Genomic DNA, 121,896 nt, shown 5'->3' with positions numbered 1-121,896 from the left:
ATTTATTACTAAGCATTTTACCTGCGATTTCACCTAAAACTCCTATCAGTACATACAAGGAAAGTGGTATTTTCATAGAGGAAGATTTAGATGAGGAAATAGATGTTCTGAGAGGTTATTTTCTTATGAGTAACCAGTTGTCAAGAGGTGAAGCTGTGGTGTGATGAATTGGAATCTGACTAACAAATCAACTCCTCTTCTGCAATGCTATTGCTGCCTATAATTCATAGTGATTGTGATTTCAAAACTTACATGTAATGTATATGGGTTAAGAAGTTGCTTGAAAGGGAAGAATTAGCTGTAACCTGCACTTTTACTTGGTATTTATTATTTTTTATTATCACTGGGTCCTGTTTAGATGGGATTTTGGAGAAGGAGAACCTGCTCAGTTGAAGGAGCAACATTTGAGATCTGAGTTTGCTGTGAGAATATGTAGCCCAATATTTATTCCAAGTTATTGACCCCTGTGAGGTAGAGCTCAAGGCAGGGATGTAAGTAAGGTGCATATATGAGAACAGGATTTATTTAAAGAAAAAGAGTGAGAATATGCATGAGTGTAAAGCTGCCTGCTTTACTAGCAAGATGGGAGATACCTGCCGTGAGATGGCCAGAGAGATGTCTGCAAGGAGAAAACATGGGGGAAGGGCCAACAACAGGCACAAGAAGTCAAAAGGGCTGCTCCTATGTGCAACAGTTACCTTTATGTGGTTCAGGGTAGTCCCTTCATTGAATACAATGATGGAGTGGAGTTTGGGAAAGGTTTAGTGTGTGTGAGTTTTCTGATGCCTCTGCATGAAGTTTAATTTCCACATGGCCATCATGGTCTCTTCCTTTCCAGTTCCAGATGAAACACAGGTGCATCATTGGAAAGTGGATGTAGTAGATGACATGCAAGGGGTGGGGGTGGATTTATGGTATAGGGCCATAGAGATGCAAGTTGTGGGGAAAATCTCCCAGAAATTTATTCCTATCTAACTTCCTGCCTAGTCCCTGATACCAAGCTTACCTGTGTTGAACATTCCAAACTGGGATATCCAAACAATCTAAGAAGTTACTGCCCCAAAGCATGTTAAACAATGGGATGCTTTCCCTTTGGCTGCAAATAATGGTTATAATCTTGCTTTGAAGATACTGGCTGAATCCCCCTTCACCCTCTTTTTAATTATTGGGGTTGTAAGTCAGAAAGAACTTGGTCTAATTCCATTCTCTCCTAATTATAGGAATTTAGGCAATTCCAGTATTGTTTTAACTCTGTAAAATGCAGAAAATAGGATTAACCAGGCATGATTTTGTTTGAATATTTAAAACAAGGGTCTTAGGTACCTGGCACTTGGTAGGCTATGGTTGTTGCTCTTGCCATTCCAACACTGTCTAATCTTGAAAGGACTCCTTAACTGAAATTAGTTGATTGTGACTCACTAATCTGGGTTGGAGACTCAAGAATGAAATGTCTGCAAAAAGGAGAAATTTGTGGTCAGTTTCCAGGGAAATCTATGCCCTGTGATTCTTTCCTACTGGATGTACCGAGAGTGGTCATGTTTTTGTGACATCATAAAACAAGCAGTTGATTTACTTCTGCTGTGTCACATGCATAAGATCAAATAGTATCACATGGACCCAAACAAAACATAAGGTCCTTTTATTGAAGTGATATATGGATTTTTGGGGCTAAGAGATGTTAAAGGAAGGACAACAGAAGTCAGATTAATTATTTATGTTTTTATTGTACCAGCGGAAGTCTAGCTCTATACAGCTTGGAGATACTTCAACTAATGCTGAAGAGAAAATACTCATGATAATGGAAGACGGCTCTTGTGTTGTTAACTGAAAACATTATCCGGATCATCAAAGTGGTTCAGGGAAGTCATTGAGTGTGGTTGCCTTTTCAGTTGAAAGTGTGCTGATTATATGCAGTTCCCACTAATGCTCCTAAGGAGTGGGCACCTTTGTTTATATGCTTGCGTCTTCATTTCTGATTCTGTGTCTTTAGGTATGCATTGAAAGCTTTCCTATATTTTTATCATTTATGTGATAGTCAAGTCTACCTGACCCAATAACCCACTGCCACAGAGGACTTATTTTGGTGCTTCCCATTATTTATTTTAGTTGAACAGAATTTTTTCAATATTGGGAAAAACACTAGTGGCCTCATAGCTGTGGGAACTGCCTTAGCTCAGAATGCCAGCCTGGCCTCTGCAGTGACCATAGCACCCTTGCTTCCTCTGTGCCGCTTCCTTCTGATTTTCCTTTGATTGCCAGCTCCTCAGCGTTCAGGTGAAGACAATGAACTTACTATCACTACCACTACTGGAAGAGTGGCTGTATGCTTCATAGTTGCACCTGTTGTAATCATTAATGATACAAACTCTTGGATGATGGCAATGAACAAAGCTTGGTTTTCATCAAAGAGCATTCTGATGCTTCCAAGTCAGACATAAAGGGGGAGTGGGAAGAACACAGACCCGAGTAGGACACCTGGGCTCTTTCCCAGTTCTGCCTGTAAACAGCTGTGTGTTGCTGGGCACCCTTTTAACCCCCAAGGGCCTCTATTTCCCTGCCATTAAATAAAACGGATTTTTGCAATTTTGGAAACTCAGCAAGACTGTGGAAATGTCATGACTTTATGCAGAGGCTATCAGAAGAGTTTGTCAGCTCTTTATGTAAAGAGGTCTAAAGAAATTGTACTTAATTGTGAAGCAAAGAGTTGCCATTTGGGGACACTGAATCAGGCAAGGCAGCTCTGAATAGTGTCCCACAAGGAAAGCTCTGAAGAGGGTTTTTTAACAGGGGATTTTCTCAAAAAGTTGTTTTTTTAGGCACTTCACTGGCTGGGAAGAACTAAACTGGAAACCCATTTTGGTTGGTTAGTTAATTAGGTTATTCCCAGCTGAGAGATGATGAAGGCTGGCAGATACTGACTGGGATTGTTTATCCAAATGTGCTGGAACATTCTGTGGCTTGACCTTTAGCAGGTGTGAGTTGAGTGCAATCCTCTCACAGTTTCCTAGCTCCACTTGGGAGAGCCTCAGCCCTGGGCAGATTATTTCATTTTCTTTCAGTGATTCTAAGATTCTTGGACCGAACGGTAAAGGAGCCGGGATGAGCCATGAACACCTTTCTATCACTGTCCTGCAGGTATCCTGTGCTGTCCAAGGTACCAATCAACTCCTTCCAGCAAGTGCTGCTGGAAGGTCTGCACACTCCCAGCGTCTCTGCCGATCCCATTCCCCAAGAGCTGCCTGCTGTTGTGGGTCTTCTCTCGTCACCTCACCAAATCTGCCAGGTTCTGTTTCATACTTTCAGGGGGCTTCTTTGCCCAAGTTGCCCTATCTGAATTCAAAGCAAAGTGCCAGTTGCTGCACTTGCTTTTAAAAAATGGGCTTTGTATTTTAGGTCTTTAGATGATCAGCTGGAAAGAGTGAATAATGTGAATAATAAGATGTCAGAGCTAAACAAGGATTGAAGGCAAGAAGAATGAGAGGTGGTGTGAGTGACCTCTGCCATTCCTTGAGAGGCATCATACTGATCACTGGTGTGTTGTAAGAGAGTCCTGTGTCGTTTTTGGTGCTTGAATTGACAAAACCTAGAAAAATAATTGGTCATTGTAAAATTGAAATTACATCAAATGTGGGAGGAGGAAAAATACCCTAAGAAGGTAAATAAAATTTTTCCCATTACTTTCGGCTTTTCATTTTTCAGGATTTGTTATTTCTGGGCACATTACTTGGGGAACTGCATCATTTGAATTTATGATAAGCAATTTAATGAAATGGGCACTATGGCCCAAAGAAAAGGTAACATTTTATTTATTTATTTATTTATTTATTTATTATTTTATTTTTTGACAGGCAGAGTGGACAGTGAGAGAGAGAGAGACAGAGAGACACCGCAGCCGGTGCACCACGCTGATCCGAAGCCAGGAGCCAGGTGCTTCTCCTGGTCTCCCATGTGGGCCATAGCAGAGGGCTGGCCTGGAAGAGGGGCAACCGGGACAGAATCCGGCGCCCCGACCGGCACTAGAACCCAGTGTGCCGGCGCTGCAAGGTGGAGGATTAGCCTATTGAGCCATGGCACCGGCCAGAAGTAACATTTTTATAATCATCAATTACAGGTATCTCCTTCTTTCAGTTGTGGGGTGGCTCTACTAAGAGTGGGTGTCATTTGGAGGATGGAAGACTACTGGGTGACTTTTGCCACCTGATTTATTTGTCAAAGAACTTACAGTATTATTAAAGTAAACCTCGCATACACCAGGCTACATTCATTAAAAATGTACAGTTTCCATGAGTTTTGAATTGTGTACACCAGAAAACTTACAATCAATAAGGAATATGTAATCACCTCCCACAATATCTTCATGCTCCTTTGTAATCCATCCACTTCCTGCCATCTCCAGGCAACTGCAGACTTTCTTTCTGCCACTTTACATAAATTTGCATTTTCCAGAATTTTGTACCTTTCTAGAATTTTACCATTTCTAATGCACATGTCATATAACATGCATTTTCGGGGAGAAGTCTCGCTTCTTTCTCTCAGTACCTTAGTACACTCACATTGTAGCATGTGTGATATTCTGTTTGGATACACAATTATTTGTTTATATGCCATCTATAGATGGATCTTGTATTAGTTTTCCAGGGCTGTCATAACAAAACGTCATGGCTTGGGTGGCTTAAATAACAGAGGTGCATTATCTCACAGTTCTGGAGGCTGAAAGTCAGATCAGGGAGTCAGCAAGAATGCTTTCTTCCGAGGCCTCTGCTAGGCTTGCATTTGGCAGTCTTATCCCTGGACTTTCTTGAGGGCATGTGCACCCTGTATTTCTCTGTGTCCTAGGTGATTGCTCATCCTGCTGTGTCATAATTCCACCTCCAAATTTTCTCTTCTTATAAGGGCATCAGTTAGAGTGAATGAGAATCATTTGATTTAATCACCTCTTTAAAGGCCCTATGACCATATCTCCAAATATTGCTGCATTCTGAGATACATCTGGATTTTGGGGGGTGGAGGACACAGTTCAGTCTCTCAGAGACATTGAGGGTTGACTATTACAAACAAACTCTCTATGATTTCTTGTGCATAAAATGTTTGTGTCAACATGGGCTTTCATTCCTCTTATGTAAATGTCTAGGAGTAAAATTACTGCCTTATGTGGTAGTTCACATTTAATGTTTAAGACATTGAAAAGCTGTTTTGCAAAACAATTGTTCCATTGTATGATTCTGTCAGCACAGAATGAGTGGCTCCTTGCCGGTATTCAACAATATCAGCCTCCTTAGAATTTTACATGTTCTTATATTCATAGTTGTGTAGCAGCACCCATGATGGTCTACTGTGCACTTCTGTGACAATCAATGATGTTAAGCATCTTTAGACATTTTTTGTGCCATCTTTATAGTTTAATTGGCAAAGTGTCTGCTCAAAATTTTACCAATTTTTTTAAATCATTCAGTTCTGTGTTCTTTATGTATTCATCAAATATATGCTTTGCATACGTTTTTCCCAGTCTGGCTTGCTTTCTCATTGCCTTTTGAAGACGAAGTATTTTAGTTTTCCTAAAACTTAATTTTTTTGTTGCTTTCTTTTATAATTCGTGCCTTGACATAGCTTTCTTCATTGTTACCCTGCATAGAGGGCATTGCCCTTCCCATTTTAGGGAGCTTACTGTTTTCATTAAGTTTGTAAACTTTCAGTGATTATATTTTCTTTTTTTAACACTTTTTTTTCTCTTTTATTTAATTTTATTAGTTTTTTAATAGATGTAAGTCTAAGAACATAATGATATTCCCTTCCTCCCTCCCTCCGCTCCCTTCCCCTTACTCCCTCTCACGGATCTCAAGTGTGTTTTTTGCTCTCTTCTGGGACTCTAACTATACATGTGTCGTTCCTTTAGTAATTGTCCTTTGTCGAACAAATTGGTAGGAATTATGTGCTATTACAATTTTAATGATTTTGTGACCTTTGAAAAATTTAATTTACGTGGATGAAACTGAACATGTTCAGTGAACTGGGGTTCACTCCCCAGATGGCCACAATGGCCAGGGCTGGATCAGGCCAAAGCCAGGAGCCACATACTTCATCCAGGCCTTCCACATGCATGTCAGTGGCCTAAGCACTTGGGCCATCTTCCACCGATTTCCCCAGGCCATTATCAGGAGCCAGAAAGAAAGTAGAGCATCTAGGACAAGAACCGGCACCCACATGCGATGGCAGTGTTGCAGGTGGTGGCTTTACCTGCTGTATCATGACACTGGCCCCTAATATTTTTACTTTTTGTAGAACTCTTTATTTAGTAGACTCGATAAGGTAACAATAAATTATCTTAATAAAACAAGTATTTACAATGAAAAACATTGTCCTTTTCTCTCTGTTTTGTTTTTGGTAGTTTGTATTACTATATTTTAAAATTTGTTGTCTTTTAATTTTATACTGTCTGCTGATAATTCTATAATTATTCCTCATTTAATGTAATTTTCATCTGAAAATGATTAACCTGTGTTGACCATCACTTTAACACATCTGCTTAATACACTGAAAGTGTACTTAAAGCATTATCATGCTTGTGCCTTCCTACCATATGGAATAGTCATAGTAACTGTTTAAATTTTACTACCCTTTAGATCACTGGGTCTATTTCTATTGACTGATCATTTTCTTTATTTTTATTTTTCAAAAAATTTATTTATTTATTTGAAAGGCAGAGTTACCGAGAGGCAGAGGCAGAGAGAGAGAGAGAGAGAGAGAGAGAGAGATCTTCCATTCTCTGGTTCACTCCCCAAATGGCCGTAATAGTCAGAGCTACATCAATCCAAAGCCAGGAGCCAGGAGTTTCTTTTGGGTCTCCCATGTAGGTGCAGAGGCCCAAGCACTTGGGACATCTTCCACTGCTTTCCCAGGCCATAGCAGAGAGCTGGATCAGAAGTGGAGCAGTGAGAACTCGAACCTGTACCCATATGGAATGCTGGCACTGTAGACAGCGGCTTTACCTGCTACGCCACACCATCCCCAACAATTTTCTTTATTATGGGTTGTCTTTTCTTGCTTTTTTGCACAGCTGGACATTTTTCATTGAATGCCCAATATTGTGGTTTCAAGTTGTTGATTTTTGGGGAATTTTTGTTATTTCTATAAATAGTTACACATAGTCTAGAACACAGTGTCGTTCTTTTTGGAAAGACTGATTCTTTTAAAGCTTGCTGTTGGGACAGATATTGTGGTGCACAGGGTTAAACCTCTGCTTGGGACACCTGTATCACATATTGGAGTGCTGGTTCTAGTCCTGGCTAATCTGTTTCCCATGCAGCCTCCTACTAACGTGTCCTGGAAGGGAGCAGGTGATGGCTCAAGTGTTGGGCTTCTGCCACCTGTGTGGGACACCAGGCTGAAGTTTCTGGCTCATGGCTTCAACCTGGACTAGCATTGGCTTCTTGCAGGCATTTGGGAGGTGACCAACAGGTGAACTCTCTGACGTTTAAGTAGGTGAATATTAATAATTAAAAAATCTTACTCTTAAGCTTTTTTAAGGCCACAACAATCCACCTTTGGCAAGAGACAAGTTTGGTCCCTCTATAGAGGCAATGCCCCTCTGAGCTTTCATCCTTTGGTCCTGTGTGCTGCAAGGCATGTTCCAATCTGGATGGTACAATAAACAGCACTCCTGGCCGTGAGTGAGCACCAATAATTGTTTCATTTGCCCCATGCGGTGAGCAGTTTCTTCAGACACGTGTTGTTTACAGCTGGGGATTAATTCTAGCCTTCTCTACATCATCATTGTTGGAAGTGGAATTTTGGTTTGTTTTGCTTTAAAATTGAAATCCTAGGGCTGGTGCTGTGGTGCAGCAAGTTAAAACCCTGGCCTGCAGCGCTGGCATCCCTTATGGGTGCCAGTTTAAGTGCCAGCTGCTCCACTTCCCATACAGCTCCCTGCCGACGTGCCTGGGAAAGCAGCAGTGGAAGATGGCCCAAGTGCTTGAGCCCCTGCACCAATGTGAGAGACCTGGAAGAAGCTTCTGGCTCCTGGCTTCAAATCAGCTCAGTTCCGGCCATTGCAGCATTTTGGGGAATTGAACCAGTGAAAGGAAGACCTCTCTCTCTTTGTCTCTACCTCTCTCTCTGTAACTCTGTCTTTCAAATAAATAAGATAAATCTTTAAAAAAATAAAATTGAAACCCTCTTTTACACTACCTATGCCAGTTGTTTCCTATGATGATACAGAAACTCCTTCCTGTTCTCAGTACATAATGCAAACCTGGACAGGGAAGACATTGGTTGTATCAGGAAATCCACAGATAAAATGGATTAAAATTAGGAAGTAAAAATGAAAGTGAGCTCATTTCAGGATGATTATAAAGACTATCCAGGACTCTCAACACTTTCAGAATGACTTTCTGTCCCCATGAAGAGTGAAGTATTCATGGCCTTGCTCGTCTAACCCAACTTTCCCAGTAATCCAAGTGCAGTCTACAGTGTTATGTGAGCTTATCTCGAGCTCCATCTGTAGTGAATTCCCATGGTCAAGGAAATCTTAGGGACAGAATTAGTAGTAAAGCCCCAGGAAATGTAGTTATATGAATTATCTGGGTGCTTCAGTTATGTTTCCAGTAGCAACAAGGTGACATGGTCAATGCCATCATTTGTGGAGAGGCATTAAGGTGATAATTTAAAAGATGTGGGCCCAAAATAGGGAAACCATAGGAATAGTACAGGATTCCAAGACCAGTGACAGAACCTTGGGTTAGGGGTTTGTTACTGAAACCCCTAGGGAAAGGGAGAATGTTCGGGAATAACAATTTGTGATGAGCCAGGACCCCGGTCTAGGAATAGTCATCCTTGATGACATTACAGAGAAAGAGCCAGTGAAGTAAATGCCCAGCTTCACTACACTCATCGCCAAAGCGACTGGATTCCAGTTGGAGCCGCTGATGCAGGCCATGTATTTCTGAGCACAGAGCACTGATGGGCATTAAGAAGTGGCTCTTGAAAGGCAAATAATATCTTATCCAGAAATGTTAAAAAGTTAGAAATAACTTAGACAAAAGACTCAAATTTCCATAGATAAATGTTTTGGTGTATGTGACTGCAGTCTCTCCTGTCTTGCTCTCTTCATATATATTTGTATAACCTAATAGCAAATATATATACACATACACATGTACATATATATCACCATAATACATGCACATGTCACATCTGCATGTATATACTGCATATCCCCATACATATTAATATTACTAAGTTTTATGTTATTAACATATTTGCTGTACTTTTTAAAGTTATGCTTCACATAAATGGATACAAACTGAATATTCTATTTGCTTACTCACTTGGCATTATGGCAAGAATTCCCTATAGAAAAAATTTTACCTTTTGCTTCAACCTTAAACTATATATGATAACCTATATAGAAATCATGAGAGTGGGTTTTTTTAGTTTTGCTTAAGTTGAGATTTTAAGTTTTATATGAAATATTTTATCCAAGAGCCACATAGCATGATAAATTCAGCAGTTTTTTTTTAAAGATTTTATTTCTTTATTTCAGAGGTAGATTTATAGAGAGTGAGAGGGGGAGACAGAGAAAAAGGTTTTCTGTCCACTGGTTCACTCCCCAAATGGCCTCAATGGCCGGAGCTAAGCCAATCCGAAGCCAGGAGCCAGGAGCTTCTTCCTGGTCTCCCACATGGGTGGAGGGGCCCAAGCACTTGGACCTTCTTCTACTGCTTTCCTAGGCCACAGCAGAGAGTTGGATCGGAATAGGAGCAGCCGGGACTAGAACGGGCATCCCATATGGGTGCAGAGGCAGAGGATTAACCTACTGTGCCACAGTGCTGGCCCCCAGAGTTTTCTAAATATTGCCTTTCCCCTGCTTTTCTATTCATCAGAAAAACTGACATTAGCTTAGAATTTTGCTTCTGCTGTGAAAGGTTGCAGTATATTCACCATTTTTTAAAAGATTCATTTATCTAAAATTCAAAGTTACAGACAGAGAGGGAGAGAGAGATCTTCCATCTGTTGGTTTATTCCAGAGATGGAATAATGGCCGGGACTGAGCCAGGCAGAAGCCAAGATCCAGGAGCTTCATAAGGGTCTTTAATGTGGCTAGCAGGGGCTCAAACACATGGGCCATCTTCTGCTGCTTTTCCCAGGACATTAGCAGGGAGCTGGATCAGAAGTAGAGCAGCCAGGATATGAAGTGGCATCCATATGGGATGCCAGCATCGCAGGCTGTTATATCAGAACACTGGCCCTTATTCCTTCTTTTTAGATAAATCCATCAACAAATATTTGAAAGGAAATTTCATAGTTTTACTGAAGCATTAGAAAATCTTCTCTATGAGGGTTAAGTGGGTTCTCAGTGGGTTAAGCTGCTGCCTGCAACACTGGCATCCCATATGAGTACCAGTTGGATTCTCAGTTGCTCCACAATATTTGCATAAACATGAGATATCTTGGGTATGGGACCCAAATTTAAACACAAACTTCATTTATGTTTCATATACAAGTTCGGCACATAGCTTGAAAGTAATGTTAGGCTGGCGCCGCGGCTCAGTATGCTAATCCTCCACCTTGCGGCGCCGGCACACCGGGTTCTAGTCCCGGTTGGGGCGCCGGATTCTGTCCCGGTTGCCCCTCTTCCAGGCCTCTGCTGTGGCCAGGGAGTGCAGTGGAGGATGGCCCAGGTGCTTGGGCCCTGCACCCCATGGGAGACCAGGAAAAGCACCTGGCTCCTGGCTCCTGCCACCGGATCAGCGCGGTGAGCCGGCCGCAGCGCGCTGGCCGCGGCGGCCATTGGAGGGTGAACCAACGGCAAAAAGGAAGACCTTTCTCTCTGTCTCTCTCTCTCACTGTCCACTCTGCCTGTCAAAAAAAAAAAAATAAATAAATAAAAAAACAAAAGAAAGTAATGTTATAAAGTATTTTTAATGCATCTACAGTTTTACTGTGATCCATCATCTGAGGACAGGTATAGAATTTTCCACTTGGGATATTATTTCAGCCCTCAAAAAGATTCAGATTTTGGAACATTTTGAGTTTCATATTTTTGGGTTAAGGATACGGAACAGTAGTAGATATCAGGCCAAGAAATCAGTTAAAAAAATCTTTAGTCAAACATTTCAACCCTCAATAGTTATATTCGGCTCTGTGATAATGAAAAGCAATTAAATATTGTGTTAGCAATTTTTATTGTCTACACTAAATAACTGTACATTTTGTGTTTCCCAACTTCCCAATTGAGTCACTAAGATCCCATGAAGAGAGCAGCATCAATGAAGAACAATAAACATGTTCAATATTTGCCCAGAGAGAAATCTTTATGTGGGCAAGGGACGATCTTTATAAATCCAAAGATAACTTCTTCAAGATTTCTCCTTGAATCCAGATATTCATTTTATCCTGTTTAAGCATTTATTTTTATTTAAGATTTATGTGTTTATTGGAAAGAGAGAGAGGAGCAGAGACAAATATCTTCCATTTGCTGGTTCACTCCCCAGATGGCTGCAATGGCCACAGCTGGGCCAGACCAACTCCAGGAGCCGGGGGCTTCTTTCAGGTCTCCCACATGTATGGCAAGGACTCAAGCACTTGGGCCATCCTCCACTGCTTTCCTAGGCACATAAGCAGGGAGCTAGATCAGAAGTAGAAAAGCTGGGGCACAAACCAGCCCCCATACAGAACACTAATATTGCAGGCAGTGGCTTTACCTGCTATGCCACAATGCCAACCCCCTATTTAAACATTTAAAAATGCTCTTTATTGAGTGGATAAAGAAATTATCTATCTAGTACTATCCATCTAGTACTATGGAGTACTAATCAGTGTAAAAAACAATGAAGTACTGTCGTTTGCAACAAAATGTATGCAACCGGAAACCATTACACTTAGTGAAATAAGCCAGTCCCCAAAAAAGACAGATACCATATGTTTTCCATGATCCAAGGTAACTAATTGTGTACCTAAAATGTAATGTATTGGAATGAAATGGACATTTTGAGATTTGATGATTGTTTGCATCCCTTGTCTCTTCTTCATACTATTTGTTGAGCGCTTTTACTTAGTGTAAGTTTATCTCTACAATCATTAAGTAAACTGAAAGTAGATCTTTATAAAAATTAAGAGTGGGAATGGGAGAGGGAGGAAGAAGAAAGGTTGAAGTATGGGCAGGAGGGAGGGTAGGACTGGAAGTATCATTATGTTCCTAAATCCATATATATGAGATAAATGAAACTTGTATAACTTAGATAAAATTTAAAAAAATAAAAATGCTGTCATATTTCCTATTCTCATCCCGTAGCATTCCCTGGAGATTAGAAGCCACTGAGATACTTAGGAGTTGCCCCTTCTCCCAAAAGAAATGAAGGTGAACCCGTAGAGTCTTCAGGATTCTCTCACTTTGATGTGAATTTTCAGCAAGATTTCAATCTTCCTCCAGCTCCCAGTTTTATGACTGGTTTGCCTTGTGTTTTCCTTTGGTACCAGGAGAGAGCATCCTTTCGCAGCAGCTCTGTAACGCACGCCACTGTTCTCACCCCAGCTTCAGTTCAGAGCTGTGGCAGTGGCAGCTCCTGAGTTCCTCTGCGTTTCTCAGCACAGAGCTCTGAAGGCACCAGTTCTCAATTCTGAGGAGGGCCGCCTGCCAGGACTTCCCTAGACTGAATATTTCCTTCGTTTTTGACTTTCAACTCCAAGTTCCCTGGGGACACACAATATTACAGCTCTTGAAAAGTAGTTTTTCCATTAAAAAAAAGGGGGGGAGGCCCTTTTCAATCATTTTGCACTAAAGTTGGAGAAACTGCTGATATTTCTGAGAACAAAAGCAAGTATAGAAAGTTCAAAGGTTTGTTCTTTATGACAACTGTTGTACTAATTTCCCTTTTCCTGCACTGGATGACTCAAATGTTACCAATTCCGTGCTGTCCAGATTTTTCAAGACAACCCTCTGAAGCCATTCCCTATTTGCTATTCATATACCTTATCCTAGACAAACTGCTATGTCGTCTGGAGTCAATAAGTCTCGTATAAATTTTGTGCATGCGTGGAGCTCTAGGGCCAAAGAGGTAGGATGAAAGACTGTTATTAAAATGATTGGTTGAAAGGATGAATGCCCCAGGAACTTGGCAGTTGTTAGCACTAAATTTTATAAGTGATCTTTGAAAAAAGTTAAGGTAATAGGAGTAAATGTGATCACCAAGGATATGGACAAAAAGGACTGTAAAATATGATTCACTTTGAAAATGTTTCCCTCCAAGTGAGTTGAGCTCATTTTGAGGAGAGGCTTGGTACACATAGAATTCAGGTCAATAAAATAGCAATGATGTATTTATCTTTCTCTGCCATAAGTGAAAAGGGGCAAGACTAAAAATGTTCTTTTATGTTCATTTTCTCTTGCGCTCTGATCAAACAGGTAAACTTACACCACATAAATGAATACATTTTCTTCTCATAACTAGTACATGATATGTCATCAGACCCCCTCCAGTCCTGTATGCACCCTCAGTTTTCAGAATTTGATGTTTATAAAGCAATTTGGTTGGCTTGAGAAGAAAATATCAGTCTGATGAGAAGAAAATGTCAGGCAAATTATTTTATGTTAATTTTATTTATTTCATGTTATTTGAAAGAGAAGAAAGAGAGACAAAGAGAGACACAGAGAGAAAACTTTCATCTACTGGTTCCCTCCCCAAATGCCTGCAATAGCCCAGGCTGGAGCATGCAACAGCCAGGAACCCAGAATTCAGTATTTGTCTATAGCAAGGATGTCAGAATATCACCTGCCTTGGGTGTCCTGGATCCCCTACTACCATTTGCACATTTGTTTGGGGAGCTAAGTTCCTGGGGTTGGATCTACCTGCTTAGCTACATACTGTGTGTTGTCATACTTGCTGGGTGCTACTTGCCTTGCAATCTGGGCTCCCCCACCTTCTGTCTCTACACTTGGACGTGCAGGCTGCACAGCCTCTCTCAGTCAACATATTCCCAAATTGGTTGGCACTATGACTGACAGCAGTTGGATGAATGTGCTTGACCTCTGCAGCAAGGATGGTAAGAGCCAGGGATCTTTCTTTTCCAGCTCCCTCAGCTGTTTCTTTGCTCATTTCTTCTGTACAGGCATCCTCTGGTTCAGTTTCAGTTCCTGTCTTTCTCTCTCCTCCCCTCATCCCTTCCTTCTTGTGCTCCTCCATTCGCTGTTCTAGAACCTTCTACATGCTCTCTATAGGGTACTGAACATTTTCAGCTCCAGGCTTTGCCACTATCCCTTTGGCTTCCTGCCCCTTAGTCAATCACCCTTTCATTAAGCCTTCATCACAGAAGCATATTGGGGTGCACCTCTGCTTCTTGCTGTGGCCCTGCTGACACAGTGGGGGCACCTGAAAGTCCTTGCAGAGTCATCAAAGACAACTGGTCTCATCTTGGAAAGCCAGACTGCTTAGGGCAGCTTAGGTCTCTCTCACCAGACTCTATTGCTCTTCCCTCTCCTGTTTGCATTCACTGGTCCATGGGCACCCGTTATTCCAGATGCACAAGACAGGAACAACTTCCATTCTGCTTTTGTCTCTGTCTTCCACCAGCTTTAATCTAGCAACAACAGATGGGGGTCAAGGCTTTGTTCCAGAGTGTGTAGGAAGGAAGAGCACCCCTCCCAAACTCCCCAACTCACTATTTCTGTTTTGACATTAGCCCATCTGATTTGTCTTCCCCTACACATGAAAATGAAGGAAATAGACTAAATCAAGTATCCTAGTTCCTTATGAGTTCTGCATTGTCCCCAAGAAGCTGTAATTAACCAGAGTGATAGTTACAACAATAAAGTAAAATCTCACTTCCCTTGAAATGACAAGAATTTCCTCTGATTGCCTCACCATGTGTTTCTTTATTTCAATTAACTGCCCAAAGTGAAAGAAACAAGCTAATGGCTTAGAAAAGAGCCTCCCCAGAGTGGTGATCAATGTTAGAAAACTGATCAAGAATAGCAATCTTTCTGCAAGAAGCTGTACTATACTAAAATAAATTTGCTTTTAATTTTTATTGTAATTTCCATGTCCTTGGGGCAGGGATATTTTAAAAGATGTTTTGTTTGTTGCCCTGAATAACTGGGACCTTTAGTTGTGGATTCAGAATGTCAGTTCTGAAACATGCATATGGGGTACTTCAAAAAGTTCATGGAAAAAGGAACTAAAAGATGTTTATTTTGGAGCAAGAATGTTTGAAATCCATTTATACAAAGGATCATCAAAAAGTTCATGGAAAACATATATAATGAAAATAATATATGCATGGATTTCAGTGTTTTGCACCAAAATAAATTTATCTTCAATTGCATTTTTCATGAACTTTTTGAAGTACCCTGCTGTTCCCAAGTCCTCAGGGTGCACAGCTTGAAGGCAGGTGGTGGGTGGTGTAGCAGGTGCAGCACCCTCTAGTGGTCTCCTCAATTAGCATGCAAGTCTCAAACTGCTGGGTTCCTTCTCATAGTCACACATTTTTGGAGAAATGGTGCTCTCCTGCTTATGTCTCTGAAGACAGGATATATCTAGAAAGAGGTCCGAAGGTAATAAGTTGTTTATTTGCTAATCTAAAGTAGTTTTCTGAGAAGAAAATATTTTTCTTGCATTCAGAGCTTGAATGTCCTGAAGGCTTAGCTATTTAATCACAGGTTTAACTCCATCAAGGAATCTCACCAGAGTCCTAGCAACTTGGCAATAGGTGATGCGGATTTTCTGCCTTGTGTAGAATGTAATGTATATTGTGCTACATGGGACACCGTCCCTGGGGACCGTCTGCAGGACAAGAGCAAGTTTTCATGGCTGGAGCCCACTGCCCTGTGTGTTTATTTTCTGGTGTAGATGTCTAAACATTGCCTGGACAATAAGAGAATTTCAGATGGCTCTTCACTACCAGTCAATCACTGGCCTTTGTGTGTGACATTATTGTGAGGGCATTGTCTTGGGTGAACTACATGCATATGCCTCTTCTTCCCCATACTGCTTGGACATAAAACCAGCCCCCTTCCCACAGTGGCAGGGGTCCATCTGCACACCTGTATGGTGTGTTGGGAGGGCCCATGGAGAAGTCCTTGGTTGCTGCCTCTCAGTGTGGGCACCAAACAACAACTCCTGGCCCCAGTCTGGTGGCACACGTGGTTCTTGTGGTTCTGTTGTGTCATGGACATTTTGGCCACCCCTTCCTGGTTGGAAGAAACCAGTGCCTATGGAAACTCAGATCTGATCTCTTCAATTTAGAGCAGCAGAGAACATCTGAAGCCAGCTCAGACCCTATGAGAGGGATGGAAGCATTGAGGTTTTGGATCTGTAACCATGGAAACTGTAGCCTTTTTGTTACCCACCACCCTCTGGAGTGGGGCTGGGTCACAGAGAAGGAAATCCAGCTCCTGAAGCAGAATCGTTGACCCCTGTCCAGCAGTCCAGCAGTGTAGAATCAGGTTTAGACTCAGGTCTGTCTGAGGCCATGTGGCCTGGTCCTGTGGGTTGCTCTGGCATTCCTAGCCTTTACCTCCTCTACTCTGGGAATACCAAGTAGGCACTTGGTTCTCACTTTGGGCAGTGGGAGCCCTAGCTGGAGAAGGAAGGAATTAGAAGCATCAGGCCATGTACTCCCTGACCCAACAGTAGGCAATCCTGTCCACCCAGCATTCCAGCTTCCTTAGCTGCCCCTTCTCTTTCCCAGGCCTGTGACGATTCATACTTTCCCCTCTCAGGCCTCTGTCATTAGTCCCAGGCTCTTCTGGGGGCTCCTAAAATTTCCCTGCTATCTTTTCATACCATTATAAATAACCCCTCACGCAGTTCTCCCCAGACCACCCTGACCAGGCCCTTTAGCTCATGCCAGTGACCAGTGTGAAATGCCTTCACAGGATCATCCACTAAATGCTGTCCTTGGCTCTTATCAATATGGAGTGTTGATATCAAAATTATGCATTTACTCAGGTTTCTGCAGTCTGAGAAACTGTCTCAGGCACCACATTAATTTCTTTTCAAGGCACTGAGCTACCTGCAACACCAAGGGATGCATTTCTGGCTCAGCTCCTTTATAAGCCAAAATGTAGTCTGCAGATGTATTCATCAACACGGTTTCTTTGGGGGAAGGGTTGGAGTAGTAGAACCATGTTAGGCCAGCTTGCTTTAGTCTGGTGTCAGGGCACACATCGACACCTTCCTTACCTCAAGCAAATGCTAACTGCTCCTGCTATTAGGTTTGCCTCTGATTTCTATTGTTTTCCTCTTCAGCAAACTGCCTGAAATTCTTTTTAGGAGATGAGAGAAACTTTCTGAACAAATGGATGAATCCCATCCTGCTTTCCTCATTTTATGAAACAGATTCTCTCGTGACTGAAGACAGCAGTTTCTCCTCTGCTTTGAACAGGAAGGACTGATAACAGTCTTCATGGTCAGGTGAACGCCTACCCTTTCAGGTCCCTGCCCAGCACTTTGGGGCATTGCAGTGATGTGAAACGATGCACTGATGAAGTTGGTAATGAGGATCAGCTAATACAACACAACTCTGTTTCTTTGCCCCATTGCAGAGATTAATGGCTTGAACCAAACCTTGATCGTGAACCAAACACATTGGAATCCAAGACTCTTATTTCAATGTGTTTTTCTGAGAAAGTGATGCTTGACTGCTCCTTTGCCCACCATCGTCTCTTTCCCCTCAGCCCCACAAAATGCCAACGCTGCCTCTCATATAAGATGGAATTTCAACTTAACATAGGAGTTGTGATTTTTGGAAGGAATTTCTTAGACTCATTCAAGAGGGTCCAAAAAACTCAGGTATGTATGCAGTCTAGGAAATTAAACCTCCTTCCTTCCACTGAATGTCTGAAAATAATAGCACTTTATAACTTCTTGAATAAATGCTCAGTTTCATAGCAAAACGAAAATATTTCAAGAGCGAGCATTTGGCCTAGGAGTTAAGCCATTGGTTAGGCTATCTCTGTCCTACATAGATTGACCCTGGGTTTAATCTCCAACTCTGACTCCTGATTCCAGATTGCTGCTAATATAGGCACTTGGAGGCAGTAGTGATGGTTCAAGTGGTTTTGAGTGCTTTCTTCTTTGGAGGTCTGGATGGAGTTCCCAGCTCCTAGTTTCAAGAGCTTGGATGTTGCAGGAATTTGGAGAATGTGTCCACAGGTGGGAGGTCTCTGTCTGCCTCTCAAAGAAATAAATTTTTAAAATCTGTTAAGAAGTAAAACATTTCAAATAAGTATAATTTGGATTCCAGGATCAATTTAAAATAGGATTTTTTATTTTTAAAAGAATACTGTTGTATGCTCCCACATTGGTAGGATATGAAGAGGATAGAGTACCAAATATGGGGCTTAAACTTTCCTAAAGCCAGCTTATGTATATGTGTATGTGTATAGGTATTAGGTATATATATATACACATTTTTTCAAATTTTGGAGTTGGGAAAGCCAGCTTCTTCACTTAGTTCCCAGGTGGCCATGGGAACTGGACAGTTATTTCATCTTTATTTCCCCAGAAAGAAAAGTCATACTGCATCAGTGGTTTTCCAAAATTTTTCATGAAAAACTCTACTTCAAGGAAATGCTAATATAATTTCAATTTGTCAGTTAATTCAAAAAGAGTGTATAGAATACATACATATACAATCAATATATTTCAATTTATTGTAATCTTAAAAGAATTGTGAACCCAAATGCATTACACCCCACCCCCCCAACCATCTCCATCCTGCCGCTCTGCTTCTTGTTCCTGCCGCATCATGTGAAAGTCCAGATGCTCCTGAGCCAGCCACTGGTATTTTATAACTCGTGAATCTTGTTAGGTGTCCTCACTGTCCATTGAGGTAACCTATCAAATGTCTACAACCAGTTTAGTAGGCAGTGCCAGATTTGATACTTTGCAGTACATCTGTTATGAAATTGAGGAATTACAGGATGATGTTGGGGATATAATGTTGCCTATATTCAAGTAAAACTACAAAGCTGTAATTTGAGACTGATGACCAACCAGGACTACTGGTACTGCTGCTGTTGTGTCACACAGACCAAGATTTGCTCTTAAAGGCTGGAACAAGAAACAAGCACTTATTTCATATCACCTTATTTTGATCTTCATAGAAATCCCAGTTAATGGTGTGGCATCCTTTTTACATGGGTAAGTTGCACATGGGACAATTTGACAGTGTGGCCCAAGTCAAACATCCAGTAGAGACAGTTAGCAATGCTCCCGGGTTTCTCACTATAAACACTGAGCTCTCGGACTGTTTTCTCTAGTGGTCATGAAGCATGAGCCTTCTAGACTGATGAGTGGGCTGAATTACCACCAGGCCAAATTTGTGGTCTTTGGTTTGAATGTTGTTATTGACCAGTCACTCGCTGCTACTCACTTTTAAATACACAGCTTGTATTTTTCTATCAGATGAACTTACCCAACTGGTGAGGTCAAAGTTGCTCTTTCTGTTACAAGTTAGAAGAGAATAAAGAGCTCTCTATGTCCAACAAAAATATCTTTTAAAAAAATGTGGGTGGGTTAGGTAGCCTGGATGCAATAGTGTTTTCCTTCTGTCAGAAGAAAAACTTTTTTAAGACTTTTTTCCTTGTTCTATCTTCCTCACAGTTTGTATTTGACACAATAAGTATGCAGGGAGGAAAATATTTTTGAATAATTTTGATTTGTGAGTGTGATTGATTTTTGAAAATCCCTACAAATGTGAGTGATAAATTACAGCCAGTGTTGGTTGAATAATGACTTTCTTGGGCCCCATAATGATTTAAAGCTGGGAAGACTGAGAATAAAACTTGGGTTTTTCTTTAGCATGTTTATCCAGTGACCTTGGAGAACACAGAGTTAGCAGGTGTTTTTACTAGACTTTCATAGGAGAAATCAAAACTTACTTTTTTGATGTGATTCTCATTAGTAGTGAGAGCTCCATCAGAGGGGTTTCCATATCCCAGCATTAGCCAGGGTGGCTAGCGTTTAACCACCTGCATCAGGCTCAGTGTTCTGAGCTTCCACCTGATCTGTCAGGTATACTTCATTATCAAACTTGGATCTGTTGCTTACTGCCAGTCTGTGTCTCTCATCTGAAATCCTTTTCTGAAGGGAGGCAAGGACCTATTTTTATTTATTTATTTATTTATTTATTTATTTATTTATTTTTGCTTAACTGCTAACACTCTCTGCAGTTCCTCTCCCTCCCCAGGAGAAATTCAGGATGATAGCAGCAGCTGCTGGGACCCCTTCCCCTCGGGGAATCTCCCTTTTAGCTTTTCTTGGTGATGTCACAGCTTTCTTCACATTTAAGGAAAATAAGAGGATTTGGGAAGTGTTAGGTTTCAACTTAGAGCTGTACCAGTATCATGAGTAGCAAAATAAAATGGACTAGTGGCTAGCATTGTGGTTAAGCAGGTTAAGTCAGCACTTGCAAAGTCTGCATCCCGTATCTGAGTGCAGGTTTGAGTCTCTGCTCTACTGCCAATCCTGCTTCCTGCAAATGCACCTGGGAAGGCAACAGATGATGATGCAAGTATTTGGGCCAGTGGCTCCCACATGGAAGATTTAGATGCGATTCCTGGCTCCTGGCTTTTCACTTGGCCCAGCCCTGGCTTTGTAGCCTTTTGGTGAGTCTCTTTGTCACCCAAACTTTCAAATAAATAGATAAATCTTTAAAAAGAAAATGGACTCATACAAAGTGCTTTACTGAATAGGGATGAGACAACACTGGTATGAATTCAGCTTTTTGGTTCATTCTTTAACAGTGAAAGCCTAGATGTGGGTGTATCATATTTCATAGCAATTTGTATTCATTCTCATTGCTGCCATCATCAAGGCCCATTTGCTCACCGTTCAATTTTGGTTTTGTTCTAATTCAACCAAAATAAATATGAACAGCAGGGTTTTCCATGCCCTCTGGGAAAGCTGCATGGCCAAATCTAAATGCATGCTGACTGTGTTACAAATAGAATGTTCCCTCCAAAGGAGTGTGGTTTTCCATCTCCAACCTCTGTGACCAAAGCACAAACCAAGGAGTAAAGCCTTCTTGGGGGGTGGGGGCAACAGCAGAGAGAATGGGGTCATCGTACCAATTTACTGAGGCTGAAAATAGCACAGATGTGAAGGGGAGAAGGAAAGATACCAGCTCTCCAAGCGTGAGTGCCAAATGCCAGGTCACTTCAAACAGGATGAGTCAGAGTCACATGGGGTGGCAGTGTGCCGTGCAGCTCCGAGGACAGTCAACTGACCAGAGAAGAGAAAGCACAGAGATCCCGAAGAGGATTGAATAACATAAAGATCAGGCTTGGTTTTTCATTCCATAAAATTCCCTCTTTACCCCTGCACTTTCCATCTATTTTCACATGGCCATCCACCAACAGGAAATTAGATGGAATCATGGCCGTCTGCTGGAAGTGCCATTCGCTTAGATCTCTCAGCTCAGTCCTGGTAATAACGGTAATAACTTCACATGAAATGAAGTGAATTTTAAGGCACAAGGAGGGTTTAAGGCACAAGTGAGGGTTAATCAGGATACTTAGATGAGGGGGCTTCAAAATGTCATAAAAATGGAATCAAATGAAATATTTTGTTGCAAAAACTTTTTGAAAATTATGCATAGTTTTTTTCAACATACACATTTTCCATGAACTTGTCATGGAAGCTCTTGTATATTATTAAGATGAGTAATTTGTGGAGAAGATAAAATAATTGTGGCTATTATAACCTAGTGTCACAGTATATGGTATCAAAACTATAAAATTGCAAAAAAAGTTATGAAATAATGAAAAGATGTGTACCCTTTTCAATAATGAGTTAAAAAGATTAAAAATGTTTGTAATGATATGGGTGATTTGGCAACACAATAATGTTGATTTAGTTGACACACAAGCCTGCAACTGAAAATTATGCAATATCAAACGTTATTAATGCTGTTGAATTTTATACTTAAAGATGGTTAAAATGGAATATATCAAAAAGTATGACTAACATAGAATATGTAGAGTTTTTTTCTTACTCATCCCTGTGCTGCTTTAAAAACATATTGAGAAAGGCATCTACATTTATTTAAAATAAGCTTTATATGACATGATGCCTTCATAAAGAAATGAATGCCAAAAAACAGATAACCCTCTGTGTTTTCATGCTTGGGTTTGGTAAAGAGGTGAATCATCATCATGACAAAGTCTGATTGGGGTAAGGTGATAAGGACCCATTGGCAGTAAACTGACCAAAGTGACTAAACCTAGACCTACCAGAGGGATTTAGAGGTTACCTTTCTGGCTACCTATGATATGGGAGAACTAGGCAGAGAGGTAGGAATAAGTAAGACTGGAAGGTTTTTTAAAAAATAATTTCTATGTAGCATTGTATTTTAACTCCACTCATTTATGTATCTTTAGTAAAAGGCGAAAGATTTATACAATCTGAAGAGAAACCGGAGTATTCATTTATGTATCAATCCAGTATGCTCACTTTCCCATCATGCACCTGTGTCTCACCCAGGACAAGGAAAGAGGAGATGCTGTGATGGCCACGTGGAAGTTAAGCTCCTCATGGAAGCACCATGAAACTGTAGGCACATGAACTACACCTCATTTGTATATTCAATTAAGGCACCACTCCCTGTTTCATAAGAGACTGATAACGCGGGAGTAGCCTTTCTTTTGCTCTCAGCTCTGGACCATGCTTCTGGATCGTTCTCTGGCCTCCTCCCCTCCCCTCTCCTAATAGGCAGCTTTCCGGCCCGCTCATGATGGGCATCTCTCCATGCGGGGTTGCCCACACTCATGTGTCAATGTATGTTTTCAGATAAATCCTGCTCTCACTTGTGAACTATATTAATGCATCTGCTTTAAATCCTTTTCTCTGTGAGGGCAAGAACCTGGATTAAAATTAAAGATGCTAGCAAACAAAAAAGAAAAAAAAAAGAAAGGCCTGTGTATATCAGTATTGTTGCAAATATAGTTTTGTAAAACTTTGTTTTATACCTTTGTCAAACCAATGGTTAAGAATGCTATGCAACCCTTGTCTCACCTGTTAGGGAACAGTAGTTTTCTGGTTTTTTTTTTTCCTTCATACTATTTGTTGAACTCTTTACCTAGTACAGGGTTAATCTTATGAGTATAAAGTTAACTGAAAACAGATCTTTGTAAAAAATAAGAATGGGAATAGAAGAGAGAGGAGAAGAAGGGTGGGAGTACGGGTACGAGGGATGGTAGGGTGGGAAGTAGCACTATGTTCCTGGATCTGTATGTAGGAAATACGTGACATTTCTATATCTTAAATAAAATTTAAAAATAAATCCTTTTATAAAAAATAATAGTATGCTGCATTAGTTTTAATGATTTGTGATTATTTTAAAATTTACTGTATGGGGTGAAATTGTCATTTTACCATTCAATTATTGTTTATAGCCCTTGCTTATATTCCCACTAAACTAGGGTATTTTTGCTTTTTGCTTGTTAACCTTCTTATTATGTGAAGTATTTAGTCTTTTTAATGTAATGTAATTTTAAAATATGATATATCAAAAACTGAAAAAAAGGGAGAAGGAAAGATGGTGGGAGGAAAGGGGGAAGAGAGGGAGAGAGGAGGAAATATCATTATGTTCTTGGAATTGTTTCTATAAATCACATGGAATCTGGTAAAAACTAATTAAAAATTAAAATAAACATAGTGATCACTGAAAAAGAATTAAAGATACTTATGCTCATAACACTTAGTTTCAAAGAAATGAAGCAATGGATTGGAAATATGTTTTGTCTTTCCTCCAAAATGTTTATTAACATTGCAAAGGGTACATAAGGAGGATCCTCCCCTTATGCCAATAGAAGGTCTAAATATTCTCGCTTTTACATATGGGAAGGACTTCACGCTTCAGGCATGCTTCTGGGCACACCACCTGTTGTAATCCCATTGCATGTGCAGGCGTTAGTCTGGCTACCCCTGTCTGTCTCATGCAGTTTTAGGGTAACACCTCAGACTGCTCACCATTTCTGGCCTACTACAGTTTTTTGAATTAAGAAATAATAACAAATCAGTGAGTTAATACTCAAACTAAAGATATATAAATAGAAAGAAATTCAAAAAGAGTAGGAATATAGAAATAAAAATAGCAAAAAACAGTGAAAATATAGACATGAGGGGGCTAATGTCATGGTGCAGCACATTAATCTGCTGCTGGCAACATGGACATCCCATATTGGAAGCTGCTTGCTTCCAGTCCAGCTCCTTACTAATACATCTGGGAAGTCAACAGACAATGGCCCAAGTACTTGGCTCCTGCCATGGACTTGGGAAATCTGGATGGAGTTCCTGGCTTCTGGCTTTAGCCTGACCCAGACCACTGTCTATTGTGGATTTTTGGGAAGTGAACCAGTAGGTGACAGATATCTCTCTCTCTCTCTCTCTCTCTCTCTCTCTCTTTAAAATCAATGTATTCTAAAAAGAAAAAAAAGATGCAAATTAAATTTAACCCACAATGAGATACTGTTATAAATGAAGAACCTTAAAAATCAAACCAAGATGGAGTGACTTAAGCTAACACTATTAAAAACAAGAAGTCACCTTTGCCCCAAATAAAATTAAAGTTTAAAAATTATAGCCCTAAACTTTTTCCCCCAAAGCTAAAATTAGGTGCAGCTATAAAAATAAGGGGCCCTATGCTTAGCTAGCTGCGACACTTAGACCTGGCTGTGCTAAGACCTAACCCAGTTTGTATGCCTCCTAATACTCAAATAACGGTGTGGGAAGCTGGACGCTGCTCTCCCTCCAGGGGAACGAAGGGAGTGAGACGTCGTCCCCCCTCAGGGTGAACAAGATGACGCTGACAGGGAAAGGAACTGCTAAAGAAGTAAACAACAAAATGGCGACGAGGTGCATGCCTCCCATGTGATCCCGTAGCTGATTGGATAGAAGACGCATGCTTTTCACATGATCAGCTCACGGATTGGACTGCTGTGTGCATGCCTCCCATGTGATCCCGTAGCTGATTGGATAGAAGACGCATGCCTTTCACATGATCAGCTCACGGATTGGACTGCTGTGTGCATGCCTCCCATGTGATCCTGTAGCTGATTGGATAGAAGACGCATGCCTTTCACATGATCAGCTCACGGATTGGACTGCTGTGTGCATGGACACTATAAGCTTTTGATTGGTCGCTGCGGGTATATAAACTGTGTGGCTTTGTGCTGGGGGCGCTCTCTGGACTCCCGAGTTCAGGAGGCCCATCTGCGCAGAAGCCGAATAAATCCTCTTGCTTTTTGCATCAGCCAGTCTGGTCTCTGAGTCTTTGGGTGTGCCTCTCGACGTGTTAGCATCCTCACTCAGAGGGTCTAACAATAAACATTTTAGAACAGCTTTCAAAAGAAGACTGAGAGCCAGGCATTGTGGATGTTGCATTTTAAAAATGATTTTGATTCTACATTGGGATGGTATGGATTTTCTTCTTGAGTCTGTGTGTTGGTTTGCTGGGGTGGCCATGACAAAGCACCACCAGCTGACTGGATTAAAGCAATGGAAATACATTGTCTCACAGTTCTGGAGACTAGAAGTCCAAACATCAACGTGTTGGCAGGGCTGGATATCACTGAAGTCTGTCAAGTAGAATCTTTCCTGGCCTCTTTTGATATTTTCAGTCAAATCCTTGGCACTCCTTGGCTTATACATGCACCATTTCAATCCCTGCTTCTGTTATTTCCCTGTGGAAATAATTTTCTACCTGTATGTTTCTGACTGTCCACATGGTGTATCTCTCTTCTCTCACAAGCACATCACTCATGTCAGTATAGCCTCCTTACAGAACACAACTTGATGACATTCATAAAACTGATTTCCAAAGAAGGGCACAAGCACAGACACTCATGGTTACGAACTCACCAAGTCAGAATATTGGTTTGGAGAATTGTAGCCAAATATTTAAGAAAACCAGAAAAATTCAGGATCCAGTCCAGTTTATAATTAAGCAACAAAATCTCTTAAGCAAAGAACAGGTCTAGAATTTAATCATAGACACACTATAATTTTCTGTTGAAACAAAACTTTTCTCTCTATGCTCATCCTCATCTCGATTTGTATGATAGGAAATCACAATAAGAATAATTTCTTTGTAACATAAGTCTATTATCATTACATTTGGCCTGATTATTTACATAAGTATAACAAGAATAGTGATTGCACCTTGAAAGTCTCTCAAGGTTTCCAAAGAATCCAAGTCAAGGACTCACCATTGGGCTTTGCCTGAAATACCTACAGATGTTGGTGAGCTCTTCTATTTTAAAACCATCAAGATATATCAAGGGTCCTAGGCCTGTCATAAGTGACTTTTCTTACTCATCTGTAAGGCAAGGAACCTTATATACCAGGTCAAATGCCTTTATAACATCAAGGCCTTACTTTATTAAGACCTCCTAATCACATCTGATTTTATGCACATCATTCTGAAATAGGATACTCCAGTGAAAGCTTTGATAATATAACCAATATTTCCAATTATATCCTGTTACTAGAGAGCAAACCATTACAAGGTAAGGGAAGAAAGACAAATTTTTCAATACTGCTTACAAATATATATTCTGCCAAATTATTCTAAGTTATGGGTAACTTAAGAGAAAAGAGAAAAAACTTCCCTTAAATGAATAAAAGCAAAACATTGAAGAATCACGACTCTCCTTAAAGTTGAACCACTTTTGAATTATAGCTGCTTAGAAAAACTGTTAAGAAGGCATCAGATTAAAACAATAACTGTCTGTGAATGACATAAGACTTACAGTGACCATGGGTAAAGATCTATGACATATTAAATTTTAATTATAACTGATAAAAATATACCATGAGATATCAGATTTCTTGGAATTTGACATTTTCTGGAACATTTACATTAATTACATATGTCCATACAAATACAGCATAAGGTAAATCATCACTTTTATTTTATAGTGCTTTCCATTCAATTATCATAAAAAGTTAACTGCATTAGTGTAATATTTCTTCATAAAATGACAAACAATTTCCTTTTTGAGATTTTCCAAGGATCTTCTGGAAAATCTTTTTTTTTTTTTTTTTTTTTTTTGGACAGGCAGAGTGGACAGTGAGAGAGAGAGACAGAGAGAAAGGTCTTCCTTTTGCCGTTGGTTCACCCTCCAATGGCCTCCACAGCCGGCGCGCTGCGGCTGGCGCACCGCGCTGATCCGAAGGCAGGAGCCAGGTGCTTCTCCTGGTCTCCCATGCGGGTGCAGGGCCCAAGCACTTGGGCCATCCTCCACTGCACTCCTGGGCCACAGCAGAGAGCTAAACTGGAAGAGGAGCAACCAGGACAGAATCCGGCACCTGGACTTGGACTAGAACCCAGGGTGCCAGTGCCGCAGGCGGAGGATTAGCCAAGTGAGCCACGGCGCCGGCCTGGAAAATCTTAAAGTTAGTTTGAGGTCAAAAAGACTTCATTTAGGGATCAACATTATGGTACAGTGAATTAAGCCTCAGTCTAAAAAGCTAGCATCCTATCTGGGCATTGGTTCAAATCGTGGCTGCTCCACTTCTGATCCAACTCCTTGCTTATGCACCGGGGAAAGCAGCAGAAGATGGTGGAAGTGATTTGGCCCCTCCAACCAACATGGATGTAGTTCCAACTTCCTGACTTTGGCCTGGTTCATTCCCAGCTGCTGTGGTCATTTCAGGAGTGAACCAGCTGATGGAAGATGTCTCTCACTCTGTGTCACTTCCTCTCTCCATATAACTCTAACTTTCAAATGAATAAAAAAAAATTAAAATAAGACTTCTTTTAGGATTTGACTTTGGAAAGTTGTCAAATATCTCAACAGATTTAAGTCAGTTGATTAAATAGGTTCACCACAGGTCAAACAATATCCATTTAACCAAAGTGACAATGAGAAGACTTCAAAGGCAAAGACAAAAATTGCATAGTTGTAAAAATAATTTTAACTATTTTAATAGAAAAGACATAGCTTTCTGAATCTGAAAAAGACAACATGAAGTCCAGGAAATTATTCTGGTAAAATACAAATTTGTTCTTTTCCTAGGCAGATAGTGCAAAAGGTAAAGAAAAAATTCATAATCTTCTGTAAACAGACCACTACTCCAAGAAAACTTCACTATTTCAGCAGAGAGAATACCAGTTTCTACTTCACTCTTAATATCAGGGCTAATGTTTTAAAAATATTTATTTATTTATTTGAAAGAGTGACAGGGAAAGACAGAGAGAGAACTTCTATTTGCTGATCCCCACCCCCAATACCTGCAACAGCAGGTGCTGGACCCTGCCAAAGCCGTGAGGCAGAAACTCCAACCAGGTCTCTTATAGGGGTAGCAGAGGTTCAAGTACTTGGGTCATCCTCCTCTACTTTCCCAAGTGCATTAGTAGGGAGCTGGGAGCTGGATTGGAAATGGAGAATCCAGAACTGGAATTGGCATTCCCACAGGGGATGCCGGTGTCACAAGCAGTGGCTCAACACACTGCGTCACACACCAGCCCTCAAAACTCATTTTGAAACCCTTACTGTAAACTGACTCAATTTCAGCCAAATTGAACCCTTGATTCTACATCTCTCCCTCTGTCTCTTCACATCTTTCTATATTCATTCTATTTGTCTTCTGGTTCCTTTTTATATTCATTCTGAAATAATATTTAAATAACCTTCTGACTAGGATAAAATACTCTCGTTTGTCCTTAACAAGAAGACATATCTTTCTACTTTATAACTTTATTAAAAATGCATCCTTTTTTCCTTGTATACAGTTTATTTTTCTCATATATAGTAGTTTTAATTACCACACTGATTAGCATCATTCTCTTATTAATTTCTAGTGGAAACTAGGAAGTAAGCAATGCGAGCTCTTGTTATTCCAGCATTCTGTAGATGACAGATTTACACTATTCCATAATCTCTACAAACCTATTCTTGCTCCTAGTACACCTGCTCTCTGACTGCCTATTTACCAGGTGGGGCTACCCCTTTATTGGGTTTGACCCTGATGCCCCAAACTGAAAAACTTCTTGTTATGCTGGCCCCATTCAGTTTTCAAAAGTTCCCCATCTTTCACTTTAACAATGCGTCTGGTCATGTTTTTTGAGTAGGAGCACTACTTAAGACTTGGTCATGAGTGCACAGAAGGGACCCAGAACAGAGAACATGCAGCCTGGGCATGTGGTGAAAGAGTGTAACTTGCAGAATTAGAGAGACACTGAGTACCACCAGAACTTAAATGCACTGTAGACCTTCAGAAGCCAGAGGTCCACTGAAAATCTGCAATTATAATCCCATCTTACCACATTGGTCTGTTCCCAGGCCTCCATCAGAACATGCCTCGTGAATATTTCTTTATGCCGTTTTCCCTCCTAACCCATAAAAATTTCCCCAGTTCGCAGACTGGAGAAGCAGATATGAATACTATCTTCCCTGTTCCTTACCAGCTGGTAACAGTCTGTCTCCTCTCACAAGACTGGTGTCACAGGTTGTTTTCCTCTGTGCAGTGGGCAGCAGGACTACCTCACTCGACAACTATTTCCAGCTACCACAAAGGGACTGACTGTCCTGTGACCCCCTGTCTGTGGCACCCTGCCTCTGCAGCAGGGTGGCGGCTTCCATTGCCACACTTCAGCAACTCTGTACAACCTTAGGTGGTGGGATCCCCTGACTGCTGCAGCAGGGCCAGTCTCCTGGTTCTTTCTCCTTCCTTTGGAGACAAGAAACCACTTCTTCAATAAACACTCTCCGGATGAGTGATCTCAAAAGAAGAAGGTTACCTCTCCTTGCTTCTCTGGTTGGCCCTTCAGTGGTCCTGGTGGGATGAGCCCCCACGCTGATCAATTGCAGGTAGGACCAAGTTTCACTGTGTAGCCACTCCTGGTTGGCCCCTTAGTGAGGGTTCCTGGTTTCATTGTGCTGTGGTTTCTATTTGTCTAGATCTCTTATAATTTGTGTAGTCCACTTTTGTGTATTTCACTGTTTGTGGAGTGAGGAGTTTCTTGGTGGTGGTGGGGGGACTACAACAATGAAAACCTGTTAGTTAGGATCTCATGAGGGTCCTTGACCATTGATGAAAAAAGGCAGTGCACCTTCCAGTCGCTTTGGGGTGTTTTCTATGACTGAAACCTTGCAGAAATTTGGGGGCTTGTAAAAGTTTATGACATGCAGTGGGCTAATAGGGACCCCCAAGTAAAGATACTCCATTCCCAGGCCCAGAGGAAACAGCCTGTATTTTAGCCAGAAGGGTAAAAAAATTAGATGTTGGTCTCCCATTGCTTTGAGATCTTTGGTAACTTTTTGGGCAAAGAAACCACATCACTACAGGGAATGCCTTGGCCTAGCAGTCAACACACCAGTGTTCCACATGAGAGTGGAACACACAGAGTGTTCTAGCTCCTGGTTCCAGCTTTCCACCAGTGTAGTCCCAGGGAGGCATCAGGTGATGGCTCAAGTATTTTGGTCCCATACACCCTGTGGGACACCTGGATTATATTCCTAGCTCTTGGGTTCAGTGTTAGTCTACCCATAGCTATTGAGGGCATTTAGGGAGTGAACCAGCAGATGGGAGCTTCGTCCATTTGTCCCTCTCTCTGCCCTTCTGTCTCAAAAAAAAAAAAAAAAAAAAAAGGTGAGAGGGAAGGACTACCTTATTGTTGATATGCAAAAAGAAGTGACAAAACAAAAAAATTAGTCTTTTTTATGTATATACATATTGTGTAAGTCATTTGTACACTCTCTTATGTTCTGTCTATATGGTAAAATACCCTCAAGAATTCTGTATTTTGGCTAGTTTACAGATGCAAGAGCGCTGACAAATTAAAACGGTCAAATTCAGCCAAATCTCTTTTGACTCACATGAGCTAAGTAAATCTTTGATAAATAACCTGTTTTAAATTTGTTGATCAAAAGAAAATAAAGATGCTTTCAGAATGGTTAGTATACATTTGTGCCTGGGTTTCCTGCCATGTAAAGTTTTATTTATCTTTTACATATTTAAAATCATAGAACTGGAATTTTGCCCTAAAGCAGGTGAAAGCATAGTGCAGTGTCTACTGCTTCCTGTATATAAAGTATAATAATTTAGCTTTTAAGGTTTGCCTTTGACAAGGAATTTACTTACAATGATGGCCATGCTAGTCTAATATTTCTACTATAAGTTGTCCAAATACACTTGTTAAAAATAAAGGAGATGGGACCAATACTGTAGCTTGGTGGGATGACTCCACCCATGGCACCGGCCTCCCATATGGGTGATGCTCTGTGTCCCGGCTGCTCTTCTTCCGATCCAGCTCTCTGCTCTGGCCTGGGAAAGCAGTGGAGGGTGGCCTAAGAGCTTGAGCCCCTGCACCAGGGTGGAAGACCCGGAAGAAGCTCCTGGCCCCTGGCTTCAGCCTTGCTCAATTCTGGCTATTGTGGCTACTTGGGGAGTGAATCAGAGGATGGAAGACCTCTCTGTCTCTCCTTCTCTCTTTCTGTAATTCTGCCTTTCAAATAAGTAAATCTTTAAAAACATTATATGTGATTAAGTGGGTTATGATTAAAATTTTTGTACAAGTTTCTCCATAAATGGAAGTTTACTTCACTGATAGAAAATCAGAATCTAGCTCTATTTTTGAAGCAATATAATTTTCTTGAAATATTGATCTGCTGTGAGTAAAACTTTGCAAGTTTAGATTTTTAATTCTGAAATTTCCATTTATAAATTCTTATAGCCATCTTCTAAACTGTAAGTTTTCCTGTTTCTTGTCTCCATTTAATTGGTAACTCTTTCAATCGACTTTATAGTCAGGTCCTATAAGTGTTTTGCACCCTGGTTCAGAATCTGCAATTGTGCTTGATGTAAAAAACACATATTTTAAAGATGCATATCTCAAGAATCTAGGATAGGGGCTGACGCTGTGGCATAGTGGGTAAAGCCACTGCTTACAGGGCCAGGATCCCATATGGGTGCTGGTTCAAATCCTGGCTGCTCCTCTTCCGCCCCAGCTCTCTGCTATGGCCTGGGAAAGCAGTAGAGGATGGCCCAAGTCCTTGGGCCCCTGCACCCACATGGGAGACCTGGAAGAAGCTCCTGGCTTCAGATGGGCCCAGCTCTGGCCGTTGTGGCCATTGGGGAGTAAACCAGCGGATAGAAGTTTTCATTAAGAAAGTATTTTAGGGGCCGGTGCCATGGCTCAATAAGCTAGTCCTCTGCCTGCGGCGCTGACACCCCAGGTTCTAGTCCCTGTTGGGGCGCTGGATTCTGTCCCTGTTGCTCCTCTTCCAGTCCAGCTCTTTGCTGTGGCCCAGGAGTGCAGTGGAGGATGGCCCAAGTGCTTGGGCCCTGCACCTGCATGGGAGACCAGGAGAAGCACCTGGCCCCTGGCTTCGGATATGCGCTGCGTGCCGGCTGCAGCGGCCATTGGAGGGTGAACCAACGGCAAAGGAAGACCTTTCTCTCTCTCTCTCTCTCTCTCACTGTCCACTCTGCCTGTCCAAAAAAAAAAAAAAAAAAAAGTATTTTAGGACACATTTACCTATTATCAGAAGTTGATCTTTTGGAGGCTATGGCTAAATTTTAGGCAAGAGACTGAGGAGACATCTAGTGGCTGTGTGATGTCTCCAAAGGCCATATGATGAGATAAATGGCAAGTCAGTTTCCAATGACTTTAAGTCTTTTGAGAGCAAAGAAGGCCTAAAGTTCAATTAACTAAGGCTCTGGAATAGGAGAGAAAATTTCTTCTAGGGTGGATGAAGGCAGGGAGGAACCAGGCACTTGAAGAGGGGTTAAAAACTCAAGGGAACTGAAGGAAAGATTTAAGGTGGCAAAAGAAAGGAGAAAGAGAAGCAATGGGAAAGAAGGGATCTTAGAGGAGCCAGTTTGGGGAGATCTCAAGTCTCCCAAGGAAGCCAAAGAAATTTCAAATTATGTCCAGTAAAATCATACCAACAGGGCTGGTGGTGCAGAAATTCAACAAGGATTCACGAAGTGAATTTCAGTGGTATGAGAAGTTTCCATGGGAGGAGTGGGATCAAAAAGAAAGAAAAGCCTGTGTGTATCACTTTTCTTGTAAACACAGTGTTTTGTCAAGCTTCATTTTAAATCTTTATCAAACACATTGTTAGTATTGATATACCACTATAGTTTTAATGATCTGTGACTATTTTAAAATTTACTGTTTATGAATGAAATAGACATCTTTTTAATTTGATTATTGTTTACAGCCTTGCTTATATTCTTGCTGAACTATATGCTTTTTATCTTTTATTTGTTGAGCTTTTTATTCGGTGGAGAATTCAGCCTTTGATTATACTCTAAATTAAAAATATTTTTTCTCAAAAATAAAAAAGGAAAAAAAAGAACAGAGAAGATTTACAAAACAGCTCCTTAATAGCTTCAGGGTCTGAATATCAGCCTACAGTTTGACCAGCTCCTGACCATCAAATTTCAGTGGGGAAAAAGAGTGATTACTCATATTCCTGGAAGTATTGAACTTCTGAACCAAAATTTTAAACCCAAGATATACCTATCAAGTGACTCAACTAAGACCACTAAGGTTTTTTAGAACTTAACAACCAATATGGTGTTTACAGCTTGACCAGGAACACAAGAAACACCATAAAAAGGGGCAAAGATTTGGTACTCTCAAAATCCATAGAGATTCCTACACACAACCAAAAGAAAGACTTGAGAGCTGGCAATGGTCAATAGGATACTAATCACAAAAGGGATACAACATACATTTCTATTTGGACATATTCTGGGATCCCAAGTGTGGTGAGTTCTTTCTGGTATTATTTCCCTTTATTGTGAAAAATGTCTGTGAGTGTTGTATTTAGAGTATATTGGCTGGCAGCAAATTCCTGTAGTTTGATTGTTTTACATAAATGAATATATTTCACTTCCCTTCTTGAAAGATATTATTGTTGGGCATAGAATTCTGGTTGAAGTTTTGTACTGTAAGCATTTTAAAGATATTTTCCCACTCTTTTCTGGGCTTTGTGGTTTCTGATGAAGAATCTGCAGTCATATGTGTTATTGTTACTTTATAAGTAATGTGTCATTTTTTTCTGAATGCCTTCAGTATTATTTGTCTTTTTTCCCTCCATAATTTGATCATGAGAAATAAAAGAAAGGAAAAACCCAGGAAACACATCTTTCATATTAACTGGTCTTCAAGTTTTTACCCACTCACCACCCGTAATTTGCCTGCTTTTGTTTTCTTCCTAGTGATTACACAACTTCTTTTTATATTTTGACCAGAATTTTCAGTTTTAACCATTGGAAAAGGCATGCATTTATTCTTTCATGGACCAATTATTTTTAAATGTCATTAAAAATAAGGCAAATCCATTTTATAATTAAATTTTCTTTTACTGAGTACTTTGTGTAGACCCAAGTTTGTGTCTCCTGTACTTTGTATGTGTTCTATCTGAAGAATTTCTTTAATTTTTTTTTCTTGAATTCAGATCTATTAGTAGTGAATTCTTTCAGCACTTAAGTCTGGAGAATATTTCATGTTAATTTTTGGAAGATAATTTTTCTTACAATGAGATTTTTGCATTGCTGTGCTAGCTGTTAGTACATTGTGGCTTGCATAGTTTCTGACAAGAGACATGGTTCAAGTCTTAGGCTTGTTTTTTTATAAGTAGCTTCTCATTTTTTTCTGGTTTCCTTAATAGTGTTTTCTTCATTTTTGGATTTCAACTCATTTAGCTATGGGATTTGTCTGTTGTATTTTGTTGATAGAAGCATTTATTATAGTTTGGTTTTTCTGTGATTCTTGCATCCGCAATTTGACATCTTGCAAAATTATTGATAATTATTTATTAAAGTGTTTTTCTGCACTGTTATTTCTCTCTTCTCTTTGTAGTACTCCAGTTCCACTTTAAAACTGCTTGATGTTGCCTTAGAGGCGCTATTTTGGCTTTGTTTTGTTTGTTTTTACATTTTTTTTTTGACAGGCAGAGTGGACAGTGAGAGAGAGAGACAGAGAGAAAGGTCTTCCTTTGTCGTTGGTTCACCCTCCAATGGCCGCCGCGGCCGGCGCGCTGCGGCCAGCGCACCGCGCTGATCCGATGGCAGGAGCCAGGTGCTTCTCCTGGTCTCCCATGTGGGTGCAGGGCCCAAGCACTTGGGCCATCCTCCACTGCACTCCCTGGCCACAGCAGAGAGCTGGCCTGGAAGAGGGGCAACCGGGACAGAATCCGGCGCCCCGACCAGGACTAGAACCCGGTGTGCCGGTGCCGCAAGGTGGAGGATTAGCCTAGTGAGCTGCGGCGCCGGCCTACATTTTTTTTCTCTTTGATTTTCAGATTAAATAATTTCATTGACACATTTTTAACTTGAAAAATAATTATAGTCCCATAACATTGTAAAAATAGTACAAAAGGGTCAAAAGGGTACTGTGTACCCTTATATAGCACCTCCCAGGGATGATATCTTATACTGCTGCTGTATAATAGCAAAACCAGAAAATTGACACTGGTGCATTCATAGTAACTAGATTTATTCCATTTTCACAATTTAAAACCCTGAATTAATTTGTGTATATTACACGTGTGTGTGTGTGTGTGTGTGTAGGCATGTATAGTTCTGTGCAATTTTATCCCATAAATAGATTTGGGTCACTACCACCACAATCAGGATACAGAGCTGTTTTATCCCCGCAAAAGAAATCCTTTGTACTGCCTCTTTGCATTACCACCGTACTCCACTCTCTGTCCCTGGCCCCTGGTACTCACTTGTTTGTTTTCCATCTTTCTAATGTTGTCATTTTGACAATGTTGCATATATGGAATCATCCAGTTTACAAGCTTCTGAGATGGACTTTGTCCACAAAATGTGATGGCGGATTTTTGAGTGTATGAATAGTTTCTTCCTTCTTACTTTTGAGTGTGTTACATTATATGGATATACATAATTTGCTCAAATATTCACCTGCTGAAGAATATGTACGTTGTTTTCAGTATCTTGCTATTACCAAAAAAGCTGCTATGAACATTTTTGTACAAATTTCTTGAAAATTTTCACCTCTCTAAGTATCCCGAAGTTTGATTTCTGGGTTATATGGTGCACACTTAACTTAGTAATGAACTTCCAAACTATTTTGTAGAGTGGCTGCACTATTTTATATCCCCTCTAGCACTGTATGAGAGACATGGTTGCTCTGCACTTTAACCTATTTTTTTTAACTTAACTGTTTCCTTCCTTAGTGTGTCAGGTATACTCGTGAATGGGCTGAAGGGATTTTTCACCTCTGAAACTCTCCTTTCTATTTCAAACATTTCCATTAGACTTTTTTTTCATGTCAAATCTGTCACATGAAATTTCTCATCTTTTTTAAGTGTATAAAGTTCACTCTCTCAAGAGCATTTCTCCAGTCCCTACATTTCACTCTGCTCACTAATAGGTAGATGTCTTAAGAGTGATGGTATCACCAGGGGATTCCAATTCAATCCCATCAAGGTGGCATGTACCAATGCCATCTCACTAGTCCCAGTGATCAATTTCTGTTCACAATTGATCATAATGATAGGACTAAGAACCAAAGGGATCACATAAACAAGAATAGTGTCTGCAAATACTAGCTGATAGAATAAAAAAGGGAGAGAACGATCCAACATGGGAAGTGAGATACACAGCAGATCCATAGAATGGCAGATGTCCTAAACAGCACTCTGGCCTCAGAATCAGCCCTTAAGGCATGCGGATCCGGCTGAAAAGCCCATGAGAGTATTTCAGGCATGGAAAGCCAAGACACTCTGGGGGGGAAAAAAAAACAAAAAACCAAAAAAAAACCTAAATGAAAGATCTCCGTGAGTGAGATCCCAGTGGAAAGAACGGTTCATCAAAGAAGGAGGTACCTTTCTCTGAAGGGAGGAGAGAACTTCCACTTTGATCATGGCCTTGTCTAAATATGATCAGAGTCAGTGAACTCAGGGGGCTTCCATAGCCTTGGCAGCTCATGACAAGAGCCTAGGGTGATTACTGATGCCATAAACAAGAGTGTCAATTTGTTAAGTCAACAACAGGAGTCACTGTGCACTTACTCCTCATGTAGGATCTTTGTCCTTAGTGTGCTGTACATTGAGATTTAATGCTATAACTAGTACTCAAACAGTATTTTTCACTTTGTGTTTCTATGTGGGAGCAAACTGTTGAAATCTTTACTTAATGTATGCTAAACTGATCTGTATATAAAGAGAAATGAAAATGAAACTTGATGTGAATGAAGGGGAGAGGGAGTGGGAAAGGGGAGGGTTGCGGGTGGGAGGGACGTTATGGGGGGGAGCCCTTGTAATCCATAAGCTGTACTTTGGAAATTTATATTCATTAAATAAAAGTTTTTTAAAAAAAAAAGAGTGATGGTATCAGCTAAACACAGAGTTGGTGAACTCAAGGGGCCTCCATAGCCTCGACAGCTCATGGCAAGAGCCTCGGGTGATTACTGACGTCATAAATAAGAGTGTCAATTGTAAAATCAACAACGGGAGTCACTGGGCACATGCTCCCCACGTAGGATCTCTGACCTTAATGTATTTTACTGTGACAGTTAACGATAACACTACTAGTCAAACAGTACTCTATATCTTGTGCGGTTGTGTGGGTGCAGTCTGTTGAAATCTTTGCTTAGTATATACTAAGTTGATCTTCTGTATATAAAGATAATTGAAAATGAAACTTCATGAAGAGTGGGGTGGGAAATGGGAGGGCTGCAGGAGGGAGGGAGGTTGGGGGGAGCCACAACAATGCAAAAGTTGCACTTTGTAAATTCACATTTATTAAATAAAAAAAAGAGTGATGGTATTGGACAAATTTCAACTAACATCAGCACATTTTTCTTCTCTTTGGGATATCAACCCATCAGGTGCTACCTTGATTATTCTTTAGTGAACATTAACCTACAGATTTTTTCAGTGTTTTCTGATGACTTTCAAAATTTCAAATTTGAATTTTGTTTTAGAGAAGTTGACTTGAGTGCTAGAGAGGACTCGTGTGCTGAGTAAGTTCCATTGTTGTGGTCAGTCTACTGATGAGGCAATCAAAGGAATTCTTCAATCCAACTACAATATTTTTTTTATTTCTAGCACTTCCTTTTGGTTATTTCTTAGAGTTTTCATATAGATAGAATAGGTAGATAGTAGGTGCTATATCGGTCAGGTCAGTCCAGATAACATGTAATCTCCAAATCTCAGTGGTTTAACATTACAAAGGTTGACAGTGGACTTCCAGTAGAGTGGAGTGAAGAATTTGGCAAATTTTCTCCTTAAAAAACAATAACAAAACCTCACAAAATTGTCTAAAACAACCATTGACAAACTGTGGAAAATGATCAAAAGTATACAACAAATTGAGGAAATTTACTTAAGGAAAAACAGCTACAACTTTGTTGGGAAGTATGAGTTTTTGGCTGCTACCATTGCTCTCCCACCTCTCTCTAGATCTGCTCCCCACTGAGGTTATTCAAGGGTATCCCAGGCAGTGAGAACTGGTAACTTTTCCGGAGGTGTTAATTTCTTTTGGTAGGAGCCCATTACTAGGCCGTTTAAAATAAAGAGATCCTAGTGGAGGCCGGCGCCGCAGCTCAACAGGCTAATCCTCCACCTTGTGGCACTGGCACACCGGGTTCTAGTCCCGGTCAGGGCACCGGATTCTGTCCCGGTTGCCCCTCTTCCAGGCCAGCTCTCTGCTGTGGCCCGGGAGTGCAGTGGAGGATGGCCCAGGTCCTTGGGCCCTGCATGCCATGGGATACCAGGATAAGTACCTGGCTCCTGCCTTCGGATCAGCGTGGTGCGCCGGCCGCAGCACGCCAGCCGTGGCGGCCATTGGAGGGTGAACCAATGGCAAAAGGAAGACCTTTCTCTCTGTCTCTCTCTCTCTCACTGTCCACTCTGCCTGTCAATAAAAAAAAAAAAAAAAAAAAAAAAAAAAAAAGAGAGAGAGAGAGAGAGATCCTAGTGGGATGCATTTAAGGAACATTATCATCTCAGACAGCCTGGGCATTAAGAAGTGCAACATCTCCTAAGGTTATAAATTAATGGTATTCTGAGAGTGAAAAGTTAATCCAGCTGTGCTATTTAAAGGTGGGAACCTTTGGGAAGAGAGAAGACTAGGTTGGGTTGGGGTTGTTAGGGTAGAGACCCCATGATCGAATCCTGGTGACTTTGTAAGTGGACATAGATATAGACAGACAGGCAAGCTCTCTGTCTTTTGCCTTTTGATGCCCTGTATAAAATCTATACTCTGCCAGCAAGAATGCAATAACTAGAGGCTGAATCAGGGGGCTGCTTGATCTTGGATTGTGGAACTCCAGAGCTGTGAACCAAAATAAACCTCTCTGCTTTATAAGGTTAATTTACCTCAGGTATTTCATTCTAGGAATGACCAATATTGGGGGAAAAAGCTAAGTTAACAGAAATTTAATGTAGTTATCCAAGCCATCAGACAGTTATTGTGGGTTTTGATGAGGCTCTGCATATCCCTAGTCTTTGATTTAATCACGATCAAAATCTCATAAATTAAAATAAGGTTTTTAAGATAGAAAAGATTGAAATCCAAAGCTGGGGGATAAAGATTTTCTCCACTGTTCTAATTTATCTATAGACAGTTAGATATTAAGGAATAAAATTCATCTGGGCTAAGACACCACCACTCAAACTACATATGAAGCAAAAGCCATTGCCTTTGGTGGAATTGTAGAAAAAATGTACTGAATGTATTCCATCTTTTATGAAAAAGTAGAATTAATACTTCTAAATTATTGGGTATTAGAAAAAATATATTTACACACTCTGCATTTTTCTTTGCAAATATTTTACTCTAAGGAAACTCTTCTGATTGTTTTTCCAAAAAAGTCCCACTCCAAGTCTCCAATCCAAAATTGTCTTGGAGGGGTGTGACTGATTTACATTTTTTGGAACCCCAAAGTGTAGGGAATGGCATGCATGCTGGATTTCCCATTGATTTAATTGCTTCTGGGTGTGTGCTTTGCCATGTGTTTCATGTTAAGTATTTATAAAGCTCTGCACTTCATTAAATGAAACCATAAGCCAGTTGGTGACAAAATGAATATTTGAATGGGAGAATTAGGAAAATACGTGTGAGGAGAGTGTTGCCTTGATGGTATCAAATATCCAAAAGCCACAAAAATTTTCATTTCTTTCAAAACACTACACAGACTTCTTAGAAAATATGAAGTGCAAGATTATTTTGTTATCTCTCTTTATCCCACATTTCATAGCTAGTAAGATTGCCTCAAACTGAAAACAGAGCTTCAGATATTGAAAATGGCTACTTCTAATGAAGTGTCTGTCCTTATAGAAGTAGGCTGTTCTGAAAGCCTGCTAAATAGCAGTCTTGAATAATAATTCAAATCGGTTTTAATATAAAATGTCTTGCTTTTCTTATCTTAGTAAATATATTCTGACTTTCTTACTATATTGAAAGTGCAAAAACAGAGAGGCTTCCGCTCCATGCACCACCCTCTTTCTGGACTATGGCAACACAGGAGGACTCATGTAGTGCTAAACATAGTACTGTGAAATGATGTCTTATTTGTACTGGATATACGGCGATGACTGACAAATGAAGGCAGCATTCTCTTCTTTCCAGAGGCTTAAGCCTAATGAGACAATAAACAAGTAAACATATGCAGAAATATTTCCAACTGATAAGGAACATTGATAAAAAAATTTCTGCGGATGGTGCATAGGAACTAGCAATTATAGGTTGTCAGGGGGACTCTCTGAGGACTTGAGACTTTCAGTAATGAATCTGGGCCAGTACTGTGGCGCAGCAGGTTAAAGCCGCAGCCTGCAGCATCGGCATCTCATATGGGCAACAGTTCAAGTCCCGGATACTCCTCTTCTGATCCAACTCTCTGCTGTGGCCTGGGAAAGCAGTGGAAGATGGCCCAAGTCCTTGGAACCCTGCACTCGCATGGGAGACCCAGAAGAAGCTCCTGGCTCCTGGCTTCAAATCACCTCAGCTCTGGCCATTGTGGTCATTTGACTAGTGAACCAGCAGAATGGAAGACCTCTCTCTCTCTCTCTCTCTCTCTCTCTCTGGCTCTAGCTCTCTCTGTAACTCTGAATGTGAAGGGTAAACTTGAGCCAGAAGTAGGACTTCTAGATTCCACCTGGTTGTGGTTGTGGCCTTCTTGGTTGTGTGCTCAGTACTTGGTGTTACTGCATATGCTGTGTGACTTTAAATTTTGGCGTATAGTAATTACCCAAACTCCCAGTCTTTACTTCTGAAACAAGAGAACTAATAACTAGTAACTCATATTTGACATGATTGTATGAGGATTAAATTCTGTAATGTACAAAAAGGACTTGCCATATCGGATACATCAAAATAATCACTTCTCCTATTATTGTTTCCATAATGGAAGCTTTCTGTTTCTTTCCCTATTTAACTACACGCCAAGAATATGTACCCAAATTATGAGCAAATTGGTAGCATCTGTAATCCTTCCCTACTTGATGGGCAAACCTCAGCCTGTGAGTCCCTTTGCGAGGTTTTGTATTTTAACTACTTAGATTTTCATCGCTAAAATACCCTCAATTCTGTAAAATAAACACTTAAGTTACTCCTTTGCTTTTTCCCCTCAAAATCAACAAGCCAATATGCAAAATAACCAATCATCATCAAATAATAGGTGGGATTCAGATGCTTATTCATGGAATTGTGATGTGAAAGACTCTTTAATCTGATGGAAGAGAAATTTTTGAAGTTATGAGGTTTCCCTAATAGTTTGTTTTAGGAAAATAGCCAAAATTGATGAATTACTGATACATGGACCATAAATTAGTCTATGTTTATATTGAGTTTCTCTGTCCACCACAGTTGTAACATAGTACTTGCTATATAAAGGGCTATTTAAATATTTTACTTGATGTATACCAAAAGTGTACATTTTTAGGTAAGTATTTTAATTCTGTATCAATATGATTGTAATATAGTAATAGCAAAAAACTAAATGATTTTTAAATCACTTATTTTAAGCCATTGTAATGTGATTTGGTCTATTTTCATCATGCTGCTGAAACTTGAGTTTTGCTGGTCTATGAGTTTGTAGTTTTCATGAATTTTTAAGTTATTGGTTTTTCAAATATTTTTTCTGATATTTTTTCTCTCTTCCACCAAATCTCAAATCACATATTTATTAGGATACCTGTAGTTGTGCCACAGTTCACTGACACTCATTATGGGCCCAATTTGTTGCTATGTGCTTAAATTTATGCATCTTTTCCTCTACAGTTTCTAAATGGCTTTTTATCCCATTCATTGTATTTTTCATCTTAAGTATTATACTTTTTAAACTAGAATTTCATTTGGGAATATTGGATTTCTTCTATATCTCTACTTAGTATGGCCACTATTTCTCCTTACTTTCTTATTTTTAAGATTGATTTATTTATTTGAAAGTTAGAGTTACAGAGAGAGAGGGACACAGAAAGAGAGAGAGAGAGAGAGAGATCGATCTTCCATCTGCTGATCCACTCCTCAAATGACTGAAATGGCTGCAAAGGCCAAGGTTGAATCAGTCTGAAGCCAGGAGCCAGGAACTTCTTCTAGGTCTCCCACTTGGTTGCAGGGCCCAGGCATTTGGGCCATCTTCTGCTACTTCCTCAGGTGCATTAGCAGGGAGCTGGGTCGGAAGTGGAGCAGCTGTACTTGAAGCGGCGCTCATATGGGATGTCAGTATTGGCAGCAGAAGCTTAACCTGATACACCACAACACCAGCCTCCTCCTACCTTCTTTACCATTAGCATAATTATGATTTTTCTTTTTTTCCAATTTCTATTATCTTAAAATGCACATATAAAATTTACCATCCTAACTATTTTATGTGTACAGTTTAGTGGTGTTAAATACATTTATGCAGCTATCACCACAATCCATCTCCATCAATATATTGTAAAGTTAAAGCTGTATTCCCATTAAATGATAATTCCTCATTTCCTCTTCCCCAGCCTACTGTCTAAGTTTTTGATGTCCTTGTCTGTGTATTCTATCATTCCAATCAATTCTTGGTCTGTTTGTCTACTCATTATGGTTTGTGCTACCTGCTTCTTTGCATGTATGACTGGCGATATTTGACTGGGATCCCAGACATTGTGAAATCCATCTTGTTGTATACTTGACGGCTTTATATTCCTTTAAGTAACCTTGAGCTTTGTTCTAGAAACTACTTGATCTTTAAAAAAAAAATAAAATTTTATTCATTTATTTGAGAGTCAGAGTTACACAGAGAGAAGCAGAGGCAGAGAGAGAGAGAGGTCATCCATCTGCTGATTCATTTCCTGATTGGCTGTAACAGCTGGAGCTCAGCTGATCAGAAGCCAGGAGCCAGGAGCTTCTTCTGAGTCTCTCACATGGGTGCAGGGACCCAAGGACTTGGACCATCTTCTGCTGTTTTCCCAGGCCATAGCAGAGAGCTGGATCGGAAGTGAAGCCGCTGGGACTCGAACCTGAGCCCATATGGAATGCCGGCACCGCAGCCGGCAGTTTTACCGGCTACGCCATAGCACCGGCCCCTGAAACTACTTGAGCTTTTCTGGGCTTACTTTTATGCTTGTGAGTCAAATATCCTTCTGAGTATACTGGATGCTCTGTGAATGAGGAAGTTCTACCTCCTGGATGCTGGTGTGCAAACCCCTCTGAAGCCAGTGTAGCTCAGGGATTACCTCTTGGCTCAACTTGGGGCTTCTTCCCCTGGACGCTCCAGGAGGTGGTCCTCTCCAGCCTGCTTTCTGTGCAGTTCTCTCGTCTCCAGCCTCCGTCACATGACTCTGGCTGCCTTGGTGTCTCCAGACTGCTGAAGGCATCTCCACAGAGCCAGGGGATCGCAGTGCTCTTCGGCACATGCTGCTGACTGGGAACTCCTCTGGGAGCTAGCTGGGGCAGCAATAGCCACCCCTCCCCATTCATTCCCCTCTCTTAGGGGTCACTGTTCTGCACTGCCTGCTGCCTGGCATTTTAAAAACCACTGTTCATATATGTTGTCTGTTTGGCCATTGTTTCATAATGGAGAAAAAATCTGGACCTTGGCGGAACATAGAAATCCTCTGAAGAAAGAAGTTTTTAAGGAAATTTGTGTTCAGGAATTCAAGTTCAGAGAAAGATCTGAGTTTCCTGATAATCCCTGACAACCTACAATCATTGTATCTACCATTTCATGTGATAAGTTCATAAAAAAGGAAGAAAAGTTGATAGTTTAATGAATATGAATGACAGGACTTAAGTAAAAGAAAATTAAACTCAAGATTAAATAAAGGTGCTTTAAAATTCTCATAGTTCTTTATTGACACTAGAAGAAAATATATAAGAAAAAATGTCTTAGATGTATTGTCACAAATTAGTTAAAATCATGGTACTCAGAATTCCCTGATTTGGGAAATTATTTGAAAATATTCAGTCAATGAATTGTTTTAAAATACATATTTAATTTTTCTTGGTTTAGCTTAGAGGTCACCTAAGGAAAATTTACATATGCTTGGAATGACTCTAAAAACAAGTTTGGTCATGATGATGAACCAGCCAGAAGTAGACAGACATGTTTATTAGAAATAAAATAATTGCGGCCGGCGCCACGGCTCACTAGGCTAATCCCTCCACCTTGTGGCACCGGCACACCGGGTTCTAGTCCCGGTCAGAGCGCCGGATTCTGTCCCGGTTGCCCCTCTTCCAGGCCAGCTCTCTGCTGTGGCCAGGGAGTGCAGTGGAGGATGACCCAAGTCCTTGGGCCCTGCACCCCGTGGGAGACCAGGATAAGTACCTGGCTCCTGCCATCGGATCAGCGTGGTGCGCTGGCCACAACGTGCCGGCCGCAGCGGCCATTGGAGGGTGAACCAACGGCAAGGGAAGACCTTTCTCTCTGTCTCTCTCACTGTCCACTTTGCCTGTCAAAAAAAAAAAAAAAAAAAAAAAGGAAAGAAAGAAAGAAAGAAAATAATTGCTTCTCAAATCAATAGAATCTGTCAGGAACAATGGTAAATTGCTAAATTTTCTTTCTTGTAGCTAGTAAAAGAACACTTTTTAATCTTGATTTCCCTCAATTTTCCAAACATTAAATTTAAATAAAATTTAATATTTAGAAATATCTCTACCACACATATTTTAATTAAAGAGTAGTTTTGCACATTAATATATTTGTTTTAATTCAAATTTTTATTGTAATTTTTTCATGACATAAAGCTCTTCTACTTTAATGGTTCAAGCAGCTTTTATGTGACACCATCTAAGGTAACCTATGGCCTGCTTCAATGCTGTTTGTTATCAGTATGCTTCTTATTTTGAAATATTTCAGTGAACTTTAAATGCATATAAGATCTTTAAGACTTATATGTTCACTTTTGTATATTAGCTGCTGATTTTCAGTGAACTAAATGATGCCTTAATTTATTGAAAACAGATGAAAAATGTACTCCTTAGTAATTCTGGGTCATAAGAACTACATTTTTCTGACCTTTATTTTGTGGAAATTCATTTCAAAATGTTCCAAAACTCCTTTCTATGCATTGTGTTCAGTGGCTACTAAACTGACCAGTACCACTGAAACTTACCACATGTCCCCATTTGTCATAATGTCTTAGAAACTCACCACTATTTGTTTTCTGAGGGACAGGCAGGTTAGATAGAAGATATAATATACCTTCCATTTTTAGCAAGAATGTTTTCATAAACAGCATGGGCTCCAAGAAGAAATGAGTCAGGTTCTGTTGTTTAGCACAGAATCATTAGAAGCATCTCAGGGCTCCATAAATTCTCCTGCAGCTTGGCAGATAGGAATGGCAAATGCACATCCAAAGTGTTTTGATTCTGATCCTTATAAATCCATTGTAATTACATATTTGGGGCTGAGAAATGACCATTGGCTGGGCCTATGGGCCCAGTGAACCCACAGTAAGCTGTACCTGACACCTCCAAGAATTACATGGCCATCTCGGCTCTGCAAGAAGCATGGGTATGATAAGCTTTGGATCTTTGCCAATTCAGACACCAGGGCACCATATGATTTGGGTGTTATTTTTCCCTTCTCCATCTTTAAGATCCACTTTTCCAGAGGCAGCACCCTTAGGAGATAGTTCCACACACACTTCTCTGTGTTCTGAAGTTCACGGGACTCATGGCCCTCTGGTATTTCACTCTTGTCTTTCCTGAGCAGGCTCATCACATTCCCAGTTGATCTGAGATTTGACACTTGTTATTGCTCTGGTTACCAAGAAAGAAGAAAGGGGCCCTTCCTGGGAGGAAGCAAACACAGTTCCATGATGGATCTGCCATATTTGAGGCCCCTGCATGATCCTTCAATAGGAGGAAGTGACCTTCCAAGAAGCGAAGTCAGCCATTTCTGCAGGGATCATGAGTCCAGGAGAAGTCGGGAATATACAGGATAGTGCCGTCCCAATGTTCACTATTTCTTCATTACTGGGGATCAGACTACTGTGTAGACGACCTGCTGGGCTGAGAATTAGACCTTCTCTGAAGCTCTGCTATTCCTATGATGGAGCCCTGGTCGTGAGTTTTTGGTTTCTGCAGGGATTTATTGATGACTACTAAGGGATCTGGCATTGCAATGCCTTGCTGAGCTTCTCATCCAGTTCTGGCTAATGCACCTTGGAAGACAGCAGAAGATGGCCCAAATGCTTGATCCCTTGCCATCCACATGGAAACCCAGATGGAATTCTTGGCTCCTGGCTTCAACCAAGCCCATTTATGGCGGTTGAGGCCATTTGGGAAGTGAACCAGTAGATGGAAGACTCTCTTTCATTTCAGGCATGGAAAGCCAAGATACTGTGGCAAAAAATGACCTACATGAAGGATCTCCGTGAGTGAGATCCCAGTGGAAAGAAGGGACGATCAAAGAAGGAGGTGCCTTTCTCTGGAGAGAGGTGAGAACTTCCACTTTGCTTATGGACCAGTCTAAATACTAATGGAGTTTGTGGACTCAAAAGGCTTCCATAGCCTTGGCAGCTCATGACAAGAGCCTCAGGTGATCACTGACATCATAAATAAGAGTGTTAATTGTTAAATTAACAACAGAAGTCACTAAACTGACCAATAAGTCAGCCAATAAACTGATCAAGGAGTAAATGTGTACCTTACTCCCCATGTAGGACCTCTGTCCTTAATGAGTTGTACTATGAGAATTAATGGAAAACTAGTCTTCAAACAATACTTTATACTTTGTGTGTCTGTGTGGGTGCAAACTGTTGAAATCTTTCTTAGTAAAGATTTGGTCTTCTGTATATAAAAATAATTAAAAATGAATCTTGGCTGGCACCACAGCTCAATAGGCTATCCTCCACCTGTGGCACCAGCACCCAGGGTTCTAGTCCCGGTCGGGGCGCCAGATTCTGTCCCGGTTGCCCCTCTTCCAGGCCAGCTCTCTGCTGTGGCCAGGGAGTGCAGTGTAGGATGGCCCAAGTCCTTGGGCCTTGCACCCACATGGGAGACCAGGAGAAGCAACTGGCTCCTGGCTTCTGATCAGCGTGGTGTGCTGGCCGCAGTGCACCGGCCACAGCAGCCATTGGAGGGTGAACCAACGGCAAAGGAAGACCTTTCTCTCTCTCTCTCTCTCTCACTGTCCACTCTGCCTGTCAAAAAAATGAATCTTAATGAAGAATGGGATGGGAGAGGGAGTAGGAGGTAGGATGGGAGTGGGGGTGAGAGGGTGGGTATGGAGGTTGGGGGAAGAACCATTATATCCCTAAAGCTGTACCTATAAAATTTATATTTATCAAATAAAAACTTTCTTAAAAAAGACTCTCTCTCTCTCTCTGTGTTTTTCTATGTCACTCTTCCTTTCAAGTAAATAGATACATAAATAAGTCATTAAAAATAAATAAGTAAATAAATCAATAAATCTACTAATAAGGCCCTCTGGCTCTCACACATTACTATAAAATGTTTACTGGTCACTCTATTTTTGTTTCTCTTTAATGACACTCTTTTTAAAAGATTTTATTAATTTGAGAGGTGCAGTTACAGAGAGAGAGACACACACACACAGAGAAAGGTCTTCCATCCACAAGTTCACTTGAACTGCTGCTCATATGTGATGCAGGTGCCACAGGAGGAGGCTTAGTCCACTACGACACAGCGCCGGCCCCTTTAATGACCTTTTGATGTCCAGGCAATTTCATTCTCCTCATTTCACTTTTCCTCATGCCTCTCTAGTAAAAGACATACTGCACCTGCCAGTGCATCCCTTTCCACTGGCCTCCATCTTATTTCAGTTTCAGCAATAAATGAACACTTACACCACCAGAACATGCCCGGGACTATGCAAACTCCACCAGCCCCCAGCAATGGTGTTCTCAGCACCAGCCTCCCAGGGAGTGACCTTCCCCCTACTCCTATCACTGCATCTGTATTCTGTCCGTTCTTGGTACTGACCCTCGGGGACTGGGTGTCCTGAGCATACACTGAGAATGGGCAGGTGCAGAGAAGCTCTTCTGCGGAGTGCCCCAAGGAGCTGCATCCCTGAGGAAGACAGGAACACACACAGGCAAGCTGCCTCATGGTGCAGTCGCAACAGATGCACTTCCAACTGGCAGGAGCTCTGGAGCTAGAATGGTTTTTCAGAGTTGCCTCACACTGTAGGAGTGCCAGGCCTTTTTAAGCTTCTATCAGATGGTCATGGATGCCTGTAGGGGGCATAACCTGGGGCAGGGTACTTCCTTATGGTCAAGGATAATTCTGAGGGAGGAATACGATTATGGGTGGTTTCGGCAGATGAGAAGTAGGTGGTTTTCCTTAAAGAGGGCCCGTGGCTGCGGTATGCATTACAAAACCTAAAATATAGTATGGCATTTATAGCATGTTTAACAGTTTCCCTTCATTCATACAATTTACACTTTGATCTGACACCTAATGATGCCAGTCTGTATTTCTCTTGACTGGAATATTTGAATGATTTTCTACTGTTTCAGAAGAGTTTAACTGAACAAAATTAACTTCATTAAATGGAATAGGATATTGGGTGGGGGGAGTTGGGTTGTTTGACTTTTTCATTTCATAGTGTCTTTTTGTGAAATTAAAGAGTGTTTGGGTTGGTTTTTGCAAAACCATGGGTTAACATTTGAAATCACCTGTGGGACATGCACTACCTGTGCATTTCGTCTTTCTATATAATGAATTAAGCTTAGCCCCCATTAATGCTGCTGGCAAAATAATTACTTACTAGTTTGTACTGCCATCTGAGTTTAAAGCTGACACTTGTACCAAATCTTGGCCTTAATTAGTCTGTCCCCCCCCACACCCCATGATGGTTTCTCCCGGCAGCAGGAAGGGAGATTGGAGCTCATGTACCTGCCATCATTACTTTTCTTGCTGCCCTTTGTCCTCACTGGCCTTTGCTGTAGTTCTGCAAGTCCTACTCTGATGGGCTGAATTAGGTACATTGAATTTCATGTTGAAGTCCTAACTCCCAGTGCCTCATGAATGAGCTATGTGTGGAGACAGAGCTTATAAAGAGGTGATTAAATGAAAACATAGGCCTAAACATGATATGACTGATGTTCTTATCAAAAGAAGAACCTTGGACACATACAGATATAGAGGAAAGGCCATGTGAAGACAGAAGTTAAGCCAAGAAGAGAGGCTGCAGAGAAACTAACATGTTGATATCAGATGTTTAGCCTCAGAATGATAAGAAAATAAATTTCTGCTATGCAAGCCCCTAATCTGTGGTACTTTGCTATGACAGCCCTAGTGAAATTAACACAGTTACCTCGTCTTGGTTATTGGGGTGGGATGTTCTTCCCATCTTGGTCATTTCTTTCCCATTTTGAGGGAGCAAGAAATATCAGTAATAGAACATAGTTACAGATGAGGTAAATATTAACCTAAATATTTCCATCATATATTTTTATTTTATTTTATTTAATGAACATAAATTTCCAGAGTACAGCTTATGGATTACAATAGCTTCCCCCCCCCATAACTTCCCTCCCACCCACAACACTCCCCTCTCCCACTTCCTCTCCCCTTCCATTTACATCAAGATTAATTTTCAATTATCTTTATATACAGAAGATCAATTTAGCATATATTAAGTAAATATTTCCAGTTTGCACCCACACAGAAACACAAAGTGTAAAATAATATTTGAGTACTAGTTATAGCATTAATTAAACACCTAAGAGTAATTGTGTATTTTTTTTATTTTCCCTCCCACTCACACCCCTCCCATCTCCTGCTCCCTCTCCCATTCCATTCACATCAAGATTCATTTTCAATTATCTTTATATACAGAAGATTGATTTAGTATGTATTAAGTAAAGATTTCATCAGTTTGCCCTCACAGAGAAACACAAGGTGTAAAATACTGTTTCAGTACTAGTTATAGCATTGCTTCACTTTGGACAACACACTAAGGACAGATCCCACATGAGAAGTAAGTACACAGTGACTCCTGTTGTCGACTTAACAATTTGACACTCTTGTTTATGGCGTCAGTAATCTCCCTAGGCTCTGGGCATGAGTTGCCAAGGTTATGGAAGCCTTTTGAGTTCACCGACTTCGATCTTATTCCGACAGGGTCATAGTCAAAGTGGAAGTTCTCTCCTCCCTTCAGAGAAAGGTACCTCCCTCTTTGTCCATCATATATTTCAACCTAGATTGTCTCCGTCAGTAAAGAACTCAACAACATCCCTGGTCCACTAGAGATAATTGATATCTTAGACTACTTCATCCAACAACAGCAGAATGTACGTTCCTCTCAAGCCTCTGGGGAATATCTGACAAGGTTAACAATATTTCGGGTCATAAAACACACCTTATCAAATTAAAAGAACAGATATCATACAATATATGATCTGAGATCACAGTGAAATTAAACTGGAAATCAATAACAGAAAGATATCTGAAAAAGACCAAGATACATGAATATTAAATGACACACTTCTAAACAACACATGGGTCAAAGAAGAAATATAAAGTAGAATTAAAAATACTTTGAGTTAAATTAAAATACAACTTACCAAAATTTGTGAGATGTAGTTAAAGCAGTTCTCAGAAGGAAATTTATAGCCTAGAATGCATATGTTAGGAAACAAAGATACAAAATCAGTAATCTCAGTTCTTACTATAGGAGAGTAGAGAAAGAGGGCAGATGAAATCCCAAGTAAGCAAAATAGAAGAAATAAGAAAACTTAGAGCAGAAATCAATGAAATTAAAAATAGGAAATCAATAAAGAAAATTAACTTTAACAAAAACTTGCTTCTTAAAATAAAACTGATAAAATGCTAGCCAAAATGGAGGAAGATACAAAGGTACTGGGAAAAAGGAGTAGTTACTAATAACAGAAATGAGAGAGGGGCTAGCATTATAGCATGGCAGGTAAAGCTGCTGCCTGCAATGCCAGCATCCCATATAGGCACCAATTCATGTCCCAGCTGCTCCACTTCCCATCCAGCTCCCTGCTAATACCCTGGGGAAAAAAGCATTGGGCCCCTGCCACCCTGGAAGACTCAGAAGAAGCATCTGGCTCCTGACTTCGGCCTGGCCCAGCCCTGATCATTTTGGCCATCTGGAGGAGTGAACTAGTGGATGGATGATTCTCTCTCTCTCTCTCTCTCTATTCAAATAAATGAATAAATCTTAAAAAAAAAAAACAGAAATGAGAATCTCATCACAGATTTCATGGGCATCACAAGGATAATCAAGGAATACTATAACCAACTCTGTGCCCACTAATTCAGTATCCTAGATGGAATCAGTCAAATCCTTGAAGGACTTAGTCTGCCAGATTCACACAAAAAGACATATACAATATGAGTAATTTTATCTATTAAAGAAATTGAATAAGTAATTAGTAATCAGGACTAGATGGGTTCAGTGGTGAATTCTACCAGACATTTAAGGGAGAAATTATATAAATCATCTAGTCTCTTTCAGAAGAGAAATGTAGAGGAAGTACTTTCTAATTCTGTGAGACAAGCATTACTGTAATACCAAAGCCAGACAAATACTTTATGGAAAGAAACTAGAATCAAATTTCTTATGAATATAGATGCAAAAATCCTTAACAAAATATTAACAAATTGAATGCAAAACATTTATAAAAAATACAACCAAGTGGTATTTCTATCAGGCTTACATACAAAAGTACTTAATTAACATCACATCAACAGAGTAAAAATAATAATAGAATATAATTTAAAAACCATCACATCAATAGACTGAAGAAGAATAATCACATGATCATATCAATAGATACAAGAAAAAACTGAAAAATTCCAACATCCTTTCATAACAAAGCCGCTCTGCAGTTTGGAAATAGAAACTTCCTCAACTTGATAAAGAACAAGTAGGAAAAGCCTACCATCATATAATGGTGCTTAACGTTATGTTCTTACTTAATGATGAAAACCTAGAAGCTTTCCCACTAAAATCAGAAACAGGACAATGCGTGCTCTCTTTTAAAACATCTTACTGGAAATCCTTGCTGATGTATTAAGTAAAAGAGATAGAAAGGTATATCGATTGGGAAGGAAGAACTATTTTAATCTGCAGATTGTATGTCTTAGAAAAATTTTTAAAAAACAAAAAATTATCCTGAAACTCATAGGCAGTTATATCAAGATTGCAGTATACAAGATTAACAAAGAAAGGACAGTTATTTCCTACATATCAGCAATGAACATTGGACATTGAAATTTAAAACATAATACCCTTTACATTAGAAACTCTAAAAATGAAATACTTGGTATAAGTCTAATAAAACATGTTCAAGATGTACATGAGGAAACCACCAAACTCTAATGAAAGAAATCAAAGAAAAATCCTGCTTCATGGACAGAATACTCAGTATTGTCAAAATAATACTGCTTATCAACTTGATCCATAGATCCAATGCAATCTCAAACAACCCCAGCAAGTTATTTTGTAGACACTGAAAATGGATTCTAAAGTATGTATGTAGAGGAAAAATGCCCAGAAAAAAACAATAAAATCCTGAAAGAGAAGGACAAAGAGCTAAAACTGGTGCATATTTTTCATAGGTGGTTCTTCTACTATGACATTCTGGGAAAAGAAAACTATGGTGACAATAAAAGGATCAGTGATTGTCATGGATTCGGAGGGTAAGAAGGGAAGAATAAATGGAGCAAAGGGATTTTTAATCAGTTTCAGGATATGTAACTACCTTGTATGCTCCTGTAATGGTCAATCCATGTCATTATATACTTGTTCAGAATCATGAAATACAGAACACCAAGAGCAAACGCTCAACTGTGGACTTTGTATCTGGTGTGTCAGTATAGACTTATCATTTATAACAAATGTACCATGTGGATAAGGGATTTTAATAAGGGGGGTTATACATATGTGAGGGCAGATAGTAATGAGAACTCTCTGTACTTTCTGCTTATTTGCCGTGAAACCAAAACTATTCTAGACAAAAAGGTCTATTAAAAAGTCTTTGCAGCTAAATATTCATTAAGTTAAACCCAATCATTCTTTTTTATGAGAATGTTTACTGTGTGACAATACAAATATCTAAAGGAGAAATTAGTTCTGTGTTCTGCCTTAGTAACATCATTATATTACAACACAGAAGAGTAGAATACATCAAATTTAAAAATATAAATTCTCAAAGGTGAAATTTTATTATTAGCCCTATGTTCTGTCTTAGTAGCTTCATTACAAGACAGAAGAGTAGGATACATATAGTTTAAAAATAAGGAAAACATATAACTCTATGGGGCCAGCATTGTGGTGCAGCTAATTAAGTCATCACCTGTGATGCCCGCATCCCAAATGGGTACTGGTTCAAGTCCCAGCTGCTCCACTCCCCATCCAGCTCCTTGCTAATGCACCTGGGAAAGCACAGAAGATGGCACAAGTGCTTGGGCCTCTGTATCCCTGTAGGAGATCTGGATGAAGCTCCAGACTGCTGGCTTCAGCTTAGCCAAGCCCTGGCTGCTGTGGCCATCTGGGGAGTGAACCAGCAAACCAGCAGATGGAAGATCTCTCTCTCTCTTTCTCTCTCTCTCTTTCTCTGTAACTGCCTTTTATTTAAAGAGGTATACTTCCTCCAATATAAACCACCTACTATTTAGATAATGCTAACACTAACCCATATAAGATTATAACCAAAGTTAATGTGAATTTTTTTCTCTTCCCTTGTCTGATTAACAAATAATATATATGCTGGATAAAATAACTCCACTGCATTTTTCTAATGAATTAAGCATTATATAAAATGCTTATTTATTGAACAATCACTATATTGGCCTAAGTATTTATAATGTAGATGAGACTTTTAGAAAAGGTATTTGAGGTCACACAGGGGCTGGCACTGTGATATAGCGGATAAAGCTGCGCCTGAAAATGCCAGCATCCCTATGGGCTCTGGTTCGAGCCCCGGCTGCTCCACTTCTAATCCTGCTCTCTTCTATAGCATGGGAAAGCAGTAGAAGGTGGTCCATGTCTTTGGGCCCCTGCACCCATGTGAGAGATCTGGAAGATGCTCCTGGCTCCTGCCTTCGGATTGGCGCAGCTCTAGCCATTGCAGCCACCTGAGGAGTAAATCAGCAGATGGAAGACCTCTCTTTTTCTCTCTCTGTCTCTCTGTAACTCTGTCCTTTAAATAAATAAATAAATCTTTAAAAAAATACATTTGAGGTCACGGAAGTGTACAATAGGGTCCATGTGAGGAAGTAATTCTTTTTACATGAATGGTTTGTGTGGGCATGAATAGTAGTAGAGAAGACACTCATCAACTTAATTTCTTTTTCAAAAATGCAGAAGTCTAGCAGGGTTTTTGAATTCATTATTTGTTTCCAGGTGGGTTTTTTTTAGATTTATTTGTTTATTAATTTTATTTAGAAGTCAGAGTTACAAAAAGAATGAGCACAGGCAGAGATCTTCCATCTGCTGGTTCACTCCCCAAATGGCTACAAGGATCAGGACTGGGCCAAGTAGAAGCCAGGATCCAGGAGTTTCTTCTAGGTCTCTACACGGGTACAAGGGCCCAAGCATTTGGGCCATCCTCCTCTGCTTTCCCAGGCATGTCAGCAGGGAGCTGGATGGGAAGTGGTGCTGCTTAGACTTGAATCAACACCCAAATGGGATGCCATCCTTGGAGGTGGCAGCATTATCTGCTATGCCACAACACTGACCACTCCAGTTTTATTGAGGTATAATAGATAATTATAAATTGTATGTATTTATGGTATACAGTTGTCTTGATATTGTGAAGGCTGAGTTTGATTAACTTATTTGAAAAGTAATCTTTTGCTCATTCTAAATCTTATTCACATCTTGGTTATATGAAATGATATGATTTTTAATTAGATAAAAGTATTAATAATATAGATAATAAAATCCTGGCCTGGCCAACACCAAACTGTTTGTACCAAAAGATAAAAGCATATCAAATAAATATATTAAGGAATAACTTCATAATGATAATATTCTATTGAACTATGATCTTTGCTATCTTCAATTTGAAGTTTAGTTTTACAACAAAACCTTTTGAAAATATTTCTCCACATGCACAATTATTCAGGCTGTTTTATTCTTATGGATGCAGCTGAGACTATCTTCTTTTACAAAGTTGTATTTATTTTTTGAGAGGAGAAGGAGAGAGAGAAAGGAAGAAAGAAGAAGGAAGGAAGGAAGGAAGGAAGGAAGGAAGGAAGGAAGGAAGGAAGGAAGAAAAAAGAAAGAGAAAGAAATAGGGAGATCTCATCTTTTGGTCCCTATCCAAATGCCCACAAAAGCTGGGGCTAGGCAGAGGCTAAAACTGGGAGCAGGGAACCCAATCTTGGTCTCCCACATGGCATCAGGAAGCCAGTTATGTCAGCCCTCACTGCTGCCTCCCAGGATCTGCATTAGCAAGAAGCTTGGAGTTGGAACCAGGAATCAAACCCAAGTACTCCTGTGTGGTGTATGTGTCTTAACTACTAGGCTAACTGCCCACGCCATCTTCCGCTTTGGACTGCTCAAAAGTTTTTAGGAAAAAGTCAATAATCATTTCACAAGCCAATAATCAAAATGACTCCTTGCTTTCCTTAAAGACCTTTCATGGCCATTCTGTATTTGAAGTACAGCCTTCCAAGAACTCCCTCGGGGTCACTGGCAGATGCAGATGAAATTGAGTTTATCTTATATTCAGCAGAATGCTTTTTAAGTTGGCAAAACTTAGCCATCGTTAGCTACCAAGTAATTGCTAAGTTCCTCGTCAGCTGGCAGGGAGGGGAGCACAGCGAAAGCTGTGAGATGCTTGGTTGGGTCTTCAGCTCTGCAGCGTGCTCTGCAGGACATCACATCTGTGAGACAAGAAAGCTTAAAGGGGAGCTCTGCTTCTTCTAACCTTGCATCTCCATTTAAACAATAATAAAACGATGTGTGCTATGTGTGTGGTTTCAAAATCATCCTTTGAAAACTTCTCATATCCTCTCTTATTTAAATAGTCTTAGAGATTGAACTCTGTGGATGTCAAATTATCATTTATGTTATGAAAGGCAGCTTTAATACTCTTCCCTCAAGTTTGTAAAATATCTGTAAAAAAAAAACTGAAGGCCATTTAATTGAATCTGAGCAAAACAAATATTTCTTGGCAAAAGATAAATTACTGCTTTCACATTTTTGGAAAGGAGCTGTTAATTTTTTTCTTTGATCATCGAGAAAAGTTAGGGATTTATGAGTCGTAACATCTTGATCTCTGTCTCCAGCATTTAAAGCTAGTTAAGCTGATGGACATGGATCAACCAATTCCACCAGACAGGGTCTTTTTGCTGCGTCTGGAAGGAGACCACTCTGCCGCCCATGTGGGAGTCTTGGATGAAGTTCTGAACTCCTGTCTTTGGCCTGACCCAGATCCAGCTGTCGCAGGTGTTTGGAGACTGACATATCCACAGCAAATTAAATGACTGAATCATAGCAGCAAATAAGTATATTACTGTGAAGATTGCAAAGAAAGGGTAATTAAAAAAATCAAGGGACTGTCATTGTGGCACAGTGGGTTAAGCTGCCGCCTACACTGCTCATACTATATGAACACCAGTTAGGGTCCCAGCTTCTCCACTTTTGATCCAGTTCCCTGTTAATGCACCTGGGAAAACAGTAGAGGATGGCCTCACTACCTGGGCCCTAAATGTCCATGTGGGAGACTTAAATGAAGCTCCTGTCTCCTCACTTTGGCTTGTCCCAACTCTGGCCATTGCAGACATTTGGGGAAGTGGAAGAGCATTCTCTCTCTCTCTCTCTCTCTCTCTCACCCCCTCTCTCCCTCTTTTCTCTCCCTCTCTCCCTAACTCTGCCTTTCAAATAAATAAAAAATATTTAAAAAATAAAAACAATCAAATATAAGTATGAAGGAATAAAATGTCCAGGAGTGACAAAAATCAGTAGAAATTTAGCAGATTTATTGTTACTGCTGGGCCAAAAATATGCTCAGTGGATAATAACCTTTTGGCTCATCAAGCCATTATCCCAGAATGTTATGCAAATAGAGTGAGTAGACACAGATACTGGTGTGAGTAGACATGAATTACTAGCAGTATTATTATTATTATTATTGACAGGTAGAGTGGACAGTGAGAGAGAGAGACAGAGAGAAAGGTCTTCCTTTGCCAGTGGTTCACCCCCCAATGGCTGCTGCAGCCGGTGCGCTTCGGCTGGTGCACCGCACCGATCCGAAGGCAGGAGCCAGGTGCTTCTCCTGGTCTCCCATGCTGGTGCAGGGCCCAAGCACTTGGGCCATCCTCCACTGCCTTCCCGGGCCACAGCAGAGAGCTGGACTGGAAGAGGGGTAACCGGGACAGAATCCGGTGCCCCAACTGGGACTAGAACCTGGTGTGCTGGTGTTGCAGGCGGATGATTAGCCCAGTGAGCCACGGTGCCAGTCACTAGCAGTATTACTAATAAATGGCATATACATGCAAGCAGCAACTCAAATAGAGCCAGATACAAGCATTTCCAGAATAAGGTCCAATTCCACTTACGACCATAGCTGTTAAGAGCAGGCTCCCAGACTGATTGTAGAACTTCCAAGTTGGTTGGATGTTTGGCATCTGTTCCAATTCAGATGAGAGTTAGAACCAGAGAAAAGGCACCCACAGATATGAAGTAATGTCTCAAGACAAGAGTGAAGGCTCTGAATTATTCAAAATACAGATAGGTAACATGGTACAGTGGGTTATTCGCCACTCAGGAGACCTGCATCCCATATAGAAGTGCCTGATTTGAGTCCTTGCTACTCTGTTTCTGATCCACTTTCTACCAATGCATCCTGGAAGGCAGTAAATGAAATCCCAAGTACTTGGGCCACTTCTGCCCATGTAAGACCTAGATAAAGTTCTGGGCTCCTGGTTTTGGCTTGGCCCAGCCCCAGATGTTGGGTGCATTTGGGGAGTGAACCACCAAATGGATAGATTGCTTCTCTCTCTCTCTCTCTCTCTCTCTCTGTCACTCTGCCTTTCAAATAAATAACTTTTTAAAAAGTTCATATAAAATGGAATTAAAAGTAAGCGTATAGAAATAGAATTACAAAGTTACCAAAACTAGCAGCCACTGGGGTAGTGACTGTTTCAGGATTTATACCATTCTCCTTTGAACTAGCAAAGGCCCAAACTATTATGATTCTCTGCAGAAGGGATGCACTAAAGACAGTTACTACTCTGCTCCAGCACTAAGTGATGGTATGAGTGAGCTGTGTTTTCCCTGTTGATTCCAGAAAAATCTAATTGCTGCCATGGCAGTAAGAAACTCCTGCTGTTGCCAGAACCTTCTGTAAGTCTAAACTTTCAACTTTCAGGCTCCACTTTTCGACGGGTGAATCCATCTTCCCTGCATTTACTGCAGTGGTTAATCCGGATGTCAGTGTCATTTCCTTTGAGAACAGAAAGTGCAGGAACTAAAATGAAAACTTTTGTAACTTTTTTGAACTCTTCTGTTTTAATTTCCTATTGCTGCTGTAGCAAATTACCACAAACTTATGGCTTAAATCAACACAAATTTATTGCATTACAGCTTTAGAGATCAGAAGCCCTAAAATCAAAGTGTCAGCTGGGACACACTCGTCTTGGAAGCTCTGGGGGGAAACTGTTCTTGTGCCTTTTCCAGCTTTGAGAGGCCACTTGCATCCCCTGGCTCATGGCCCCTTTCTCCATCTTCAAAGCCAGCTGCAAAGTATTTTCAAATCTCTCTCTTTCTGTCTCTCTGACTTCTGCTTCCAACATCACAGCTTTTCTCTTTACTTTTCTGCCTCGTTTTTTTTTTAACAAATATATATTTATATATTTTAAAGACAGAGTGACAGGGAAAGCTAGAAGTAGAGAGAGATGTGTTGAATGGGGAGAGATATCTTCTGTCTGCTGGTTCACTCACCAAAATGCCCACAGCAGCCTGGGCTAGGTCGGGTGAAAGCAAGGAGCCTAGAACTACAACCGGGTCTCGCATGTGGGTTGCAGAAACCCAAGTATTTGGGCCATCATCCACTACCTTCCAGGTGCATTACCAGGAAGCTGGAACAGAAGTGTGGATAGCCAGGACTTGAACTAGGCATTCCAAGATGGAATGTGGCTGTTCCAAGTGGCAGCTTAACCTGCATAACTTCTCCTGTGACTTGTACCACTACTGTGTTAATTACTTCTTCTTTGGCTATCAACCATGTATTAATTGCAGAGACCATGGAGTTCTTAAGTCTCAAGGTTCATGAGGAACCATAGTAGTTGAGTAAGCACAGATTTTGGTTTTAAAGTAAGATGCTGACTTCCTTGTGTAGAAAAGGATAACTTTCCCAATAATAAAAGTGTTTGGTGACTGAAATCAAGACCTGGATGTAGGATGCACCTGTTCCCACCACATAGCAAACCCCAGGATGTTATCTCTACTGTCACCTGCCTTGGTGTGGAGACAGAGACTCCTGGATGGAGATTTGAAGGGCATTCTCTTAAACCTCCCCCACCTGGGGCTCAGGCTCTTTCCTGCCTGGTACCTACTCCTACCCTCACCCATAAATCTATATTTGTTAAATGTGAACTAGATTCATTGTCCATTTTAACAGACATGTTCTGTACATTTAAACTGTGTCTCCAGAAGGATTGTTGACCTTTGTGCCCCTTTGGATCAAAAGGTTCCTTAAAATCGTCCTAGTTTATGGGCCCTGCATTGTGCACAGTGAGTTGAGCTGCTGCTTGTGATACCAGCATCCCATGTCAGAATGCTGGCCCTGGTTCGAATCCTGGTTGCTCCACTTCTGATCCAGTTTCTTGGTGTGGTTGGTGCACCTGGGAGGGCAGTGGAGCATGGCCCAAGAGCCTTCACACTTACTGCCCATATAGGAGACCAGAATGGAGTTCCTGGCTCCTGGCTTGGCCTGGCCCTGACGTGGCTGTTACAGACATTTGGGGAGTGAACCAGCTGATGGAAGAATTCTCTCTCTTTCTGTTGTTCCCTCTCCCTCTGTTGATCTACCTTTGAAGTAAATGAATAGATCTTTTTAAAAAAAGTCTTTGTGGTTCCTCTAACCTACTGGACTTCTTACAGGCATGAATCAGCTAATCATTCTGGAGATGGCAAAAGAGAAATTTAGGTTTTTATACTGCACTGCACAGGGCCTTTCCCTTGACCACCATGCCAATGTCCACCATCCCCTGGCCACATCAAAGTTACAGATGGCGTGGTCTGTCTGAGGCATTGCAGGCTGTTTGAGCCTTGCCCTGTTGGATGTAACTGCTTGACACATGAACCATGACAATCTGGCTTGAGTTTAGAAAATTTTCATATGAGAAAATTTCTTTGCTTTCAGAAAAACAGTCATCAATTCCCCAGAATTTAATATAATAGTCAACAAGATTAATTTATAGCATTGTGAGTATGTACCTGGCTAACCATGATACACTCCTCTGGAGAAAATCATAGAATCGATATTAAATATTGGTCATGTCTGATATTTGACAGAACAGTAACACAAGGCCAAGTATTTTGTTTTTTTTTAAATTATGTGCTTGCCTCTTTGGCGTTTGGGGCAGAAGGATTCAAAAGACTAACATTTAAAGTATGATTTGTTTTCCTCCCTTCCAAGGCTGTTCCACTGGGAAAGAACTTGAGAACTGGGAGCAATCCTAGGACTCTGAACCGCAGGACTCCAGGTGGACCTGGCAATGCTAAGGCTCTCATGGCCTCTTGCTCTGAGACACAGGGTCAGAACTGGCCAGAAGAGGATTTGGCTTCATGTCAGAGACCCTTTGAGGTCTTCTTGTATTCTTCGTTGTAATTACTTCATACAACACCAACTAATATCATCCTAAACCATCATTTTAACATAATTTTAAATATATACAGGGAATAAGGTATCCTTATTTCTTCTTTGCAATATTATTGATAAAAAGAGATGGTTATTTTCATCTTAACTTTTGTCTCAAAGTAATTCAAGAACTATTACTAGGTACAGGTCTTTGGGATTCTGCTGTGACTACCTTAAGAATTATTTGAGGAGGTCAACATTGTGGCACAGTGAGTTAAGCTGCCAGCATCCCATGTGAGTGCTTTTGGGTCTCAGTGGCTCCGTTTCCAAAGAACTAGCTCCCTGCTAATGTGCCTTGGAAAGTGGCAGAAGATGGCCCATGTGTTTAGGCCCCTTTCACTCATGGGGAAACCTGGAAGAAGTTCCTGACTTCAGCCTGGCCCAGTCCTGGTCTTTGCAGCCATTTGGAGAGTGAATCAGTGGATGTAAGATCTCCCTCTCCCTCTGCCTCTCTCCCTCTCCCTCTCTCCCTCTCCCTCTCTTTCTCTCCCTCTCCTCCCACTTCTCCAACTCTGTCTTTCAAATTAATTAATCTTTTTTCTTTTTTTATTTTCAACTTTTATTTAATAAATATGAATTTCCAAAGTACAACTTTTGAATTATAGCAACTTTTCGCCCCATAACCTCCCTCCCACCCACAACCATCCCATCTCCCACTCCCTCTCCCATCCCATTCTTCATCATGATTCATTTTCAATTATCTTTATAAACAGAAGATCAACTTAGTATATACTAAGTAAAGATTTCAACAGACTGCACCCACAAAGACAAAGTATAGAGTACTGCTTGAGTAGTAGTTTTACCATTAATTCTCATAGTATAACACATTAAGGGCAGAGGTCCTACATGGGGAGCAGGTGCACAGTGACTCCCGTTGTTGATTTAACAATGGACACTCTTATTTATGATGTCAGTAATCACCTGAGGCTCTTGTCATGAGCTGCCAAGGCTATGGAAGCCTCTTGAGTTCACCAACTCCGATCTTATTTAGACAAGGCCATATTCAAAGTGGAAGTTCTCTCCTGCCTTCAGAGAAAAGCACTGCCTGCTTTGATGGCCTGTTCTTTCTGCTGGGATCTCACTCACAGAGATCTTTCATTTAGATTTTTTTTTTTTTTTTTTTTTTTTTGCCACAGTGTCTTGGCTTTCCATGCCTGCGAAACTCTCATGGGCTTTTTAGCCAGATCTGAATGCCTTAAGGGCTGATTCTGAGGCCAGAGTGCTGTTTAGGGCTTTTGCCTTTCTGTGAGTCTGCTGTGTTTCCTGCTTCCCATGTAGGATCATTCTCTCCTTTTTAATTATATCAATTATTTGCAGACACTGGTCTTATTTATGTAATCCCTTTGACACTTAATCCCATCTTTTTGATCAATTATGAACTGAAACTGATCACTTTAATAAGTAAGATGGCATTGGTCCATGCCACCTTGATGGGATTGAATTGGAATCCCCTGGCACATTTCTAGCTCTTCCATTAGGAGTAAGTCCAAGTGAGCATGTGCGGAACTGTACATCTCCTCCCTCTCTTATTCCCACTCTTATATTTAACAAGGATCACTTTTCAGTTAAATTTAAATGACTAAGAATAATTGTGTGTTAACAAAGAGTTCAACCAATGGAATTAAGTAGAAAAAAAAAAACGCTAAAAGGAATAAAATAGTAAGTTGTTCCTTGACAGGACAATGGCTGGTCAAGTCATTGTTTCTCATAGTGTCCATTTCACTTCAACAGGTTTCCTTTTAGGTGCTCAATTAGTTGTCACCGATCAGGGAGAACATACGATATTTGTCCCTCTGGGTCTGGCTTATTTCACTCAGCATGATGTGTTCCAGATTCCTCCATTTTGTTGCAAATGACCGGATTTCATTGTTTTTTTCTTTTGTTTTGTTTTTGTTTTTGTTTTTTTTTACTGCTGTATAGTATTCTATAGAGTACATATCCCATAATTTCTTTATCCAGTCTTCTGTTGATGGGCATTTAGGTTGATTCCATGTCTTAGCTATTATGAATTGAGCTGCAATAAACATTGAGGTGCAGACAGCTCTTTTATTTGCCAATTTAATTTCCTTTGGGTAAATTCCAAGGAGTGGGATGGCTGAGTTGTATAGTAGGGTTATCTTCAGGTTTCTGAGGAATCTCCAGACTGACTTCTATAGTGGCTTTACCAGTTGCATTCCCACCAACAGTGGATTAGTGTGCCTTTTTCCCCACACCTTCAGTAGTGAAGCTGGGATGAATTTTATATTAGATAACATATGCAGTGCTCAGCAGAGGACCTGAGCAGTATTGACTTGATCATCGTTAACTTTTTGCTATAAAAACATTGAGATTTTTCTTATAGTGAGCTAGGACAATACAACTAATGAAGCTACCTAAACCTCACTTCCCTAAAGGCCACAGACAGCTACTTAAGTGTATTTCAGATTTAAAGTTAAAGAAAATACTGCATGTTACAGTAGGACTAGTAAACACTCATGGAATCACAAGCTTTTTAACAAGCTTGTGATGAAGACGGCAGAGTAGGAACAACACCTTGGGTAGAGGTAGGGAACCAAGAGGCTGGCAGGTCCCTGTGAGTCTATCTAGTGGGAGACCTCATGGCTTCCTGGGCTTTCATCAAGCAATTTCACACTGTACTTGATATTCTCCAAGGATCTCCAGCCCCTGACTATGAGAATGTATGAGGACATGTTGTCGCAAAAAACAGAGACTGTGAGGAACCCAGGGATGGACAGACAAGAAAATGGCCCTTTGCTTTTTCCAAGCTGCACATGAAATGACTCACCCTGAAGAGACCCTGATCAACAGGCAGGTCTTTGGTGCTTTCCTGGTGGCAGTGAATGTGAGAGGCCGTGTGGGAAGTGCAGACAGGGCTCAACTGCTGTACTTGAGCAAATGCTTGACCCCTCTGCTTCCCATTCCTCATCTGCAAACAGGGATGGTGCTACATGTCCTAGATGTGGAATGAGATGAATATTACAACTGGAATATAGGAGGCACTATGCCAAGTATTGTTCAATTATCTGTGTATTTATTGCTTATTATTTTTCCAAGATGCATGAGGATTTGATAGGGGAAACACAGGAGTGTATAAAAAATGACTTAGGGCCTTGGAAAGTTTGTCCTTTTCCAGGAGGAACAAAGTCCCAATGGCAATCTGGGTTGACAGTGTAACCTGTAGTTCAAAGTGGGATGAGTTTGAGTCTAGAGAGGGGCCAGGATATTCCTTATGCTGCTCTAGCAGATGTCAACAGAGCCATTGTGGTCAACCAAAGTGTGATCCCCCTGAGTCACAACCAAAGATTCCTCACCCCCCTGTTTTCCCCCTCCTCACATTCATCACACCACACGGAACTGACAGGGAATACTGTATTCCATTTAACCCAAGATAAGCATTTGCTCAGGTTGTCATATGGGGAGCACATTGGAATTGGGAATGGGTTCATTTGGTAGCTTATTTATCCCAACTCTGGGCGTATAGTTTGAGTTCCTTTTTGCTGGATGACTATAACATTAAAGATGTCTACAAGTATCAATAACAAGTACCTCAATTTTTTGTCTCATCTACTAAATGTGTGTCTGCATAGGCATAAAATTGAATATGTCATACCATCATATGTAGAATACTTTCCCAAAATGCCTAGATCCTCCCATTGTTCAATAAGGTAGCTATTTCTACCTGTAACTATTAAGTTTAAATTAATAAACATAAAGTAGTGTCAATAATCCAGTATCTCACTTGCATGAGTCACATTCCAGTATGTTACTGTATGTGGAATTATAAGATATATGCTTCATACCCATAATATTCTTGTTTATATTTCCACTTTTCCAATCATTTTATAAAACAAAGAATGAGAACTGCAGTGAAATAGTGAAGGTATGGTACCATATGTGGCTGATGGCTACCATAAGGTACAGAATAGATACTTTTATGTTATTGCAGAAAATTCTTTTGTTCTTGATATAAATGAGGCTCCTTCAGAGAAAAAAAATAGAGTCAAAAGATATGTTTATTTTGGAGCAAACAATTGAAGTCCAGTTTAAATAATAGATGTGTTCCAAGATTTTTGGGAAAATTCCTTGTATTCATTTATAAGTAAAGATATCTAGAAAGAATTTCAAAAAGTCAATAATTTTCAAATCTCTCACAATTAGAGGACAAATTTATATTGAATTTCATATAAAAAGTTTATAAAGCTCAAATAATATAGAGAATGAATTTACTTTGTGAAAGCTCAAAATTATTCCAAAATCCTTAATTACACTTTTTAAAAAAGATTTACTTATTTATTGGAAAGGCAGAGTTAGAGAGAGAGAGAGATCTTCCATCCATTGGTTCACTCCCCAAATGGCAGCAACGGCTGGAGTTGGGCCAATCTGAAGCCAGGAGTCAGGAACTAGAAACTTCTGGGTCTCCCACATGGAGGTAGGGGTCCAAGTACTTGAGCCATCTTCTACTGCTTTCCCAGGCATATTAGCAGGGAACTGGATGAGAAGTGAAGCAGCTGGGGCTCAAATTGGTGCCCATATGGGATGCCAGGTCTACAGACAGTGGCTTCACATGCTATGTCACAGCACTGGCCCAGATTATACTTTTCAACTCTTGAAAATTCTTTAATCTTATCATTTTCCTTCATATTGACCTTCTGCTTGAAACATAAAGTTAGCATCCAATCAGCTTATCTAATTTTATTTCAATAGCATGGAATTGTAAGTCATATGCTTCGTATCCACAATATTCACCTTCCTATTTTCAATGTATAAAACAAAGTGAGAAATGCAATGAATATTAATGGTCTAGTACAAATACTACTTTACAGATACAGATAAATACAGGCAAAACTGAACTAGACCAGTCTACTACAGTTTGAAAAGTTTACTATTTAAAGGACAAAATCTTAATGATGTATAAGTGCTGGGTTAGTGGTATCCAAAAGTGGACTGTGACTACCTACATGGGTCTTTTGTAACTACTTACGTTAACAACATGTGCTGAACATTTTCCAACTTCCCTTCCACTGCTACTATTCCTGCCTTGTGCCCAGGTGCTGGTTTCTAGGACCATCTCAGCAATGACTTGTGCATTGGCTTCCACTGGGTTTGGTCAATATGAGGCATGGAAGGGAAGGAGCATGGCTGAATCTGGGTAGTAGCAGCTCTCACACACTGAGGCATGCGCCACCTTTGCAGCATGCTCTCTACAGCTACAGGGCTCCCTGGCTCTGATAACCTCTTCCTTTTGTTGCTGCTCCTTCATGCCCAGGATAATAGAATTTGCAAGGTCCTAGGTGCTTTGCCATTCCTTGTTATTAAACCTGATCACACATTGGCAAATAACTCTTTCAGTAAACTTTAATCTTTTTTTTTTTTTTTTTTGACAGGCAGAGTGGGCAGTGAGAGAGAGAGAGACAGAGAGAAAGGTCTTCCTTTTCCATTGGTTCACCCCACAACGGCCGCTGCGGCCGATGCACTGCGCTGATCCGAAGCCAGGAGCCAGGTGCTTCTCCTGGTCTCCCATGGGGTGCAGGGCCCAAGCACTTGGGCCATCCTCCACTGCCCTCCCGGGACACAGCAGAGAGCTGGACAGGAAGAGGAGCGACCGGGACAGAATCCGGCACCCTGACCGGGACTAGAACCCGGTGAGCCGGCACCACAGGCGGAGGATAAAACTTTAATCTTTCATCGAAGATTGTTCCTTGGATGTCCCTTGGACACCAACTGATCCATGAATCCCATGATTTGAAAATGGTTGGGAACTCCCTGCAAGCAAAATAGATTTGATTGCTTCTTCACTGTATGCTATGTGAGGGTACTTCCAAAAGCTCATAGAAAATGGAATTATAAGTTTATTGTGGTGTAAAACATATCTGAAATCCATGCAGAGTTTTTTCATAATACATATTTTCCATGAACATATTGAAGATCTCTCATTTGTATAGAGTCAGCCACCATACCAGTGGTGGTGGTGGTGGGGTGTGTGTGTGTGTGTGTGTGTATAGATAGATAGATATATCAAACATGGTGGGAAAAATCGCATCTATACTGAGCACGTACAGACTTTTTTCTTTGTCATTATTCCCTAAACAATGGGTATACCAAGTGTTTGCATTTACATTGCATTAGGAATTATAAGTAATGTAGAGATGATTTCATTTATATGGGGTGTAAAGCACAGGTTACATGCAGATACTGGATCCTAGAACTCCTCTCTTAGCTACTGAGGGACAACTGTGTGTGAAATGAAAGCCTACTTCTTTCCCATGGTTCCTTGTCATTATCTGTGACTTCATTACTATTTATTTTACATATGACTCCTACAGTTAAGATCTTTTGCCTAAATTTCCAGTCCTAAATTTGTATAATCAACTGTGGACTTGATCTCTTGTTTTGAATTTCCTATGGGCAGCTCCAACTAAATGCATCCCTAACAGTCTTACTTGCTCCTCCACACCACTCCCTAATCTGTTTTCTCACCATCTTTCCTACTTAGATTTCAGTAAATCCCACCGTTATTTACCCAAATGCTCACACTGTGGACCTAGGCGTTAGAACTTAGGATTATTTTTATTCCATAACCCACTTTATTTATCGTTCTGGAAGTTGGCAGAAAAGCTTCCAGAAATAAATGTTTCTTCCATTGTTATTTGCTATGGCAATAACAGAGACATAACATCTCAAGCAGTGTTAATAGAATGTAAGATTATTAATTTACATCTTAATACTGTGTATTTTCTATAACCTGTTCTTACCACAATAATCACAACTAATAAACCTAAATGCCCCCAGATTGTTGGTACCTCTGGTAGTTTGTTAGTTACATTTTTTGATGTGAGCCCTCAGTTGAAAATGATCTCTTACACTTTTTTTTTAAGCAAAGGATTCATGAACAGAGTAGCTTGAAGGGAGAAATATTCTTCGGTAACCACAGCAGTTCTGCAGCCTTGTCCTCTGTGCCAGTGACACATGTTTATATTTATTCTCCAATTCTGAATCACCACTGAGTATAAATCCTTTCCTCGTGCCTGGAATTGAAGAAGGATTATTTTAGGTGACATTTGCTTAACATAATAGGTATCGCTGAAGGAAAATGCCTTAGTTTATCTTGGTCTGCAATTATTTTATCCTTTTTTTTTTAATAAATAAGAAGAAATGGCCACGGTGAGTTTCTTGGTGCTGCTGCAATTGGCTTTTAGATATTTTGGTCTAAAAATATCCGAGGGCCAGAGGACACAGACTCCTTTTAGGCCATGCCAGCTTGCAGACGTAGCTGGTTCCTGGATTTGCTTTCAGTTGGGGACTTAACTGAAGGCAATGATATGTGGGAACAAGGACAGGGTCAGTGTCAGATGAAGGCAGAGCATCTGGCCACCAGGTGGATGGAGCCGACGGGAACGCGTGCTCTTCTCAAAAACAGATCTTCCTCCTGCTTGATAATATCGGAAATGCCACAGCTAGGAGTGCATTCTTCCATCACGAGGCTTCCTGTCTTCTCCTAACACAAATACCCCTAGGAAGCTAGTCCACGCAGCCTTCAGGGTCATTGTGCTATTACAGTTGGCTTATTAGCAGGGGGTGAGGAGGCATAGGACATTTGCAAAGTGATGGGGAATGAGGGCTGAGAGAGGACCTGTGTCCACTGCTAGAAAGCATCAGTTAAAGTACTGGGAGGGAAACATATAATGAAGAAAGCCTTAGCCATGCATGGGCATGGTTTTGCATTCACAGCTTCTAGATCTGCTACAGCACTGCTCTACCAATTACATTTTTTCATTTCAAGGCGCTTCCAGTCTCACTGATTCTTTCTGATCTTTCGGATATCCCTGAGATTTAGGATCAAAACTGGAGGTGCCAGGGCCCAAACCAACACCCGGATATATGAATGTAGGTGCCCCAAGCCTTGGCTTAGCCAGCTGTGCTACAACACCTGCCCTTTTGGTGTTCTTTTAATCTGCCGCTCATTTGAGAGCATAAAATGACTCACGTTAGTGGATTGCACCAAAAAGCAAGGCAGCATCCCAGCCTGCCACCTGGTTCTCCAAGCTGCCTTGATCACCCCAAATCTTGTACTAGCAAGAGACAATAGAGCAATGCCTTCTTGCTGTGTCAATCTCTTACTTTACTACTTCTTAAAAATTATAGTCCCAACTGCCAAAATTCTAGCAAGAAACTTTATAGATTATAAGCAAGTATATAAAAGATGTATGATAATTAACTTTTTAACATTGATAACAATCATTTATATTTAGTGAGATACTATTATGTCTGGAAATATATTTGTGTTTATTCCACTTAAGGTAGTATAATTATGATTCGTTGTCTTGGAAGAGTTGCTTCTTCTGATGATTTTTCTCTCTTTAACCCTGAATACTTCAAGAATATTTCCTAATCCTAAGAACAAAGGCATTGTCTCACATACATTTTATGTAACTCTTAAAATGTGCATTAAAGTATGACAGTATGTGGTCAGAGCTGTGGTGCAGCAGGTTAAGCCACTACTTGTGATGCAGCATCCCATATCAGAGTGTTGGTTTGAGTCCCGGCTATCTCATTACCAGTCTAGCTTCCTGCTGATGCACCTGGGAAGGCAGCAGAAGATGGCCCAAGTCCTTGGCTCCTTGCCTCCCAGGTGGGAGACCAAGATGGAGTTCCTGACTCCGAGGCTCTGCCTGTTCCAGCTCCAAGCTTGAGAGCCATTTGGAGAGTAAACCAGTGGATGAAAGATTTTTTTTGGCTCTATAACTCCTTGTTTCTCTGTCACTCTGCATTTTAAATAAATAAAATAAGCCTTTTAAAAATGGCAATGATAACACAGAAATCTAAAGACTAAATTCATATTTTAAAAAATCACAGAATTCCAGAGTGAACTCAAAGATTCATTCATGTAAATAAGTAGGATTTTCTCAGGAATTCAAGAAAAATTTAATTTATTATCTGACATCACACTGATATATCTAGTAAGAAAAGTATAACGTCCTTGATGCTAAAAAAAAAAAGGGGGGGGCGGGAGAATTTAATACCCACTTCTTGAAATTTATTACCCATTAATTAGCACTCATTAATAAACACCCATTGATCAATCATTAAGTTAATACATTAATAATGTATGGTAATAATTGATAAAATTGCACAAATGCCATTGCAATAATTACATATTTTATAATATTATTATAACGATACAATATTGTTATTAACATTGATAATAATGATAATAATTATTGATAGTCACTAATTAATAGCTGTTAATACCAAATCCTTAAAATATTAGCAAATAAAGTAAAAAGAAGAAAAAGAACGATGTTGACATAAAAAAGAATGTGTCGGGAAGCAGCAGGTGGTACCTCGAGTACTTGAGTTCCTGCCACCCACAAAGGAGGCTCAGGATAGAGTTCCTGGCTCCTGGCTTCTGCCTGGCCCAGCTCTGGCTGTTGCTGCATTCGGGAAGTGAAGCTGTAGATGGAAGATCTCGCTGTTCCTGTCTCTTCCTCTCGGTCACTCTTGCTTTTCAAATTAATGGATATTTTTCAAAAGAATAGATGGAAAAAAACAATGAGGTGGATAATTAATGGGGCATATGAGAAAACGGTTTCATAAAGAACATAATCACACATCAAATAGAAATTTATCCAACAATTTTTTATCTATAGCTGTAATAATGTTGCCAAAAAATCACGCCAAAGATTAGCAGGTGAAAACAGTAACGTTCATTATTGCTCAGGAATTTGGGTTGTTGGGGCAGTTCTTCCGGGAGAGACAGGGCAAGGCCAGCCTTGGTTATGCTCATTCAGCTGGAGATTCCTCGGTGCCTGGATGATCTAGGAAGATTCTACCCGCCTAAGACTGGTATAATACCCAAGAAAGCATAAATGCAGTCTCGTTTGTAAATCACTTTTCAAAAAGTCAATTATTTTATTTCATTTTATTTTTACTTGAGAGACCAGAGGAGGCGTGCAGAGGAGGGCAGGAACAAGACAGCACCCACCTGCTGATACCCTTGTCAAATGTGTGTAATTGACAGGGCGGGGCCAGGCTAAGGCTGGGAGCTGGGAGCTCAATCCAGGTCTCCCTTTTGGGTGGCAGAAACCCAATTATCTGAGCCATCACTGTTGCATACTGAGGTCTGCATCAACAGGAAGCTGTGTGGCACAGCAGGTTAAAGGTCTGGCCTGCAGTGCCAGCATCCCATATGGGTGCTGGTTCAATTCCCGGCTGTTCCACTTCTAATCCAGCCCTCTGCTATGGCCTGGGAAAGCAGTAGAAGATGGCTCAAGCCCTTGGGCTCCTGAACCCACATGGGTTCAAAAGAAGAAGATCCTGGCTCCTGGCTTTGGACCAGCTCAGCTCTGGCCATTACTGTCATTTGGAGAATGAACCAGCGATGGAATACCTTTCTCTCTCTCTGGCTCTACCTCTCTCTATAACTCTGTCTTTCAAAAAAAATAAATCTTTTAAAAAATGTGAATTTTGGATTTTTTGCACCAAAATAAACTTTTCTTTCGATTTCATTTTCCCACAAGTTTTTTCAGTACTCTTGCGTATTAATATTGATGTAAGTCAGTATCTCTACTAACTTTATCCCAATATTTGGACCTGTGGACATGTATCTATCACAAAATTAGCTGCAGAAGTTCAATTCAAACTCCCTGGTTTCTGAATTCAGAAACTGTCCTTTTGGTCACTTGACCATCACAAGTTTGATAGGTACCATCTCTGGGAGGATCAGCAAGACCACTTTCAGTAGAGCCAAATAACACTGTGTTCTGAAATACTTTCTAAGTTTTCAACTTGTGTTTTAATGAATTTAAACTGTTTAACATTCAAATTTTTATAATTTCTATTCACAAACACAATAAAAAAATTAAAAAGGTTTTGGGATGAAATTATTCACAGAAGACAACAAAAAAAGCATTTTTGAGGAAGATTAAGTTTTAGGTTTATGTTGTTAATTAGGCTTTCAGAGTCAATGATGGTATAAATTATATCATTTTGTTATACACTCACCAACATTTTATTACCTTCAGGTCACCAAATTTGCATGACTATTCAGCTCATTCAGTTGCCCATTTTATCTTGGTAAGCACACCAGGAAGTTTTATTACTTAGCATTAAATATTCTATGAGAGTTTTATTGATTTTTTTTTCAATTGCAAAGGGGGTATTTGCTTACTTTTAGTCTTAAAGGTATCCAGTCATTTTTGTTAACCTTAAAAGAAACAGCTTTTAGGAATTTGTTGGTAGACTGAGCTTGGTTATTGAGTTAGGACCTACTATTGAGTTATCTTGGGGTGCATTAAAAGTCTGTCCATGACTCAAAGAGGACAGCAGCTTTTGCTGATTCAATGGGTTTTAAGCATTTATGCAAGACTTCTTTAGAATAAAGGGTTTGATTGCTATCACCAGCTTTAAACCACTGCTTTATAAGACACAACTTGGAAAACTAGATCATCCCTTAACATCTGATCATGGTGAACTTAAATTGTTTCATAAGAATATTATGGTTCTGTTCATAACTCCAAGATTGCTTCAAAAATTCATGAGAATTGGAATTAAAATAAGTTTATTTTGGTACAAAATTTTTTTGAGATCTCTGCATATAAAATGTCTTTAAAATTCATGGAAACACTGTATTATGAATAAGAAAAAGAGCAAAAATATTTTGTACCCAAATAAACTGATATTTCAATTCCATTTTTCCATGAGCTTCTTTTTTTTAAAGATTTATTTATTTATTTATTTATTTATTTACTGATTGATTGGAAAGTCAGAGTTACAGAGAGAGGGAGAGGCAGGAAGAGGGACGGGTCTTCCCTCCACTGGTTCACTCCCCAAATGGCCTCTACAGCCAGAGCTGGGCCATGCTGAAGCCAGGAGCCAGGCGTTTCATTAGGGTCTCCCACACAGGTGCAGGGGTCCAAGCACTTGGGCCATCCTCCACTGCTTTCCCAGACACATTAGCAGTGAACTGGGTGGGAAGTGGAGCAACTGGGACTCAAACCAATGCCCCTATGGGATACCAGCATTGCAGGAGGCAGCTTTACCCGTAAAGCCACAACACCGACTCCTCTGTGCACTTACTGAAGTGGCTTTCTCTTTTCCCCTTGGTTCTGCCTTTGGAGCCACGTTCTCGCCAGACTCCTTGGCTGTCACAGGAAAATCTCAGTTCCACCTCCTACTCAACTCAGCTAACATATATGGCTTTGTGCATTAAACCCAAATTGTTGTTATTCTTTACCTATCCAAAGCTGTCCTGTAAAAAAGACGCATAGATGCTGCCTGGCAAATTGTCCATCAGTGTCTTATCTTTATTGCTGCTTTCATCACATGCACCTCTTCATTGCTTCTCCTCTGGGATTTCCTTAGCACTTTTATTTTAAATTTTGTTATAATACATGTGTGACATAAAATCTGCCTATATTCCCCTTTCTTCAACTTTATAAGTGAAAGTACACGTTTTTTTCAAAAATTATTAATGATTTATATTGTAGGAGCAATTTCACCTGGTGTATGGTAACTCCAGGGGTAGTGCCTTGTTAGGCCTTATTTCTGATGATTGAATGGAAAGATCTATTTCACACCCGCCTTTGACTCCAGTGATGGAGTTTTTGGTGCTGGCTTCCAGTGGCGAGGTCCTGCTGAACTGTACTTTCCCATTCTCTCTCTCCCACCCCTTGCCTGTCCGACCACTCTGTCTTGTGCCCCAGGCTCATTTGTTTCCAAGCTACAGTCATTCATGTGAGAAATACATTGCTCATGCGTTGGCAGATACATCATGCCCTAACTGAATCAGCCCATTTGATGCTGGTACTGTCAGCTACTGAGACAGAAAGGTGGACAGATAATTAAGAATCTGTATGTATCTGGCCAGGCTTAGGATGAGATTGATAGATTTTATGTGTCACTCAAAAGAAGGAAGTAAATCTTTATAATACCTCTTTTGATGTTTAAAGATTTATTTAATTGAAAGACCAAATTACAGAGAGAAAGAGACAGAGATCCTTCATCCACTGGGTTCACTCCCTTAATGGCTGCAACAGCCAGAGCTAGGCCAGACCGAAGCCAGGAGCCGAAACTCCACCAGGATCACCATGTGGGTGGCAGAAGCCCAAACACTTTGGACCGTCTTCTGCTTTCCTGGTTGATTAGCATGGAGGATCAGAGAGGGAGGAGCAGGACTCAAACTGGCACTTACCCCCAGTTTTGCAGGTGGCAGCTTAATCAATTGTACACAATGCAGCTCCATACCTCTTAAAAAAAGATTTTGTTTATTTGAAAGGCAGAGTGACAGAGAAAGAGGGAGAGACGAAGATCTTTAATCTGTTGTTTCAGTCCCCAAATGGCTGCAACAACTGGGTCTGAGCCAGGGTGAAACCAGAAGCCAGGAGCTCCATTCTGGTTTCCCAAGTGGGTGGCAGGGGCCCAAGCACTTGTATTGTACTCTGGTGTCTCCCCAGGCACATTATTGTACAAATACAAATGATTGTAGCTTGAAAGCAAATGTAGCCCTTTCAGAGACTGGGGCCCAAGACACATCACTGGGGAACTAGATTGGAATCAGAGTAGCTGAGACTCAAACAAATGCTCTGACATGGAATGCCAGCTACAGAAGTGGTGTCCTAACCCTACTGCACCATAAGGCCAGCCCCTCTGCCATTTCTTTCATGGGTAATAATAGTAATAGGAGAGGTTTTCAATTGTCAAAAATGCATGATATGAAAAGACTGTGTATGTATGTATTTTTCACTAAAATGATTGTCTATTAATTCCATTTTCCATAAACTTTCTGAAGTATCCTTGTACTTGAGAAGTAAACACTGAAGATAGTAATACAGTTGAACTCTCTTGGAAAGCTCTTTCTGTTTATCTGTTCAGGGCTTCGGACTTTTGCTACTTTTCTGTTAGGTATCCATAATATTTGACTATGAAAAAGTAGCCAGCTCTACATTGGGTCAAAATAAGTCTGGAAGAATCTTGTAGCAGCAGCAGATTAGCCAAAACAGCAACAACAACAAAAATCCTGTAGGTTGCAGCATCTGGCATCATTAGGAAGTTCTGGGGTAGAAGTATTGTGGTGCAGTGGTTAAGCCACTACTTAACATGCATGCATCCTCTATCAGGGTGCCTGGGATTGAGTCCCAACTCTGTGTCTCTGCTTCTAATCCAGCTCCATGCTAACGTGTACCTTGGAAAGCAGCAGATGATGGCCCACGTTCATCCACATGGACAGAATCCCTGGCTTCCGGCTTCTGGCTTCTGGCTTCTGGCTCAGCCCTGGCTGTTGCAGGTATTTGGGGGAATGAATCAGTAAATGCACAGTCTCTCTCTCTCTCTCTCTCTCTCTCTCTCTCTCTCTCTCTGTGTGTGTGTGTGTGTATGTGTCCCCCTGCCTTTCAAGTAAAAACAAAGAAAGCTCTGCCTGTTCAGCTGCTCATTCTATTCAAAGTACTACACTTCCTTCTCTCTTTAGAAGAGTCCTTGAGAACAATATAAGGTTTCTTCCCAACATACAACTATGCATTGCTTTCAAAAAAAAACTTTTTGTACCAAAATAAGCCTATTTGTAATACCATTATTCCACAAACTCTTTGAAGTACCCTTGTACTTAAGTTCTTGAAAGTTCAAAACTGTCAGCAGTTCTTTCATACTTTCATTAAGCACAAATAGAAATTTTCTTGGATCAAACACCATTTATTTGAAGATTTCATAAGGTGTTATATATATATATATATTCACATATATAATTTAAGCCTATGACTTTTAGTGCTAAACTTGAAGATAAACAGGAAAGAGAACTAATGAACCCCTCCTACCTCTTTCCCTAAGGATGAATACAAAATAAGTCTTACGCCTTGAAAGTCTTGGTCAATCACTCAACAAAGACTTGTGCATTTCTACTGAGGTAATGTATGAGAAAATGGGAACTGCAAAGTGTAAGACAAAGGTAAGATGGACAACCAGTGATGCACACGAGTATTGCAAGGAGAGACAGAAAGAGTAAAGTTGACTGAGAAAAAAAGATACCAGTGCTCAGGCTAACTGCTGGATGAATGACCTTTATGGACAGACAGTCTCTGTAAGCTCCCCACTCTGCAATGTCACTGTCACTGAGTAAGTTAAAACAGCAGATGAAGTCATCTAAATGAAGCTATCATTCCTCAGGATTCTGAAGCAGGAGAGCTATTGTAACCACTCCCTGACCACAGGGAGGAGGTAGCCACAGTGCTCTACGTTTATATGACTTGTAGCTTACAGATTACTTTACTACTCAAAATAATGTAAATAGCTTTTCAACAAAGTGCCTTTCTGTAAGACTGGCAAAGGCAACAACCAGTGGTATTTTCCAGAAAATATTTCTAGCTTTAAGATTTTTAAGAAGACTTTAATGAAGAAATTTAATTTCCAGCCCTTAAGGCATGCGGATCTGGCTGAAAAGCCCATGAGAGTATTTCAGGCATGGAAAGCCAAGACACTCTGGAAAAAAAAAAAAAAATGACCTAAATGAAAGATCTCCGTGAGTGAGATCCCAGTGGAAAGAACAGGTCATCAAAGAAGGAGGTACCTTTCTCTGAAGGGAGGAGAGAACTTCCACTTTGACTACGACCTTGTCTAAATATGATCAGAGTCGGTGAACTCAAAAGGCTTCCATAGCCTTGGCTACTCATGACAAGAGCCTAGGGTGATTACTGATGCCATAAACAAGAGTGCCAATTTGTTAAGTCAACAACAGGAGTCACTGTGCACTTACTCCTCATGTAGGATCTCTGTCCTTAATGTATTGTACATTGTGATTTAATGCTATAACGAGTACTCAAACAGTATTTTTCACTTTGTGTTTCTATGTGGGTGCAAACTGTTGAAATCTTTACTGAATATATGCTAAACTGATCTGTATATAAAGAGAATTGAAAATGAATCTTGATGTGAATGGAAGGGGAGAGGGAGCGGGAAAGGGAGGGTTGTGGGTGGGAGGGAAGTTATGGGGGGGAGCCCTTGTAATCCATAAGCTGTACTTTGGAAATTTATATTCATTAAATAAAAGTTAAAAAAAGAAATTTAATTTCAAAAAAAATTAAACGGTACTAGTATCTGTATGTGCGAGAAAAGCAGTTCCAATAGAGAGAAGTGGAGTAAAGAAACGTATTCCCTTTCTTTGGATAGCTGGACAATTCTTTGTGATTTGAAGATAGGAAGGCACAACAGGTATTGTGGCAAAAGGCAGTATTAAATCTTCAGGAAGAACTGTGCTGGACATGGTGAACCCGGCATACTCCAGTCTGCCCCAAGACTGCCTGGCTCAGTCTCCAGACAAAGTTTTCTTGTTTTCAATGGTTTCCTGATTACATTAGGAAGTGGGTTTCAGGACAAAAATAGTAACCAAGTACAGTCAAAACAAACTTCCTCCGGGCACTATCTGTAGAGCGAGATGGCTAAGATTCTTTCTGAGAAAGTGCAGGTGATTAGCAATCTATGTTTAAAATCTTTCTTACTTCAATGTCTGTCATCAGCATCTGGTTTCTGCTGTATACACCCCCACACTATTATTTTTTAAGAAATGAGCTAGCCAATATATGCATAAGGAAGATAAACACGGGAAATATGTTTTTCTTTTTTCTTTTTAAGATTTACTTATTTATCTGAAAAGCAGAGTTACAGAAGTGGAGATACAGATAGAGAGAGAGAGGAAGAGAGAGAGAGAGCGAGAGCGAGAGCGAGCTTCCATCCACTGGTTCACTCCCCAGTGGTTGGAACAGCTGAAGCTGGGCCAATCTGAAGCCAGGAGCCTGGAGCTTCTTCCAGGTCTCCCATGTGGGTTCAAGGCCCAAGGATTTGGGCCACATTCTACTGCTTTCCCAGGCGTATCAGCCAGGAGCTGGATTAGAAGTGGAGCAGTCAGGACTTGAACTGGCGCCCACATGGGATGCTGGCACTGCAGGTGGTGGCTTTATCTGTTATGCCACAGCTCAGGCCCTAGGAAAAGTATTTGTAAACAAAGAAGGACTCAATGGGGATTCTTTGACAACATGTGTTATACAGTGTCCAGAATTGGAATTTAAATGCCTGTTATTTTGAAAAGTTGTACCATCTTCATATTGTCTTCTTTAAGAGGTCTTCAAAATGCATATTATGAAGAAATTATGCATGAATTTCAAAACATTTTTGTGCCAAAACAAGCTTTCAAAAGAATCTGTAATTATTTAAGAAGCAAAGAGAAAAACCCTATTTCCTGGTTAACTCTTCAAATGCCTACAAGGGCTTTGTCTGGGAATGCAATCCAGGTCACCCAGGTGGGAGGCAGGAATTCAAGCACCTGAGCTTCACCACCACCTCCCAGGTCTGCATTAGCAGAAAGCTTGATTCAGGAGCTACAGGTGGGAGTTGAACCTGAGCACTCAGATGTGGGACGTGCGCATCTTAACTGATAGACTGAATGCCTGCCCCAACTCACTTTTTCAAAAAGAATGTGTATTTATTTTCATCTACTTGAAAGGCAGAACAACAGAGAGAAAAAGAAAGGGAGACACTCACACACACACACACACACACACGGCGGGGTGGAGGGGGGAGGAGAGAGAGGGAGAGAGAGAGAGAGAGTGAGAGAGAGAGAGAGATCTTCCACCTGTTGGTTCACTGCCCAAATGCTCACAACAGCCCAGGCTGAGTCAGGATGAATGAAACAAAAACCCTGGAACTCCATCCAGGTTTCCCATGTGGATGGCAGGGTCTAAGCACTTGACCCTTCCAAAATGCATTAGCTGGAAGTGGAATCAGAAGCAGAGGTGCCAGGATTTCAATTGGTATTCTGATATGGAATGCAATTGTCCAAGTGGCAGCTTAACCTGCTGTTTCCCAATGCCTGCCCCTCAACTTATCTTTAATTCCATGTCCATGGACTCCTGATGTCCCCTCATATTTGCTTACACACTTGGTTGTAAGCACTGCACATGTAAGAGGCCGACATCTTTCTGAAATGGAGCCATGGAGGAAGTGTCTGACTTCCTTGCAATCAGTCCTGCAGAAGAACAGTTCCCGGCAGAGTTTCCTATCTGATCGGGTAGTATTTTCCACTAATAAAGGGAAAAACTCTATAGTAAGTGTTGCCCAGTAGACACACAACAAGCAACACAATTTTATCAATTCTGAGTTCTGTGTTTTTTCAATTTCAAACCTCTGAAATCATGGAAATTATGGTGCATTTTGAACTGGTGGCTCCTACAGATCTAATTGGCAGCATATTCTTTATCTGATAGATGTAAACTAAGGCTTCACATGGCAGTTAATGGAGTCTGAGATTTGACCAACAACCACGGTTGTTAAACTAGTGAAGATACTGATGTCAGGCTGTGAATTCACCAAGTTAAATTCCAATTGTTGATCTCTTAGTATACTTGGGTAACAGCATTTGCGTTTGCTGCCTGGCTTGTGGATCAGAAATTCAGATTCAAAACAGAAAAGGGCCTTGATGATGACAAAGGTCCCATGAGAGCTTCACACGGAAGAGCCTGGTGTCTCTACTTTCTACACTGCCGAGGGAGATAGGAGGTGTCTTTAGTCTGTTTACTGCTGCTGTAACAGGATATCTGGACTGGATAACTTATGAAGAGTGGAGATTTACTTCCTACAGTTCTGGGGACTGGTAAGTCCAAGAGCATGGCACCAGCACCTGAAGAGGAACCCCAGCTGCATTGATGGGGGAGGGCACCCATGGGGAGAGCTCACAAGAGCCTGCAAGCCTAGGTCTCTCTTCCTCCTCCTATAAACCCACTAATGCCATGGTACAGGCCTTACCTTCCTGGTCTCATTTAACCCTGGCCAACTCCTGCAGGGCAGCCTCCACTTCCAACACAACCAACACATGAATTTAGAGATTACGTTTCCAACACATGAAGTTTTGATGGACATACTCAAGCCATAGCAGAAGTTGATGCAATGTGCAGTGAAAAAAAGATGGTATTTATATAAACAATGTGGATATTTTAAGACGTGTGCTCCCTGCCACACTGGTTTCTAAACCTGAGTTTAGAAGATGTATGCTCTTAGCGTGTAATACACTTAGAGTAATCTTGCCGCTCCCCTTTCTGTTTCTCTTGCACAGGCACATGGTCAGATTTATTACCTTTGGTCTGATGCCCTAGTGGCCCTCACTATCTAAACTTATCTCCATATCATTTCTTTCTGTTTGTCTCATTCAAGCACATCCATCCTGGAGCCTAAACCAACTGCAGGTAGCACCGATGTAACAGGACGCCTGCTCCTGCACAAGAAGCCTTGGCTGGGTCCCTCCCACTTTTTCTATCAGGTTCAGCCTAGGGCGGCAGCGGCAGCAGCATGTGCTTTCCTGCAGCTCTGTCTCTGAATTTGGCCGAGGTCTGACCATGGCCATCGCCTGCTTATGGGCACTGGGTGCTATAATACACACTAGGGAAGGAAAACAAACAGAGCCCTTCCTACACCACATGTGCAGGCGTGTGTACAGCTCCCACCCTCCCAGGACTGATGAGGAGACATTGTATGGATTTACAGAGCATCCTTGCCTGGCGGGCAAGGCATGGAATCATGTCTTGTGACCCTTTGTGAGACAAAGATACATAAACTTTCACTTTGCAAATGTCTTCATGTTAATTTCCTGTATTACATTTATAGAGTGCAATATACATGGTGCTTTTCTACTGTACCACAATACAAGCATTCATCCGAAAGCCAGCTTTTTTCCCCAGGCAGTGTTAACTCCGCAATGTCAGGATGCAAACGTTGTCACAGGTAGTTGTGGGCAGATAGACTCCCATTTAGAACTTTGCATGCATGCATATCTTCTTTGCAAATGCAATTGTAGAAAGTATTAGAGTATTTATTTAAAAAGAGGATCATGGTCTTTTCTATAGAAAATGAGGGAGAGTAGCTAGCAAGTTGTGGTACTAAGCTCTAAAAGAAACTTTGTGGAAATATTTCAGTTATTAGTCTTTGTGTGGCCATCAGAATATATAGCTGGAATTACAATGATGAGCTACTGCACCCTCAAAAGCAATTGGCAAAATCCTCACAGTTCTATTGAGCTTACATATTGGATTATCCAAATAACATCTTTCTTTTTATTTAACAAATGATGCAAAATTTTATCCATAACTTAACTGGACAGTAGCCAGGGGTTTCCTGTGCGGCCTATTCTGGGCGTGCTAGTTTTAAAACAGGGCTGTGTCCATATTAGTAAAGAGACTTTAGATTCAAGCCAGCTTTGTTGGAAGTTTCTTTGAGGTTTGCAAATGTCAGCCAAAGATTGGGGAAATCAGGGCGGAGGTTTGGGTTGGATCAGAGCCACTGAGTTCATGGTCTAGCATGGAAACAATATAGAACGTGAGAGTTTTATGTGGTTTCCATCCAGAACAAGGTAAGACTTTAAACTGCAGTCCTCCTGGAGCCAAACCAAAGACAGGATTGCATAAAAACATCACAGAGCTTGGCAACACCTCCTAGCACAAGGTGAGCAGACTACCTGTCCTCGTGGTGGACAGGGGCTGGCCACGTCCAGGGAGGTGTAGAAGTTTTTTTGTCATCCATACCTGTGTGAGATTTCAGCTAAAAAATGTGAAGACTTCTTCCAGACTTTCACAGTTCACTGAAGACATTGATTCTGTTTCCACGTTCCATCACTGGTGGGCTGCAGTTTTAAGATGCACAGAACAGTGTGTCTGGTGTCTGGGAGAGGCAAGCTGAAGCCAGTTAGACAAGGTCAAGAGGACTGATCTCTGTAAACAGGCTGCCTACTTGAGATGAGTCCTTTCCTTCTGAATCAATAGGCTACAAGCATTTTTCATGCAAAAACCACTACCAGTGAAATATTTCTCAGCATTCTGTACTTATAAATTGGCAAATATTCTGTTATTTATATATTTTGAACACTGTACATTTTATATGGAATATATAAAAGCTAACATAAATGAAAGTTAACAATTACTTTTCCCTTCAAGTATGGCTCCTATTAGGAGTCTCAGCTCCTCTGCGTTCTTGTTTTCCTAGGCTCATATCGTGAGATTTTATGTCTATCTGTTGGTCTTTTGGTGAGGGTCAGTTATTTGCAAATCACACAGTCAGTGAGTTGTGGGTATGTGTTTGTAGCCTGTGCTGCATGGTGTGAAACTGAAGTGAAGCCGTTGTGCACTGCTGTCTCTCATTGGTGTGAAGGTGAGGCACACAGAGCTTCACCCTTCCTGTTCTTGAAGACAGACGTGATTATGAGGAGAGGTTTGAATCTTCTCATTCAGCTCTCCATGTTGTACACCCGTGGGGCCACAAGTACCCCTTTGGTGAACTGGCTTCTAAATATTCCAGTACACCATGATCATGGGCTATTGTCCAACTTCAGCAAGCGCCATTTTCCAAGGCAATGGTCTCAGTCTGATTAGGCTACTATACCAAATTGGCATAGACTGGGAAGCTTAAAAGCAGCAAGTGTTTCTCATGGTTCCAAAGACTGGAAGTTGAGCTTAGGGTGCATGCCTGGCAGGTGTGGTCTGTCCCTGAGGGTATAGATGATGGCCCTCTCACTGTGTCCTCACATGGCAGGGAGCAGAGCAAATCAAGCTCTTTCTGGACACATAAGAGGACACTGTCCCCATCTGAGACTGTTCACATGACTTAATCCACTTCTAATCATCTTCAAAGGCCTTGCCTCCTACACTATCACGTGAGAGAGCAGTGTTTCAATGTATGAGCTTGGGGAATGTGCCAATCCCAGTCCACAAGAGTACAGCTCTATTTCATGTCGGTAGTGGATGTGTAGGAAAGCAGGAACTCCCTGAGAGTTACTAGAAGAAAGGTCCAACTTCAGGACAGGAGTTTGCAGGGGTTTGTCCAGAAAACCACCATTGGGAATCCTCTTCTGAGTCTCCAATCTGAGTCCAGCCTCTCCCCTTCTACACTTCACATTCTGTGACACCTCAGAGTGGCACCCCACTCCATCATTATTGCTCATTTACTTTCTCTCCTGTTGCATTGTTGGTTTTTCAAGGAAGAATAAGGACTTTGTCTTATTATTATGTTCCTATCATCTCATCTATGGAAGAATTGAATAAATGATTGCCCAGGGACTGAATAAATGAAATGAAGCATTGGAATGAAGCAATGAACCCATCAATCAAGCTTATTTCATGAGTTCTCCTGAGAAGAAAGCGTGGTGGGCTGACCTTCAGTGCACATGCACAGTACTATAGGTTTCAACCTACTGCCCAGCAGGAATTCCACAGAAACGCTGGACCACGTGTGAACCACAGCTCTACACCAGGAGCTACAAGTGTCTCCAAAGGTGGGCAGCTCAACTGACAGCTGGATAACTGGGGTCAGCATGGGCCCTCCTCAGTTGTCCCCAGCAGCCTGCCCTCCAAGGTAGACCCCTATCTTCCTCTGCACATCCAGTTTTAACACCTCTTTCCTGATGCTGCCCCTGCTCTCTACATGGCTACCTGCAAAGTCACTCCCACATAGAAAAATCTCTAGAGTCACTGGTGAGGGAGTATATCCTGGTGTCAAGGATGGTGAAGTAGGGAGAAGGATGAAGAGGAGTGTCTAAAAGTTCCAATGTCTGAAAGTTACAGGAATGTAGGAAAACCAGCCATTAAGAAGCCTAAGCTTTAAGATATTTATATTCAAAAAAATGAAGGCAAAATGTGTCTGGATAGGAGTGAGGGGAGCAGCTGTGAGAGTGGGGGGCTTCTTGGTCAATGCTCAAGGATATCTCACCCTTCTGCTCCATTGGAGATGCCCTGAGACAGGTGTGCCTTTATCCATGGCAACCATGATGAAAAGTGTAGATGACTTAACTGGTGCAGATAATCTGGAATTCTTGCCCAAATTCTGTGATCTTTCTTTACAAATGACCCCCATCAAAAAGTGGTATGAGTAAAGAATTTGGTGCAGCAAATGCCACATTATCTCTCACTAGATTGTTGATTTTTCTAGAACTGGAAAAAAATCTTAGGAATTTGCATAATAGCTTTCCCCTGATAGCACTTACTTCACTTCTTTATAAAATTAGTGAGATTCTGCTTTCATGAAATTTCAAGAGGAGAAACATCTCCAGTCCTGATGTAGTTCAAGTCCAAGAGTAATGACTGCCTGGGAAGTGAGTGTTGGAGGATGGGAGACCTTGACCAATGCTTGGTTAATGGGAAGCCATGGGCAGTACAGCTGCACTGATGGTCATGTACTCTTTTGTCTGTAGTGCTGTCAACCAGAGCAGAAGAGAGTGGAAGAGCTGCATGTCACTCAGCCAGAGAGGATTCTCCAGGCTGCTAAAGTAGTCAGAGTGCATCAAGAGCATAGATACTGCCCAAAGAGGTCAGTATACCAGAGGGGCTGAGGCTGGGAATGAGCCTCTCACACCTTGAGAACATTCAATTTTGTTAACTAAGGGCAACTCTTCTTAAATATTTTACATAAGAGCCCAGAGTTGGAATATACCCTTACCTGTAAGATAAAACTAACTGAAGGGGACTATTACTAGGAAAGATCAGATATATTGGGGGTAGCAAGCACAATATGACATTAAATTATTAAGAAAAATCTCATGGTAAGTTTTGCCTTCTATGTTTTAAAGCTTTCATTATCAAACCAGCCCCTTCTCCCATCATTACTCTCATCTTTGCCTGACTGTAGCTTCCACGTCAATTTGCTGCTTGCTGCTCCTCTGGGGAAGCAGCTCTTCCCTCATTTCCATTCATCTAAGCCACTGGCCTTCCTGTGTCCCCCACACGCCTTTATGAGGATTCTTCCTGGAGACAGGCTGTGTCTGTGCAGCATACGGAGGCTATGAACAGTAAGGACACTACCCCCGCCCCTGAGTAGCTATTATCTAGAAGGAGAAGGAAGTCACACAAACAACAGGGCTCTACCCAGTTGCTTGCACTACAATGGAAATATCCACACAGAAAGAGAAGAGTCAGCTCCTATATGGAGGGACCGGTCTCTCCAATGGGGCACAGCTCTGGTGTCTGTCCCCTCTTCATCTCCATACAGATCTCAGACCAAATGCTATGTATAACCTCAGCCTCAGACCAAATGCCTGTATAACTACAACCCCCTAGACAGTCTCTGTTTGTGCTTATTCTTCCTGTGTTCTAGTCTCCAAACCGCCACTGTGTTGATGCAAATCTGACTGTGTTTTCCTCTTGTTTATGATCTTCTCTTTTCTCTCCACTGTAAAGGTTAAAATCCCTGAAGTCCTTCTATGACTGACACATTTTCTGCCTCATGGTGGCCCTTCTCCCCTCCAATCCAGGAGCTTATGTTTGGTTTCTCACTTTACTTCTCCATCCCTGTGTGGTGTGAACTCTCATTCATCCTTGAGGTCATTCCCTACAGACACTTGCCTGCTCCTGGACCTTGATGCAATTGCTAAGGCGTCCACTGCTCCCTCCAGTTTCCCTCATAGCACACATCACCACTGACAGTTCATATTTCGTGATTCTGTGATGAATGACTGTGTCTAGAGAAATTAAAGTGAGAAATCTGGTAAGAATGGAGGACTTTCTTTGCAAAACAATAAGTTCCTTTAATAGATATCCCAGAGTGCATAACCTGTGTTTCATTTTCAAGGGAGAAGATGTTCATCTTCATGTCCCAAGAGGTTTACTTGCTCTTCTGGGAGGAGAGAGTCACACAATCAAGGAGGGAACAGGTATGTCTGAAAGGACATACAACGTAACACCTAAAGCATCTCAAAGTCACTGAGACCTTTCTCTTTTTAGGGTTTTATTTATTTATTTGAAAAGCAGAGTTTTAGAGAAATAGAGAGATCTCTTCCATTTGCTGGTTCACTGCCCTAAAGGCCACAACGAACAGGGCTGGGCCAGGCCAAAGCCAGGGACCAGGAGCTTCTTTGGGGTCTCCCATGCAGATGGCAGGGGCCCAAACACTTGGGTCACCTTCCACTGCTTTGCCAGGTAAATTAGCAGAGAGCTGGATCCATAGAAGCTATAACTTGAACCTGTACCCGTATGGGATGCCAACTTCCCAGACAGCTGCTTTGCCAGCTTCACCACAATGCTGACCCCATTGAGAACTGTCTTTATCTCTAATTCATCTGAGATTTCCTCACTGCCTTTTAGGCCTAGTGATACTTCCTGAGGTCCTTTCAGCTGTGCCACATCTACTGTGGAGATGACTAGTTTTAGATGGTGCATAATTCATGTCCAATTTTGAATGGACCTGGTTGTGGATGATGTTGTTGGCCTTTCTGCTCTTCAAATGTCAAACAGGCAATTATTATATGTTTATTATCAGTAAATTCCACCATTAGGGACTTTTTGTAAGGCACTGGGAATGGTGACTTCTCATACAAAGCTCAGTCCCATGGGACTCATTTGAGCGTCTATGGTCTACAGATGTCTGGTTAGGAAGAAGTCAGTTTTTGCTTGTGCGGTTTGGCCTTCATCTCAGCTACTGTTCACAGGGAGCTTTTGACCTGTGACATGCAAAATGAAACTTCCCGTAGACTCCCAGAGGTCTTGGTGTATACAAATTGAGAACCAAGTTTCACTTGAGAATTTACTAACAAAATAACTGGTGACTGAGAAGACATGGCCTTCCCAGAGACATGGTGGTGGCTGCATAATGTAGAATAATTTAAAGATGGACTAGGTAGCCAAGAAACTTAGTTTGATGCTGTCCCAGGTTTTTTTTTTTTTTCCAATTTGTAACAAGGAAATTCCATTTCTTTACCTACCTATGGGTCCAGTTTCTATTACTTTGACTAAATATCACAGAATGGGAATTTTACCAAGAAAAGAAGTTGACTTAGCTCATAGTTCTTAATTTCCAAGGACATGGCACCAGCATCCGCTTGGCATCAGGATAGGGTCTTCCTGCTGTGTCATGTGTGACCTGGTAGAGGGCACTATATGGTGGGGAAAAGTCAATCTTTCTTAGTGAGGTTTCTCTACCTCTCCTTAAAAAGCCACTCGAACTGTCATAGAGTCCTATGCTACCTCATTTAATCCTGATTACCTTCCAAAGTTCTCACCTCCACATACTGTAAATTTATGACATTGAACGTTAAATTAATATTAATACCTCACACTGGTCATTAAATTTCAACATGAGTTTTGATGGAGACATTCAAACCATGACTTGTTGGTCAATAGGGTAGATTTGGTGAGCCACATCACTGTCTATGCCTTATGAAAAGATCTGACTACAAGTTCACTCACACTTCAGATGTCAAGTGATTGTGTTCCTTGTGAAGGGAAGTGGAGACCACCAAAACCCACAATGCCACTTGAGTTAACATTTCAGAGTTGTAAAAGGCATAGTTGGCCGGCGCCATGGCTCAATAGGCTAATCCTCTGCCTTGCGGCGCCGGCACACAGGGTTCTAGTCCCGGTCGGGACACCAGATTCTGTCCTGGTTGCCCCTCTTCCAGGCCAGCTCTCTGCTGTGGCCTGGGAGTGCAGTGGAGGATGACCCAAGTGCTTGGGCCCTGCACCCGCATGGGAGACCAGGAGAAGCACCTGGCTCCTGGCTTCAGATCAGTGTGGTGCGCCATCCACAGCGCGCTGGCCGCGGCGGCCATTGGAGGGTGAACCAATGGCAAAGGAAGACCTTTCTCTCTGTCTCTCTCTCTCTCACTGTCCACTCTGCCTGTCCAAAAAAAAAAAAAAAGGCATAGCAAAGTAAAATAAGGCACAAATTGGCTTTAATGTTTGAAGGGACCACTTGTAGCTAACTGTACAGAGAAATGACTTGCTATCATTTACATCACGGAAAACTACCTCATTGTAGCACCACAATCTTCTATGCAGTCCTCAGGCTGAAGCCCCCACACCTTCGTTGTTTCTATAGCAGATGCTGTTGGTGCCCTGTTTTGTCTCCTTTACCAGATGGGTACCCACCCTCACCTGCTGTGATTGTGGATCCCTAAAAGCTTGCTGTACCCATGGTCCCTCAGCCATTGGGCAAGGAAGGGGGAAAGAGTGTGTGTTACATGACCCACCACCCCTCAAAACTGCACCTCTCTCTCAACAGAGGCAACTCCCCCTCCAATCTCCAAGGACTAAGCTACAGATAGACTTTGTCAAGGGCACATCCAGCTCTTTCTCCTGCCTCCCACACCCCCTCACTGGATTTTTTTTTTTTAATTTTGACTGCTTTTTAACAGATTCAGTGTGATTTGTAGATACAATTCTAAGAATATAATGATATTCCCCCTTGCTCTCTCCTTCTTTCCCTCCTCCTGTCTCCCTCTCATACTCCTTGATTCTCCCTTTTTTTTTTTTTTAGTTTTTGAGATAACATTTAAAGTTTATATTAGAGTAAAAAGGCTTAATATTTCACCAGATAAGAACTTTACCAAATAAAAAGCTAAAAGACCCTAGTTTAGTGGGAATATAGACAATAATTGAATAGAAAATGACCATTTCACAAAATCTGTGATTTTGAAGTAATCACAGATTGTTAAACTATAGTAGATAACATTCTTTTTTTTTTTTTTTTTTTTTTTTTGACAGGCAGAGTGGACAGTGAGAGAGAGAGACAGAGAGAAAGGTCTTCCTTTTCCGTTGGCTCACCCCTCAGTGGCCACTCCGGTGGCGCGCTGCGGCTGGCGCACCACGCTGATCCGAAACCAGAAGCCAGGCGCTTCTCCTGGTCTCCCATGTGGGTGCAGGGCCCAAGGACTTGGGCCATCCTCCACTGCCCGCCCCGGGCCACAGCAGAGAGCTGGACAGGAAGAGGAGCAACCGGGACAGAATCCAGTGCCCCAACCGGGACTAGAACCCGGTGTGCCGGTGCCACAGGCGGAGGATTAGCCTAGCAAGCCGCGGTGCCGGCCGATAACATTCTTAACCATTGTTTTGACAAAGATATAAAACAAAGCTTTACAAAATTAAATTTGCAGCACTACTGATGCACACAGACATTTTTTTCTTTTCTCTCTGTTTTTTAAATTTTAGCTTCAACGTATAAGGGAGAACATGCAGTAACTATCCTTCTGGGTCTGCCATATTTCACTCAACATGATGTCCTCCAATTGCATTCATTTGCTGCAAATTGTAGAATTTCATTCTTTCTTATAGCTGAATAATATTGCATTGTGTACATATACCACATTTTCCTTATCTGTCATCCGAACCAATTTTGTTGGTTCCAAATATTGGCTATTATGAACAGTGCTGCTATAAATATGGTAGTGCAGGTATATCTTTGATACATTGTGTTCAAGTCTTTAGTATATATACCCAGTAGCTGGATCATATTGCATGTCTGTTTCTAGTTTTTAAAGAAATCTCCATACTGTTTTCCACAGTGGCTGCACTAATTTAATTCCAACTATCAGTGTGTAAGTGTCCACATTCTCACCAGTATTTGTAACTCTGTGTTTTGGATTTTAGCCATTCTGACAGAGATGAGATGATATCTCACTGTGGTTTTGATTTGCATTTCCCTAATGGCTAGTGATATCAGGCATTTTTTCATACAATTTTTGGCCATTTATATTCCTTCTTTTGAGAACTGTTTATTGAAGTCCTTTGCCCATTTCTCAAATGATTAGTTGGGTTTTTGTTGTTAGTGAGTTTTTAAGTTGTTGATATATTTGGAATATTAACCTTATGTCAGATAGGTGGTTTACAAATATTTTTCCTATTGTGTTGGATGTCTCTTTACTCTTCTAATCATTTCCTTTGCTGTTCAAAATCTTCCGAGTTTGATAGAGTCCCATTTGTTTAGTTTTGCTTTTGTTGCCTGTGCTTTGGGGGTCTTGTCCAAGAAGTCGTCCACTACACCAATGTCTTTCAGTGTTTCCCCTACATTTTCTTCTAGCAACTTCACAGTTTCAGGTCTTAAATTTAGGTCTATTTTGTATATAGTGAGAGACATGGTTCTAATTTCATTATACATATATAAATCTAGTTTTGCCAGCACCATTTGTTGAAGAGATTATCCTTATTTCACCATACGGTCTGAGCACTTTTCTCAGAAATAAGCTGTCTGCATGTATGTGGATTAATTTCTGGGCTTTCTATTCTATCCCATTGATCTATGCATTGGTTTCTTTGCAAGACTGTTTTAATTGCTATAGCTTTGTAGTGTGCTTTGAAGTCAGGTATTATGATGCCTCCAGCTTGCTTTTCCTTTTTCAGGATACCTTTGGTTATTCTGGGTGTTTAGTATTTCCATATGAATTTTAGGATTGCTTTCTCTAATTCTCTAAAGAATGTCATTGATATTTTGATAGGGATTGCATTGAATCTGTAGATTACTTTAGGTAGTACATACTTTTTAATAATATTGATTCTTCCAATCCATGAGCAAAGAATATCTTTCCATTTTTGTGTGCGTCCTTGATGATTTCTTTCATCAATATTTGATAATTTTAATTGTAAAGATTTTTCACTTCTTCAGTTAAATTTATTCTGAACTACTAGATATTTTGTGGTTATCACCAATGGAATTTCTTTCTTGATTTCTCTTTCAGTGAGTTAATCATTAGCATACAAACCTGTAACTTCACTGAATTGGAGTGTTTAGGTTTTTCTGTGTACAACATGTCATTTGCAAACATGGACAATTTGACATCCTCTTTTCTAATTTTGATGCCTGTTATTTCTGTCTCTTCCTTAATTGTTCTTGCTAAGACTTCAAGTGTTATGTTAAATAAGAGTGGCAAAAATGGACATCCTGTCTTGTTCCATATTTGAGGGGAAATGCTTTCAACTTTTCCCCATTCAGTATGATATTGGCTGTTTGTGATAGATAGCCTTTATAATTTTGAGGAATGTCTCTTCTATATCTAATTTGTGGAGGATTTTTAACATGAAGTGCTGTTGACTCTTATCAAATGCTTTCTCCACATCTACTGAGATGACATATGGTTTTTGTTCTTCATTCCATTGATGTGATGTATGACATTTATTGATTTTTGAATGTTGAACCACCCTTGCATTTCTGGGATAGATACCACTTGACCATGTTGTATTATCTTTTTTATGTAATTTTGGATTTGATTTGCTAGCATTTTGTTGAAAATATTTACATCTATGTTCATTTAAGATATAGTCTCTAGTTTTCTTTTTTGTGTCATATCTTCAGTTTTGGCATCAAAATAATGCTGGCCTTATAAAAAGAGTTTGGCAGACTTCCTATTCAGCATTTTGGTATAGTGTGAAGAGTTACTTCTTCTTTGAATATTTTGTAGAATTCAATAGCAAAGCCATCAGTTCCTGAACTTTTCACTGATGGAAGACTTTTGATTACTGTTTCAATCTCTTTGCTTGTTAAGAGTCTGTTTAGGTCCTCTATATCTGATTGATTTAATCTTGATAGAGAATCTGGGAATTTATCAATTACTTTGAGGTATTCCAGGTTATTAGTATGTAATTCTTCATAGTAGCTTCTTATGATTCTTTGTATTTCTGTGGTGTTGGTTGTAATATGTTCTTTTTCATCCATAATTTTATTTGTTTGAGTTTTTCCTTTGTCTTGCTAGAGTTTTATCTATGTTTTTATCTTCTCAAAAAGCCAATTTTTAATTTTTGTGATCTTTATCATTTTTTTAAGTTTCTATTGCATTTATTTTGGCTCTGGTCCTTATTATCTCTGAGCTCCTACTGTTTTGTGGTTTGGTTCGTTCTTTTTTCCTAAATCTTCAAGATGAGATCCTTGAGACATTTTTCTATTTAATATAAGCACTTAATGCTATAAACTTCCTCTTAATACTGCTTTTGCTGTATCCCACAGGTTTTGATATGTTGTGTTTATATTTTCATTTATTTCACAAAAGTTTTTGATTTTCTTTTTAATTTCTTCATTTATCATTCATCGTTCAATAGCACATTGCTTAATTTCAAAGTATTTATGAGTGTTCTGTTGTTCTTATTGTTGTTTTCTAGTTTTATTCCTTTATGGCAGGAGAAGATACATGTTATGATTTCAATCTATTAAAATCTGCTGAGACTTTATTTGTAGCCTAATATGTGGTCTATCCTATAAAACATTCCATGTGTTGATAAGAATGTGTATTCTGTAGCTGTTAGGTGAAATGTCCTGTAAGTGTCTGTTTGGTACATTTGCTCAATAGTATGTTTTAACTCTGATGTATTGTTATTGATTTTCCATATGGATGATCTGTCCATTGATGAGAATGAGGTATTGAAATCACCTACTGTTATTGTATTGGAGTCTATCCCTCCCTTTAAGTCTAATATTTTCTGTATATATCTGGGTGGTCTTGTTTTGGGTGCATATATATTTATGATTGTTATGTCTTCTTGTTGAACTGAACCTTTTATCAAAATATAATGCCCTTATCTCTTTTTATAGTTTTTTATTTAAAGTCTGTTTTATTTAATATCAGGATAGCTATGCCTACTTGCTTTTGGTTTCCATTGCTTGGTATATCATTTTCCAACCCTTCACTTCCAGTCTGTGTGTATCTTTGTGCAGTAAGTTTCTCGTAGGCAGCAAAGAGTGGGGTCTTGATTTTTTATCCAGTCAGCCAACCTAAGTCTTTTTGTTGGTAAATTTAATCCATTTACATTCAAGGTTAGTGTTGATATATAAGAACTAAGACCTGTCATTTTGTTGACTGAATAATAATTCTGCCTGTCTTTTAGCAAATTTGGTAATGATTTGTGTTTTCATGTTTATTTCTGGTTTTTTTCAATTTTCTTTTTTTTTAACTTTTATTTAATAAATATAAATTTCCAAAGAACAGCTTTTGGATTACAGTGGCTTTTCCTCCCCATAACTTCCCTCCCACCCGTAACCCTCCCATCTCCTGCTCCCTCTCCCATTCCATTCACATCAAGATTCATTTTCAATTATCTTTATATACAGAAAATGAATTTAGCATATATTAAGTAAAGATTTCAACAGTTTGCACCCACACAGAAGCACAACGTGTAAAGTACTGTTTGAGTACTAGTTATAGCATTAATTCACATTGTTTATTTCTTAAGCAGGACTCTCTTCAGAATTTTTTGTAAGTGTTGTATGGTGGTGGAGAATTCTCAGTTCTTTCTTATCTAGAAAATACTTTATTTCTCCTTTACTTTTAACGTATAGCTTCACTGTGTCTAATATTCTTAGTTGGAAGGGTTTTTTTTTTTCTTCCTCTTAATACTTTGAATATATTATCCCACTCTCTTCTGGCCTGTAGTGTTTTCATTGAGAAGTTTGATGTTAGTCTAATTGGTTTTCTTTTATATGTAAGTTGACACTTTTCTCTTACTGTCTTTAGGAATCTCTTTGTGTTTAACTTTTGGCAATTTGACTACAATATACCTTGGAGAAGAGTTTTTTGATTGAGTCTGTTTGGAGTTCTTTGTACTTCTTTTATCTAAATGTCTATGTCTTTTCTTTCTTAGTTGGTCACAAATTTCATGGATGCTAACAGAAAATAGAGACAGATAGCCTCAATATTCACAGAAATGGCAATTTTCTGAGCTCTAATTCCCACAGGATGACAAAAAAAAAAACAAAAACAAAAACAAACAAACAAAAAACAAGCAATACTTCCATAACTCACAATGGGTTGCATTACAGGATGGGACTCTGACCGCATGTGTTGAGCAGTAATCATGCCTGGTTGCTGCTCCAGAGGAAGACACAATCTCTGTCTTCCAAAGCTGTTCACTATAAAAAGTAGTTCAAGATTAAAAAAAAAAGTTGGGACAGCACTGTGGTATAGCAGGTGGGGCCGCCGCCTATGGCATCTGCATCCCATATGGGTACTGGTTCTTATCCAGGCTGCTCTGCTTCCAATCCAGCTCTCTGCTATGGCCTGGGAAAGCAGTAGAAAATGGCCCAAGTCCTTGCACCCCTGAACCTACACAGGAGACCCGGAGGAAGCTCCTGGCTTCAGATTGACACAGCTCCAGCCGTTGCAGCCAGTTTGGGAATAAACCAGTGGATGGAAGACCTCTCTCTCTCTCTCTCTCTCTCTGTCTCTCCTTCTCTCTCTGTGTAACTCTGACTTTGAGATAAAATAAACAAATCTTTTAAAAAAAAAAGCAGACAGTGCTTCTATTTTTGGTATGTGCAGAAATGTAAGAAACCCATGGAGAACTGTCTTCCAACACATTAAACAGTTTTACAGAAAATGTTTATCTGTCATCAAATGGCCAATCATCCAAGAACCGCATTAACGTTGAAGGGTATAAATTCAAATTCATCTTGTGGAAACATATTACAGAGCCAATATACAGATTTCTATTACACAGTTTGGTTCACCCATAGAAGTTAGAAAAGCTAGACGAAGGATGCGCAGCAGTGTTTTCACCTGTTTGTTTTATCTGAGTTGCTTCTCTTGGCATTTTGACAGGAGCTGGAGAGTAGTCACTTAAACACATTCCTGACGAGGGTGTTAATAATGTTGATGGTAGGAATATGAACATACTTTAAGTATCAGCTAACTGGGTGGCAGACTTAATATTTTCTTGTGCAATGTAGGGGTCTAAGTTCAATTGTTGACTCCATGGATTAATCTCTAGTAGGAATATGAGTAATAGGAATGTCTGGTTCTAACCAAAAGTTTGCTCAGCCAGCAACTTAGTTCCTTTCTGAGGGACTGAAACAGGGTGAGTAGGTGCCTTGAAGTGTCCTAATCAGAGAAGCTGAGCATTGACTGTCTGTAACTAGTGTCAGCAAGTCCGCATGAGCCGCTGCAGTCATAAGTAAAATGTCGCATACGCGTGCTCATAAGCATTTTCCAAGAATGCCTGGGTCTCAATAGATCTGACTATTGTCACACTGGTTTCCCTAATACCTGGTGACAACTTAAACCTCAATATTTATAATTTTTAAAAGGGACAGTTCCTTCATAAAACAATAAGCCAAGTGAGGCAAAGACAGTATCCAAATTAATCGATGTCTTGAAAGGCATACAAAAGCAAAATAAGCAAAAATTAGTGAAAACAACACATAATAAGAGAATGGAAAATAAGTAGAAGAAAATGATTTGAGCACTGAGGATTAGTAACAAACCAAACCCTGTGTTCCATGGAAGAGATTTTCCGAATGGCCTGGTGATCAATTCAAGGAGATCCTTGGTCAGACGCTGTCATGCCATCATCATTGAAGCAAAGGGTTTTCCACTCCAGCAGAGCATTTAGTGGCCAATACCTTTCCTGAGTAAACTCTCTCAGGCACTGGAGTCACGGTGAGATGTGTTTCAAAGACAGTTTGAAGGCGCTAGCATTCATTGCATCAGAGTCGCACAGTGGATTACGTTAGCTTCCAGCTGTCAACTTTGGAGAAAAAAGTCTCGGACCCAAACTTTCTCACTTGCTTATGAACTCACAGTTGTTAATGTGACCATCAGTCAACCAGAATGAAGCAATTGATCTCCTTACTGTCTACAAGCCTGGCACTGAGTTCTGTTACAGAGTGTTTTACAAGAAATTGCTCAAAACAAAGTTGGTGCCTACAAAGCACAGTCATATTAATCATGAAGATACTAAATTGGTTTAGATTCACAAGAATCATCATATGGCAAAGCACACATAACGGCACCAGGGACCAGTAACTCTTCAAATGCTAACCAACAAGGAGAGCAGCAGCCATATTGGTTCAGAAAATTTAACTGCTACCATTTAAGTGTTGACTATCACTACATCCAAAGGAATCTTTACAACCCCAAGATCTGGGTCAATAGCATTTGTTGTTTAACCTCAGCCAGTAACAACCTTGCTGGCAAACTTATGGCAACAGTCACTGCTGTTCGTGTACCCACCTGCTTCTGGCTAACAGATTTCCTGTAGGCATTAATTGCCATGTGCTTCTGGGAGGCTGGTCCCATTCCCACTCCAGGGGAAAACCTTTAGCAGCTTAAATCATTCCTGGTATTATCTTCCTCTGCCAGTCTTGGTTTGGGGAAGTGCATGAGATGATGTTCTGGTCAGTGGGAAAGAAAGGCTGTGGTGATGTGGCATTGGGGAAAGATTTTCTCACTCTATAAAAGTGTCAAATAGGAGGTCATTCTTTTTGTACACCTTTGGATACTGCTGTGTGAAGAGATGATATCTGGAGCTACGAATGCCCTGTTGTGACCCCAAAGGGGCTAACTTGAGGACTGGCAAGGAAAGAAAGAACCCAGGTTCCTGGGTGAGCCTGTAGAAATACCTCACCAAACAAAGACAGTTGTCTTATAGGGTTTTGTTATACGAAGCAATTTTTTCTTCTTCAAAGCCATAGAAGTGGGTCTTATTATTTGTGATCCAGATACGCCCAACTGGGCAGGGAGGGGAAAATGAGGAATTGCTGTTCAATTGATAGCTATCTCAATTATGCAAAATGAATTCATTCTAGAAATGTGTTGAACATTACACCTATAGCTAATAGTGCTGTACTGTGCACTTACAAACTTGTGAAGAAGGAATAGTACAGGTGAAGCGTGCTTACCACACAGAACAAGCCAAAAGACCCCCACAAACCACTAAAGGATACAAGGAAATACTTGGATGTGACAGAAAAGTCTTACAGTTTGATTGTGTTGATGATTTCATGAATTCTGCATCAACCCAAACCCGTGCATTTCCATACATTAAAAATGTCTAGTTTGGAGGCCAGCATTTGGCCTAGTGGTTAAGACGCTGGTTAGGTGCCCAGGTCCCACATCAGAATACCTAGGTTTCAATTCCAGGCTCCTTCTTCTGACTCCAGCTTGCTAATGCAGACCCTGGGAGGCAGCAGGTGATGGCTCAAGTATGTGAGTTGCTGTCATCCACAGGGGACACCTGGATAGAGTTCCTGGCTCCTGGCTCTGGACCCCTGGCCATTGTGGGTATTGCGGGACTGAAGCAATGAATGGGAGCTCTCACCCTCCCTATCTGCCTATCTCTTGCTCTCTGACTCTCTGATAAATGACTAAGTAAACTAAAATATTATAAAAATATTTAAATATTTAAAAATTTTTTTTTGACAGGCAGAGTGGACAGTGAGAGAGAGAGACAGAGAGAAAGGTCTTCCTTTGCCGTTGGTTCACCCTCCAATGGCCGCCGCGGCCGGCGCGCTGCGGCCGGCGCACCGCGCTGATCCGATGGCAGGAGCCAGGAGCCAGGTGCTTTTCCTGGTCTCCCATGGGGTGCAGGGCCCAAGCACTTGGGCCATCCTCCACTGCACTCCCTGGCCACAGCAGAGGGCTGGCCTGGAAGAGGGGCAACCAGGACAGAATCCGGCGCCCCGACCGGGACTAGAACCCGGTGTGCCGGCGCCGCTAGGTGGAGGATTAGCCTAGTGAGCCGCGGCACCGGCCTAAAAAATGGTTTAAAAAATTTTGTCTAACAAAGCTGTTAAAAATAGCACTAACTTGGCTGGCGCTGTGGCTCACTATGCTAATCCTCCACCTGCGGCACTGGCACCCTGGGTTCTAGTCCCGGTCGGGGTGCCAGATTCTGTCCTGGTTGCTCCTCTTCCAGTCCAGCTCTCTGCTATGGCCAGGGAGGGCAGTGGAGGATGGCCCAAGTGCTTGTGCCCTGCACCCGCATGGGAGACCAGGAGAAGCACCTGGCTCCTGGCTTTGGATCAGCACAGTGCCGGCCGCAGTGGCCAGTGGGGAGTGAACCAACGGAAAAGGAAGACCTTTCCCTCTGTCTCTCTCTCTCTCACTGTCCACTCTGCCTGTCAAAAAAAAAATATACTAATTTATATACTTGCCATGCGAATAATATGGAAAAAAAACAGACATTGTGAGATAAACCTGAATGAAGAATTCAGCTTGTTTTTTCTGTCTTTTCTTAAAACCCGGATCTCTAAAACAAACAGCCTCTTCTATACAAAGAAATCATTCTTTGTGATCAGAGTGAGGCAGCCTTAGTGGCTTAATCACTCTTGAAAAACAATTTCAATGGATGGGCAGTAATTTGGGGTTAAATTTAGTCCTAAATTAACCACTAGTGTACACTAATCAAGTACTGGTATGAAAGGGCAGATAAGAAAAAATGATAAAAAAAAGATGGAGGCTGGAGCCAAGCCAGGGAGATCTTATTTCTAGAACTAAAATATTTTTCTGTTTGATGAAAACAGTAGAAATACAAGAAGCTCAGTTTCAGATTGGTGTTGAAGTTTCTGAAAAGAAGAATGAATGAAACACTAGCATAGGAAGCACCAAGTCCAACCCGGAGGCCTAAATCCTACCAAGTGTCCTCCTTCCACAGCTACGGCTAAGACCATGGGCTGCGGGTTTGCACTCAGGCCATGGTGAGCAGACGGAGCTGTCTGCCTGTGCGGGATCCTCAGTGCTCCTGCCCCTGCATGCATTCAGTGGCACTGCTGCTCTCTTCCCCAGGGTCCCTCCTTCCGGCTCCACTCACTCAGACATCACAGTGCCTGGGGGCTCCCGGGCCTCTTTTTCTTGGCAGCATCACACTCTCCTAAGGCCCTGCATCCTGGAGCCTCTGCCCAGGGCCCGGCTAGGTGCTGGCTGAGCATCATTATGAAAGTGAAGCTCAGCCAAACATCCTCGACTGCAAGCAACACCTTCCCAAGGCTTTGTATCTCCCGGGAACCATTTTGCTGTTTTACTGTTACCACCAACATAATGCCTCCCTGCATCATGTGTTGCTTTCTAATCCATTTTTATCACCACCTAATTCAGTAGGTGGAATAGACAAATATTTCCAAACCGTAATAACTATAGCATTATGTGAAGGCCTGTCACTCCCTACCTACATATTTCATAAACTCGCCCCCTTCCACATTCCACTGGCATGATCTTAATTCAAACCACCAACCATCTCTTGGCGATGCTGTAGGCAGCTTCCCACTTCATCTCCTTGACTTTCAGTCTTAGTCTTTCCTTCTCAAGGGGAGTCTTTGTTTTTTTTTTTGTTTGTTTGTTTGTTTGTTTTGTAAACTGTTTCATTACTGGGAAGTGAACTGTTGTGAAATCTAGAAGTAATTTTTCATCCTTGAAAAATCTTGCTGGGGCCCATGTTGTGCTACAGTGGATTAAGACACTACTTGCCATGCTAGCATTCTGTATCAGAGTTCCAATGAATCCTGGCTGCTCTGTTCTGTTAATGCACCTGGGAAGGCAGCAGGAGGTGGTCAGAGTACTTGGGACACAGCCTCCCATATGGATACCAGAATGGTGTTCCAGGCTTTTGACTTTGGCCTAGCCCAAACCTGGCTGTTGCAATCATGTGTGGAGTGAACCAGCAGATGTAAGATCTCTCTCTCTCTCTCCCTCTGTCTCTCACTCTGCCTTTTAAGTAATAAATAAATTTTAAAGGTCTTTCTTTTTTAAAAATTTGTTCTTTGCTTTTCTATTGATATACACACAAACACACATACACAGAGTAAGTGCACTAATCTTTTCTTTCCCAAGATTTATTTTATTTTATTTGAAAGGCAGAGTTACAGAGGGGGCGGGGGAGAGACGGAGAGAGAGGTTTTCAATCCTCTGTGTCACTCCCCAAACGGCCCCAATGGCCCGGGCTGGGCTAGGCTGAAGCCAGGAGCCAGGAGCTTTATCCAGGTCTCCCATGTGGGTGCAGGGAGCCAAGCACTTGGGTAGAGCTCTGCTGCCTTTGCAGGTACATTAGCAGGGAGCTGGACCAGAAGTCGAGCAGCTAGGACTTGAACCGGTGCCCATATGGGGTACAGGCACTGCAGGCAGGGTTTACCCCACCATGCCAAAGTACTGGCCCTAAGTGCACTAATCTTAATTGCCCATCTTCATGACCTTTATCTCTGTATACGCAGAAGAAGCCAGCACTCAGATGAAGCTAGAAACCCGTTCCGCTACCTTAAAGCTCAGCCCCTCCCCTCCCTCACTTCTCCAATCCCTCACCAGTCAATTCCACTGGTGCCTGCCAGAGGTAATGGCTCAATCCAGTGAAGGGAACCTTTCAAAAACAGCCAGAACGGTACTTCTCCATGGAAACATCAGTTTCCTACTTAAATATCTTTGCTGGCTTTCCGTTGCTGTCAGGCTAAAAATAAAAGTTCTTAATAAAGCCCTCCAGAGCTGGCCTCTACCTACCCCTGCGGCTTCACTTGTCCACATCCTTTCAAACTCTCAGCCTGAACACCTTTGCACTCCCCCAGCTGCTGTGCTCCAGGGACGCTTCTGTTTTCTGCCTGTGCCTGCACGCGCCCTAACCCCCACCACCGGCACCTCTGCGTGGGGAACTCCTGCTCGGCCCTCAGGTCAAGCTCAGACCTTTCAGATCCCTGCTCTGCCCTTGCCACTTGCTTGTCTAAGATAGCACAAGTCACACAGCATCATTGTGGCTAGTTTTCTCTTCCCTGTTAGTTTTAAGCCTTACAGTGGGTTGACTACTGGCCATCAGTAAAAGTGCTCTATGAGCACTGATCATCAGAACAATATCTAAAATCTTTTCAGCACTCGCCATTGCCACGTACTGTTTTAAACCCTTTGCATACATTTCTCACTGATCCTCTCTTTCAGTGAAAGAGAGATAGGAGTATTTTCCTTATTTTACAGATGAAGAGACTAAAGCACAGAGGAGTTAAGTAACTTGCTTCAGATGGCACAGCCAGGAAGTGGTGGAACCACGGGACCAGTGAGAAAATATCGATTTCTTTTTCGGTGAATATAATTCTAATTCTTCAAGGCAGTATCTTTCTCCTTATTTTACAGGAAAACGAACTGAGGTGCACAGGCATTAGAAGCCACGCAGGGTCGCAGAAGTAGGCAGGTGCTGCAAAGCTGGCCTAGAACTCAGCACTCAGGTGCACTGTCCACCCCACCCTGCCTGATCCCTCCAGTGGCTCCGTCTCAGAAGGGATCCCGAAGGGTCAAGCATTTTACATGTATATCATTTTGGAAAATAGCCCTGTGCTGAAATCAAGCAAAAGCAGAATCAAATCTCCAGTAAAGCAAATCTCCAATAAAGCAAATTTCATTTTGGAATAAGCAAATAATAACATTGCCTGTCAGGACACCACACACAGGACAAGGTTGCCTCTGGTGTGACTTTTTTGTTGAGTGGGGAGAAAAGCTGTATAAGGGTTCTAGGTCGTGGCCAGATAGGCATGAAAAGTCCTGGCATTCTGATGTACAGTACAGTGACTATAGATAATATTAATGTCCTATGTATATTAAAAATATTAATCTCCTGGCCGGTGCCGCGGCTCAATAGGCTAATCCTCCGCCTTGTGGTGCCGGCACACCGGGTTCTAGTCCTGGTCGGGGCGCTGGATTCTGTCCTGGTTGCCCCTCTTCCAGGCCAGCTCTCTGCTGTGGCCAGGGAGTGCAGTGGAGGATGGCCCAAGTGCTTGGGCCCTGCACCCCATGGGAGACCAGGAGAAGTACCTGGCTCCTGCCTTCGGATCAGCGCAGTGCGCCGGTCGCAGCACGCCGGCCGAGGCGGCCACTGGAGGGTGAATCAACGGCAATGGATGACCTTTCTCTCTGTCTCTCTCTCTCACTGTCCACTCTGCCTGTCAAAAAAACTTAATCTCCTGTGTATATATATATACACATATACATATGTATACACATATGAATATATACACACATATGCATATATATATATATATATATATATATATACACATATAACCCAAACAAACTGGGAGATAGGATTTTGGATGTTTTCATGATATAGAAAGGTTAAAATGCTTGAAGATGTAAATATGTTTATCCTAATTAGGCCTAACACAATGTAATCATCTATCCAAACATCACATGCTACCCCGTTAAGATACCCAGTTCTTGTACATCTGTGAAATTCTTTTAAAAATAAAAAAAAAGACTTAAAAAATAGAACAATAAGAAAAAGCTCACTGGCACATGTAGCTTATGCAAGAGCTGGTGAACTCTGACTGGCAAGTAGTTGTAGCTACTGGGTAAAATTAGCCTTAAAATCATAGCAGATGTTTTGAGGGATTTAGCTTGTGACACAGAGTGTCAGGCCTTATATAATAAGCCGCATGCCAGTCTCTGCTGTCAGGTAACTTGTGTGTAACAGCCCTTACCCCACGCCCCTCCCTGGCTCCATTTGTCACGGTGTAATACCAGTGACCCTGTCTGAACCTGCCAGTGTTCTCAGGAGTAAGGACAGTTCCTGCAGGAAGGAATCAGTGAGTGCACGAAAGGAATTCTGGTACTGCCTCTGGAATGCGATTTCACCTGCAGGAAAAGCAGTTCACATGGCTTGTAATTAGGTGCATATGGTAGATCGAACAGCCTCTAGGATTCTCCTCAAATTATTTAATTTTTCCAGAAACATAATCTTATATTTCAGACCCTTAACAAATCTGTAAGTTGTAAGAAATACCAAATTACAAAGTATGACATACTTTTTTTATAAAAACTGATTCATTCTCATAAATAGGTTTCTTTTTGTATTTTTAAAAATTTAAATAAAGACCAAGACCCTTACCTGGAACAATTTTAATTGTCAGAGTCTGAGCTAAAAATGCCTGACTTAGTGATGCTATTGTTTAACACTGACTGTTTTTCTTTAAAAAATTTATCTTTGCAAAACTTTCGAAAGCAATATTCTAGAGGTGAACCCAGGCAGATTCATAAACTGAAGTAAGCGGGAATTTCTAAACTCTGGATTAAATAAGTGGAGACAAGATTATATTTCTCTCGATGAGCTTAATTTCTCATGGAAACAAGCACTGGAAGCTGATACTCTAGGCAGTCGTGCTGGGAATTTTGTTTGATCCCTTGGAACCTCTAGTTCTGTGTATCCAGAGCTCCTAAGAGTAATTGCATTCAGCTGAATAAACCAACACAAAGGTAGCTGTTTAAGAAAGTCAAATTCTTAATTTCAAGACTGTCCTTGGTTTCAAATTATGATTTTTCTGGCAAGAGATATTTAAATTGTTCTCACTGGAAGACCGAAGGGACATAAGAACATAGAAATACATCAACTGCAGTGATCTGACACATAGCTGAACAGTAGAGGAAAACATAACAAAGATCAAAGGTCTGAGTCTGAGCCCCAGCTGGATCTTCCCTTGCAGTAGGTCTCTTTCTCTTGAGTATAGGAAAGGGTGGTGGCAAGCTAGATGTCCACAGTACACATGTGCAGTTCTAGTTATATCACAGGAAACTCAGGAGCAGGTATGTTGAGAACCTGTAAGTTTGATTGTTTATTTTACACAGCAGTTAGAGGTAGAAATTACAGATCTGAGAGCACAGCTGGGACCAAAGACACTTGTAAGGTTGCTTTCAAAGATTTGATACTGGCTAATTACAACTGAATTTCCTTCTTTTTCTTTTACATTTTAATTAAATGAGTGGAGCACCACATAGGCAGGCACAGAGGTAGGGGTGAGAGAAAGAGAGGGAAAGACAATTCTCTCTGCTAGTTCATTCTCCAGATGCCCACGATGGCCAGGGCTAGGCCAGAGTCAGAGCTAGTAGCAAGAAACGCAATCCAAGTCTCCCAAGTGGGTGGCAGGGACCCAACTTCTTGAGACAACACCGCTGTATCACAGGGTCCGCATTAGTGTTACCGGTCTTGGAGGGGAGGGCGTTGCAGGAGCAAGTCTCGTGGATTCTTTTCCTCAGCTTAGTATAGAAAGAGAAAGCCAGGAACTAATTAGCACAGAGGCAGAAACTTCTATTTAGTAGAAAAGCAACTGGTCCCAGAGGAAGCAAGGTGGAGTGCCCGAAAGGGACACTGGTTTTCCAGAAGTGCCCAGGGTTTTTAAGGCATTCTATGGGGTGCCCATTGGACGAGGGATTTCACATGCTCTATGTTGATTGGCTTGGGGCTCATGGAGATAGCGCAGTGGTGGGGGGTGGAGAGTCCCCTGGAGACAGCCTGACCCCACAGGCCTCAGCCCCCTCCTCTGCCAGCTCTGGAAGAAAGACTGCACCCACCCTGAAGGGTGGCTCTGCGGAACTCAGCATCTCTACACAACCTGGGAAATTCATTTCCAGGCATTCTTGGTCATGAAAATGTTGATAATTAGCATATGAAAGGCATAAATAAGACTTAATGAACAACATACTAAGTGGGAGGGAGACAACTAGGCCGGATGCCTAATCTTATAAATAAAACCTATGGTTTTATACCAAAAGTATGTTGTATCTACAGCACAGTAAGGTAACCATGGTGTGGGGGAGGCTGAATCCGGAGAGGCCTAGAGGAACTTCCTAAGCCTGCCTCGAAGACCTGTCTTTAAGTTTCAAATCCCTGGCGGTAAACAATCCAGCCCCAGGGCACTTTTGCCTAACTCCTAAGGTGGTATAATAGGATTGGCTAAAACCCTTTTGTGTCACATCACACCACCCCTTGCCCGCATCTGCTCTGTACCGTGGCTTTACAAACACCTCCCTTTTACAATAAAGTGAGATCCTGCTTCTGCTTGACTCCCCGCCACCCCGTCTGATTGTCCCCAGGATTCAGGGAGGCTGTGTGGCAGGTGGCGCACTTCCCCTCCTCAGCCAATTAGGCAGGCAGCCTGCCCAATTCTCTGGCGGTGAAAAGGAAGAGTCACTGCACCATGGTCTTTAACATTTGTTATATATATTATCAAGAGTTAGAAGAGCCGGCGCCGCGGCTCACTAGGCTAATCCTCGCCTTGCGGCGCCGGCACACCGGGTTCTAGTCCCGGTCAGGGCGCCGGATTCTGTCCCGGTTGCCCCTCTTCCAGGCCAGCTCTCTGCTGTGGCCCGGGAGTGCAGTGGAGGATGGCTCAAGTACTTGGGTCCTGCACCCCATGGGAGACCAGGAGAAGCACCTGGCTCCCGCCATTGGATTAGCGCGGTGCGCTGCGCAGCGGCCATTGGAGAGTGAACCAACGGCAAAAGGAAGACCTTTCTCTCTGTCTCTCTCTCTCACTGTCCACTCTGCCTGTCAAAGAAAAAAAAGAAAAAACTATGCATAGATTTCACAGATTTTTCTGGCACCACAACAAATTTATCTTTTTTTTTTTTGAAAGTATCCTCAGATAGAGGTACATTCCTGGGAGCCAGCAAATCTGCAGAGTAGCCCTAATGTCTCCTAATTTAGGGGATCCATTGTCAAAGTATTGAAATGCTCTGTTCTTGGGGTTCCTGGTAGGTTTGCTGGAGTTGGTTCTGGAGTTGTTTGTACACTGCAACGAGAGTAAGATAAAAATCTGAAAAAAATTATTTTGAAAAGCCAAAGTGTTATTTACAACCATATTAATTAAATAAGGATTTCTGGAACTAAACTATCAAATAGCTTCAGAAGACAAAATCAAGTTAACATATTTATTGAGGATGTTCACTGAGAAAGGAAGTGGAGCTGAGAGTAGAAAATTGTGCCCAACTGCAGGCTGCAGTTGACCTGAGGCTGTTGGTATCAGGACGCTTTGTGAATGGCCCCAGCCACAAAACAGGCAAGCCTGTCCTCTTGGTAATCTGTCTTTCTGAACTCCCTGAACTTGAGTTCACTTGGAATTTCCAATGCGTAGGCAAAAAAAAAAAAAAAAAAAAAAAAGTGCAATTGGCTTCTCCCCAAACATGACCTTAGCTGGATGCAAAACTAAAAAGCAGGACATCCAGTTTCATCACGGAGCACATCATGTAAAGCACTGCCTTTGAGCACTCCTTGGCAGAAGAGAAGCAATCAAGAACACACTGCTGTGAACGCGGCGGCTCAGCAGCAGTCCCTAACAGTGTGTCCGCCTTTCTAAGCACTGGCCCGCGTTGGGAAGGCAAGATGGGGCCACGCGCTGTCTCGCGGACTTAGCCTGCTTCTCCTTGGGAATCCAGGGACAGCTTTGCAGGATCCGCATTTCCACTCCTGGAGGTTATTTTTGAATGTTTTTCTTACTAAATGCTCAATCGCATTAGAATGCTCCCTGGGGAGACTTTCCTTTTTTTAAAGCACACTCCTATTTCAGACAAATTGCCAACTTTTTTTTTTTTTACTTTCAATTTGTTCAAAATTCAAAGGGATAAACAATCAGTTTCCAAAGAATAAGAAAACGTGCAAATCAGAGAACTATTCTGTGTCTGTGTTTTAATAATGGTTACCTAGAGATTGAGGAAAACATGTATTGCTATTCAACTGAAGTATAAATAGATAGCTGTCTACGACATAAATTAATCTGCTTTTAGAGGGGGAAGAGAGATAAATGGAAAAAAAAAGAGTGATTTGACTAATTTTAAAGACTTTATACTGTTGTTTGAGTTAAATAGTATGACATTCAAAACAACTTAAATCTCCCTCAGAGGCATTCATTTGCAATTCAAACCCACTTCTTGGGGTTCTCTTGGAAGGGCTATCTTCCTGCCAGGTTAATGAGCTGGGAGAAATTCTTAAAATCCCACTTCACTTCCTGGCAGCGGGTTAGGGGCCTGAGCTCCTCAGTCTGCCCCTGGCTGTAGCTCTCCACCCTCCCCTATCCCAGCTTCCGGCTTTGTTCCTAACTCTCGTCCAAGAGGTTCTGGGGTGATTTTTCCTAATACAACCTCTATGACGGTCTTTCTGGGATTCTTTTGCTGGCTTGTCTTTCTCCTGTCCCCAGTTAGACACAGCTTTGCCTAGTTGGTTGTTGCAGGTCCTCTCCTGTGGAAGGCATCTCCTCCACCTGCTGACTGCTGACTGTTCCCTGCTCCCTCTAAGACGCATCTCCTACTGTGGCTGCAGCCCGACTGCTGGAGCCCAGCTCAGCTCCAGCTGCCTGCCACCCTCCTTCCCTCAGAGGCCGGACAGACTCTTGAGTCCACATACCCAAGGGAGCACTGGCCATTGGCTCTCACCCTCCGTCTCTTCTCACTAAAGCCAGTAATAAGAGGCTGTCTTTCCTATGCCTCTTTTCTCAGTAAGGCGCACAAGCCTTCTCCCAGTTGCTGAACCTAACAATCTGCTCATTTTTATTTCTCTCTTCCTTTCTTTTCTGTTATTTAACTGCCAAACTCTGCTGCTATGATCTCAAATTCACAGATCCTTAAAAAAATTAAAAAAAAAAAATCACAGATCTGTCTTCTCGTTTTAAAAACCCCATGGAGAAGCTATGGCCCTGGCACTCTGTGCTCCTCTGCTCGGTGACCCCCAGAGGCCTCCCAACTCCTTCATGCTCCCCTTTCTTAGCACTCCCATGCCCACCTATAAAGGCATCAGTCTCCCAGACACACATCCAAACAGATCACTGCTTCCTTGTTAACTCTTTTTTTTTTTTTAATTTTTATTTATTTATTTATTTGACAGGCAAAGTGAACAGTGAGAGAGAGAGAGACAGAGAGAAAGATCTTCCTTTTTTCCGTTGGTTCACCCCTCAATAGCCGCTGTGGCCAGCATGCTGTGGCTGGTGCACCGCGCTGATCCGAAGGCAGGAGCCAGGTGCTTCTCCTGGTCTCGCATGGGGTGCAGGGCCCAAGCACTTGGGCCATCCTCCACTGCACTCCCAGGCCACAGCAGAGAGCTGGCCTGGAAGAGGGGCAACCGGGACAGAATCTGGTGCCCCGACTGGGTCTAGAACCCGGTGTGCCGGCGCCGCAAGGCGGAGGATTAGCCTATTGAGCCGTGGCACTGGCCCCTTATTAACTCTTAAAGCCATAAAGGATAAATCTAAACTCGGCATGATAGCCAAGACCTGATTAATACTGTCAAACTCACTTTTATGCCTTATTTTCTATCACCCTTCACTGCTCCATAGATTAGAGCCTTATCTGATCTCAACTTTCTCCATTGTGAGCTTCATTACCTTTTAGGATTTTAGGGTTCAAACAAGGTAAGGAGGCTCATTAAAGTAGAAAAGACTTTATTTTATGGGGGAGATGATTAAGAGGGTGGGAGTGAAGCCTGCCCCCTTGACAGAGGGCAAGGGGTTTGAAACCAGGGTGCATTCTGTCTGAGCAGAATCCCTTCCCGAGCAGCCTGTTGGGGGAGGTGCATGGGCCCTGAGAAGGGGGCTGGGGGACCTGCAGACAGGCTCCTTGGCACAGCTCACAGTGCAATGTCTGAGCGCTTGGGGATAGCCCAGATGTAGGACTTTCCTGAGCAACCAACATCTCACCAGCCTCTACCTGATCCTTCTGTGCCCAATCTCATCAGGCCTGGGGGTTTGGGCCCCATGACCTAAAGGGCTCTATCAGGCTGCACTGGCCTAATGGGTTCTAAGAGGCTTTGTTTTTCAATCTCTTCATTGTTGCTCGAACTGTCCCTGTCACCCACAGATGGAGTCTTCGAAATGCACCAATCGTCATGAGCCGCTGGAGGCGTTACTGCTCCCCAGACCTCCCCAGACTCATCCAAACCGCATCCAGGTGAGGTGCTGAAATTATTCTGGACCCAGCCATGCCCACCGGCACTGTCTTTGTATGGTTGTTTTACTCATCACACTCTAATTGGATGAGAATCATTTCTTCATCAACCTTTAAAATTCAGCTTATTCAGCTCATAATCTACTGTGAACATAACTTCAGAATAGTCCACCTTAAAAAAAAGCTTTTTAGGGCCCACAGTCTTCCTGTAACCTCCTTCCTCCCTGTCACCAGTCTACCTTCTTATCCTAAGGCTCAAAAACATATGCTTGGGGGAAATGGCTGTCACTATAGGGAGCTTCTGTGTTGGAGCTGTAGGTGAGGGTCTGTGGAATTGACTCCAAGAGTATGAATATGGTTTATTGTTTATCTGTAGACAGGAATAGTTAAATGAACCAAGCTGTGAAGTTCAGACCGTCCTAGGTTGAATCCAGGCTCCATCACTCAGTGTGCAATGTAGCTTCCTTTTCTACAAGATGTGCTAACATACATATTCCTTGGGAGGATTTTTGATGATGACAGTTAACCTTATACAGTCCTTACTTTTTTTTTTTCCTGGATCTTTGTGTGTCTTGTGCATTTATCTGTCTGATATATGTATTTTCATTAATTTAATCTTCAAAACATCCTTTTGGGTTCATGTTTTATTATTCATGTTTCATTATTTTATCATTTTAAAAATGAGAAAAGTGAGGCACAGTGAAGTCAGGTGACACAGCTGTTTAAGTGATAGATGTGACATTTTTTCTCAGAGCTTATGCAGCTTTCCTGGTTTTCTGTTATTAGATAAAACATATAGGTGGAAATTTATGTTCATTAAATAAAATAAAATATAGGCACTGGTGCTGTAGTGCAGCAGGCTAAGCTACTGCCTGCAGAGTCAGCATCTCATACGGGCACTGGTTCGAGTTCTGGGTGCTCCACTTCTGATCCAGCTGTTCTACTTCTGATCAAAGTCCCTGGGCCCCTGTCACCCACATGGGAGACCCAGAAGAAGCTCCTGGCTCCTGGCTTCAGCCTGGCCCAGCCCAGGTCATTGTAACCATTTGTGGACTGAACCAATGGATGGAAGATACCTCTCTCTCTGTTTGTCTCTCCTTTCTCTCTCTGTAACTCTGCCTTTCAAATAAACAAGTAAATATTAAAAAGTAAAATGTACAATGATATACATGTGCATCTTTTGTCATGTAGAAGGTATTCAATAGGGGCTGGCGCCATGGCTCACGTCGCTAATCCTCTGCCTGTGGCATCGCCATCCCATATGGGCGCCGGGTTCTAGTCCCGGTTGCTCCTCTTCCAGTCCAGCTCTCTGCTGTGGCCCGGGAGGACAGTGGAGGATGGCCCAAGTGCTTGGGCCCCTGCACCTGCATGGGAGACCAGGAAGAAGCACCTGGCTCCTGGCTTTAGATGGGCACAGCGCCGGTGTTGGAAGCCATTTGCGGAGTGAACCAACAGAAGGGAGACCTTTTTCTCTGTCTCTCTCTCTCACTGTCTGTAGCTCTACCTGTCAAATTAAAAAAATATTGGAAGGTATTCAATAAACAGTAGTGTCAGGATTACCCTAAGCTTTTCATGTAATTAACTATATCAGTCTTCTAAGCAGGGAGATACCATATCTGGCTAGAGCTTAGTAGAATCACCTTACTTTTAGAATCAAATACAATATTATTCTGGACAGAAGACTCACATATGTCCACAGATATCAAAATATCCCCTCAGCCAGTCTTCAAAGTGCTTTCTCTATTTTTAAAACCAGGCTTGGTGTTGGCACTGTGGCTTAGTGTGTAAAATTGCCGCCTGCAGTGCCAGCATCCCATATGGGCACCATTTTTGAGTTCTGGCTGCCCCACTTCTGATCCAGCTCTCTGCTATGGCCTAGGAAAGCAAATAGAAGATGGCCCAAGTCCAGAAGCTCCTGGCTTCAGATCGGCACAGCTCTGGCATTGCAGCCAATTGGGGAGTGAACCAACAGATGGAAGACCTCTCTCTCTGCCTCTCTCTCACTGTGTAACTCTGACTTTCAAATAAATAAGTCTTTAAAATAAATAAATATATAAAGAGAAGTGAAAATGAATCTTGATGTGAATGGAAGGGGAGAGGGAGTGGGAAAGGGGAGGGTTGCGGGTGGGAGGGAAGTTATGGGGGGGAAGCCATTGTAATCCATAAGCTGTACTTTGGAAATTTATATTCATCAAATAAAAGTCAAAAAAATAAAAAAATAAAGCTTTTAAAGACAAAAATAAATAAATAAATAAATAAAAACTGGGCTCAGTCAAACATCCCTGAGATTACTTGTTGGAAAGTAGGGCTTGGGCAGCTGGTACTCACTCTCTTCTCTGCGGCACCTGCCCTGCAGGTCTAGGACTCCTGCCCTGTGATCCCCAGATAGGTCCCTAAGAAGTATTTGTTGAAATAGTGAAAGAGCAACCCATGGTACAAACACAGAAGTCGTGAAACAAGACAATTGAAACGGAGTAAATTAAGAAGGAAGTAACCAGAGAGAACTACAGAAGATGAGATTGCCCAGTGCAGCCCAGACAAGGGAACGCACGGAGGGAATAACTCACTCAGTAACAACAACAATAACAATAACAATCAGCAGGGGCTGGCACTGTGGTGTAGTGGGTAAAGCCGAAGCCTTCAGTGCCAGCATCCCATATAGGCTACGGTTCATATCCTGGCTGCTCCACTTCCCATCCCACTCTTTGCTATGGCCTGAGAAAGCAATAGAAGATGGCCCAAGTCCTTGGAGACCTGGAGGAAGCTCCTGGCTCCTGGCTTCTGATCAGCATAGCTCCTGCCTTTGCGATCATCTGGGGAGTGACCCAGCGGATGGAAAGCCTCTCTCTCTTTCTCTCTTTCTCTCTCTCTCTCTCTCTCCCTCCCTCTCTGCCTCTCTGCTTCTCCCCTCTCTGTGTTACTCTAACTTTCAAATAAATAAATAAATCTTAAAAAAGAGTAACAATCAGTAATACCTTGTGTCTGTGTAGTTACTCATTTTTTCACAACTCAGTTTATTACTTAAAAAACAATCCCTCAGCCGGCGCCGCGGCTCACTAGGCTAATCCTCCGCCTTGCGGCGCCGGCACACCGGGTTCTAGTCCCGGTCGGGGCGCCGGATTCTGTCCCGGTTGCCCCTCTTCCAGGCCAGCCCTCTGCTGTGGCCCGGGAGTGCAGTGGAGGATGGCCCAGGTGCTTGGGCCCTGCACCCCATGGGAGACCAGGAAAAGCACCTGGCTCCTGGCTCCTGCCATCGGATCAGCGCGGTGCGCCGGCCGCAGCGCGCTGGCCGCGGCGGCCATTGGAGGGTGCACCAACGGCAAAGGAAGACCTTTCTCTCTGTCTCTCTCTCACACTGTCCACTCTGCCTGTCAAAAAAAAAAAAAAAAAAAAAAAAAAACATTCCCTCAAGGGCCTTGGCCTGAGGCGCCAGCATCCCATATTGACGCCAGTTCGAGGCCTGGCTGCTCCATAACACTGGCCCCTAAGTACTTTGCTTTGGGTCGTGCAAGTAATACTTTAGTCTTGGGAACACAAGAGCTCTTATTCCAATCAGTAGGCTTTATGTGGTTCTTAGAGATGCAAGCTGTGCTAATGACATGATTTGGAGTCTAATCCCTGCCCTGTCGACCATGCCTGCAGTGTTTTTATTCATTTAACAGCGTTTCACTGCACACCCCCTCTTTGATGGTGGTTATGTTTCCAGGGTTAGGAGTATAGCAGAAAAACAAACAAACAAACAAAAAACCCAAAGAGGCAGGGAATCCTTCCTTCTTTGCATTTGTGCTTATATCTTCCTTGAGGAGACAGAAAACAGAGTTTTGCTTTTAGAGTTTGCTTTTAGAGTGTAGGCGACCATGAAATGTCAAGGATGTCCTCTGTGCTATTAGGCAGGATGAAGTCAGTAAATAGTATCCTACTGCCCTCACTATTTATATTACATTCTTATCCTTAATTTTCCTCCCCCGCTACTCAACTCTAAAATAATAGTTTGTTTACATGGCTGGGAAGTTGAAGAAGGCAAGTTCAAGAGAAAAAGACGCACAGGCACTGAGAGAGTAGCTGAGATCTCCCTGGACAACAACGCTGACTGTGAATTGCTTCTTCCGTTGGTCAGGGACCGAGGCGATCAATAAAATGTCTCCAGTTCGTCTCCAGAGAGGGAAAGATTGCCCCTTCGTTGCTAGCCAAAAATTCCAAAACCTTAAAGTAAGGAAAAATTACAAAAGATCATCTTGAATAAGCATTTACTTCTCAGTGTTCTGGCCAAGCTGGGGCTTAGTGGTGACCAGAGGCTTGGAGACGCGGACTGCGGTGCCTCTCAGCACAGGCCCTCCCAGCGGTGTCTCCCGGCAGAGGCTGGAAGCTGGCTTGCCAGGGGAAATGCAGGCGATGTTTTTGCCTCACATTGGAGCCTGTTGTACTGCATCGACGTCTAGCTCAGCAGCCCGGATAACTTAAACTGACCTTAAGAGGTGTTGGCTGATTATTGGACCATGAGTAAAGCCATTTGTAGCTTGTTGCTGAGATTTTCATATTCATTTCTATCTACAGAACTGCCCAGATGGCGGTTCACGCAACTGCACCCATTGCTTCTAAAAGGTTCAGGGTATTTGTTGACTCTGGGGCTTGGTGGCTGGGATAGCTGCGCCTAAAAAGTGTAGGAATGTTATTCCAGAGGCTAAATCCAGGGGCTGGGCAGCCTTCCCTGCTGGGAGATTGTAGAGAACAAAGAAGCAACTCAATCACTAGGGAACAAAACAGAACACTTAGAATGCTTTCAGTGTCAGACAGTGCTCTCTGATGAGAGTTAAATTATTAAAATAACAGGAGTTCTGGGAAAGATCAGCCTGTGTTTGCAGGATGATTTGTCTCGGATCTGAAAACTTGCACTGAGAACAAGTTTATTTTGTGAGTGCGCCCAGGAAACTGGGATGGTAACAGAGACAAAGGGTGTGTGTCCACATAGGTACGGGGGTGGGGGTGGGGGTGGGGGTGTGGGGGGGGACTGGCTGAGTGGGAGCCATTTTAAAAACAATGGGGCCCACAACAAAGCAAGGAGCTGTGCCCCACTACCAACCACCCCCCCACCCCATCCCGTGGGATGCTGGCTGAGGGTGGGGGGCCTTGATATTTCTGAGACTGTCTGCTCGCCTTTGATGGAGCTCAGGATCAATGATCCTGCTCAATGAAAGGAGATAATTCTGGAGTAGAACACGTGTCCAGTGTCTGTGATGCGCTCTCTCTCCCTCTCAGGCCTTTCCATTCTGGAAGAATTCCTGTCCCTCCGGCTATTTTTCCAGCCCACGAATCTCCCATTGCTTTATGTGCTTCTACCCTTCCTTCCTTCCTTCCTTTCTTTCTTTCTTTCTTTCTTTCTTTCAGATTTACTTATTTATTTGAAAGGCAGTGTTACAGAAAGAGAGAGAGAGGGAGAAAGAGAAAGTCTCCCACACAGGTGCAGGACTTGGGCCATTTTCTGCTGCTTTCCCAGACACATTAGTAGAAAGCTGGATCAGATGTGGAGCAGTGGAGACTTGAACCAATGCCCATTTGGGATGCCAGTGCTGCAGGCAGCAGCTTTACCCACTACATCCACTATGTCATAGCCCCGGCCCCTTACTCTGTCTTAAAATATGAAGATCTGTCACCAAAATAACCCTAACCATGCTTTAGCTACTGTGCCTCCTGAAGCCAGGTCATTGACAGTTTTCTTTCTTTTGTTTTTTTCTCTTGTCAGATGAACTCATCCACTAATCAGAAAACTTTCTTGCTTAGTACATTTTACTCATCAAAGCTAGTCCAATCTTTGCTAAACTTTGCAACAACAAAAAATGCAGCAGTTTTAATTTTCCATAGAGAGAATTCCCAGTTTTCATTTAGTCACTGATTGCTTCAGCCTGGCTCTATGTTGCATCATTTTGATATCGGAAATGACCCTTTAAAATATATACAAACATGTGGCCCCTTAAAGTTCCCCAGAAGTCCCATCTGGGGTGACACATATGCTATCAAAATTCGGGGTGCCAAACGATATCACCATATGCTTATTATTAAATCCCCAATATTAATAAGCCCAAGAGGGTTCTTGCCTAGTATTTAGAGAAGAATTCTAAATACTGGTATAAATGAACGAGGCAGCATGGTACATTTTAAACTTTTATTTAGTGAGAAAGATGCATAGAAGAGTGAGAGCTTTATCTAAGAGAGAGAGGGAGTAAATCTGGGTTCATACCGAGCACCAGGAACCAGCCATGTGGAGGAGCATCTTGGCCAGGAAACCTAGAGGGGGTGGCCCAAAGGCCACAGGCCCTGGAGGTACAGGGCTACAGCAAGCCCCCTCCTGTCAAGAGGCCAGGGAAAAGAAGGGAGGGCACACCATGTCCCAGGCTTTTAACCCACTTCCAACGGGGAGTGGTTAATAAACCTGATTGGCTGGTGGGCACCCAGGTGTGGCCAGGTAGGGGCATGAGGTCACATAGGGGTGTGGCAAAGATATCAGGTAGGGTGTGAGGTCACACAGGAGCATGGCGAAGGCATGGTATTCCGGCTCACAAACCTATTCTATTTTAACCTGTATGCCTGCCTACTTCAATTTCAGATATTATACCCAGAATATAAGTATATGATTAATATAGGTACTGTTCTAAAACTTTAAACAAAAGAAAATAGTTACAAAATATAACCAAAACAGTCTCTGATCTGGTTTGGTCTTCACACCCTAAGATTAGCGACCCATTGAAACCCAGGTAGTAGGACCTCTCTCACCCCTCTGCTGCTCGACACTTGCTCATGGTTCCCATCTCATGTGAGCTGAGCATTCAAACCTCCCATCAGCTTCTCGGAGCCTCCACACTGCCCCCGGGCCATGGGCTTCTTGGCTGTTCCTGCAACTGCCAGGCTCACACTCACCTCCTGGTCCCCTTGATGCGCTGCCTCCTCTGCTTGGAATTCTCCTCCCCCAAGATGGACATTCTCAATACATTTCACTTCCTGTTTTGTTCTGCCAAGCAGCGCCCAGCACAAGACACGTGCTTCATAAATCTTTATGAATGAATATATCAGAGAAGGATGATTCTGCTGATGAGCAGAATACAAAAGGATAGAAAAAAAGAAACGTTTTCTTGGTGGTTCTGTTTAACCTAAAGCTACTGATACTTTTCAGGTAACCAATGGCTTCAGTTTCACATATTATTTCCACGTTGGATATATTGGATTTATAGAATAGAACACTGTAAAATCTATTGATACTACCTGCAACAATCATTTTCAAATCTGGAAGCATAGCTTTCTATAAAGCAGGAGGCAGGCATTAGGTGCAGTGGCTAAGAGACCATTTGGGACACCTGCATCTTGAATCAGGGACCTGACTTGATCCAGCTTTCAATATAGCTTTCTGCTTCCAAAACCTTCCTGTTGGTCTGTCTTTCAAATAAAATGAGAATAAATAAATTATAGAAAACAAAGAAGATGATATACTGTGACAAATGGCTGATAAGGCTGGGATAGAGAGTGGATGCTCCCAAACCCTTGGTTAGGATTAGGGGGAAGCCATGAAGCTTGCCATCAGATCTTGCATCAGAAACTTCTCTCTCTTTCTTTAATAAAAAGATTTGTTTGCTTGTTTGAAAAGCAGGGTGACAGAGAGAGAGGGAGGGAACAAGAGATCTTCCATCTGCTAGTTAACTCCTGAAATGCCTACAGCAGCCAGAGCTGAGCCAGGCAGAAGCCAGGAGCCAGGAACCCTATCCTGTGGCAGGGACCGAAATGAAGTACTTGGGCCATCTCCTGCTGCCTTCCCAGATTCATCAGCAGGAATTGGACTGGAAGTGAAGAAGCTGGGACTGAAACTGGTGCTGTAATATGGGATGCAGGGCCCCACTGCACCACACTGCAGGCCCTGAGACCTATTTGACACAAACCTGAGGCCTGACGCCTGCTTTTGTGGGTTACTAATTACCAGTGAATAGGCCTGATGACCGGTCCATTAGAGTGAAGCTTGCATTGTTTTGAAACAAGCTGGGCAGTGGCAGAGGGGACTGCATCACAGATATTTACAGAACCCTTTCCAGGGCATCAGCATCCTTTGAAGCAAACACATAATAGTTGCTGTGACAAACTGAGTAACAAAGACAACACTGCTCCCCCATTTTTCAAGAGAACAATGAAGTATGAAAATGAATGTGGAGAAGGCTTGAACTGAGAGTTTGCAAAGGTGGCAGTGAGGAGCTTGGAAAGGACTCAGAGCAGTGAAGAATATGAGCAGAGGCAACCATTGGAAACTAGATTTTGCTGTGTTTCGTGGTAGAAGCAGATGAGAAATCTCCGTGCCTGCTCTGCTTCTGGTAAGTTAGGCTTCCTCAAGAGTGATAACCAGCTAACCCTACATGCAGCGAGCCACCTAGTCCAGATGTCCTGTCTGAGATTCTGCTTCTCCCATGATGTCCCTGCTCTCTTTTCTTTCTGCTTTGTAGAAATAGAATTCCCGTCTAACTACAATAGAGTTGTCTACTTGTTTTGGTTTCTTTCTTTAATTGTCAAATCCTATTTTCAACAGGTGTTCCCATGAGGGATATAGGTGTTCTGAGTGGTGTCTTACATGCTGTGCCAACCACTAGTCCACCATTTCTGAAAGTTTTAAAGAGAAGCTGACTTTTGAATTATATAAGACTAGAACTCAAAAATTTCATGAAAAGAATGCAATTAAAAGAGGACTTTATTTTGATTCAAAAATTTGGAATTTAGAAGTTGGTGGAATTGGATATTATGAAACAATTATGTAGCCTTAGGGATGGTGCTGAAGGGAAGATGTCAGCAGTCAACATGAATGGCTATGAGGGAGAAGGAGTGTGAAGGGACAGAAAAGGGCATGACACTCACGACTTCAGAGAAGCCAGTTAGGACGATGAAAACAGCTGAGAAGCGCGTGCTCAGTGTTCAGTGTTGGTGTAGAGAGCACAGCCCACGGTGACCCCTAGGGCATCCTCAGAGCTGGTTGGGCATCTGATAGGCCTTGTTGCTGGGTATCATTGGGTTCAGGCAGTGGGGACAGGCTTCTGATACCAGGGCTAGGGTGGCAGGTGGATGGAGCAATAATCAAGGCTGCCTCTTTCCACCAGGAGAGTGATTTCTTAAGGAGACAGGGTTCTGGCTTGACTATGTCCCCCTGAAGTTTATCTGTCGGAGCCTTAATTCCTAGATGCAGTAGTGTAGGGAAGTGGAGCCCAATGGGATGTGTTTGGGCCGCAGAAGCTGGGTCTTCATGGATAGAAGAATGTTTATCTATAGTAGTGAGTAAGTTCTCAATGGGCCTGGATTCATTACTGCAAGAGTGGGTCGCTGCAAAGCAAGGCTGCCCCTGGTGTCCTCCCTTGTCTGCATGTGTCCACTTGCCCTTTCACTTTCTTGCATAAGTTCAGGCAGTCTGAGGCCCTTGCTGGTACCAGTTTTTGGGCTTCCCAGCCTCCAGAACCATGAACCAGAATAAACCTCTTTCCTTTATCAATTATTCATTCTCAGGTTTCTGGTATGGAAAATGGAAACAGACTAAAACAGAGGGAAAACTGTCCCGTCCCGCGGGACAGCAACTGGGGCTGAGCACCTACAAGGAGAAATGAAAGGGACAGGAGACACAAAGATGGCAGCAAGACAGGTGCCGATCAAGCTGCGACTTTATTTTTCAACCACACACTTATATATCATAGAGGCAGGGTGTCGGGCGGGGAAGGAGGGGGAGCTTATCTTGTAGCTGCAATGCTTGTGCAAGTAGGGGAAAGGTTACAAGGTCTTAAGGCACAAGGTCACACAAGGTTGCGTTATCAGTACTATCTGGTCTGGCCTGTCTAGCCCTGTCTCTCAACTAAGAGGTCACATGCTGCGTGGTCCCCGACAGAAAACAAAGACAAATGTGCAACCGTGTCGGGGAGAGGCCAGTGACAGTGAGAGTGGGGGTGGGAGCACGCTGAAGACAAAATTTCTAGTTCTCAGTTTTGCCTCTGGCTAGCTCTTTGCCTAGAGAATGATGCTTAAATGTGCTAGAATATTCTCCAGATGGTTCTACCCTATGGTCCTATCTCATGGACAACCACTTGCATGTGCTGGACATGTACTGGGCATGCCTACAACACTGGAACAAGTGTGCCAAGGAAGGTAGATGTTAATTAATCATGCATGTGCTTTAAGATGAGCTAAAAAATTTCCAAAGATGTTCATCTCTGTATTTCACAAGATTCTTTTATCAGTGTAGTTTGGATTAGAATAAAACACCTGTGAACCATAAAAATACACATCACTGCATACAGATAAATGCATGCACAACTCAACGGAGTTGGGTATTACAATCATATGAGCAGTGAACCAGTGAATGGAAAATTGTTCTCTCTTTCTCTTTCTCTCTCTCCTTCCTTCCTTCCTTCCATCTCTTCTTGTTACTGTGCCTTTCAAATAAATATTGTAAAATTGAAAAAAGAGAAAACACCTGTGATTTATTAAAGATCTAAATATTTCAAAAGGGTTTTTATAGTGTAGTAAAGAATTAGAATGGGAAAACAAACAAACAAAACTATGGTTCACTGCAAATATGTCCTTACTGGCCAAAGGAAATAAAAATGCCATGTAATCTCTGCATCTTAACACCCAGTTATGTAGAAGCCACTTGCCCTTCTGGTTTCTTCCACCCCTGGAAGTGCCATCAGCCTTGGACTGGTCTGGCTTCTTTTGAATAGATCCTTGCAGTATGGACTGAGGGTTTTTATAGGAGTGGTTAGCAGACACACCATGGTCTTTACCATCAACCAGTAGCCACTGTACAATGTCAGGGTGACTTGGACAGTGATTTCTCCTTCCAGATCAATTTTTAACCTGACCATCTTTGCAATTAGTTCGCTTTGTCCTGGAACTCAATACATGTCTCAGATGAAATAACCTTTTCATCACAAAGTTCCTGATGTTTTCTATTTTTTTTTTTTTTAATTTGAGGCAGAGAGACAGCAAGAGGGGGAAAGAGAGAGAGAGAGGGAGAGAGACATCTTCTATCCACTGGTTTGGTCCCCACATGCCCACAACAGCCCAGGGCTGGGCCAGACTGAACCAAGAAACAGCAACACAATCCAGGTCTCCAAAGTGGGTGGTAGGGGCCCAGCTACTTGAGCCATCATATGCCACCTCCCACAGTGCGCAATAGTCAGTTGGAGTCAGGAGCAGAGCCGGGGTATTGCACACGCATGTCCTAATGGACGAGTTACCACTAAGCTAAACACCCTCCCAGATACTGGTTTTTTTTTTTTTTTGACTTGGCATGATTGTCTATCTCTTTGCAACCTAGCATTTGCATTGTTTAAACCCAGATCTCATCTCTTAGCACCATGCACTGCAAGGGCATTCTCCAAGTAACCAATAATGCCCTACAGATCCTGTCAGCCAAGCTGCACTTCTGGACATATTGTGGCCACTTCCTGGACATGGTATCAGTGCATCTGATTTTGACATTTTTTCTTGAGATATGAAGCTCTGCCATTTGGAAATCAAAGTTCGCAGTTGTTACTGGAAATAATGATCAGACTAGAATGATTCAACAAGGAAAAAGACTGTCCTGTGTTTGTCATCAAATCCACATAATTCATTTTGACATTTAAAAAATAAGGAAATGAAATCCAAATATCAGTTACGAAAGGTTCAAATAAGTTCTAAAATCTCACTGTATTATAGGAAATATTTATTCTGATGTCCTGAAAACATGACAACAATTTTACTCTAAGACTCACAACCATTGCCCACTGTTCATATTTCACTCTCACCCTCATCCACTTCAGTTGGAATTAGGAATTAAGTCTCAAAACACCAAAAATGCTCAGAAAAGTAGTAGAGTCGCTCAATGAAATGAATGCTTCTGTTGGAAAACAGTGGCCATTTCTCACTTACAATCATGGTTCAGTATTCAGTTGTCAAGGCTTTAAAGAAAGGCAGGAGGGCCGGCGCCGTGGCTCACTAGGCTAATCCTCTGCCTGCGGCACCGGCACACCGGGTTCTAGTCCAGGTCGGGGCGCCGGATTCTGTCCCGGTTGCCCCTCTTCCAGGCCAGCTCTCTGCTGTGGCCCAGGAAGGCGGTGGAGGATGGCCCGAGTACTTGGGCCCTGCACCCCATGGGAGACCAGGAGGAAGCACCTGGCTCCTGGCTTCGGACTGGCGCAGCGCGCTGGCTGTAGTGGCCATTTGGGGGATGAACCAATGGAAGGAAGACCTTTCTGTCTGTCTGTCTCTCTCTAACTCTGCCTGTCAAAAAAAAAAAAAAAAAAAAAAAAAAAAGGCAGGAGGCCAGCACTATGGCATAAAGCTGCCACCTGCAGTGCTGGCATCCCATAGGGAATCAGCTCAAGTCACGGCTGCTCCACTTCTGATCCAGCTCCCTGCTATGGCCTGGGAAATCAGTAGAAGTTGGCCCAAGTCCTTTAGCCACTGCACCCAGGTGGGAGACCTGGAAGAAACCTCTGGCTCCTGGCTTCATATTGGCCCAACTCCAGCCACTGCAGCCATCTGGGGAGTGAACCAGTGGATGGAAGATCTCGATCTCTCTTCTCTGCCTCTGTAACTCTTTTCAAATAAATAAAAAAATTAAAGAAAAAAAGAAAAAGAAAGAAAGGCAGCTCAGAGTGAAGGAAAGACCAAAAAACACCCTCTTGGTGAACATGTTTTCTTTGATTTCATGGATGACACAAATTAATTTCATTGTAGAAATCAGTCTTTCTGGAACAGAATCAGAGTTCAGACTTGGCATTTTACACTTTATGCATGGAAGATAAAAAAGGTTGGAAGCCAGCCTCTAATGATACGATATCTGGGAAGGTGAACATGATGTTTCAATTTTATCAATACTGACATCCTTCTGGCAAACCTGACAAACCTTGTCATTGTTTTTTGATTAATTTCTTTTTTGTAACAAAATGAACAGACTTTTAATCACAAGACAAAAATCTTTATAATAAATATGGCTTACATCATAATGAAATAGAATCCAAATACTTTCAAAATGAATTTAATTTAGCATAGTCCAAGATGTCAGGCCATTTCTAAGGCAGCCCCTTGCTGTGACCAACTTATGAGGTGCTGTAATTCAAAGAGGTGAAATGTCACCATGAAAGTTGATGTCTTTATTATCATGTAAAATTTACCTATAAGAGCAATTAGAACTATTCAAGATAACTGTATTGTGTTTATGCTATCCTTGAATGCATTCCAGGCTACTTAAGTCACCACTTTTTTTTTTTTTTTTTTTTTTTTTGACAGGCAGAGTGGACAGTGAGAGAGAGAGACAGAGAGAAAGGTCTTCTTTTTGTCGTTGGCTCATCCTCCAATGGCCGCTGCGGCTGGTGCACCGCGCTGATCCCAAGGCAGGAGCCAGGTGCTTCTCCTGGTCTCGCATGGGGTGCAGGGCACAAGCACTTGGGCCATCCTCCACTGCCTTCCTGGGCCACAGCAGAGAGCTGGCCTGGAAGAGGGGCAACCGGGACAGAATCTGGCTCCCCGACCGGGACTA

The 121,896-nt window shown here is 41.6% G+C and overlaps 2 long non-coding RNA genes across 4 annotated transcripts; both read left to right on the top strand.

Annotated features, from left to right (window-relative positions):
* The first annotated feature begins 235 nt into the window (after positions 1–235).
* Positions 236–23,295, top strand: LOC138843961 (uncharacterized). Of its 2 annotated transcripts, none has more exons than XR_016214159.1 (5): positions 236–3,532; positions 3,849–4,111; positions 17,241–17,405; positions 17,537–17,783; positions 22,479–23,295. It is a non-coding gene; the product is annotated as an uncharacterized LOC138843961 (long non-coding RNA). The 2 variants fall into 2 exon arrangements; XR_016214158.1 differs by having other exon boundaries at positions 22,376–23,295.
* A 6,261-nt stretch (positions 23,296–29,556) lies between these two features.
* LOC149123805 (uncharacterized) lies at positions 29,557–110,435 on the top strand. 2 transcript variants are annotated; one of them, XR_016214156.1, is made up of 5 exons: positions 29,557–29,809; positions 75,378–75,497; positions 76,037–76,112; positions 108,279–108,368; positions 110,245–110,435. It is a non-coding gene; the product is annotated as an uncharacterized LOC149123805 (long non-coding RNA). The 2 variants fall into 2 exon arrangements; XR_016214157.1 differs by lacking the exons at positions 29,557–29,809; positions 75,378–75,497; positions 76,037–76,112 and adding exons at positions 77,204–83,510; positions 84,426–84,541; positions 85,799–85,880.
* The last annotated feature ends 11,461 nt before the right edge of the window (positions 110,436–121,896 follow it).

Source organism: Oryctolagus cuniculus, chromosome 10 (genome assembly GCF_051225735.1).
Source record: "Oryctolagus cuniculus isolate XC-2025 breed Fujian yellow rabbit chromosome 10, ASM5122573v1, whole genome shotgun sequence".
Classification (NCBI taxonomy): Eukaryota; Metazoa; Chordata; class Mammalia; order Lagomorpha; family Leporidae; genus Oryctolagus; species Oryctolagus cuniculus.
This window is presented reverse-complemented; position numbering and strand designations above follow the sequence as displayed.